Below are 144,179 nucleotides of genomic sequence, written 5' to 3'. Positions count from 1 at the left end.
TCATCTCCTTACCCAAAAGCAGCATGGAATCTGGACAGGTTGTAATACAATGGCAGTAATTTGGTACCTAACTGACAACATTCCCCTCAACATGGACAAAGGTATTATATTTATTGACTTCTCAAAAGCCTTTGACTTAATTGACCTCCAATTCCTCCTGCCTGTTCAGAACATTGGCATTACTAAAACATCTGTCACCTGGTTCCAAGACTTGTCAAAGAGATTCTTTAAAGTTAAATTAGGTTCTTTCTTATCTCAGCCTCCACCTCTTTCAATGGGAGTATCCCAAGGATGTATGCTGTTTTCTTTATTTTCATCAATAAACTACCTCATGACCTTCCTACTCTACAATGCATTCTAAGTGCTGATCACATGGTAATCTTTAGCTCCAGCCACAACCACTTGACAATTGACACACAACTGCAAAAAAGACTATAACTCCCTCAGTTCTTGGCTCAACCACAAACTAATACTTAACCCCACAAAAACAAAAACATGCTATCTGGAACCACCCAAACACTAAAAATCAACAAAGTCACTACTCTTTATGGCACACCAACAGAAACAACCACCTCCTTCAAATGTCTTGGTTTTTGTCTACACCAGTCACTAGCATTCCATGTTCATACTGAGAAATCAAGCACAAAAGATAACTTACTTCTCTTTTGATCTAGGAAAGTCACACACTAGTTATCTAACCCAGCCAGGGCAGCTATAGACAAAGGTGTCCTTCCAGCCCAGCTCAGATATAGAGTCTATAGTAGCCACAGACTCTAAGAATAATTTCTCTGCACTACAGACTATTAAAATAAAATATGTTGTTTCATCACTAAAACACTCATGAACAGCACTGCCTTGCTCTCAAAAAAGTCAAATAGCTCTCAGCGCAGGACAGAGTAGACCTGCTATAAGTCTCTGTCATCTTCACACTTCATCCTAACTCATTCCCACCACTTGCTGCCAAGCTTTATATACTACAACCTCAGATGCCTCTCCCAAACAGCTCCCCTCCACTCCAACTCCCCACATACCAGGCTGCAATGAACAACTGAGCTTTTTCCAAAGTAATGGGAATTCCTAATCCTCATTGTCAGCTCATGATTTTCCTTTTTCTGCATGGGGTCAGGGTGTCATATCAAGCGTTGATGTCTTTCTCAGTTCAGTGCCAATCTCCTACCTTCTTTGACCATCAAACCAGACTGTTGCAGGACTTCTTTCACACAATCCATCTATCTCTTTGCTGGATGCCTTCATTTCCTCTTATCTTCTTCCTGTCTGTTCCAAATTTCCCTCACCAGATTGTCTTTGCTTTTTGGCACATGTGTCAGACCCACCACAATTTGTTCTCGTTGACTTTCTCTGCAAATTGAGCTACTTTGGCTTCTGTTCTGATGTCCTAATTTCTTTGTCTGTCCCACAGTGTGTATCCTACCACCTGTCTCAGGCACTTCATCTCCATCACCTCTAGCTTCCTCTGTAGCTCTGCCTTTACTGCCCAGGTTTATGTGCCATATAGTAGTATTTGATGCACCATTATTTTGTGCACCTTACTTTTCAGCTTCTTTCAAACATTCTGTCATTACACTACCCCTGACACTCTGTGCCAGTTGGCAGACCTTCTTACTCTAGTTTTGTCGCCATAATTCAGACTTCCCTTCTCTTCAGCCAGCCATCATAGATACTTGAAGCTATTAATATGTTCCACTATTTCCCTTCTATCTTCATTTTCAGCTTCTTCTGATTTCCTCAACTTTCTTCCATGACATGTCTTGTCTTTACATAGCTTCATTCCAAGTGCCTTTAGTTTTGCATTCCATTCCCCTATCCTGTTCTGAAGTTCTTGCTCAGAGTCTGCCTGCAATTCTACATCGTCTGCATACAGCAACTTTGTTGATCTGCCTTCTCTGACCTGTTTGCTAATGCAGTTCATCACCAGTATGAACAGTAGTAGGCTCAGAGTTGAACCCTGATGCACACCCATTCTCTCTCTCTGGGAACCCCCTTGTGAGTCCAAACACTGTTCATATGTCAGTCATACAGTCCTTGTACATAGCCTGTACTAATTCAACCAATGAGTCTGGGACTTTGAGCCACCACAGGATTGCCCAAGTTAGCTTTTGTGGGACCTTGCATGTGCTTTCTCTAAGTCTAGGAATATCAAATTGGAGTCTTTCCTCATCTGTAGTTTCTTCTCAACTATCTATCTCCCTGAAAACGTCAGATTGGTTGTGCTGCATTCTGATCTGAAACTGAACTGCTCATCTTCCATTTACTTTCTACTACCCTGCATACTCATGTATCAGTCACCCTGTCCAGAACATTCATGCAGTGTGACAGCAGTGTGATACCTCTCTACAGCCCACAGTTGTGGATGCCCCCTTTACTCTTGTACACTGGCACTACTATGCTTATTCTCCAGTCATCTGGGATATGTCTTTCTCTCCATGCTTCTATCAGTACCCCCAAGAACCATTTCTCCCCTATTTTACCCCAATTTTTTTTCCAATAAACATCTTTATTAAATTATCACATATGACATAGGCAATCTTGCATTTATATAAATGAAAAACAAACAACATCAACACCACTAATCTAATTGTATCTGCTGTGTCCTCATCTGAGTCTGTTGATTTCTCTGATTTCATTTTCCTTAGTGCTGTTTTTACTCCTTATAGCGTGAGCTCCTCCTCTTCTTTCATCCCTTATGAAGAGTGTGTGACTATTTTCTTTGTCTTTCTGTCTTTGCCTTGTAACCTGTCAGTTTCTTTGTGCCATGCACTGATTCACTTTCCAGGAGCTGTTAGAGAGCATCTGATGCCTTTTTCCTGGCTATTGCAACTCCTGTCTTAGCCTTTTTGTTAGCCAGCCAATATTCCTTCTTAGCCTGGTCAATCTTTACTATCTCCCACTTTTTCCTTCATGCTTCTTACTTTGATGACTTCCTGAACTTCTGCATTCCAACACCAGCTTTTCTTATGTACCTTGCTTCCATATCTGTTTTGGCCACATACCTGTTCTATAGTGCTGTTTTGAGATGCTGCCTTCTTCTTCAACTTCACCTATTTCTTCTTCTTCCTGTGGTGCTAGAGCCCTGAGTAATTCATTGAACACTTGTGCTTCCTCTTAGGTCAATTTTCAGGTCTTCAACCTAATCCCTGTTGACCATAGAGCCTTCTCTGACTACTACCAGCCGTTGATATTGGCAACCAGTGGTTTATGCTGTGGGCAGACTGTTTCACTAGGGATGACTTTGTAATTACTGATTTTACTCCTGTGCCCTTTCCTTACTAGGAAAGTAAGGGTTGGGAGGGTGGCCTAATGGTTAAGGTGTTTGCCTTACAAACACAAGGTGCAAGGTTGGAGTCTCACAAGGGATAATTGGCTAGGCTTAAAATGGCTCGCAAGGGCAGTTAGCCTAGTGCTAATCTATGAACCTATGAACCTAGGAGCAGGTCTACCTGAGTTTCACATTGGCCACACTTGTATGTGATCTTGTGACTGTCTGTCTTGCTGAACCATGTGTTGAACACCATTAAGCTATTTGCCAGGCAAAAGTGTAGAATAGTGTCTTTTTCTTTATTCCTGTTGCCCTACCCATGTGGACCTAGGCAGATCTTATATCCTGTTTGGTCTGTCTTTCCCGATATGTGCATTCAGGCCACCCATTATCAACACCTACTCAGATGCTGTGTGAATGCACTCTTTTCCTCACTATCAAAACCGTGCTGTGGGTCATTGGCTAATATTGTGAATAGTACCCTATCCTTAGACTGGAATCTGATCTGATGACATCCCTCACAGACTTGTGAAGCCTCTCCCTTATCAGAGTTCCCACACCATTTCTAGTCTGTCCTCCCCCTGAGCAGTAGACTCTGGATCCCAAGCCAAGTGTCTTTGCTGCACTGCCCTTCCATCTTGTTTCCTGGATACATAAGATGTCCAGCTTCCTCCTTATCATCATGTCATCCATTTTAAAATGTGCATCCTGTCAGTGAACCTACGTTGAGTGTTGTAGTCTTGAGTTTATGCTAAGCAGGTTGATTGGTTTTACACCCATCTTTTTCCTAACAGAGATATCTCAGGTAAACCAGGCTGGACAACTGCATACCAACTATCCAGTAGCTTATTGATCTGGGGCTGCTGGGCTTTATGGTGGGCACACACAATCTGACCAGTAAGGGCACATGCACCCCTCCTTCTGTTAGCATGGCTCCCTGGCTTGGTTTATGTTCAGTCATTGAACTAAAATATCAGCAAACAGATAATAATCAAATATTAAGTACCAAACATGGAAATTACTGACCAAGCTTATCTCTGAAAATAATATCATAAAATAGCCATAGCTGGCCAACAACCAGGTATGCCATGATGCATAACGTAAGCTAAACAAACCCTTTTAAAAATGTGCCCTATTCCCTACTGTAGTGTGATCTCGGAGTTGGTATATATAGTTGGGTGGGGTGAGGGACGTAGCCTCCCACCTTGGTTGATAAGGTGTTTTTATGAAGGCTGTTCATGATGTTGGTCAACTATGGCCAGTCGATGATATTATTTTTGGAGATAAGCTTGTTCAGTAATTTTCACATTCGGTGTTTAATGTTTGATTATTAGCCGTTTCCTGATATTTTAATTCGATGGCTGAATATAGAAGTCAGTGGCCTAGGTCTGAGTAGGTTGGGTTTTCATCCCACCTATTACCAGCAAATACCCTTGCCCATTTTTGGTGACAATACTCAACATGACTGAATCACCTAGAGCCAATGTTTATGCCATCATGTGGCTAGCCCTGACACAGTGCAAAGTCTGTAATCTTTGTTCTCCAGTTGATGCTCAAAGTGGTTGGTTTTATATAACTTTTCCCTTTACAGGGAACTGTCTACAGTCTTTGGTACTGCGCACAGCTCCATTTATGGTAGAAACACTCAGCATGTTTTTGGGGAGGTGGGAGGTGCCCAGCAGAAACACTGGGAGAACATGCAAACTCCATACAGACATTGGCTGGCGGTCAGGACTGAACCTTGTACCTTATGCATGGGAAGTAAAGACCTTAACTATTATGCCATCAGGTTCCCTCTAATTAAAAGAAGTACAGTACCCCTTCCCCACCTTGACAGCTGAGCTTAAACCAACCTCCACACCAAATCAAATAGTATTTGTCACACAACAGACCACATTGCCATCTCCCCCACTCTCCCTTGCCCTGATTCTCTTTGCCCTACAGCATATATCTGATCATGTAAAAATGTAAATTTCTCTCAAAATTGTTGCTTTACTTATTAATTTATACTGTACAGTTTTTATTATACTTTATTATTTCCTGATCAATTTTTGATATGTATAGCTTATGTATAGCTCTGTTTCACTTTTTTTTTAATTTGTGAATTGTTTTGCCAGGGCAAGATTTGACCTGAAAAATGGTCAGTTGTGATTAATGTACTACCCTGGTAAATAAAGTAAAATAAAATAAAATAAAATAAAAAACATTTGTTTGGTCTAGCCCTTGCTGAAGAACTTGAGTATCAGAATGGGATTTGAAAACCACAGTTTGCAGGCATCAACAAACCTGGTTAGCCATATTTCCTTGATATCAGCTTTTATGTCACCAAAATATACACCTAAAAGAAGGGAATCTAAGATGGCGGAACCACTGGTGACATTCTTGTATTTAGAGCAAATACCCCTGAAATTAACAGTATGGGTTTTGTCGGACAACCAGTTTCCACTTCAGAAACTATGTATGGGTTAATGCTAACTTGGTAGTATTTGTCAATAATCCCAGTATGGAAGATAGTCTCAATGGCATTGGCAAGGTCCAGATAAGCAGTGAAGACAGTATGCCCCTAATCCATGGTCTCAGTAACTCTTTCACAGAATTTAAATAGGTTGAGCAGGCATGACCAGGTTTTAAAAAGCCAAACTGTTCTGCATCCAGGGATATAAGGTCACCTATGTCATTATTATTTCGTCTATAATACATTCCATAGCCTTGCAAATAACACTAGTGAGACTAATAGGCCTGTAGTTCCCATGGTCAGTAGAGGGACCACTGCTACCATTCTCAACTTCGTTGGGGATGTAACCAGTGGTGAGACTCATGTAGAAGAGTTGATGGAGAGGTTTTGCTAAATGGGACTTTATTCTTCTCAAAAGGCATTCATGGATACTGTCAAGACCTATTGAGGAAGTGTTTTTAATTTTGGCAAGTGTCAAAAGGACTTGGTCCAACTTGATCTCAGAAAAAGGGGTGTGGGACTTCCAAGATGGCTGCACATTGTGAAAACAAAAAGTCAGAAGACAGAGCCAGTGAACTCATTTTTGGGGGGTTAATTTCAGTAACTAGCTAATAACTGCACTGCCTGGATGCCAGCAAAAAAATAAATTCTGAGAACTTGAAAGTTAATCAACCACAAAAGTTCAGGAAAAAAAATGACTGGGAAGAATTCTGCAGCTGTTCAGTAAAATGCTGTGCAAGCTCCAGCTTTGGTGCAAGACATGACTTATAGTAACCTAGAGGAGAAATCAGTCAAATGTACTCAGAACTGATTAAAATAAATGAAACACTAATGAAGTATATCAACTCAAATAACAAAAGGCTGGATATGGTTAAACAGATATTCAGATGATGTGATAAAACTACAAAAAACAGAGGCTGAAATAAAGAAAAGGCTGGCTGAATATGACACTTCTCAAGAACACATGTTTAAAAAATAGAATTAGAGGACAGAGCACTTGGGGAAAAACTAAGATTTTCTTCTGTAACAGAGAAGCCAGAAGGAACAGACCATATTACTTTTATAAAAGCACAAATAATCAACTGGACTGGTATTCCACAGTAGGGGTTGTTATTTGAAAGGACACATTGTGTGAATACTCAAAACTTAGCAACCAGCAAAAAGGAGGCTAGCACGGAACAAGTACTCACTCAATAACAAAAGCAGGGATTAATTGATTTTAATTTTTTAATTGTTTAATTAAACTAATTGAATGTGTATTTAAGAAGTAAGGAGGGTTGGGAAGAGTTGTATTGCATCTGAAGAAGTGTTCTAAACGGAAACGCAGGTGTGTAGACATAGCGTTAGTGCTTGGGACTGTCTTGTACCTATCCATTGTTGTCCAGTCGTTTTATTGGCAATAAATCGTATTTTCCAGCAAGGACTGAGTTGTCTTCCTCCTCTGGTGCTTTTGTTATTGAGTGAATACTCAAAACTTGGCCACGAGAAAGCAACCTAAACCTTTAGTAGTAAAGATGCAATCATACCAGCAGAAGGAGTTGATTCTGACAAAACTGTGGCAGAAGGCCAAAGTACTAAAAATGGAAGACAGTAGAGTGTTTGTGGAAAATGATTACTTGCCGTATACCAGGCAGAAGAGGAGTAAATTTATCCACTAATCAGAGGATGTTGAGAAGAAGGCATGAGATTTAAACTGCTATATCCAGCTATCTTCCAAGTATCCTTTCCTGGAGGGACAACATATATATTTTTTATGCAGAACATGCTAAGGAGGAAATACAAAAGTTTGTCCAACAAAAAGTGAACCATGAAACAGAAAGAGATTGTGCTTCTTGTTCTTCTGGTAATAAAGATCACAGATAGACTGTGCCAATGAAACCTTTTCCAGTGTTTCAACAGAAAAAACTCTTGACAGATGAAAAAAGCAGAAGAATTTACTAGAGGAACCTAGAGTACATTGGAAAGGAAGCAGAGACTAGATTTGGGAGATGGAGATAAACAGGAATAAAACCATCAACTCAGAAATTGACCAATAAATGTGGGATTATAAAATATTAACTATATTTGTGAAACATGACAGAACGAGAAACTCTGGAAATATTGGACTTTTTTGACTTTCTTAAACTTGTAGGGGACTCTAAAGCATATGTCCTACATCATGTAATTACTGTTTGGAGAACACTTAAAAGAGGGGAAAAGGAAGGAATTTGTTAAGTATAATTACAACAAACTTTTGTTTTAAACAGTAATATTTGTATAGTGCATATCTGCATGCTATAAAGTAACATCTTCTCAGTTATTTCAAAGTATAATTGGGATACTAAAATAAGCAGGTCCTGCTATTTTTTTCTTCTTTTCTCTTTCTCCTTGTTCAGTTTTAAGAAATGTAGACACTGCAATGTAAAAAAAAAAGAAGAAAAGTCTATTCAAAATAGTATGATACAAGAAAAAATAATGTGATTTTTTCATTCTTGCATAGGATAATGACTGGATTAAGGCTCTTGGCCTTATCTAGTAACAAGTTTTAAGAGAAAGCAAATAAATTAAAAAAAGAACATGAATATAATAAAGCTCTCATGTGGCAAATAAATAAATACTTGTAGAAGCAACCCTGTATTTGGTTCTCATGTCTCCATGGAGGCAATCTGATAAAGATCATTAAAACAGAATACTTCTTTATTTTAATTGCTTTCTTTCAATGGCTATGAGATGATGTTTTCTGAAAGCATTCAAGTGTTTTCTCATTCTGGGAGAGCAATAAAGATAAGACAAAACCAGACAGCACTCAGCAGAAGCACAGGCTGTGCCATGCATCGTAGCATGGATAACCTTCCTTTTAGGTCGACCTAAGTCTAAGAGCATGGCTGTCAGTTTGGGACAATTGTTCCTATTAGGAAGGTAAAACTTCAATATTTGAAGATGTACATAGTTTTGTGTGTTAATATTAAGTTAATAGTTTTTTTTGTTGTGTATTGGGATATATTTTTGTTTGAGGGCTGTTGATAAAACAAAACATTTTGTAAGATGTGACATAGGCTCAGATGGATATGACAGGAAACAACTGTATAAAAGGTCAACCTGCCAAACATTAGTGTGTGTGTGTGTGTGTGTGTGTGTGTGTGTGTGTGTGTGTGTGTGTGTGTGTGTGTGTGTGTGTGTGTGTGTGTGTGTGTGTGTGTGTGTGTGTGTGTGTGTGTATATATCTGAGAAAAAATCCATATATTACACATCAACTATGTTTTGACACAGTATGTAAGTAGATAAATAATATTAATAATTAATTAATAGGCCTATAGTATCTAGCAAGGGATGGCTCACTGAAGCTATATCCATTTACCTTGAAAAACAACTAAAAAAAGTCATGGGAAAGACAGCAACAATAGTTAAGGATGCCCAACAATTTGTTAGGAGCCTCTCAGAATATATAACATCAAAAAAAATAGAGAAAGTAGTTATATGGTAACCTTAGATGTAAATTCTCTTTTCACTTCGATTCCTAATGACACAGGTGTTGAATATATGAGATTATTTTTAATAGAACACAATATACCAAGATATTTAATAATTAAATGTGCCATGTTAATGGATATTGTTCTTAACAATAATGTCTTTGTCTATGATGATCAATATTTTTTACAAACAAGGGGAGTAGCCATGGGAACCCCATGTGCAAACTCGTATGCTAATATAGTAATGGCATACTGGGAACACACACACATAATAAGTGAATATGAGGAGAACATTTTGTTATACAAATGATTTGTAGACAATGTTTTTTGTTGTGGAAAGGAGATGAAACCAAACTTTGTGCATTCATTGATTTTATATAAATGGTACCACACATTTTTTATCATTGACAGGAAAATGGTCAACATCAGAAATAGAGTTTTTAGATGTCTCCATTATTAAGGAAGATAACACTTTACAGATACAGCTATATAGGAAAGAATGCAGAAAAAAACCCATATTACATTGCACAAGCATGCATCCCCCTCATATCTACACTAACATATTTAAGGGACAAGCAATAAGAGCATCTAGACTCACTAGCAAATAATCTAAATTTCATGAAATGGTCGAGACTATGCATAGAGAGTTCAAAGAAAGGGGTTATAGAGAAGAAGAAACAAATCACTTGTTTCATGATGATACTGTCAGGAGAACTTCCAAAGGGAAACCATATATTTATTCCAAATACCAAGAGGTCAGTACGTTAGACAATGGAAGAAAAGCAGTGGATATGAATAAACCGGTAATTTCATTCACAAACAATAATAAAAAGATCAAAGAATTTTTTGTTAAAAATTGGAACATATTGACTGTAGATGAGAAATTGAGTGCCATAATAGGTGACTATCCTAGATTTACTTATAGAAACACTAAATCATTGAAACGCATGTTATGTTACAAAAACAATGAAAAGAAAACATCTAGATCCATTAGAAAAGGGACCTTTGCTTGCAGGAATTGCAATCAATGTCCCTTTATGTTGAAATGATATAAATTTGTACATCCAGACACTGGAAAGGAATATGAATTCAGTATTTATGCAGACTGTAAAACACGTGATTTGATTTATCTTGCCACCTGTAGTAAATGTAATTCTTTCTATGTAGGCATGGCTAACAGAACCTTAAGGGAACGAGTGAAAGAACACATATAGGCAATCAATTAGGAGGATGAAAATAATGCGTTAGCAAAACACATCATAAATAATGGTACTACACACAGTTTTAGATTCATGATATTAGAATTGATATACAGGAACACTAGGCTAGGAAATTATAAAAATTACACCAAACAAAGAGAAATGAGGTGGATATTGAGACTACAGGCAGATAGAGGCTCAGGACTCAATGACAGGGTTTCCATGAGACCCTTTCTAGCAGCCAGAGAGCTCAAACATTAAACATCCTTTCAATGTTATTTATATCTGTTTTTACTATTCATCAGTTAGATAATGTTTCTTTCCAAATTCGCTTATATCCATATATTACATATCAACTATGTTTTGACACAGTATGTAAGTAGATAAATAATATTAAGAAATGTGATTTCATGCATTCATTAGAAGTTTATGTTTTATAATATATTTTTAAATAGAAGTTTCTATATAACGCTATATATAAAATTTTATTCATATACAATTCTACATCGATTTTAAACTTTTATAGTTATATATTTATACAGATTTTTTTTATAATATGCATTTTTCCTCACTGTTTTTAGATGTAGTTGAATTTTGATATGCTATATATACATATATATTTTTTAACTGAAGAATCATATTGTTTTTCATATAGCTGAAAGATTTTGCAGATTAAGAATGTAGGGCAAATCTAAGAAATCACCATAAACACCATTCCATCTATTTCATATTCATGAGGTTGAAGTATAATTGGTTAGGCAATGAAATGCTATGATATTTAAGGATAATTAATGGTTTTAATTGTTAACAGTCTGAAGAAGCATTCTGTCCGAACGTGAAAGCGCTTACTGGATTTAATTGTGTTTTTTCTTGTTTGCTTGTTTTTACCATTTCAAATAAACAGTCGGCTTCTTATTGTCGTGTTTGGCTATCTCATTCAGTTTTGCCTGTGTGTGCGTGTATGTGTGTGTGTGTGTGTGTGTGTGTGTGTGTGTGTGTGTGTGTGTGTGTGTGTGTGTGTGTGTGTGTGTGTGTGTGTGTGTGTGTGTGTGTGTGTGTGTGTGTGTGTGTGTAACAGACAAGCTGGATCTGGATAGTTAACAAAACACTGTTACAAATAAAAGGTGGGAATAAAGCTGGATCTAGATACTTAACAAAACACTGCCACAAATAAAAAGTGGGAATAATAACTTTTTAACACAATGAACCTTTCAGTATTATCTTTAAAGGTTAATGGTCTCAGAGATATATACAAAAAAGAAAGAGTAGTGAACTATATTAAAATGTAGAGTGTAAATAGTTACGCTACAGGAAATACATTTGGAAAGAAATGAGCATGTGAATGTGATAAAGAAAGGTTTTCAAGACAGTTACTCAGCAGAATAACTGGGACAAAGGAAAAGACAAATACTTGTATTAATTGCAAGAGGAGCTCCAATAGTGATAGCAGAGGATAAAAAAGATAGTAATGGTAGATGTTTAATACTAAGCGGCTACTGGCAAGGGAAGAAGATTGCACTGGTATGTAAAAATACTGGGAGAAATAATCAGTTTTCAGCAGGGGATATTCCTTATAGGTTGGGACTGGAATTTGATTTGCAGTAGGGAAGATGTGTCTGGGGGGCCAGAAGGGAAAATATAACAAAGGAGGGTAGATTTTGTGAAGAAACGTATGAAAATAATTGGCATTAAAAAATGTGAATTCGGTAGTAAGAGTTCAGAGTGAATTTACAAATACAAAAACTGGACTAGGCTAAACAGAACTTACATTTCACAGGAACACATGCATTTACTTGAAAGTTTTGATATGCATCCAATAACTTTTTCAGATCAAGTGCCAATAATAACTAAAATAAAAAAGCAGGGTAATGAAATAAAAACGAGACACTGGTGCTTTCCCACCTACCTGTTGAAAAGAGAGGAATTTATGGAATTGGTGGTGGAAATTATTTGGAAGTTATTAGAGAATACAGACATTTATTCTGAACATATAGACAGGGAGTGGGATAAAATTAAAGTGGAGTTTAAAAATAGGGTGGAAATAAAAGAAACAGAGATATGGTTAAGAAGCAACAATAATTATTTAGAGGGACTGACAAATGTTAAAGTATTGCAGAATAGGGGGGATCTCACAGAATAAGAAGAGGGGCAATTGCAGAGTGCTAAGCAGAAAATAAGGGATAACCCTGATAATATGAATGAGTTTAGAAAGATTGTTGTTAAGCAACTGTTTTTGATAATAGTACCAGAGCACAACATCTTTTAGCCCAATGACTCAGGCAAAAGAAAGTAGACTGGGTTGTCACCAAGCTTGGGGAGCCTATAACAAAGAAGATAAGAGATCCTATAGGGGGTACTAGAAATATTTTGGAAATTTTATGAAAGTCTAAATAAACAGAGAAATATGGAGATCAAGAAAAGGTACAAATGGAAATGTTTATGGAAGAATTAAATAGGCCAAGGTTAAAGGCAGATGAAGCTTAATTACTAACAGTTAAGATAGGAGGACATGAGATACAAATGATGATGTATAGCCAATCAACAGGAAAGTCCACAGCAATAGATGGTATTCCTGGGGAAGTTTGGATGCTAGGAGGAAAAAAAATTGCTAAAGATCTGGAAGGTTTTGTTTAATAGTATTTTAAGAGGAGGAGAAGCACTGACTTAATGGAAGAAAGTGGTGGTAGCTGTAATACCAAAGAGGGTAAAGACCGATCAGATTCATACAGGCCCATTTCAATCCTAGACCATGATTATAAAGTGTTTATGTCTATGATGGATAAAAGAATGGCAAAGGTGATGCCAAAATTGATAGACATGGATCAGTGTGGGGGGAAGGCAAACATTAGACAACATTAACGGAACATTGATGATCCAGAGGGAAGCTGAATGTAAGAAAATACCACTGTTGTTGTTGGTAAGTGTTGATGCAGAGAAAGCATTTGACAGAGTAAGTTGGGAGTTTATGAACAGGATAATGGAAGGTTTGCATTTCCTGATAAAATTATAAGATTGATTAGGAGGAAACATGAGGGATTGGATGTGAAAATTAAAGTGGGTGGGTTCCTCTCTGATAACTTCTGTTTGAGCAGAGGAACCAGGCGGGGTGTCCTTTTTCCTTTTGTTATTTGCATTATATTTAGAATCATTGGCAAAGAAAATAAGAGACACAGAAATTCAATGATATATTTGGTATGGTAGTCAAGACAAGCTGGCTCTTTTTGCAGGTGATATTAATTTATACCTGATAAAACCAGAAAAAGACATTTTGGAGTTGTGGAACATTTTGAGGCAGTTTCAAATATTTTCAGGATACAAAGTGAAAGAAACTAAAACAAAGGCAGTAGCTGTAAATTATATACCAACACAAGAATTAGTTCAGCCATATCTATATTTATGAAGACATGATAGAATGAAGTACTGAGGAGTATGGATTAAAAAGGATTCTGGTGTGGCAGCTAACTATATGTGGGAAGAGACTAAACAAAAGATAATACAAAAACTGAGAAATTGGAAGCTCTTTTATATGGATATGGAGAGCAAGATACAAGCAATTAAAATGTTTTTAGTCCCTTTAGTTTTATACACAGGTCAGTCATATTTTTACCAACCAGAGCAGAAGTTGTGGATAGCAATTAATAAGGAGCTGAAAGTTTTTATGTGGGAGGGGGAAAATGGTAAGAGTCAAGTGGAATAAGCTGATTCTTCCAATTGAACATGGGAGTTTGAGATTACCCAATTTGAACGGGTATTTCAGAGCTACATAGTTAAGGCTCCTATACATAGCACAAGCAGAAACCTATAATTCAAAGTGGAAAGAGATGGTGATGATGATGAAATGGGGGAAACTCAAGAAATAAGGAGAGACTGGAATTTTGGATGCAGATCCTTAAAAAGAACAACAATAGCCATGCCAAATATTATATGTATAAAGTAGAAGAAAGTCTTCTAAGAACTAAGCCAACATGGGAATGGAGAAAGGAGATTCTGATAATAGGGATAACTGCAATTAGGGATACAGACAATAGGCAAGAGGGGCTGGAATTTATTGAAGAAAACTGCTAAAAGAACCAAAGTATTGGGAGCAAATAATTAGAGAGGGAAAGGTACTAGAATAGGAAGAGGCCAATAATTTATTTGGACTGCAGGACAGATATTGCCTTCCTTATCAAGGATTGATATCAGAGTATAAGCAAAAAGAAAGAAATAGGGGATCTTAAGTGAAAGACCAGAACTGGTAGAGGTTTTAGTAGAATCTAGAACAGAAGCTGCTGTTAAAAAAGAACAGTTACTAGAGCATACAAAATATTGCATGTTAAGTATATTAACCAACCAGAGGAGGTTAGAAAGAATTGGAAAGAGAGATTGGATAAGCAATTCACAAAGAAACAATGGGGGATATATGTATGCCTTCCAAATATGCAATAAAGTCTAGAAGATTGAGGATCTTTGCTTGGAATTGTTTACATAGGTATTTTATACCCCTAGTAAATGCCAAAAAATGTTTCCTCGGGTAGACAGCAAATGTTGGAGGTGTGATGGGGAAAAAGAGGCAATTGGGAACATATCTTCTGGGAGTTTAATGGGTTGGCACACTTTAAAGATTCTCTGCAGACCGCTCTGTCAGAGATACTTGAGCAAATTCTTGTAACTAAGGAAATGATCTTTTGAGCTATGATACATAATCAGAATTGCCTAGACATAGTAAGGCCTTGCTGAGTCTAATTATGGTGGCTGCCAAAAAAGCAGTTACTAGAAAATGGAAATCAAAGTCTAAACTAACTTTACTAGAAGTAGTGAATGAAGTAAAAGAGATAAAACAGCTGAAATTGGGGTCTTTAAAAAAGGATAGGAGCAAATTTCATAGGAAAAATGGGAATTCTGGGAACAGTACATTCAGAGGGGGAATGAGGTTTAAAAGCAGACAGTGATTGAATGAGCTATGTAATGTTTGACTGACAATAACTGGATGGATTATAAGTGATGTGTAATGCTTGCAACTACAATTATGTCAACGTGGTTTGTGATGGTATAATGTTTGCAACTAAAATGATGTCAATATGGTTTGTTTTCATTTATATAAATGTATGATTGCCTATATCATATGTGATAATTTAATAGGGATGTAACAGAATAATAGTATCATTGCTAGAAAGCAGGCTCTCTCCTTTGGTCCCCCTGACCCTGAAGATTTTGGGTCTGGAGGTCCTTGTATAAAGTTTGCTCTTCCAGTTACAGACTTCATAGATTATTGTGTTATTCAGTTGTACTGTAAAGAATTTAACCCACAGACATTGTTATGCTTACTTCCTCCTTAGAATTATTGTTGTAGTCATAGGTTATTTATTTACTTATTTTTGTGTTATATATATTTGACTTTGTTTACTTTTACTTAGATTAGAGTCTCAAGACTCCAGTATCTTTCACTGGCAATATTTATTATTATTATTATTATTATCTGTTTACTATTTCTTGGACATGCACATATAGACGCAGATACATGTAAACATATACATACCCCCATCCGCGCGCATGGGCACCCGCGCGTGCACACACAAACACACACACACACACACACACACACACACACACACACACACACACACACACAATTAGGGCATATGGAGCAAAGTCTCTCTAACAACCATAAATGTTGAAAATGATTGGTGACTGGCATCTGCCTCTGACTATTCCATTCTTGTAATGAATTCATGTTGCAGTGGGATCATTATCCCATTATTTTAACACCTATTGTTATAATGAGTATATTCTTACAATTGTACTTTCCCAACATGTTAGGTCTTTAAAGCCTAAAACATGAAATTTGAAACAAATATCCATTATAGGAATCCAGTAATTTGGGTATTCACCATGGGGATTTTGTAATTCTTTTACTGTTTTAAGGAAACATTCTTATTAACTATGGATAAAATGGGTCAAAGAAAACCTGGTCAAGAGTAAAAATACATTCTAAGGTAGGAAACTGGTTTACTTATTGTGATAATGGCAAAAACAGGAAGCAATGTGTCATATGAGTCAGGGATATATGGGGATCTGTATGCTTAAAGTAGATTTTCCCCATTAGAATTCATACAGTTTACAAATGTTATTTGATTAGGATGGAATTTATTAAATGTTAATTAAATTTTTTTGGCTGCTAACTTTGCAGCTTGACAGTGTGCTATGGTAATTTGGATGCAATACCAATATTCATCACATAACCCAACAAAAGCAAGCTGGACAAGATAGACTCATCAAATCATTCACTTACTGCAGTTGTGGGTGACTTAAACTTTAAAATTGTCTTCAGGGTGTGGGCAGTGTTAGATCTACTCTTATTATATTTTGGAGTATAGCTTTATTTGTATTTTTTTCATACAGGGATAGTGAGATTGCTTTTTTTATGAGACTACTGATCAGTAGAAGTGGGTGTTTCTCCTTTGCCTACACTGTTGTGTGATCATGAAGTTAGTATATATGTGTGTGTGTGTGTGTGTGTGTGTGTGTGTGTGTGTGTGTGTGTGTGTGTGTGTGTGTGTCTGTGTGTATATATATATATATATATATATATATATATATATATATATATATATATATATAGGGGCATGAATGTAATGGACCTTGTCGGTGGTGCAAAGCAAATGCTTTTTGATTTAAATTTTGTTTTTTAAGAAAAATTTTGTGTGATAATTCTCCTTATTCTATGATATCTTGTTCTGTCAGAGGGGAAGCAAGTTCAATAAGGTATTAGAGTATTTAACTCACTCATAGGTTCATAGGTTCATAGGTTCATACTAGGCTATCTGCCCAAGGGCATTTATAAGCCTAGCCCATAGTTATGTGGCTTTCGCCACCCCTTTAGTTTGAATAAAAACTATGCCTATCATTTTTCTGTGCCTCATTCAAGCAGTGACACTGAAGTAATCCCTGGGGTATATCTCAAACCTATAATGCTATTTTTGTATATTTCCAGTTTACATCCATAGCTTCTTATGGCATCTAGACCTTTTTTGGGCCTGCCTTCTTTAGCCAAATGACTTATCAGCTAACAATGGTCGGTATTAGAAAATCCAAAGAGTTATTAACAAAACAGCTCTAAGATTATTAATCTAGAATACCCTACAGGAGAAGAATTAATCGATTAATTTGTCACATTATTCATATTTTCATAACTGAGATCCCTACCTGTTATTGAGGGGTATGGTGTGAAATGTCATGGTAGGAATCATGAAATTATATCACACTATACCTCAGATATCACTAGTTGTTTGTTAGTAATTATGAAAATAAATAACTTTCCCATATATACTTAATACTTCAAAAACCAAATGACTTGAAAACTGTTGCATGACATCAGGTGAAACCTTAAGATATTTTTGAATTAAAGTGTATATGATATCTGCTCTGTAAGACATATATCTTTAGTGATATTCAGTGCTATTTATATTGCTAATTATGCAATTAAGCATATGTTTTCACATTTCTGTAAAACTCTCTTTAAACATGCACTTACAGAGGAATTTCTTGCTCGCATGTGAAATCTTATGTCTGGTTAAAAAATATGTTCTAACAATATATGTCTAGGTAGTACAGTTTCCAAGATATAACAATTTGATTATGAAAGTTTAACAAAACATATAATTTGGGGGTTGTGTACATTATAATACATTGTAGTATTTATACAAAGATTATGAACATACTGACTACTATCACCACAAAGAATGCTTCAGATAACATTGCTATTTGTATAATTTTAGGAGCTTTTATTGTTCACAAACTATTTACATTTGTTTATCTTATGCTTTTTAAGTATTTTTCAGAAAATTCTTAGGAATGCAAGATGTATGCAGGCTGCTAGAGGCTTGAAATTCTACACCACGTAGGTGCTAATGTGTTAATGTTACTACTTGATTCATATTAGTTAATAATTTCCTATGACCTTTAATTTTCACATAGATACTAAAAATGCAATAATTTAGAATCTCTGGAAAATTGTTTTATTGGTGTTATGTTACAAGATGAGCTTAACGTTTTAAAAGATTTCTCAGCTTCAGAACTTTGTACTGAGGACATAGTCCTTTTAGGCTTATTTATCAGATAATAGTTGTTTTACTGTTGGATCAAATTTATCTCTCCAAAATAAAACCATATTGGTCACCTGCTGAAATTAGTTTGATTAGAAGGAACTAATCAATTAAGGTAGAGTAGAAAGATATAGCGAGGATATTTACTTGTTAATTCCTGGAAAAATAGAGTGGCTGTCAGGTGAGGCAGAGAAAATATATTGTACAATTTATACTAAGTAGTTTAAACTGTTTATTTATGGGGAATAATGAAGGAGCTGGGAGTAGGAATGGAGGCTGAGGAGGCTGACAGATGTGTGAAACAACTGTGTAACTTGCAGAAAAAATGGAAAAGAGGGGTGGGAAAATGGAGGAGAAGCAATTATCCTGCTTGAGTTTAGAGGGAAAAGAAGCATATAAGTAGAAATTCTGAGGGGAAAAATTACAGATGAGGGTTAGAGAAAAAAATACCTGGAGGATGTTGGTTTTAAAAAACTGAAGAAAACAAAGGAAGAGTTGCTGAGTAGGTATAGGTATAGGAATGAAGAAATGAGGGATGTTATGGCTGAATGACTGACAGCAGACAAGATTAAGGCTTTGAGCTGTTAATGAGCTTCATCCTTCAGTCCAATGTTTGATTCCCCTCACTCCATGTGTCTATTCAGTGACACTGAGCAAATCACTTAACCAGAGAGTGGTCCTGAGCAAAGTCTGAAAAAACTGCATGTGGATCAGTTTACCACTCTGGTTAGCAGACTCAAATACAATGTTGCTATTTTCTTTCTGTTTTTTGAATCTTTATAAACGGAGAATCATTGATGTGGAAAAGGAAGAGGAGTGAGCAAGTGAGATGGAGGTATTAGAAGGGAGGAAGGATGTTAGGTAGATGGGCAGGCATCTTGAAAGGCAGGAAGTACAGGGGTTAGTGGTCAGCAAGGGGGTTGGTACAGCATCAGGAGAAAATAATCATTGGCTAGATTTTTATAAGGTGGTCATGCAAGAAGATGAGGAGTGAGCTCGGGTTTTAATGAGGCATTGAAATGTGTTTTTTAATGATTAAAACATTGGAATGGTGCTGTTGTGAAACACAATGCTAAATGATCTGAGTAAAAATTGGCCAATTTGCTTAATGGACATGGATGTACAGAATTTATTGAGAATTTAGGTAAGCAGTTTGGAGAATCTGTTGGCAAGATTCATTTGGAAAGGACAGTGCACTGAGAAATATTGTTTGCTAAGTGTGAATGATTAGTATTATTGCATAAATAATGTTTCACACTCCTGCCACCTTTATGTACGCTTATTAAGGGGGTGTCAGGGAGAACAGACTTACCAAAAGTCAGGGGGATTATACTGAATGACTTAGGAGATAACCTTTATAACAATTATATTACTAAATGCTTATGACCAAACCATGCCTCTGAGTAAACAATTGTGTGTAATTCATATGAAGTACACAGCAGTTAAATATACAAACACATATTCTCAAAATAAATCCAAGTGACATTGCATTCATGTTAGAAAAGCCTGAAAAACAGAATACTGCTAAAAAAGAAAGGGAAGAGAACAGTATTGCAAATATTTATTACTATTGTGATAGGAAGTATTACTTTAACTGCTGCAAATTTCCCATTCCTCTACACATTTACCTAGAAATTTCAAAGAACATCTGTGAGAGAATGCTTTATCATAGACCCTCAATGTAAAGTGATATAATGTCATAGTTTAAGTATATGCAATCTACTTTCTCTTCTTTATACTATATCTGTGTATGTGACACATAGTGAAAATAATCTCAAATATGTCACATTAATGCCAAGGTTTCAAGGTTCATATTTAGAGAGGGTGTTGTTTGTGTGACATTGCAAACTCAAGAGGTTAGGTACAGACCTGTATGTCACCCAATATATAGTCAGCTGGCTCACAGACAGGACCGAGGAAGTTAGAATTGGGAAGTCCACCTCTTCAAAGAGGCCAGTCACAAGTGGAGTCCCTCAGGGATCAGTCCTGGGACAGACCCTTTTTGACATTTACTTCTCTAAAGTCAAGGCTAAAGTCAGTGGCTTCTGGCTGACTAAATTCGCAGATGATTGCAAATTAAGAGCTGTCATTGAATCCCCAACTGACACAAATGTTCTCCAGGATGGGTTGACACAAGCAAACAACTGGTGTCAGAGCCATGGACTAAAACTAAATACCAAGAAATGTATAATAGTATCCTTTGGAAAGTTATCTGCCCATGGTAACTATCATATTGACAACACACCCCTAAGAGTTGGTCCAGTAGTCAGTGACTTGGGAACACACGTATACAGTAATCTAGCCTTTGACCTTTGACATGTCTACAGGAATGAGGAAATCATTATATGCTGTGCAACTTATAAACAAAGGTATGGCATCTAGGTCCAAAGAAGTCATTATTCCACTGTATTCAACAATCATCAGACATGTCATTGAGTACAGTGCCCCCTTTGGTATGTACCTAACCAGGCATATCCAACAATTGGAACATCCACAGAGGTTCCTCACCAAAAGAATACAGGGCATAAGTAACATGTCCTTTGCAGACTTCCTCAGGGCCTTATCCCTGTATTCTGTCTTGTACAGCCTGCTGAAGGGAGATCTATGCCTGGCATGCAAGGCATTATCAGACCCCACTGTGATGCACCTCCTGCATATCCACAAAACAAACAGCACTTTAATTACCCATTCTAAAGGCTTAAAACTTGTCTGTGATATAAATACGAACTGCTGGAGAGACAGTTATACAAAACCTGTGGATATAGCAAACTTGCTGGCTGACAAGTTCAGTGAAAACTTCACTCCCCTGTCCTTGCCACATATACCCCAAAGCATTCCTAACACCTGTCCCCCACCTACTATCTCCAAGGAGCAGGTCTTAAATGCCCTCTCCAAGGCCAAAAACACAGCCTCTGTGGGACCAGACAACATTCCAGGCTGTGTTCTATGTGGGTTAAAACAAGAATTAGCATCACCATTGGGTACGCTTTTCAATCTTAGCCTAAGCACTGACTTCATCCTGGTGGAATGGAAAACAGCTATCATCATCCCTTTGTACAAAGGGGGTGCATCCACAGACCCTGGAAACTATAGACCCATTAGCCTGACCAGCCTTATCTGCAAGGTCATGGAACAAATTATTATGAACCTTATTAACAAAGATGTGCGGAATCTCCAAACTCTCAACTCCACCCAGTTTGGCTTTGTCAAGGGGAGATCATGGCTGTTAAACCTGGTGGACTTTTTCGAGACAGTCACCAAAGCCCTAGATGAGAGCAAATCTGTGCATATGACCTATCTAGACTTAACCAAGGCCTTTGACACAATCATCCACTCAGGCATCATTGATAAACTCACCCAGCTCGGTATCAATCCATATATTGCCAGGTGGGTTGCAAACTGGCTCACTGATAAAATTCATATGGTCAAAACAGGGGACTCCACCTTCTCCAGCACACCTGGAACCAGTGGTGTACAGTCATCAATTCTGGGACTCCTACTGTTTGGAATCTACTTCTCCAAAGTACATGCTAAAACTAAAGGACTGTGGCTGACAAAGTTTGCTGATGACTGCAAACTGGGAACTATCATGGAAACCCCTAGCGATATCAACATCCTGCAAGAAGGTCTTACGCAGACTAATGACTGGTGCCAAAGTCATGGTCTTAAACTTAATGCAAAAAAATGCATTATCTTCCCCTTCAGCAAGTATGATGTTCCTGCAAACTACCTTATCAATAGCAAAACACTAAGCACACAGTCAGTGGTGAGGGATCTGGGCACACAGGTTGACAGCAACCTTAACTTTAATCACTATGTCTCCACAGTGGTAAGAAGGACATTTTATATTGCTGATCTCATAAGTTAGGGCATTGCCTCCAGAAAAAAAGAGGTTATAACCCCCCTGTACTCATCCCTCATCAGGCCAATAATAGAGTACAACAGTCCCTTTGGTATGGTTCTTTTGAAACACCTGCAGCAAATGGAGAGACCGCAAAGGTTCCTTACAACGAAAATTCAGGGTCTTCAAGATCTGTCTTATCCAGATAGATTGAAATAATTGTCACTTTACTCTGTCTCATACAGACTGCTCAGAGGTGACCTGTGCTTTGCATACAGAGCAATCTCTGACCCAGCTTTAATGGAAATGCTGCACATTTTCAAGTCAAATGGCACATGGGTCACTCGCTCAAAGCACCTTAATGTGGTATGTGATATCAACAGCACTTGCTGGAGAGATAGATTTGTTTCACAGAGGCTGCCTCACTTTTGGAGCAAGCTTCCTATTCATATTAAACAAGGCCCATCATTGGACCTATTTAAGTATAATTTGGATGATTGGATGGGTAACTGGAAATTCACCCCAGGAGTTCCATCTGTGTCCCTCTTGGACAGGGGCAACAGGTGCTGATTTTAGTGTCTGCTTGAACCAGATACCACTGGGAACATGGGTTGAACTTGGCTAGGCTTGTAAGGGCCCCGGGGCAATTACCCTGTGTAACCTCCTATGATTCTATGATCCTATGTATCCCAGAGACTACCCTTTCTCTGGAGCAGGCTCCCTGTCCATTTGAAGCAAAGTTCCTTCCTAACCCAACTGAAGTGTAACTTGGACAATTGGATGGGGAACAGGAAATTCATCCCTAGTTTGGCACCTATGTCTCTAATGGACACAGGCAGCCTGTAAACAGTTCATCTACCAGACCCTTGCTTGTAAATGTTTCATCTCCCAAGCCCCTGCTTATACTTATCAAGGGTACCAGAACTTGTCAGAGATTTGGGATGCATGGCTAGGATTAAAAAGGCCCTCATGGTCATTAGTCTAGTAAACACCTATGAACCTATGAAAGTAGTTATGTTTAAAGTGCATATTTTTGTAACAAAGATCCATTTTATTTTTCAGTCCTTTACTTTTCTTTATTTGTTTCATCCTTTACACACCACTTGGCACTGCACACCGTTGTCTGCCAGTGGTCATAAGCAGTGAATGATGGTTCATTTCCTAAGGCAAAAACTCAAATTTTAGTTTGGAATGCCATCAGCAGCATAAACAAGACTGGTGCTGGTGTACTGCCATCAGCACTCTGGACATTACTGAGTGAAGAATGCACCTGTGAGCCCCCTGTCTCTGTAGAACAAGTTGTAGATGCAATGAGTTAGGACCAATAGCAGTGGTAATGTTGGGTTCAAATGTAAACTACTGATACTTTTAATTATGGGGTCAGATTAAGTATTAACACACATTTTTGTACATGAATTGTACAGCCTAAGTCTGTGTGATAAATGCAAAATATGTAACATATAGTTCTTGTGAATTGTTGTTACAAATATTTTGTTTTTGGAAAATCAAGTATTCTTATTATAAATTAACAACATTAACAAGTACCAACCTATGAACCTACCAACCTATTATGTAAACTATGTCAGTTTGTAAAGTATGGTAACAAAAAATCAGTAAGATGAGGAATGTGGAAATATGTATAATATATGCTGGATTGCTTATCCATATCTCTCAAATAGTAATCATGACAGTAATGCATTATCTTTAAAAGCATGTCATTATTAAGCAAAAACCTATGACTGTGTGTGGGTATATTGAGATTTTACCCATGGTTGGCATGGTTTGATCAAATGGTTGCAACCTGAGTGATTAAGCAAAGCCAGCCATGGGTAAATCCTCATATACCCACGCTCACGAGTCAGTTATTGCTATTATACAGTGACATTATTTAAGAAGGAAATTGCTTATTTCTTAAATAATGTCTTTGTGTAATGGCACTGTGGTGTTCTTCCTGATAGGTTCCGCATTCTTCCTCGTTTGTTGCTGTACCGTTCATGCATATGGGACTTACATCCCATGCTTGCACAGTACGTTAGCAACTGAGAAAGGAAGATCTCCGTTAATTTTTTTTTTTTTTAATTATAAAATCTGGATAACAGGACAGAACTACAAGGAAAATCAGGTACGTTTCTTTAGTTTTGCAGAAATTACCTGGTTTTCCTTGTATTTGCTCTGCCCGCTGTACATACCTGTCAACTTTTTGGATCAAGAAATGTAGGCAAAGCCTTAAATATGGCGGGGGGCAAAGGCCCAAAAAGGGGACTAATAGTAAATTTTGCTCTTATAAACTTGGAATGTTGTGAGAATAACAAGATTTGTGTTATTGTGCATTGTCTGAAGGATCTGAAGTCTGAAACTGAAATGTGTGTCATTATTTAGTGAATTCATTCCTCAGTGATTTATTGGAAAACCAGAAATTTTATGAGCAACAGACCAAAAATATGAGACAAAAATCTGGACAGTTAAGACATATGCCTCTGTACCATATACTAATTGAAGAAAGACTGGATGCTCAGTGGTGTATCAGTGACCGGACTTTTTTCTAATGGCATATGCTAAATTTACATCAGGCATGCTGGTCAGGCTGCCCAATTAGAGTGCATGTTTTTCAATAGTAATGATCCATCATTGGATAATTACTTCTATATACTGTGTCAGAAAAGAGATAATGCCATCTGCTGTGTTTCCCCTTTCTCAGTAACTGGCATTACCTGAAGGCCTGATGACAGAAATGCAAGTTATGGCCTGGCAAGAAAAGGTTAAAAGGATGAATTTGTTAGGATAATGCCATATCTACTGTATTTATTACTAGAAGGTTAATTCCATAACTACTGTATTCATTAATAGATATACCCTAAAAATGTTTTATTTTACATATATATATATATATATATATATATATATATATTTTTTTTTTTTTTTACTTCTTCACTTACACATCTCTTGGCAGTGCACAATGATGGTTAATGTCCGAAGGCAAAAAATCAAAAATGTAATTTGGTCTGCCTTCAGTAGCACAAATAAGCCTAGTGCTATTGTACTGCCATCGGCACTTTAGTTAGTACTGAGTGAAGAAAAATCACCTGTCATTAATCTGTCTCTGTGGCACAAGGTGTAATCGCAGTGAGTTTGGACAATGAGCATAGGCAATGCAGGGCTCGAAATCCAATTTACAGATAATTTTACTAAGGGGGCAGATGAAGTATTGTCACACAGTTTTCTTTACATGTAACATTAAATAAAAATGACAAATGGTTCAATGCAAACATGAATTTGCCAGCACAAACGTGTGTAAATTGTGTTAAACAGCAGCGATAACAGTTAATGTAAAATGCACTCGCATAGGTATAAAGTGCACAATGTGTAATTAAAATTACTTTAACTCATCAGGTATAATAATATGTGTAGGATAGTTTGTCATGTAAGCTATGAATGGAATGTAACCTAACATGTATTTTTCAGGTCATGTAATTCTATGCATATGAAATATATTTACAGCCACGAATACTGGCTTTTACATGGAACTCCAGTACCAATTAATTATTAAAGAAACACACAAACAGGCATCTCTTAAGTATATCTTCATTTAGGTTAAAAGTTGTATACCTTAACTTGCAACTTAAAAAAGTAAGTTCTCCTGTGGCATTGACAGTTAATAGGGGGATATTTGCAATTTTATCCTTTTTCTTTCTCACCAGTTCAATTCCCAGGTGATATTAATCAGTCTTTGTACTGTGTATGTCCCAACAACACCTTATGTCCCATTTAATAACATTTTACCTTTAAACAACAATTATAACAAACATTATAAAGTATTTCATTATTTAATGGTAGAAAATGTGTAAATAAGGTTATCATCACACATGGTCAAGTCTCGCTGCCAAATTTCACACCTTCAGTGTGTTTTGTTGAAATCATTCCCCTTGTCTATGCCAAGCCATTTCTGTACTTTAAAATGTGCAAATGCATTTGGCAAGGCTGTGCATCATTGCACATTGGTGGTACATGTTGAGATATGAATTGAGTACCCATTCAAACATTTATTTCTAGGTGTAGTTCAGTAGACATGGCGGGTGAAGGTGAGGGTGGTGGCTTATTTAGAGCCCAGAGGTGGCATAAAAGAGGAGTGCAGGATCTTTGTAGCACTTCTTATCGGGCCCTAAAGTCATAGGCTTCTGCACGGGGAATATACCAAGTTTCAGTACAAGGCTGAAACTTGGAATGGCTTGAGCAAGGCTGTCTCTAGTGCAACTGGCATTTCACGCAGTGGGGAACAATGTTGTCATCATTACAGTGACATGACAAGACTCAAGCAAGACCACCTGAGCCAATGGAAGGATGAATTTAGGACTGCAAACACCCCTGAGTGATGTAAGTATAGTGAATCATCACCAGTCAGTACTATAGCATGGATTTGCCAGAAGTACATTTATTCATTATGCTTCCATTTCTATTTTTTTTCTGTTCTGTACCACTACTATAACTATTTCCCTGAATAGAAAGGCACATCAAGAAAGACTGGCTCGCCCCAGAGAGGCACGGGGTAAGTATGCATAAGGTATAAATGCAAGCTAGATCATACTTTTAGGGCATCAGTCCATATCAGCTTGAGTAGGTGTATCTTACCTTTATATCAAGCATACATGCCTGCTCCAATAGCTCTTAATGATTACATTAGGCAATGAGTAAATCAATTTAACTTTGTGTGGGTTCAATTCCTAACTGCAGAGTTTAGCTATTATAACAGGATAGCATGAATAAATTAATTACTGCAGTATTAAATTACATGAAACATTCCGTTGTTGTAAGTGGATTTTATTTCATTGCAATGCAGATACCTGATCTGGCATACTCAAATACATTTTTCCATATTTTTATAATAGCACTGAGATTGATCTGTTTTATGATACATTAATGCCTTCACATCATATCTGGTTGTGGCACAAGTGAACATAGTTATGAGTCATATTTGTTTTTCTATTGAAATAATAATTTGACATGGCATTGATATTATTATCTATGTTTCGTCTTCCCTGACCCTATCTCTCTCTCTTTTTTCAAATTATTTATTTATTTGGTGGTAACGTAGCTGCTGCAACACAAATGACCATCAGCACAGGGAGCTAAACCAACCACTGGGGTTTCAGCCTTCCATACTTCCAGAGGTAAAACAGGCAATCAGCACATCTGGGCTGCAAACTGTCAGCATCGCCTGCACAACTTCTGCACTACTTACTGCAACTCCATCAGGTAGCTCTGCCCTGGCTGCTGGTGCAATGCTACCCAACAGGAGTAGTACTAAAGGTAGCGACTGTGTCACCTATCAGGAGCTGACAGGATTAGTGAAGGACATCATGGAGAGGGGCCTCGGTACTTGAATTGGCAGAGTGGAAAACTCTGTAGAATGGTTCAGGAAAATTTTAACTTGTAAAGTAGCAATATAATGCAAATACCTTGTGCACCAAGAAGCTTACAGCAGCTAGCTGGACCTCGAGTGGCAGTACCTACAGATTTAGTAGAATTCAGTATTGTATAAACATTAAAGTTAATAGAATTTGGTACTGTTTTGCATAATCAGACCCAATAAAGCACCCTTATTGGTATTGGTCTACAAAAACAAAGCACCCTCAATAGCGTTCTAACCCCAATACACCACCCCCTTGTAGCTCACAAATCAATGGAATGGGCAGTGTGGATATGTAGTTTCCTAATTTCTCTGTGACCATCCTGGTGGACATGGGAATTCTGAAACAATGTGGCAATTGTCTCATGTTTACTGATGACCTCTTAGTCCTTAAAGAGTCAAACACCATATGCAAGCGGTGTAATTACACAGTGAGACTGGAGGTTAAACTCTCGCATACAAGTCCACATTATGTTGTCGAAACAACACACACACACACCAACCTCACATACCACATGACACTTACATAGATTAATGTATGCTGAAACACTTAAAAGTAATCTTCCTAAACAACAAAGGTCACCTGGAACACCTGCTGTCAAAGCTAAGCCTTAGTAAGCACAAAGGCACTCAGAAAAAACAACTAACACCACGCACACTGTCACTCTCAGGGGAGCCCGAAACACTAAGCCACAAAGGCAAGCAAACACACTTACAAGGACTCTTATCACCAGGGACTCCATTGTTAAGATATATTGATGTCTCTCTAACCAGGCTGAACAAGGAAAAGATAACTGTTAGCTGCTTATCTGGAACCAGAATCTGCTAAATCACATGTGTACTCAAGTCATTACATCACAGGTACCAGCATGATTCCATCATAGTCCATGTAGGTGTAAATGACCTGAGATGTACATCCCAGGATTATATGAAAAGACACATTATGGAGCTTTCAGACTATTTGTTTCAGGCTGGTATGAGCCTGGGACTGAGTGGCATATTACATCAACGAGGATGCCACAATATGAGCAAAAAATTATTGATTTTAAGAAATGGCTGTCTTTCTGGTGTCATTCTAAGGGGATCCAATATTTGTCAGCTTGGGAGAACATGGTTAACAGACCACATTGCTTTGACAAGAATGGTCTACACCTTTCCCCTCTAGGCTTTGAAAACCTGGCTAAGAATTTGTTCACCCACATAGTGCCTTTTTTAGGTGATGCTAAATTGACAAACCTGTAGACATAGTAAAATCAACTCAACAGAACTTCAAGGTATTACTGGTTCATAGGTTCATAGGTTCGTAGGTTGGTACTAGGCTATCAGCCCGAAGGCCTATACAAGCCTAGCCATAACAATTCCCTGGCTGTTTCTTCCCACAATATTTACTTTTCTGGACCCCTGTCTAGCAGGGCGACTGATGTGACCCCTGGGGTAAATTTTCTATCTCCCATCCAATCGTCAAGGTTCCTTTTGAAGATATCCAAGGAGGCATTCTGCTTGACATATATGAGCAGTCTATTCCAGAGTCTGGGGAGTCTCTGGGCCAGGAAACTATCCCTCCAGCATGTTTTGTTCATTGCGATGACAAGGTTTAGATCCCTGGAGCATGTGGCTCTGAGGGATTGGGATTTCTTTAAGTGTAGCTTGTCCAACAGCTCTGGGTTTGACATGGCCTTGTATGTTAAGCAGAGATCGCCTCTGAGTAGACTATATGTGACAGAGTATAGCTGGAGTTTTTTTAGATGGTCAGCATAGGGCATCTGCTTTAGGTTTGTGATTCCTTTAGTGAGGTATTTCTGCAGCCTTTCCAGTTGTTACAGATGTCTTGAGAGGTACATACCAAATATGGGGTTGTATTCTGTAATAAGTATAATGAGGGATGAGTACAGTGGGACAGTGACCTCCTTTTTTCTGGATGAAAAGCCCTTAGTGATGAGGTGTGCCACATAGAAGGATTTCCTGACTGTTGTGGTGATGTGGTTATCGAAGGTAAGGTCACTGTCCACATGTGTCCCTAAGTCTCTTATCACACTTTCGATGTTTAGTGTACTGCCACCTATGTGGTAATTCATGGGTACATGTTTTTTCCCAAATGGGATAACTATACATTTCTTGGCATTGAGCTTGAGCCCATGGCTCTGTCACCAAGCATCTGTTTCCATAAGGCCCTTTTGTAGAATATCCACATAATTTGGGGATTCAATAATGGCTCCCAGTTTGCAGTCATCTGCGAACTTTGTTAGCCAGAGTCCCTTAGTGTTGGCCTGTACTTCAGAGAAGTAGATCCCAAACAAGAGCGGTCCCAGGACTGAACCCTCAGGTACTCTACTTGTCACTTGTCTGGAGCTGGATTTGGAGTTGGCTACTTTTACAGTGTGGGTTCTGTCAGTAAGCCAGTTGGCAGCCCATCGAGAGATGTAGGGATTAATGGCCAGCTTCGTAAGATTATCTGTGATTCCAGACTGGTGGATGGTGTCGAAGGCCTTGGCGAGGTACAGATAGGCTGTGTGGACCGCCTTACCCTCGTCCACAGCTCTGGAGACTAATTCGAAGAAGTCAATCAGGTTCAGGAGACAAGATCGGCCCTTCATGAACCCAAACTGGGTGGGGGTCCAGTGTTTGAAGGTTGCCAATGTCTTTGTTTATAAGTTCCATGGTAATACCAATGTTGTTGTTGTTTGTCTTTTCGGCTTTTCCCGGTTAGGGGTTGCCAAAGCGGAACTCCGGTCTGCTAATGACTGGCAGTCGATTTTTATGGTGTCAAATCGCCAGCCCGATGCCCAACCTTCAGCGAAGGCATGCCCATTCACACATGTCTTTCGGAGGCCACTCGACCATGGGGAGGACATGCAGACTCTACACAGAAGGCATTCCAGCCGAGAATCGAACAGGAGAATCTCTTGCTGTGAGGCAACAATGCTACCGCTGTACCACAGTGGCTTAATTCCATAATACCAATAACCAACAAAAATGAGGAACCAGTCCAGAATAACACAAGGAATCCAAAAAAACTGGAAAAGATCAAGGACAAGTAAAACTCCACTCTTTATTGGCTCAAATAAAAAAGTACTGTCTTTAATGCTCCACAAAGATAAAATGCGTTTTCGTCTGAGCACCTCCCAGACTTCATCAGAAAATGCAAGGCAGTAAAAGAATCAGCATTTAAATAAACTCCTGTTCAAAAAATAATTAAATCCCAGTTACTGACTTAAAGAAACATTCAGACAAGTCAGCATAAAAATAAAATTGAAAAAAGTTAATATAAATAGATGAAATAAAAAATGTTAAAAACACATAAAATGACAAACCAGTCATAATTTAGCTGCTCTGAGTTTTAACAGAGGAAGGAGGGAAATATGGTCATTGAGACCTAGGTATTTATTTGCCTCCAACACAATTTGCCAATAGGTTTCCCTATAAGCCAACCTAGTTTCCCAGGGATCTCCCCTAATGTCCCTAGATAAAGATTCCAGGACAAAAAATCTGAAATTAGCCCCCTCACATTGTAGTGTTTGCCTGTACAGTGCATTGTTAGTGTTACACTTTTTGATGTCATTTAAATGTTTGTATATACAACATTTTAATTGCCTCTCAGTTTTCCCCACATAAAAACCATCACACTAGCAACATAGGGCGATATAAATTAAACCTGAGCTGTTATAGTTGGTGTAAATTTTACACATCACCTTTTTGTCCCTCACCTTAATAAAAATACTTTCATCATGGGTAATGTAGAGACATTGAGGGCAGGGACCACACCTATATATGTCTGCTTTTCTGTGGGAAAAAACAGGCTGGTTTTGATTTTGCTCCAGTAAGTTTTTATATTCTGTCCCCTTCTATAAATAACCTTGAGGGGCTGATTCTTAAAGACATCCAAATCTGTGAACTCCACAAATTTGTTTCATTCCTTCTCAATGGCGCCTTTAAGAAAATAGGCATCACCACTGAAATTAGTGACAAAAGCTCTGCTGTAGTGTGAAGCTGCTGCATCACCCAATGTCCTTTAAAACCACTGAAAAAAAGCCACTACCTAATATGGGGGGTATTTATCCTGCCAGCCCAACAACACCTCATTCTTAACCTCCAGGATCAGGTTCCTAGGGTAACCTCTTTCCTCAAACATACTGGTTATGATGTCACATTCAATATAAAAATCATCGTCCAATGAGTTAATGCAGCTAGCCCTGACCAACTGGCCCTTGATAATACCCCTTTTTCGAAAAACAGAATGGGCACTTGAAAAACATATTTAGGAATTTGAAAAAGTTTTTGTCCTATATATTTTAGATTTAAAACCCCCCTCAGTCTTAAAAATAGAAACATCCAGGTAGTGCATCAAATCAGAGGTAACCTGGTGGGTAAATTCTAGAAATGTAGTGGTGTGTGCTAAGTAATCCATAAATTCATCCAATATTTGCAAGTTGTCCCCCCAAAACAAACAAATGTCATCAAGAAATCTTTTATACAACCTCCAGCACTTGGAGAATGAACTATTGAGAACAAATTTGCGCTCCCACATAGTCAAAATAATATTGGCATATGTGGGACTACAGTTTGCCCCCATGGCAACACCCCGCTCTTGCCAAGAAAACTCCCCCTCAAAATATAGCAAGTTGTTCTTAAGAAATAGTTCAGCTAGCTCAATACACACAAAGATGTCATTGTCTGAAACCCTATCTTGTAACCTAAGGGCCTCCTCCAGCCACGTTAACCTGATATCATGGGGAATAACCGAAAAGAAATCGGTGTTGTCAGTAGTAACAAAGAACAGTTCATCTGAAAACAGTTCTGGCCTAACATTGACTAAAAAGTCCCAACAGTCCAGCAAAATATGCCCCTCTCGTTTCCACAAACCTTTTAGTTTCCAATCTAGATATTTAGCCAGGGGGGCAATTTTAGAACCTTCAGAGGCCACAATGGATCTCAAAGGGGGGTCCTGGGTACTCTTGTGCACTTTGGGTATTCCAAAGATCGATGATACCCTAGGTTTGTTGTTCTCCAAGTACGTATAAGTTGAGAAATCAATCACACCCTGATCAAACAAATCCTTTAAGGCCAAATGTTAATTTCATTAAGAGAAACCAAACTGTATTTAGTTTCATCATGCAAATTAGAGCGCATCTTACCTTCGTAAAGGATCTTATCCATTAGTACAATTCCCTCTCCCTTATCAGGTTCCATCACCCTCACATTGGGATTAGAACACAGGTCACGTAACAGTTGTTCTACCCTAGATAAATTGTGGGTAATCTTGTAATGAGGGTGCACCCTACAAACTTCCCTCTTCAATACCTGTTCCAAATTCCTAAGTTGTTGGTGGAGTGGGGGGGGGGTTATAAGTATTAAACCTATTGGCAAATTGTGTTGGAGGCAAATAAATATCCAGGTATCAATGACCATATTTCCCTCCTTCCTCTGTTAAAACTCAGAGCAGCTAAATTATGACTGATTTGTGTCATTTTATGTGTTTTTTACATGTTTTTCATCTACTTATATTAACTTTTTTCAATTTTATTTTTATGCTGACTTGTCTGAATGTTTCTTTAAAGTCAGTAATTGGGATTTAATTATTTTTTGAGTAGGAGCTTATTTAAATGCTGGTTCTTTTACTGCCTTGCATTTTCTGATGAAGTCTGGGAGGTGCTCAGATGAAAACGCATTTTATCTTTGTGGAGCATTAAAGACAGTTATTTTTTACTTGAGCCAATAAAGAGTGGAGTTTTAATTGTCCTTGATCTTGTCCAGTTTTTTTGGATTCCTTGTGTTATTCTGGACTGGTTCCTCATTTTTTTGGGTTATTGGTGTTTTTATGGAGGAGTCACAAGGACATACACCCACCAAGACATACACAGGAACTTATCATGGGTCTGAGGTAGGGGAATTTTGAAAACTAGCAAGTCAACTTAGCCAGCTTGTTGACCTACTCACTCCTATTGCCCAGGGGTTGTCAGCTTTGCTCTCAACTGTCAGCGTTCCAAGTAAACAGGAAGGGGCAGTTGTTTCCGGTTTTATGCACCATGTACGTGGCTTCCAACAAGTTGTTCAGCAAGGGAGTATGCCACCTTCAAGTTCCCAAGGGTGTCATGAAGGGGATACACTAGTAAATACTCCCTGTGTTTTCCGTACGCAGGGCGAGTTATCTCTGATGACTGAGGAACAAGCTGGTCATTCAGCAGATGGGCTGAATTCTTCCCAAGTAGACTTAAAAATTTGGCTGATGCACAAGCCGGTGTTTCGGAAACCGGAGAATATTGCAAGCAACAATCCACTTATGGACAATTTTTCTCATGGACTAAATAAACTGTATGATTTCCTTTTAAGGTACAAATCTTTGTCATTAGATAATATGTACTTAAGTGAATGTATTAAGGCTGGTATTGTCCCTAAGGGGTTACGAGTACATAAATATAACCACAACGACCAGCAAAATATGATGGTTAGCACTAAGGTTCCAAATCCTTTATTGGTTTCAAAACATGTTCATGTTCCAAACAAAATAACCAGACCGGTTTCGGCCTCACAGCCTTTATCAATGAAATAGTAACAATGAGAGGTAAAACCACGATGTAGTCCTTCTTCTGATGATCAAAAGTTCAATAAACAAGCACGATGTGAAAAACAAGACAAATTTATTCAGGATAAAATGAGCGCTTTCGCGTAGTGCTGGCTACGCTTCTTCAGATAAAATTATACAAACAAACTTTCATTTAAATACACATTTTTGGCAGGATCATCATACAATTAATCATTAATTAAACCAAATTAAAGTGCTAGCTTCACTATTTGACAAACCCATTTCATTAGCTAAAATGGTTAGAAAGCAAATCAAATCACCCTTCTATTATTAACCACTAACCAAGAGACTGTCATTAGTATTTTAATATCAGTCCTTTGTCATCTTTGTGAATATAAAGGCATAAGATATACATAAATATGTAATCTGAACAGCTTTCCCTGAGCCTCCTAATATCATAGAGGAGGACAGGTAGTCTGATATAGTCCGATGTAGTGCCCTAACGTAATAAGCACCAACCTAATATGTCTATAACACTGTATGTTTATCAAAACACAATTATAGTGCGTATACATGCGTATAGAAACCTATATATAATGGACTTGTATTATAATTAGTTTGAAATAGCAAAATGTCTATGATACCAGAAAGTCGTAGGGTACTGAAAACCCATAGGATTCCATTCAAAACATAATATGCACTTTAAAGATTGAGCAATGATGTTTGTTACAAATTTAGCAGCATACTATGAAAGAATGGTTGATATATGTCCAACAGAGATCAAAGCCTCTTGTGAGGAGTGTAAACGCTTTGAGTCACAACCTACATATGCCACCTTAGTTAATAAATTATCTAAGGATCTGGCTTCTTTTGATCAACAGATTAGGGATCGTAAAATCCGCAAGTTCAACAGGGATTGCACTGACTATCAAAGGGGTCGTCCTTTTGATACATCAAAAACAGTTAGATTTAATGATATTGGTCAAAAGACACCTGGTACAAAATCTAGGAAGAGACCACGATCTATTCTGAAATCCACTGATGCATCCTTTGCTAGTATCTCTGGTGATGAATCATCATGTATGGATAATGATGGTAGCAACCATCGAGAATCACCAAGGAGTAAGAAACCCAATACCAAAACCCCTTTAGACATACATCAAGGCGTCGAGGGGGTCGCAAGCACAAACATAAATGCAAGAAGCAATTCTATGGAGGGTCTGATCCGAACACTGCTGAATTAACAATACCAGGCTCAAGTAATGTATTGAATTTATCTTATGTAACCTTGACAGATGCACAAACGATTTTACTTAATAAAGGTCTTGGCTTCATCCCCGGCTTTTTTAGTCATGAATACAGTATTGTGAATGATGTTTTGTCATTTTGTCGTAATCTGAATCTCAAATTGTTCTTTTCAGGCAACATCTCTCAAAGATCTTCAGAATTTAGATTTCTGAAATTGGATTTTCAACCTCCGATGAACAAATATGTCTCCATATTTCAACAATCTGTTATTAAGAATCTACATTTTCAGCATCATGAATCAGGCATTCTAGGCCAGAATATTTCCACCATGGAAAAGACTGCTTTAGAGGAACTTAGGCATAATCATAACATCGCTATTTTGCCAGCAGATGAGGGAGGTGCTGTCGTAGTTATGAATATTGGGGATTACCTCAGTGAGGGAAAGAGACAATTGGCAGACCGTAGGTGTTATATGCAGATGTTTATTGATCCTACATTGGTATACAAGAAGGAAATTGATTCCTTCTTACAAACAGCGGAAGAACAAGGCATCATAACAACAAATATAGTAACATCTCACTGTTAAAGATCCACAAAAACAAATTTTATACCTCCTGCCTAAAATACATAAATCTATTACAAAACCTCCAGGTAGACCCATAGTGTCAGGAATTGGTTCGTTAACAGAACCATTATCTGCCTTTCTTACACACTACCTCAAGCCATTACTAACATCAGTGAGGGCCAGATTGAAGGACATGACACACTTCCTTCAAATCATTGAAGACACCCAACTTGAACAAGGTTGGCTTATGTGCACACTGGATGTTAAATCATTATACACAAGTATTCCACATTGGGCTGGGTTACAATCATTACAGTATTGGTTGGAAAAATCTGATTTGTACCCACCAGGTTTCAATACTCTTTTGATCTGCATGGCAGAACATGTGTTAACCAAGAATGTTTTCTATTTCCATGGTGAGTGTTTCCTGCAATTACAAGGTACAGCAATGGGAGCTTCTTTTGCCCCTATTTATGCAGACTTATTTATGGCCTATTTCGAGGAGTGCATGGTCTACGATTCATCACACAACATTTACATAGTTGAAATTGACATCTGGAGACGATATTTAGATGATTGTTGGATGGTGTGGAGGGCAGATTTAACATATTTACATGAATTCATACAATATCTGAATGACAATGTATGGGGTATTGAATTTACCATTACATATGACTATTATACCATTAACTTCCTGGATGTTACAGTTTATCGTAACGAAGACTACACTTTGAGTACTAAAGTATTTCGTAAATACCCACAATACAATACCTTGCTACATGCATCTAGTATGCACCCCAACCACACCATCCGCAACATACCAAAATCACAATTCATGCGGATTAAATGCATATGCTCATCTGATGAGGATTTTCAAACAGCTAGGAATGATTTATGTCATAGGATTACACACAGGGGATACAAGGACAGAGATATTTTTGCAGCCAGTGAATGGAGCAATACTCTGGATAGACAAACACTATTACAATACAAAAAATTGGATGACACTGACAAGGACTCCATCATCAGATTTGTGACTACTTATGGTAGAAATAATCATTTGGTGAGAGATATTCTGTACTCTAATTGGAACATTTTGTTGGCACATGATGAATTAAGAACATTACTAGGTACGAGATGCCACATGTCTTTTAGAAGAGGTAAAACTTTAGGGGGGTTGTTTTCCCACTTTAAACATAAGGAAGGGGGGGGAGCCATTTACCAATAGACAACCCTGACAGGGGATAAACTATTAGGTACCTTCCCATGTGACCACTGTAGTTCCTGTTCCCAGGTTTATACACTTAAGGAATTCACCAGTGCGAACACTGATCGTGTGTATCAGACTAGAGTTTTTGCCAATTGTAGTACTACATGGATTATATATTTAGCTACTTGCCAGTGCCAATCATTTTATGTGGGACAAACATCAAGATCTCTCAGAACACGTATGACAGAACACAAAAGTGACATTAGGAACAAGAGGGACACTAATGCCCTGTATAGACACACCATGAAACATTCTAATGCACAATTTAAGTTCATGGTTATAGACAAAATTGTGGGGGATCGCAGCCATCAACAGGGTTGGCATTCCATTTTGAATAAAACGGAACAATATTGGATTACCAACCTTGGGGCATTATTTCCGCCAGGCCTGAATGGTCATCTATAAATTGTTTTTGTTTGGTTTTTGGTCTATGTATTTTACATCTCAGGACTTTATTCAGGTTTAAAGAACATGATACTTTTTGTATATGATAATATATATCTTTTTGAATAAGTATATAAAAAATATATATACTTTTATATTATCTATGTTTTTTTTACAATTTATGATTTTTTTGTCCTTTGGATTGTGGTGATCAAGTTTAAATAGGTGGTATATTACTATTGGTCAATACTGACCTTTGACTAACATAATCCTTATTTATTAATTTTGCTAGTGCTATATACAATTACCGTGTTTATTCCGTCTATTGTTTTGAAGTTTTCTTCAAGTTATTATTAGCCCAACATGATCGGATCAGCCTACTAAGATAGTGCTTAAATATGTTTTTTGAACATATCATAACAATACTATATTAATTTTATTTTCTATGGTAGGCTATCTTTGTACCATTGACTATATATCATTAATTAAGTTTTGTTAACCATTCATTATTTGAATGTTTATTTTATACATGTGGTTTACATGATTATACTATCATAGTATTAGTTTATGAAGTCTTTATTTTTCTGTATTTTCTAATGTATTTGAACATTCCGGCCACCAGGTTGGGCTATACCATTATCTCTTAATTAAGGAGGGACTACTATAAATATAGCAAATACCTGTGCTACACTGAATTTCTTTTTGTTTAACCATTGATAAAGGCTGTGAGGCCGAAACCGGTCTGGTTATTTTGTTTGGAACATGAACATGTTTTGAAACCAATAAAGGATTTGGAACCTTAGTGTTAACCATCGTATTTTGCTGGTTGTTGTGGTTGTATGCAGTTGGTTTTGACCGTGCACGCTGTCCTTGCGAGGCGCTTCAGTTGCATCGAGTACATAAATATCCCAACAATGTTATTGCTGGCTCTGAGTTTCATTTAGAAATGTTAACCATATTTGACAAATGTGGCCTGGACATTTCGAGGGCCATTATTAAAAACAATGAGCGAGAAATGGATAATTTAAAGTTGTGTATTGATAAGTTAAACAATGATGTTACTAATGATTTGTTGTTTGGGAGTGAACATGAAAGGGCAAGATATTTTGATGTTCAACGCTGTGTTGATGAGAGGTGTGATGATATTTTAAAGAGGAAGTATAAGAAAATGGGCAGGGACCTTAAGGAGTATAGGGATGGTAAACATTGCCCAGCCCCGAAGGTACAACACACTTTTACACCACAAGAGGGTGATGGGGGTACAGGGGGTAATCAAAACTCGAATGAATACAATTTACATGATACACTCAACAACCAGAATTCTTTGAATACACATGATTTTGACAATACGGAACATGAAAACGAGTTTGTCCCCCCACGTAGGTCTGAAAGAATTAGAAATTTAAACAACCGCCAGGGCAAATATTTTCACAGGGTCCCTGGAATCCAGAGGGGAGGGGGATACTCCAGGTACTGGAGATGAACAGTGATTGCATGGTTACAAGGGAAAACAATGCTTTTAGTTACTCTGGTTTTCATATTTTAATTAAAGTGATTTGACAGTTAATGAGGATTTCTTTAGATTGTTTCTGAAAGGGTTTAAGTTCATTCCAACCCAGAAAAGTAACCTTACTAGGGTTACTATAGACATTCAGATGTTTGTACTTAAACTGAATTTAGAGTACATTTTCAGGCAAGGGACTTAAACAAACCAGACAACAACTCCTAAGATGTTTAGTACTTATAACCCCCCCTCCACTCACAATTTAGGAATTTGGGACAGGTATTGGAGAGGGAAGTTCGTAGGGTGTACCCTCATTACAAGATTACCCACAATTTATCTAGGGTAAAACAACAACTGTTACTTGACCTGTGTTCTAATCCCAATGTGAGGGTGATGGAACCTGATAAGGGAGGGGGAATTGTACCAATGTATGAGATCCTTTACAAAGGTAAGATGTGCTCTGTTTTGCATGATGAAACTAAATACAGTTTGGTTTCTCTTAATGAAATTAACATTTGTTATTGTAAAATTGATTTGGCCTTAAAGGATTTGTTTGATCAGGGTGTGATTGATTTCTCAACTTATACGTACTTGGAGAACAACAAACCTAGGGTATCATCGATCTTTGGAATACCCAAAGTGCACAAGAGTACCCAGGACCCCCCTTTGAGACCCATTGTGGCCTCTGAAGGTTCTAAAATTGCCCCCCTGGCTAAATATCTAGATTGGAAACTAAAAGGTTTGTGGAAACGAGAGGGGCATATTTTGCTGGACTGTTGGGACTTTTTAGTCAATGTTAGGCCGGAACTGTTTTCAGATGAACTGTCCTTTGTTACTATTGACATCACCAATTTGTTTTCGGTTATTCCCCAGGATATCGGGTTAACGTGGCTGGAGGAGGCCCTTAGGTTACAAGATAGAGTTTCATACAATGACATATTTGTGTGTATTGAGCTAGCCAAACTAATTCTTAAGAACAACTTGCTATTTTTTGAGGGGGAGTTTTTTTTCGGCAAGAGCGGGGTGTTGCCATGGGGGCAAATTGTGCTCTCACATATGCCAATATTATTTTGTCTACGTGGGAGCACAAATTTGTTCTCAACAGTTCATTCCCCAAGTGTTGGAGGTTGTATAAAAGATTTCTTGATGACATTTGTTTGTTTTGGGGGGACAACTTGCAAAAATTGGATGAATTTATGGATTACTTGGCACACACCACTACATTTCTAGAATTTACCCACCAGGTTACCTCTGATTTGATGCAATAACTGTGTGTTTCTATTTTTAAGACGGGAGTGGGCTTAAATCTAAAATATATAGGAAGAAAACTTTTTCAAATTCCTATATATGGTTTTCAAGTGCCCATTCTGTTTTTCAAAAAAAGGGGTATTATCAAGGCCCAGTTGGTCAGGGCCAGCCACATGACCTCATTGGACATTGTTTTTTATACTGAATATTGACATTATAACCAGTATGTTTAAGGAAAGAGGTTAGCCTAGGGACCTGATCCTGGAGGTTAAGAATGAGGTGTTGTTATGCAGGCAGGATAAATACCCCCCTATATTAGGTAGTGGCTCTTTCTCAGTGGGTAAAAGGACATTGGGTGATGTAGCAGATTCACATTATAGTAGTTCTTTTGTCACTAATTTCAGTGGTGATGCCTATTTTCTTAAAGACACCATTGATAAGGAATGGAACAAATTTGTTGAGTTCGTGGATTTGGATATCATTAAGAATCAGCCCCACAAGGTTATTTATAGAGGGGGACAGAATATAAAAAACTTACTGGAGCAACATCAAAACCAGCCTGTTTTTTTTCCCACAGAAAAGCAGGCACATATAGGTGTGGTGCCTGCCCTCAATGTCCCCACATTACCCATGATGAAAGTATTTTTATTAAAGCGAGGGACAGAAAGGTGATGGGTAGAACTTACACCAACTGTAACAGCTCAGGTTTAGTTTATATCGCCCTATGTTGCTAGTGTGATGGTTTTTATGTGGCGAAAACTGAGAGGCAATTAAAATGTCATATATACGAACATTTAAATGACACCAAAAAATGTAACACTAACAATGCACTATACAAGCACACATTGTGAGGGGGGCTATTTTCAGATTTTTTGTCCTGGAATCTTTATCCAGGGACATTAGGGGAGGTCCCTGGGAAACTAGGTTGGCTTATAGGGAAACCTATTGGCAAATTGTGTTGGAGGCAAATAAATATCCTGGTCTCAATGACCATATTTCCCTCCTTCCTCTGTTAAAACTCAAAGCAGCTAAATTATGACTGGTTTGTTTCATTTTATGTGGTTTTAATATGTTTTTTTTTTATTTCATCTATTTATATTAACTTTTTCAGTTTTATTTTTATGCTGACTTGTTTGAATGTTTCTTTCAGTCAGTAATTGGGATTTAATTATTTTATGAGCAGGAGCTTATTTAAATGTTGGTTCTTTTACTGCCTTGCATTTTCTGATGAAGTCTGGGAGGTGCTCGGATGAAAATGCGTTTTATCTTTGTGGAGAGTTAAAGACAGTGCTGTTTTACTTGAGACAATAAAGAGTGAAGTTTTACTTGTCCTTGATCTTGTCCAGTTTTTTGGATTCCATGATAATATTTTCCATGCCCTTACAGATCAGGCTCGTCAGACTGATGGGGCAGTAGTTTCCAGGATCCAAGGTGGAACCCCCCTTGTGGAGTGGGATAACTGTAGCTGTGTGCCACTCAGTGCGCATGAAGCCTGAGGTGAGGCTATGATTAAACATGACACTTAGGTGAGGTGCCAGTTTATTTTGTAGTTCATGTAGTACACAGCCCGGGATGTCATCTGGTCCCATGGATGCTGTTTTCTTAGCTTTGGAGAGTGCATTTTTTACCTGTGTGGCCGTTATTACAGGAATTTGGCAATATTTCTGTACTGAGATGGACCCTATAGGGGGTGAAGTTGGCACTGAATCGATCTGCCAGGATATTGGCAATATCCTTGGGATCAGAATATTTAATGCCATTCTGTTCAGAGCATTTCTGAGCACTGCCATTTAGATTCTTGACATAGCTATAGAATGCCTTGTGGTTGTCTTTGGAATCTTTGGCAACTAGTTTTGGAGGATTTTATGAGGGATCTCAGTTTCTTACTTAGGCTGGTAAGGGAGTTTTTTTGCATCCTGGGATTTTCCTCTTTTCTGCAACAGTTTATTCCTTTTGTTGTAAAGTTTGTTTATAGCAGGGGACCACCAGATTGGCTTCCTTTTTTGGAAGAGAGCTTCTTGGTTCTATTTGGGATGGCATGATTCATGCACGAGTGGATGTGCTCGTACAGTGCCTTAGTGTAGGATTCAGCAGTCGAACTTTCAGTTCCCGTCTGAATGGGTGTCATGAAATTTGTCACTTCTGACTTGAATAGCATGAAGTTAGCTTTGGAGAAGTTTTTTACGGAGGTTCCCATACTGATGGGTGGGGGAGGGATGTGGAAGTCAAGGGTAATTAGCTTATGGTCAGATCTGACCAAAGAGTGGGTGACTATAGGTGTGGAGCATCGATTTCCCATGTTAGTAATGATCAGGTCTAGGATATTGGAGCCCCTGGTGGGACTATGGATTTGTTGATCCAGAGCATTGGAATTTATGAATTCCAAGAACCGTTGGGCAAAGGTGTTGGTACACGAGTATTTTTCCCAGTTAATGGCAGGGTAGTATTAGGGTGTTTGGTTGTATCTTAATATTTCCCAGTATGTTTAGAAATGTGTAGTGAGAATTTTGGGGCATGGTGGGGGATCTGTAGCAAGCTACAATTTGGATTGCAGTCTTACCTAGTGCTAGTTGCACCTGGAGAATTTCAGACGCATTGTGTTGGGCAACTAGCCTGGTGGTGTGAATATCCTTGGTGAATATGGACACTCCTCCACCTTTAGTGTTTTGGTCCTGGTTTGGTGTCCGAAAAGTGTAGTAAGAGTTGTAGCCTGGTATTGTAGGGGTGCTCTCTGTTGGATGGCAGTAGCCTAAATAAAAAAAACTACACTCCCAAGCCCTCCTCACACATGCGAATATAGAAATTTGTGCAGTTACTGAGACATGGTTTCAAGTAGTAGAGAGTACCCTGGCAGTACAAGGTGTCAGTGCCTTCCACACTTTTAGACCAGTAGCTGCACAGACAAGGGCTAAAGGAGTTGATGTCTCAATATACATCAGTAACAAGCATACCTCTAAGGTGGTCAAACAGGATGACATGATGGAGTCCCTCCACGTGCAAATCACTATAGACAAATTCCCATACCATATCCTAGCCAGCTATAGGTCACCCTCCATGTCCATATAAGTTCACAATGCATACTTGGACCTACTGGAGACACTTACCATCCAACCTAACATTCTACTTGTGGAAAACTTTAGCCCTCGCTAGATTGGGAATCCTACACAGTCTGAAATCTATAGGCACAGAGATTCCTGGACTTTGTAAATACAAACACCCTCGACCAAATAGTGACTACATCCACTAAAGGCTCCAAGGTATTGAACTTCGCGCTGACAAATATGGGAGATTGCTGCACCCCCTCCCACATTTTTCATCCACCCTGTTAAGGTCCGACCATAAAGATGCCCCCTTTAAAATTGATATCATCTCTGTAATCCCATTAAAACCAATAACAGTTAAGAACTATTCCAAGGCAAATGATCTGTTATTAAGTGATGGTTTGTCAAAATTCAATGCCCCTCCAAACCCTGAGAGTACACCAGCCAGTTCTGAACTGGTATCAGAAACTGTATACAACCATGACAATGGTTGCATAGAGACTGCTGTACCTACCAGAAATAAGCCCAGTAATAGTCCCAGAAATAAACTGCCCTGGTGGCATCACAAATTAAGCAAGATATATGACCTATGTTTTTTTTTTATATGCTGCTGTTGTTTTTTTTTTTCCCAAGATGTGATGTATCTTTATATTGTATTTAGAACTCAACTATCTTCCTTTTTTTGCATTAACAATGTTCATATGTCTGTTATGTACTTGGAGCTTTTCTCCCCGGGCCTCCACTGAAAATGGACATGTATCCAGTCGGACTCTCCCGGTTAACAAATGTAAAATAAATAAATAAAAATGTAAAATAAATATACAACAAAAGGAAAACAAATATGGCATAAATCAGGAAGGGTAGTTCCCAAAAAGATAAAATCTCTCACCAAAGTAAATAGGATACTAAGAGTGCTAATTAGGGCACACAAAGCTAACTTTGAGGTTAAGATATCCTCCCAGGTGAAAGATAACCATAGGTCCTTCTACAACTATGTCACAAACCTCAAGGACAGTACACAGTAATGTGTAAAATTGGTGGTCAGTTGTGCTACATTCAATGAGCCTGGCTATATAGAAAACTTGTTAGTGGACACATTAAGGTCCAACCTTACCTCCTTCTCACCCAACCATCCCCCCAATAATACCCTCAAACATAACCCCTCCAACTATAACAAGGGAGCATGTACTGGCTGCACTGTCTAAAGCCAAGAACATGGCCTCAGTGGGTCCTGATAACATCCCAGGATGCCTCCTGAATTGTCTAAAATATAACTTATCATGTCCCCTGGAGTCATTATTTAACTATTGTCTTAAAACAGACTTTGTGCCATGTGAATGGAAGACTGCTGTGATCATCCCCCTTCATAACGGAGAATCTTCAACAGATCCTGGAAAACTGCAGACCTATTAGTCTGACTTGTCTTATTTGCAAAGCCATTGAAATAATTATCATGGAAACTATCATCAAAGACATAGAAGACCTCTAGACACTGGATCCATTCCAGTTTGTCTCTGTCAAGATAAGGTCATGTTTACTGAATCTGGTGGGCTTCTTTGAAAAGGTCACCAAGGCAATGGATGAGAGGTAAACTGCGCATACTCCCTATCTAGTTTTGGCTAAGGCACTTGATATAATACCTCACTCAGGTATTGTCAACACACTTACAGAACTAGGTGTAAACCACTTTAAAACATAATGGATAGCTAGCAGGCTCACTGATAGGATCCAGGAGGTTTGAATTAGTGAGGCCACCTCCACAAAGAAGCTGGTCATAAGTGGAGCAGAGCTCTGTGTTAGGCCCACTCCTCTTTAGCATCTATTTCTTAGATGTCAAAGACAATGTCAAAAGCCTGTGGCTATCTAAGTTTGCAGATGATTGTAAACTGGGAGCAGTCATTGAATTCCCCCACGATAAGAACACCCTTCAGGAAGGTCTAATACAAACACTTGGTGCAAAAACCAAGGTTTAAAACTCAATACCAAGAAATGTATTATAATACCTTTTGGGAAGTCTGCCACCCTGGGTAACTACATCATCAAAAAAACACCCTTAAAAGTTGATTCAGTAGTCAGGGATCTGTGACTCATGAAGATAGTAACAGCCTTCGACCCAGGTGTCTGAGGTAGTAACAAAATCCTTCTATGTTGCTCAACTTTTAAGCAAGGGCATGGCATCTAGGTCCAGAGAGATCATCATACCACTGTACTCAGTCCTCATCGGGCCCATCATAGAGTATAATGCCCCCTCTGGTATGTACCTGAACAGACACATGCAGAACATCCACAAAGGTTCCTTACAAAAAGAATACAGGGAGTAAACACAATATTCTCTGCTGATCTCCCCAAGGCACTCTCTCTTAATCGGTATCATGCAGACTTCTGAGAGGTGGTCTTTGCCTGACATACAAAGCATCCCTGAATTCTGTTTTGATGAATCTTTTGCTCTTCCACAAAACAAACAGCATCAGAACTACTTGACTAAAAGACCTAAATTTTGCTTGCAGCATAAAAAGGACACATTGGTGAGACAGATATGTGTCCCAGAAAATTCCCATTCTTTGGAGCAGGCTCCCCATCCATGTGAAGCAGAGTTCCTCCCTATCCCTATTTAAGTGAAACTTGGACCAATGGATGAGTAATTAGATATTCATCCCTGATCTGGCTGCTATGTCTCTGATGGACAGAAGCAGTCATTAAATCACCCCTATAAATCAAATATAAATCATAATTGTGGGTCAGATTTGGGTTGCACAGCTAGGTTTCTAAGGGCCATAGTGGTCATTAGTCTAGTATACACCTATGAACCTATGAAGGACAGGTCCCGCATCAAACTACAAAATCAATGACATGTCTGGCACTGACTCAGGGAACTAGGACAGGAGTCAGTGATGACAGTTCTGAGGATGAGGACTATATTCTCACTGTGCTCAAGCTGGATGTAGATGCATCTCTCATGTCCCCTACCTACCCAGCCCCAATCATGGTGCCCCCCAAGATTTTGTGTGCATCACCATCCCTGTCTGTCTTGTATGTTGTGTATGTCTGTGCCTGATACCTAACCTACACTACCTACCTGACCCACTCATTCCTAAACATTTTCCCCAACAGTCCTTTCTGTACAAAATAAATAAATCAAAAATTAAAACACTTCATCTATATGTCTGTTTGACACACTTGACCAAACAAGGTGAGGTGACTCTCCAAATTCATAAAATTCTACTTACAAGTCTACCTTTATGTTGTGAAGATGTGGATAGCTATGTTGCTCTCTCACCACCATCCTGTACATTCCTCTCTTCTTCCCCTTGTGTTCCACCCAATGTTTGCCGTCCATTTTCACCACTGTCCTATCAACCCCTTTTTCACACATTTAATCTGGTCAAAAATAGAATCACATGCAACAAACATGGCCAGAAATGGCCCAAAAATAAAGCCTTCACATTTTGTCCTCTGCATTAGCGCAGAGCTTGGCATCATGCACAAGTGCTGAATGACAGTAAATGACATTTCACGTCCTATGGCAAAAACTGGTGAGTTTTTACTTTAGACCGCAGTAGGACAGTTATTGTCACACAAAGGTACTTAATCCCACTGCACTGTAGAAATGCAGACTGATAGCACTATTGTGAGACATTTATTAGGCTGTTGGATGTAATGTGTAGATTATGGGGTTTACATTTGTCATTACTGGGGTGAAGTATGATGCTTACATTCTCCTTTGCTTCACTCTTTTGTCACTGATCCTTCAAAGAAGTGATTTTAACAATGAAAACTTAGTGGTGTGCTGAGATACTTAACATGTCTGTAGTCAGATTTTTGCATAGAGTCAAGGGTTCAAATCCAGAACTATATCAAAGTATTATTTAATATATTTATACTGCTATTATGTGTGTAACTGTTGGCTACAGATTTTATTAACCCACCATTATCCAGCTTATGTCTTTTTTTAAACAATAAACATCTAAATGTGTTTATTAAATTATCACTTATGACATAGGCAAATCAAACTTTATATAAATGAAAACAAACCATATTGACATATTTTCAGGTACATACATTATACATCACTTATAATCTATCCAGTCATTGCCAGTCAGACATTACAGAGCTCATTCAATTCCTGCCTGTCCTTAAACCTCATTCCTTCTCCAAAACATTATTCTACATGTATCGTTCCCACAATTCTCGTCTTTTTTTCTATGCAATTTGGTCTACCCTTTTCTATAAATCCCACTTCCATTTGTTTCATTTCTGTAATTATAGTCACTGCATCTAGTATAGATGGTTTAAACTTTAATTTCCATTTTCTAGTAATTGCTTTCTTGGCAGCCACCAGAATTAAACTCAGTGAGACCTTACTATTTCTAGACAAGTCCAGTTCTGTATCACAGCTAAAAAATTTTCCTTAGTTACATCAGTTTGCTCATCAAGTATATCTGACAGAGTAGTCTGCAGGGAATTTTTAAAGTATGTCAACTCATTACACTCCCAAAAATATGTTCCCAATTACCTCTTTCCTCCCCATCACACCTCCAATTACAATCTACCTCAGGAAAAAATCTTTGGAGTCGGCTTGGGGTATTAAAATACCTATGCAAACACTTCCAAGCAAAGAGCCTAAATCTTCTAGAATTTGTTGTATATTTGGGAGTCATACATATATCCCCCCCATTGTTTATCCAATCTCTCATCCCAATCCTTTCTAACATCTTCTGATTCCTGTAGTTATCATGTAATATTTTATATGCCATACTAATTATCCCATTTTAACAGCAGCTTTTGTATCCTGCTTATGTCTTAAATCATGTTTCTACTTTCTTACCCCTGCTTGCTCCCTATTGGGAATGCTTTATTGTACACAGAATGACAGATTAATTATAAGGAAAATCTAAGAGTAACACACTGCAAAGATGTTCAGAAATGGCGCAGAAACAAAAATCTTTGTATGTCTTTCTTCTTGTCTCCACCTCTCTGTGTTCCCCCTTCTGTCTTATCACTTTTTACTCTTGCATATTTATTAGGCTGCTAGATTTAATGTACGTGCAACTCATATGATTTGATAGTCGTGATGAATGGTAATGCATACAGTGTCCTTTGCTTCAGTCTGTTGTCTGATTTGGATTTTGGCAAGCTGAAATTCATATATGGTGTGCTGAGACAATGCTCAAGTCTGCTGACTGCTTTTTTTATTGTGTCAAGGTTCGAATACAGATGTATGTCAAAGTCCAATTGACTGTGTTTATATGACTAGTTTGTGTGTAACTGTTGGCTACATATTTTATTAAAACACCATTATCCTGTTTCTGTCTTAATCTGTTTGATCCCTGTTGGGAACAGTTTATTGTGCTGATCATGACAGAATAATTATGACAAACTTAAGAGTAATATACCACAAAGATGGTCAAAATGACCCATAGGTTCATAGATTAGTACTAGGCTAACTGTTCTTGAGGACCACTTTAAGCTTAGCCAGTTACCCCATGTGAGAATCAAACCCCTGCACCTTTTGCTTGTAAGGTAAACACCTTAACTATTATGCCAACCTCCCACCCTCCTCTCTTTCTATGTCTCTATCCCTGACTCTGAATCCCTCTGTTCCCTCCCTTCTGTCACATCATTTGTCCTCCGCATTTGTACAATGGCTGGCACTGAGCAGCAATAGTACCTGATGGTAAATGGCAGTTCATGGCTTATGGCAAAAATGGTGAGTTTTTGCCTTTGGCCACTTTAGTCTGCTACTCCCTGCATTATTGTGCTTAACCTCACCATGCTATGGAAAGACAGGCTGATAGCACTGTGAGGAGACAGCTATTATCAAATGGTGAACAGGCTGCAGAGTTGACTGTACACTATATGGGATGCTGCATCTGTACTGTTATGAAGTATGCTGCAGACAAACTTCCTTGTTTCATAGTGTTTACACAGTCCAGGATTCCAACAGCATTAATATGCTTGTTCCCCTGTGTGTTTACAAATCAGTCCCAGAATGCTCACCCCTTCCCAAAATAACTCCAAGATATTTTTTACAATCAAGGCTTTACATATATAAGAAACATAACCCACTACGCGCATCTGAAAAAATATTGTTGCTGTGCACAGATAATGTTGTAGGATGATTTTACTTGCATTTCCATGCATTTTCTGAAGTCTGTTAATTATGACACCTACCTGGTTGTTATCATGTAGCGACTGTATTACTCACTGATGTCATAACATCATGGCTTAAATATATGAACAGTCACCAGATATGAAGGCTTTCTAAGTATGCACCTGTAGTATCCGTATAATGAATACTTTACTGCAATTATCATGACAAATGTGTAAATCATGACACATAAAATATTAACATAACACACATCCATTCTGAATTTTATCAGAACTTGTGCATGGCTGTACTCCTTATTTGAGAGAAGGTTAGCAAGGAGCACCATAGATTACTGTGAATTCCCCTTCTAAGTTCAAAACCTCAGAATAGAATTATGTCTGTGCTAATACTGTGTCATCAATCTCACAAATGAACTTGTCAGAGGTGTGCTTCAGGGAGCGATTTTGAAGAAAAAAGGAACGTAATGTGAGTGGCTTGTATTACTTTGGTATGTTGCAATGGACTGTTGTAAACAAGATATGTAAATTTCACTGAGATGTTCACTGAATACATCATCATTATGTAACGTTATGTCTACACTCCAACATATTTAGACATGAAAGTGATGTATGATGGTGTGGGACCTTTTCAAACATATTTCATCAATGATTGCACTGTTATATTTTTCCTGTCTGTAGTTACACTACACATTGTTCAGGTAGGGGGAAATACACGTGTAAATGACACAACAAATAATTACTATTTGCATACAATCATCATGTGCTGAACATTCATGAATGCTTGGTTCTCAATCCGCTGTTTCAAAACTATGTTTGTCATCAAAGCACCATACTATGAAAAGGTACATGTCACTCACACTACCTCAATGTACATGAGTAATAGATAAATTAGTAACCTGTGATGTACACTAGCTTCTCTGCAACATGCTGATGTAATTCTAACAAATATGCATTATCACACATGTAAGTTCAGACTTCTTCTGTGATGCTTGTGGTTAATATACTGGACTCTAGATTTCTGTAGTTACATAGGTAGGTGTTCAAATACAACACTCACTGACCATCATGAGTGTGTCTGCAGTGGTAGATGGATTAAATTCATCCACACATCTGATGTGTACACTTCCACTCAGAAGAAACATTTAAACTGGGAGAGGCGTCCCCCATCACTTTCTCCAGAATTGCTTAATACTATGACTGTGTCTGTACTGTCATGTAGAATTGGCTCCATCCAAAAGTCCGTTGTGTAGTCTTCCACTTAAGAGATATGTTTATACTGGGAAAGGGCTCCTCCATCATTTTTTTCATTCTTAGGCAAAATCCATTTTGTGCAACACACTGATAAGATAATGGTTTCAAAAGTGCACTGTCTCATTGTTGTAATCAGAATTTTCCCATGGCACTTGCTGTTGATACTGTGGTCTCTAGATTGTGTAAGCAGATAGGTTGGTGATTTGAATCCAGCAATGAGTAAGTACTGTGAATTTGTGCATTTCTCTTGTGCTATTTAGAAATGGCTTAACCTACATATATGATATGTAGTTTTACGTTGGTAATGGGTTTTCCCACCACTTTCATTCCCTTTTGGCAGACACATCACCCTATTAAAATAATGGTGACATCATCCATTCAAATATGCACTGTCACACTTATAAGCAAACATCTTGTGTAGTGCTTGTGATCCATACAATGTGCTGTAGTTTATGTTCTTAGTTAAGTAGTCAGTTCAGAGCCAGACATTACTCCATGTAATTATTTATATCTGTGTTTGTGTTTGTGTGTGTGCGTGCACACGTGTGCTTGCATGTGTGTGTGTGTGTGTGTGTGTGTGTGTGTGTGTGTGTGTGTGTGTGTGTGTGTGTGTGTGTGTGTGTGTGTGTGAATGTAAATGTATGTAAGGATGGTGTCATTCACATATCTGATATGTACATGTATAGCAGAAGTTTCCTGTGTTACACAATGAAGATGCCATTTGTTGAAATGTTCCTTATCTAAACCTAGTAGTAAGCCTTCACCTGTGGTGTGAGGAAATCATACAATGTACTATAGGTTGCTGCCTAAGTAAGCCATGAGTTTGAATCATGGATTATCTGCACTTTGTGTGTAATTGTTCTTCTACTGTCACAGTGAGGACTGCCTGATACAACACATGTGGTTGGGTATACCAACCATCATTAAATGTTTTGTGACAAGGCGACAGATCACACCACTCTTTTAACCAATCCTCTTACAGCAATAAGATAATGTAATGCCTTTAAGTGCACACTATCGCACAATTCTAGTAAAACGTCTGTTGTAGCATGTGCTGTGTACACAAAATCATATAGCTAATGTGGTCACATAGGTAGTTGTTTGAAACCCACAGTGACTAAATGTTATCAATATACTACTCTGCATGAATTACATCTACCACAGTTGTAATGTTTGCATTTACAATGGGAGAGGACTCCCCATTACTTTTACCTCAAACAACTACTTTGTAACACAATGGATGATGTCATGATTTTAAATATGTTCTGTCTCATAGATGTGGTAAGAGTTTGCCTGTGGCATATGTGATTAAGCCATACTTCTGTAGCTTGTAGACTTGCATAGGTAGCAACTCCAGTGAAGGGCAACATTATGTGACTTTACTGACATGACACACATAACATTGCATTAAGTTATTTTTATCCAGTTTTATGTCAGACACCTTTCAACACATTAGGGAATTTCATGCCTGTCAAATAGGTATTTTTTTATTCCTGAAGTGAGACTGTTCCTGTGGCACATGCAGTTAACATTGACTTGTATAACATATCTATGCAGCTAGTGGCATGAATTGGGGACTACATGTGTGTAAAGCAGTGTGGACAGACAAGAGTGGCAAAGCAACAGTGATATTGGACTGTTCATATTTGTGTGAATAGTTACATAGCTGCACCCTTTCCACTTAAATGTGTTATTTGTGACAAACTCCATTACTATCTGCTGTGGCAGATGCACTTAATACACAGCTTTGTAGTGTGTGTAGCATGATTGGCAAGCTTTGAATCTGCTAATATCTGACATGGCTTAGTGGGAAATCACTTTGTCTGTGGTGTGCAGGGTCCTAGGTTCAAGACTTGCAGAGGCTGTTTATTTTTGGCTAGGCTTATATAGGCCCTATTGCCAATAGCCTAGTACCTACCTATGAACCTATAAGATCTGGCTGATAGCCAATTGTGACAGGCAGGAGTGGCTTATGAAAATAATGTAGGTCCAACTTTTATAAGTCTCAAGCTCCATGTTAGGGGAGTCATACCCATTACAGTAGGATGCTGATGTAATCCCTTTAAGTGTATTTGTCATGACATATCAGATATGCCTCTTTCTGTGGTGTCAATGGTTGATACTCATCTCTCTGATATCTGACCCTGGCATGTGTTTTAGTTTGGCAAGATGGAAATGCTGATTATGACAGTGAATGCTCATGGGCTTTATTTATTTCACCAGTAATATTGATCTGTATTACATGTTTTCATACAAACATTTATGTGTAAATGTGATTCTTTTGTTTACACTCTAGGGCTTTAAAGAAGATGAGGGCTTAAACATATTTTCTTAATGTGTGCCGTGCTGCAAAATCATCACAAAGTGTGAGTGACCCTGTATTATATATTTTCATGTGGTTTTGTTTTGGGAAGTTGATGTTATTTTAGTCTCTGCTGTACTTCCTTATGGTCTTGCCCATATACCAATACAGTAGATGTGCACCATTTAGCATAAAGCATATTATCAAGCCAATGTCCTGAGACAGCTCTTGTCATTTGCTCTTCTTAGTCAAAATGCAAAAGAATTGTAAAAGATGCCTTTGGGCAGTTGGCTTTGCTAGCATCTGTGCAATGGAGATATTGACCTACAGGGGGAGGATAACATTTGTCACAAGCCAGTGTACAGTTGATGTATGTGCAATGTAAATCTTCAACAGGCCATTTAGTAATACACAGTAATGCTTCCCCTGGGTGTGACGTATGTTGCTCATGTGTCATACAGTTTTTAATAATGTTTCTAACTAGGCTCACTAAAGGGCTAAATATCAGTTACAGTATACTGCATTCACATGTACTTTGATACACTTATTTAAGTCAGCATGCATGGTGTGGCACTTGCACCAGGAAGGACACATTCCATGTCATTGATTACAGTAACGCAAATGCATAATACTCAAATAATTATAAACTGGCATTTGCTACATTTGCCTAGTAGTTGATGTACTAACAGCATAATGCTGGCATGGAATTTCATTTTCCCCAAGTGATGTCTAGGATACCTATCCATTTGTGTTATGCACACAAATACATCATGTGCATGTTGATATATATCATGACATTCATGCATACACAACACATGTGGCAGTGCACTAATTACACTTGAGTTGTGCCTTGATTTATGGACATGTTTGTATATGCCACCTGAACATGCCTCATTTTGCATGTACTTATGTCACATCTGCTATAGTTAGACAACTGGTACTATGTATATTAGATCATTGTTTTGTTTATATCTTGCTCAGTGTGACACATTTTTTGTGCACGTGTCATGGCCTTCTGTATTTTGCTACATAGATACACAGCATGCATGAACAGTCACAAATTTCCTATAATTTACAAAGAGCAGTTTGAAAAAGTACCTTTTTCATCACTTTATTACTGTTATTGGAATAATTGCACAGGTGTCCATGTTTTTTCTCCATATTGCCACATTGTCACAGGTGTGTACCCTGACATAACCAACAACATTATTGTTTCCTTCATACACATAAAGCAATGAAATACTCAGTTGTTTAACCTGTATGCATGTTAAGACATCAATCATGAGGATGTTATTAATAACCTTCGATCAGTCCCCCAGTATGCATTACAGTGACAGGGTACTTTCATGCACCTGCCACCCAGGTGTAGCTATGCATTCTCAATATCATCATGTGTGTAACACAGATATTACTGAGCATGGCATATAAAATGTATAGTGGCAAATGTACATTTAGATTTTATAACTGTATGTACTAGTGTGTATATTTTACATTAATGTATAATACATGCTTGGCTAATACATATTTAACTTTAAAATACCCTTTCTATGGTTCCAAGTGACAACAAGTGGCAAAAAATGTCCTTTTCTAAACTGCATAGGACAGCAGCAGTAGAGTTTATTTATTTTTTTACATGATAGATGAGGAATGTAGCATACTGTTGTTAAATCAAAAACTATGTAATTACTGCTGTTTGTGCACTAATCTAATTATACAAAGGTACTCTTTCCTCATTTAGCTTCCCCTGACTCTTAATTATGAGATTTAAGTTGCCCTTTCCTTGTATTGTGCAGTCCACGTGTGTTCGCTTACTGAGTTTGCATGCATAGACAACCTTTTGTTTATATTGTGTTCTCAAACCTCCATGCACCTGTTTATGGCCACAAACAGATGCTTTTGAGTGTATAAGCTTTTTTAGCAGCTTGCATATTCAAGGAACACTACTGCATATTGCGCTAACATGAATTGAGCATGTTGGCTTAGAGCAACATGTACACACACATTAATGAATCCTGGGAAGATTTTAGTGGTACATAATATTTAAAGAGAAGCATATATGGGTTTATTTACAAATAGAAAAAACATGTATCGGGAAAACAAAGTAAAGGCATGCATTACTAATGTGCAGCTTTGACAAAATGTTAATGCAAAACAATGTGGACTGTTTGAGAAAAATACAGTTTTATGAGTTTAATAAGGAAAACAGGAAAGATTTTCTTCATAAATAGAGATATTATTTAAAAGGCAGAAAAGAAGATGTCACAGCTTTGTCAAGGAAAAGAATGAGGCACGATGAATGAAAGATGACAACGATGGGGAATGTGAAAAGAGAGATAAAATATGAGAACAGATTACACAGAGAGAGTGGTTATGTTAAGTTAATGTTTACTGAGGACATTATTGAACAGGATTATGAGTGGCATGTAAAGAGATTAGGTGAATGATAAAGTCATAATTTACAACACGTTAGTACTGTGGCATATGTGGAGGCAGTCTTAAAAGACATAAACATTGACAGTTCACAAGCTCCAGCTGATCTGTAGGAATGTGATGTTGCTTTTCTCCTTGGAAAAAATGAGGAAAGATTATATGAAAAATTGGATGCTAATTAATTTATGTAATGTTGAATATCACATTTTAATGAAAATGTTGCATATATTGGTGATATATTAGGAGACTTAATGACTGAGATTATTTATGGAGTTGCTAAAAAACAAGTAAAATATATATTAAGTACAATAAAAGAAAATGTTGATAGTTTTTTTAAGTCAAAAGAAGGCTGGAATGGCTGCATCATGTAACATGGCAAAAGTGTCCAACAATGTGTGTCATAGTCAGGCTTGGGGGATCAGGGAGAGGTACGGTATTTGGAAGAAAGTAATAAATGTTTTAAGCTCAGTTTATGAAAATATATAGAGGGATGTGATGGCAAATGGGTGAATAGGAAAGGAAATGAAGATGGGGAAAGTGGTTGGCAGGAATGCCTCTTGACTGGGGTAATGTTTATGGTTATAATGAATGCAGTCATAAAGTACTGTAAAAATCAATTAAGATATTGAGATGATGTGCCATTGACAGAGAAAATAAGCCACAGAAAAACAAATTACCGAAAGAAATAGAAGATAAGTGTGGAAGGATAAGGTTGATTAGTGGGTGTTTATTTTTCATGAAATGAATTATCAGTATTAGGTACTGTTTTGGGGGAAAATATGTAGGTAGGAAGCAGTCAGGCAGTTAATTATTTGAGATCAAAATAATTCAGATTTATGGTAACATTAAGGTTATTCTTTAAGGAAAATGTATATTTAATTATTTTTAATGGGTATATTAGGTTGCACAGGGTTATGTGTATATTTTCAACTGAAAAAGAGAATTATTCAATGCGTTGGTATTGTGTAGGGTATATTTATTTATTTATTTATTTGTCTTTGTTGACTGGAAAAGTCTGACTGGGATAGAAATGCCCTTTTTAAACAGAGGCCCAGAGACAAAAGCTCCATATTCATATTCATAAGTTACAGGTGTTCACAATACATAGACATTTTTATTACATTTAATTTTTACATTATAGATAGTGTTATGTCTTAGATTACTACAGAGTACAACTAAATATGGTAGTTAGCTGTACAGAAAATACTATGCCCTAAAGAAAAACAGTAAAACAAATGGAAAAAGCATTCATTTACATTTGCATTTAGTTTTGTAGTTTCAAAGCAGAGATAAAAATGAGAGAGAGAAAATAAACTAGAAGCAGAGAGGGAATGAAAAGAACAGAGAACTACCGACTGCTTATAGTAGGAGAGAAAAAAGGAAATTGTACTAAGCTCATCAGCATGATGGGTTCCACATGTGGTGAGTTAGGAAGAAGGAGGTATGGTTTTGACAGAGGTATAGTAAGTGTAATAAGTCACTTTGGTAGGTATCAACCAGGTGAAGACCAGATCTTCAGTGATCGATATTAAAATGAATGAAGAGAGGGGAACTTTACAACAAAAGAAAAAATGGAGATTAGCATATGAAAAGCATCATAAAAGGTAGCTAGAATCTTAACTGCATATGAAGTCACACAATCCATATCTTAAACAGACACCCACATGCAATTCATTAGATAATAAGGTAACATGTTTAAAATTTCCCTACACAAGCTCAGGGAGAAATTGTACGAGAGTCAGTTGCCAGCAGGAAAAAAGACAAATGGTGTAATGAATGTTTTTCCTTATAAGAAATCATTTCTGGTGTGAATTCTAAATGTGTGCCAGCAATGATTCACTTTTTAGGGAAAATGTTCCCTTTTTCAAGTTAGTGCAACCATGGACTTGGAATGCATAAGTTCTGGGGGTGTGGGGAGCTTGTTCTCCACGTTAGGTGATTTGCGGGCGGGGTTTGCCTTCTTGCAAAAAAACAAGAAAAAAAGAATTATTTTGCACTTTTTGTTTTCTGGCATTTTTTTTTTTATTATTCTTTTGAAATGCCAGTTTTCAGGAAGTTGGAGTTTTATAGCAGAACCATTTAAAATAATAAATTCACAAATAGGACCATGGTGGTGCAACGGTTAGCATTGTCTCCTCACAGCAAGAGGTTCTCCCATTCGATTCTCGGCTGGAGCGCCTTCTGTGTGGAGTCTGCATGTCTTCCCATGGTCGAATGACACTAAAGACATGCAGGTAGGTGTGACCATGAATGGGTGTGCCTTCTTCGAAGGTTGGGCGTCAGGCTGGCAACTCGGCACTGTAAAAATCCACTGCCAGTCATTAGCAGAGCGGAGTTCCGCTGTGGCAACCCCTAACTGGGAAAAGCCGAAAGACATTACTATTACAAATATAAAATAGAAAAAAATGTCACCTAAATGTGTAGCTTTTTGTTCTAACACTCCTTTATAGTAATGTCCTCATTTAATTCTGCTGGTATGTTCATATCTGGCTTACATTGCCATTGTAATTCAAGGGTATCTAAAAGTGTTCAATAATCACCACCTCTGCAGGTACCATTAAACACAGTCCAATACAGAAAAAGAAGTAAACATTTTCAAAGACTTGTACAGAATGCTATTATTATTTCAGTCTTTCATTCTTATTGTACAAAGAAACTATAACATGGTGAACAGACATTTATGCATACAACAAAAAAGTATTGCAATTAAAATGCAGTTTACATGGACCAGCTGGAGAAGACTTTGGAAGTCAAACAACATTTTAATTGTGATAATTGTTTAGCTGTATACATAAGTGTTTATTCAGCATGCTGTAGTTTCTATGGTGGGAAGACAACAAGAAAGGTAAGTAAAAGAATCAATGAGCATTGATATTCAATAATATTCTAAGGATTCCAAGGTGTACATGCATGTATGCATGCTACACCTGTTGATCATGGTATATACTACTTGTGATACAAGTGCATAGTTTAGTATTGTTACATTTATTTTGACAATAAATTAGAACTCTGATTTAGGCAATTGCAAGCCCTTGCCCCTTATGGATACAGATAATGAGATTCTATTAAAATTATTAATTTAAAAATGAAAGACAACATTAGATACTGGCAGAAGAAGTCTACAGTTCTGTAAAGGAAGCAGTATTATGGAAGTTGCATTATTAGTTAGATAAATGGTAGCTATTATAGAGTGCTGAAGCAAGGATAATTATTTATGATGTTATTATATTGTATGATAACATAAATCACAGATAAATGAGACAACTAAAGATGTTGATTCCGTGTCTTGTTTAGTTGGCATAATTAATTTATTTAGAAGAAAGTTACATTGTTCATATAATAAATGTTGTGGTTAGCAAAGAATTTTAAATGGGCAAAGTAAGTAAACAAGATTTCTCTTTGTCTGTTTTTATTTGTGTTATTAATAGGGATGTTTAATAGAAGTTTGTAGAGTGTGCATCACAATAAGGAATGACATTTCTGTACCCATTAATGTATCATATTCGGAAGACTTTTGTATATTTGTTAATAACAGAATATGTGTTAGTAACTTGTTAAGACAATACAAGAATTAGGAAGTAGGTTTACGTTTAAACAGGTAAAATGTAAAGATTATCAAGAGTCAGATTCTAAGACAGTTTCAGCTTGGGTCAAGATTCAGTGCTGAAGTTGCAAGTGTTACTCAACCTGTCAGTTCCAAAAGCACCATTTAGAGAGATGTATAAAGATGAAGAAAGATGCTCGCATACCATGACTTGCTAAAAAAAGACCACAAATGCAGAAATAGAGCAAACATTGAGCATTACTCTTCTGCTTTAAACTTCTTTTTGCAGGGGGAAAGCCCCCTGCACCCCTTGATGTCAAGGAAAAACCCTCCACACCTTTAAACTTCTATATATTAACTCTGAGATCATCATTCCTCACAGAAAAGGGAATATTCAGAGTAATTTTAGTGTCAGTCTTGGTATGTGAAATTACAGATTTTCTTCCAGTCTTCACATTATGTGACTCACTAATTTGGGTCCTAGCCATTCAGACTGTTACTCATCTGGATGGATGAGTGGTTCGTGGGCATAACTGTGTTGTAAGCAGGACATTTTGATAATTTTCTTCCTATTGTAGTGCTACAGGGATCATCTGTTAAGACAATAGACTGATCTCCTTCATTACCAAGACCCTCGGGAGGATTTACTCACTGACCACTGATGAACAGGGAAAGAGCATTCTGGCATGCAGTTGTGTCACTGTTTTAATAACCTCAGATGGAAGGAGCTGGATGACCTGTGGTACTGGATATGCAGGCTGCATACAACTTGCCATCTGGCTTCAATAAATAAACAGATGCAAATCAGTACCGTACAGTGTGATATCGTGTATCTCTATCCGGGGCACATTATTCTCTACAGTAGGATATCGTGTATCTCTTTATCCAGGACACATTATTCTCTGCAGTGTGATATTGTGTATCTCTTTATCCAGGACGCATTAATGTTGCATATAGTGTTTGTTGTAACTAGTAGGGCAGGAGATTAGTTGAATAAAACCATATAGATTGATGCTGTTAGTGGATTGATGAGATGTGAAAGTTTGCCAGTTGATGTTTGTGTCTGCTAATATGATAGTTTCATTTTGGAATGTTTGGTTGGCTCAGGAAAGTATGTCTTCAAGAATAGGAGTGTTGAGCCAGGGGGGATGTAGGGAACAAGTATGCAGATTCTGTTTGTGGTACTGACGTTTTAAAAGGATACTAACAATTCTGCTAAGGAAAAAGTAGGGGTATCTTTTATGTATGGTGTGACATTGAAGTTATCAGGATACAGTAGAGCTATACCTCCACCTTTCTTATGGGTTCTATCAGACCTGATTATGCTATAGTTGGGAGGTAGGATTTTGGAGTCAAGTATGTTGAGTTTTAGCCAACTTTCAGTAAGGGCTAGTACATCTGGCTTGTATTGGTCTATGCAAGCATGAAGAGTGGATATTTTGTTACATAGCCTTCTGATGTTGACAGTCATGAAATTTAATTTTTTATTGAGTATACTGTAAGGATGAGTAGTTATACGGCCAGGGTTAGGGTGGATGTCACCACATTGTGGTGGAGATATTAGAAAGGAGTATATAATGTTTAGATCTAATATTGTTAATCCTTGTTCATTCCTTACGTATGGGTATCAGTTCCAAACTTGGAACCGAGCCGGCCATTTTCCAAGCTCACGTCAGCTTCAAACTCTCGAGCTAAACTCTTACCCACAATTCCCCTCTTCCTGTTGCCTCAGATTTTGTTTGCCGCTTTGCCATCCAGTTGTGTCAAGCTACTGCTCTTGAGCTAAGTGCAGTCAATTGTTGTTTAATTGCTTTACAGATTACTTTTCTGTCAGAAAAGTTGATATTTTATTGTCTCTTGCCCTATTGCTTCTAGCGTTCATAATTTCCTCAGGTTTTTTCAGTCCTTTATTTAGCCTTTTTACTGTGAGGTAATTTCTCCTTACCATCGTTGGTAATCCCTTTCCTTTTCTTTTTCATACCTTCGGGTACTCTCTTGTACCATTGTTGGTACTTTTCTTTTTGCTAATGTGGCAGATAAAAAGGGTAGTCCAGGGTTTAAGCGGTGTTCTGATTGTGGACACAAACTGCCTACTTCTGTGTTTATTGTTTGAGAGTTTCCCATTTATCTGGTGAACCACCTTGTACTATATGTGAAAACTTTTCTAATAGAACTTTGTTAGAACAGAAAAATAAGCTGATGCTGAAGGGACTTCTAAAATCTCCCTTTTCAGAGGCTATTTCTGGGTCAGAGGTCTCAAGCCCTCCTAAAGCCCATAAGAAAATGGATGTTTCTACTAAGGCTAAATCCTTGCCTTTGTCCCCGGCTGGGAACTGTCAACAACCAAAATCTAAAAAGGCTAAAATTTCGGCTCCGGAGCTTTCTCAGTCAGCCCCAGTGCTTTCGTGTCCAGACCTTCGGCACCGAGGCCTTCAGCTCCATTAGTGATTTTGGCTCTGTCCTCTCCTGCAGCCTTCTACATATCAGCACCGAGGGGCTCCTCTGTTCAGACTTTTACCACTGTATCGGCACCGACCGTTCAGTCAGCGCAGACCTTGACCGCGTCGGCTCCAAGATCTTCCTCGGAACCGAGGCCTTTATTACTGACTCCAGCTTTGTAGGTTCCAGTTTCGGCACCGACAACCACTTTGGCACTGATCCATGTGTCGGTGCAGACAATGACATCATCACTGATAACTTCTTCAGTGCAGACTACAGTAGTTCAGTCTTTCTTGGCACCATTGTCCTTGGTGCGATCAGATGAGATGGGCACTGAGTCTGCCTCTTTTGTGGACAGGCCTGTTTCTCCCTCAGTCTCTGTGAGATCCACTAGAAGTCTGTCTGAGCATGATGTGTTGCGTCTTGTGGACCAGGCATTCTTGGCCAGAGGTATTCCACCCCCCAGGAACTATTCTTCCTTGGGAGGTGATCACCCATCTCCAAAGACACCTTCTTATTCTCCTCCTTCATTGCCTTTGAAGTCCATGGACATAGTACAGTCTTTCCCTTCTGCGGTTCCCTTTATGGATCTCACTAAGGAACCGCAGTTGCCTTCATAGCAGGAAAGTTTTGCTATGACCCAGGATGTCAGCTGTGATATGCATAGCTTGCTGGTCCACAGCCATCCAGAGACTCTGAGTTGGCAGGCTGAGCCACTTAGGGGAGGAGTGCCCCCTGTCCTTGACATACACTCCTGTCTGGCTGGACCAGCCTTCCAAATGATGGAGAAGGCTTTCGCTGCTGCTGGCGATACCGGACTGTCTATACCTCCACCCTCCTCTGGTACAATGGTTTCACAAGTCGCACCTAGTGGACACCAGGTGCAAGGGCCTCAGGACATATTCCCTGAGGAATCCCATTTTCCGTTGTCTTCCCCAGCTTCTCCCGCTGAGGAGGTCCACCAGAAAAGTTTGTGTAAGAGGAAGCACATGGACTCCACAGAGGAGTCTCTCACCAAAGACACAGATTTCCATAAGGGGGAAGGATCCCCTCAGTCACCCTCTGAGGTATCCTTTGGCGATATCCTTGAAATCCTGAAACAGAGAGGTGACTGGCAGCCCTCTAATCTGACCCCTGAGGAATCTGTGTTCCTGCAGGCTTTTCATGCCCAGCCCCCTACTTCCTGGGTTACTCCACCTGCCGATGAACTTGTCAAGTTCATCACGCAGCGTGCTTGCAAGGCCCCTGATACTGTTGAAGCTATTCCCTGGAGGCCTGATAAGATCTTGTCCCCTCCTGCTTCAGATCCCCATTGCTTCAAAGGTCTTCCTGTAGATGCTTTGGTGGTGGCGGCCACAACAAAAAAGGATCTGGCAGAAGAAGAAAGCCAGGCTGTTAATCTGCCTAACAGAGAGTCCCAGGCCCTGGACAGAATAGGGAAATGCACTTTTGGTTCAGCGACCTTTGCTATCAGGTCCCTAAATTATATGGCACATTTTACCAGGCTTCACAGGGATCTGGTTTCTGAGCTCTCTGAAACCTTGGCTGGTGCAGTGTCTGATGCAGTGTCTGATGAGGTCCGTGACAAAGTGGCCTCTCAGCTGGCCACCATTGAGTTTATATCTAACTCCTCTATGCGATTGATATCTCACACATCAGAAGGAGCAGCTAGAGTGGCAGGTTCAGCTGTGGTCTTGAGACGACACACCTGGATGCGCTTGTGCAACTTCGCAGAACCTTTTAAGTCTTCCTTTCTTAATGCCCCCATTGAGCCCTCCTCGTTGTTAGGGCCCAAAGTTAAAAGCACACTGGCCAGATGTGAACAAGAGAGTAAGACCCTTTCTGCCATAGGTGTCTGTTATTCTTCCCCTCAATGTGCTTTCTCCCAAAACCAAAAGTGTGGGAAGATATGGTTCAAGAAATCTCAGGGTCCTTTCCGTGACACACAGGCTGAGTTCTACCCCAGAGTCAGAGGGGCAAACTCACAAGGAAGATGCTCCTTTCGGGGCAGAGGGGGACTGTGTAACCAGGGTTCCAGGGATTCTTTCCCTGGTCAATCCTACCAGCGCTCCTGAATAGCGGCCCAACTCCTTTCCTCTGGAGGTGGTTGGGGGACATTTCTCCTTGTACCCTTCTGCCTGGCTAACCATCACCACCGATTCTTGGGTACAAAGGATCATAACCAGAGGTTATCATATCCCCTTTTATCTTTGTCCCGTCCCTTCAAATAATCTTCCCTACATTCCACCCAGTCAAAGGGAAGAAGCAGCACTAGAGATAGAAAAGCTGCAAAGAAAAAGAGGCATCCAGATGGTCCCTCCAGACCAGATAGGATCCGGATTCTACTCAAGACTATTTTTGGTGCCAAAGAAAAATGGGGACTGGAGACCAATTTTGGACCTCAGTGTATTGAACAAGTTTGTGAGAGTACAAAAATTCCAGATGGTCACAATACAGTCTATCCTTTTTGGAAAAAGATGATTGGATGTGCTTGATAGATCTTCAAGATGTGTACTACCACATAAAGGTGGACAGGCCATCAAGAAGATTTCTGTGCTTCCGTGCGGGAGCCAGTCACTACCAGTTCAGAGTACTGCCCTTCAGACTCTCTACAGCCCCCAGAGTGTTCACAAAGTGCATGGCAGTTGTCACAGCTCACGTGTGACTTCAAGGATTCCAGGTGTTTCGGTACCTAGACGACTGGCTCATTTCTGTCCCCACCAGACATCTACTGGAAAAATCCCTGGCATACTCTCTCCTCACTGCTCAAAGGCTAGGCATAACCATAAACTGGCAGAAATCCAATCTCAGCCCATCTCAGTCAACAGAATTCATAGGGGTTATCTTGGACACAAAAAACTGCACAGCTACTATTCCAGAGCACAGAATTTTAAGGATAAAGCAACAACTAATTCCAATCCTTTCAAAGGAAAAATCCACGGCTCACTTGGTTTTCAGCTGTTGGGTTCCATGACAGCCTCCATCACCATTGTTCCCCTGGCCAGGTTTCACATGAGGCATCTACAATGGCTACTGCTCACCCAATGGTATCCTTTTCAGCATCCTCTTTCAGCCATGATTCGAATAACCCACAGGTGCAAACAGGATTTAAATTGGTGGATGACACACAATCTCTCTCAATGGTCTTGCCCCCCTTTTCCTCCCAGCAACCCAAGGCCACAGTGACCACGGATGCCTCCCTGATGGGGTGGGGTGGGGGGCTATGTCAGGGACAGACAGTCCAAGGCACTTGGTCCCAACCAGAGGCCCATCTGCCCATAAATGTTCTAGAGCTGAGGGTGGTGCTTCTGGTGTTGCAAGCATTCCATCCCCTGTTGCCGTCTGGGACAATTGCGATTCAATTAGACAACATGGTGATAGTCTGGTACATCAACAAGCAAGGTGGAACCAAATCTTACCCCCTTTGTCGAGAGGCCATGAGGATATGACAATGGGTGAGGGCTACCAACCATTTTCTTCTAGCAAAGCACATTCCCAGTAGTTCCAACATGATAGCAGACAGACTCAGCAGGTGCATTCTGCAACCTCACGAGTGGTCCCTGAATCTTCCATCGCTGGGGCCATCCTTGCTGCTACCTCTTTGCATCCCTGGCCAACTACAAATGCAGCAACTACTTTACCCTGATTCCCCCTCCAGGACAGTCACCCAGAGATGCTCTAGTCCACGACTGGCCCTCAGGTCTTCTTTACGCATTTCCACCCTTTCCTCTCATTCTCCAGTTTCTAAAGAAAGCCCGGTGGTTGAAGAACAAGGTAATCCTCATAGCACCATATTAGCCACGACAGATTTGGTTCCCATTCCTTTGGCCTCACCTACTAGATCGACCATGGATCCTCCATCCAATCCCGGAGTTTATCTCACACCCACAGAACCTGATTCATCCCAACCTGAACAGCCTGAAGCTAATGGCTTGGTTACTCCAATTCCATTGATTGCTAGGCAGAATGATCTTTCTTTACCAGTATGTGATATTCTCATTGCCTCTCATAAGTCCTCCACTAGAATTACTTATCTGAGCATGTGGAAAAGATTTACCTGTTGGCTGAAAGATAAACAAGTAGACCCCTTTTCAGCACCAGTGTCGATAATAGCAGACTATCTGGCTGACCTGTTTCAGTCGGGTCTATCGGCCTCTACCATTAAAGCTAATTTGGCTGCAATTTCTAATTTTCATGAGGGTGTCCAAGATTCCTCTCTTCTGTCCCATAAATTGTGCAAGACCTTCATAAAAGGTGTGAATCATCTGAAGCCTCCTTTTAGAGAACCTATTCAACCATGGGATTTATCATTAGTTCTACAAGCTCTAACAATGGCACCTTTTGAACCAGCCTTTTCTTGCGACCTCAAGTATTTGTCATGGAAAACCTTGTTTCTGGTTGCTATTACTTCTGCCAGACATACTTCTGAACTTCAAGCTTTATGTATCAAGAGTCCATACTTGATTTTTCATAGAGTGTCTCTGAGAACTAATCTGTCCTTTCTGCCTAAAGTGATCTCTGAAATGTCCATTAATCAAGCCATTGAATTGCCAGTTTTCTTTCCCAACCATTCAAACAGAGGAGAGTTGTTGTTGTTGTGTCTTTCAGCTTTTCCTGGTTAGGGGTCGCCACAGCGGAACTACTGTCCGCTAATGATTGGTAGTTGATTTTTACGTGCTGAGTTACCAGCCCTGACACACAACCTTCAACGAAGGCACACCCATTCATACATGTCTCCACGCAGAAGATGCTCTAGCTGAGAATTGAACCGGACAGCGTCTTACTGTGAGGCGACAATGCTACGCCTACATACCCTTGATATACACAGGCAAATCCATTTTTACCTAAACAGGACTAAACCCTTTTGTAAATCTGACCAGTTATTTTTGGCCTTTTTTGGACCTAGATTAGGATCGGCTGTTGCTAAGTTCACTTTAGCTAGATGGTTGAAGGACTGTGTGACCTTTATTTACAAACAACGTAACATCTCGTTGCCTATTACCATGAAAGTTCATTCAACAAGGTCGGTGGCCACTTCTGCTGCTTTCCATGCCAGAGCTTTTTTACATGACATCTGTACAGCTGCAACTTGGGCTATGCCTCATACCTTCATCATTCATTACAAATTGGATTTGGCCTCCAGGGGAAGAGCATCTTTCAGTTCTACGGTGCTCAGGAATGTCCTTCCATGAGAGCCTTCCAGGAAGAGAGGTAGCTGGGGACTCTGTCCCATACATAAGGAATGAACGAGGATTAACAATATCAGATAAAGAAGTTATGTCTTACCATAACATTCCATCTGTATTGTTGATCCTTGTTCAGTCATTATGACCCTCCCTCCTTCCCCCTTCTGTGGTTTCTAGTGGATCTCACCATCCAGTTCTCTTAGGTTATTTGACCAGAGGTAGCCTCTACCTTCTTTAACTTGCAAACTCAATCTGAGGTAACAAATAGAGGGGAATTGTGGGTAAGAGTTTAGCTCGAGAGTTTGAAGCCGACGCAAGCTTGGAAAATTGCCGGCTCGGTTCCGAGCTCGGAACCGATACCCATACGTAATGACTGAACGAGAATCAACAATACAGATGGAATGTTATGGTAAGACATAACTTCTTTTTTTTTTGCAGGGGTTGGAAATGAAAGGTATGAGATTGGGAGAGTTATGTGCAGAATCCAAGAGTTTGCAGACAAAGTAATAGGGTAGGTTATATGGAACTAGTTGATGAGAAATACTATGGAAACTGTGATGGTGTATTAGGTAGTTGGAACAGTAAGTATATGTGGGGGTCACTAATATAGGACTGAGTTGAGGAAGTGACGTTGAGAGTGTAAGTACTATAAATAAGGAGGCCATTGAGGTTAAGAGTATTATTGAGAGGTAGTGGAACATGTTTGGGAGCTAGGAATGACTGAGGTTCCAACTGTGTGGAGTATCTGGTGTGGGGTGTGAGTAGTAGTTGTGAGTTCAGAAACAAAGCTTAGGTAATGTGGAAATTGGAGGGAGGTAGTGATTGGAGTAGGAAAGATGGATGTAGCTATGTAGGTAGGTATAAGTGTAGGTGTAGTGGGGTGGATGGGAATTGAGGGTAGGCTAGGGGAGCAGAGTGAGCCCGAGCAGAGCAAGGGCAAACGGAGCAGGTTGAACCTGCTAGAACTTGTTCATAAAACAGAATCAGTAGATGTACCAGCAGTTCAAGCAGGCATGGACAGCAGTGAAAAGCAGAGGTACAATAGTAAAGAATTAGGACTAGTAGTAGACTGTGAGTTCCAATATATAGAGTTCAGGAGGATAGATATTTTATTAAAAAGGAAAAGACTTAGGACAAACTAGATTGAGTGAGAAATAGAGTGCACCTGCTGTGAACAGAGACAGGTTTCTTTGATTTAAACAGAGGTAAGTGGGAAATGGTGCAGCTGCATACACAAAGAAAGTAACTACAGGAGAGAGCTTTAAAATTAGTGAAAAATACCAGTCTTAAAGTAGAAAAAGGCTTTGGGGGGCAGTGTGAGGTGTCCTGGTGATATACAAAGGGCTGTAGGTAAGTTACACTTTAATATACAGTGCAGTAGTTAGAAATGAAACATACATAGAAATTATCAGGAGGTTGTGGTGACGAGGGAGTCCTTCGTACAGATGTTGATCTTTTGCTTTTTAGGTCTGTTGCCCGTGGATAGAGCAGCTAAGTCTGCTGGATGAGTGTGCAGGGCTGTATAGAGGCTATTACCATAGACCTGTGTTTGTATATCACCAGAATCTCAGCAGATAAAGCAGTTAAGGTGACTAAAGAGAAGTGATCTATGTGCTAAAGCATGAAAAGTGAACTGTTATACATCAGATGAATATGTAGCAAGCACACAGAAGTAAAACCCAGAGCAAAAGTATAAATGCATAGTGCTTTCAAAACTATATTATAGAATCATAGGATTTACAAAACGGGTAAGTTGTGAAACCATTTGCACCTTGCTAATGTCCATCATAAGGGTGGGTATTGTAAGGTGCAAATAGTCTCATAACTTACTTGCCTTGTAATTTCTATGATCCTGTAGTATAGTTGACATTGCATGACACATTTATACTGTTGCTTTGGTTTGTTAATTCTATGTGCTTGCAGCATATATATCTGGTTACAAGAAACCAGCAAAAAGGGTTCACATAGTTGCAGGAATAAGGACATCCATAGTGTGTTTGAAGAAACTACCTCAAAGTTCGGTAGAAATCAGAATTTATTCAGCAGTCTTCTGCGTGGAGACATGCGTGAATGGGCGTACCTTTGTTGAAGGTTGTGCATCAGGGCTGGTAACTCGGCATGAAAAAATCAACTACCAGTCATTAGCAGACCGGAGTTCCGCTGTGGCGACCCCTAACCGGGAAAAGCCGAAACACTCAACAACTGATAAAAATGTTAAGTGCTTTCATCCACAGACATAGGACTTCTTCAGAACAAAAACTTACAATCACCATTCCTATAAATAACTGCATTCTTTAAACAACTAAACAGTTAATTAAGTATATTAAACCTGACTAGACATTTGAGAACATCCTGTCTTAAAAACTCATTTTGTTAAACTGCTGTAGTCCAAATAAATGACTGTTATAAAATATCAGAATCGTGAAAGATCATAAAAAATCATAAAGATTATTGTATTAAACAGTAAATATGAAATTTAAAAATAAACAATAAAAACAATCAAATGAGCAAATACGTTTATCATTGAACTTTAATACAATCAAAGCTTTGCAGCCTTCATTTTAAAACAGGTAGAATAAAAATGTGATCATTTAAACTTGGGGGTAGGTCGCTTCTAGACAAATTTGCCAGACAAATTCCCTATATTCTTTTCTAGTTTCCCACTGTCCTCCTCTAATATCATTGGATATTTTTTCTAAAATACCAAACTATTTTTTTTAAATAGACACATGTCTGAGAATGCTTGTATAATGCATTGTTAGCATTCTGTTTCCTAATATCAATACGTTTGCAAATTCAATACTATAATTTATGTTCTGTCTTGCCTATATAAAAGGCTTGATAGGTGTTACACCCTGCCAAGTAAATATCCGGTGACAATGTGTGGGCTGTAGGACAGACCTATCAGTTCACCCTCACACAGATGCAGGACTGTGTATCTGTTCATGCCAGCAGATGTTATATGCATCAGGATCCTGATATGATGTATATCACTGGAATATCAGAATGGCTGTTAGCATGTCTGCTTCCTGATACTGCAGTGGTTTTATGTCTGTGAGGTCATGGCGCTATATAGATACAGTTCAGCATTACTCTATGCTGTACATCATACTCTTTACAGAAGTTTCAGGCTGTTGTAGGTGGTATGTGCTAGAGGATGCAGGATTACTTTTTAGCATTTCTTTTTACTGTGTTATGGACAGTAGCTATGATGCTGTGTAACTGTTCCACGACAGGGGTGTGCTATATCATATAGGGAGTTATGCAATGCATTAGGTTTGATATAATATATCATGTTGTTGGTTTACATTTAAAAGGCAATAGAAAATCATTTTAACTTGTAATGTTTGGCTGAATCTGGGAACACTAGATCTGTGTAGAGACCTCCACCAAGTTTTACATCCACTTTATATGGGTAGAATAAAGGGTCATAGCTTTATGGACCCAGTCGTAGTAGTATGCTAGCATCTTTCTTCAAATGTATATTTCACATTAGACAGTCCTCTTGGAATTTCTAGTTTAAGATAATATATGCATCTTTAGCATTAAACCTTGCCCCAAGCGTAAATTGTTTTGGAATCTGAATCTGCATGCCAGCTAAACAATTTTCCAGTTTTCAATGAAAAAAATTGATTTAACTCAATTAATTCCTAATGCCTTAATTGTATTTCCTTAAAACTGTATGTTCAGTGATCATTCATTGTGGTATGTGATGTACAAAGGGTAGGGGGTACAATCATTGGATCAGTTAAAGTGCCCACAAATAAATTATCTGAATCTAACATCTGATGGCTACCAGGGGTATGGTCTCGCACGTCTCGCCAATGGTACTAAACAGATTATAGTATAAAAAATGCACACACACTTGAATCACTAAACAACTAAGTTCAGTTTGGCCTGCAGAATATATGGGAAATAAGCTGTGTTGCCCTAGGTATGAGCCTACATCATCAACACCCCAAAATAGGCTTCACACTGAGCAACCCACTGAGCAGACTCTTTGGACTAGATCCTCAGATCCCTTTCTCACCACTTGAAGTTTCAGTGCTTTCCAGTGTTCAGTCACTCGCAGTAACTGTACTTTTGACCACACACACACACACACACACACACACACACACACACACACACACTGCCACCAGCCCAAATTACCTAACTGGGGAACTCTCAGTTACTGCTCTACTCTTGATAATTAGTCAAATATTTATGAACACAAATGGTTGTGTGTAGTAGAGTAGTCAGACCAATTGGAGATGGATGCAGTAGCATGTTGCCATTTAGCAACACATATGCCTTATCATATAATAAATTAATAACTGGATATTCAGCGACAAGCTTTTTTAAAATGAGTAAATAAAAATAATTATCTTAAAAAAGATTGTGTTAAGCAGTGCAGTTAATAGTTAAATATGCAGATAAATATAAACTCGTGCAGAGAAAATAGAAACTAATCACACTGAATGAAGAGAATACAAGAAAGTAAAGCATCTGTCTAGAGCTATAAACTTTTTCCTAGTTATCGCAAAAGTAAAACAATTACTGAGACCTAAGCTATACTGTCATAAGTGCAGAAAACAAACTCACAGGCCTGTGCACTGCCACAAGCTTCAAGACTTCTGTTAACATTTCAACTTTCTGTTTAGTAATCTATTTGGCTTATATCATTTCCACACTGAATCCACAAATGCAGTTAAGCAGAGTTTTACTTATCCCTAATAATGCCATTGTTTTTGTTTTTTTGGCTAGCTTATCTCCTTAAACTATGTTCCTTATTATTCTTTTACAGACTATTAGCTTCATTTAGGAATAGTTATCAATCTTGTAAAAACTGAGCAGAATAATTTCAGTTACTGAGCAAAATAATTTCAGTTACTATATCACATCTTCTATGGCAATGTATAATTGCTTCATTTTTTTCATCAGAATGTAGTTATAAACTTCATTTACAAATGTATTTTAGTTTTTTTTATACATTGTATAGCATAAGGCCATAGCCTCTCACACCTTTTCATGCCACTAAAGAACACAGATTGTAGATTCAATCACATATTTTAGTTTACTTGCTGGCAGTTCACATGGTTTAAGTCTAGATCCCAGAATTGTTACAATTAAAGAAAACAGTGTCAGAGTTACTCTTAGACTTTTAGTAGACATATTTTTTTAGGCAGAACTTATTGGGGTACCTTCCTTGTCTCACACGAGAGAAAATTACTTTCCACTGCTTTTCTCAGTCTAGTTGTTGTATGCACTATAAGTTAATTCTGTTATCTGCCTTTGTAGCTTGATACTGAAGCATTCCCAACAATAGTGAGGCTAATGAGAGTGATGGCTGAAGACTGCATACTAGTGAATCATAAGATGAGTGATTCCTCAATATTGATGGAGTTTATAGAGAGTGAGGTAACCTGTGGCACTCATTCTTGATACAGACAATCTTTAACTGGATCTGCTTGATACAGTGGAGGAAGCCTTCACAGGTTAGTGGCATGCAGCCTAAGGGAGATGGACAAAACACTACTCAGAATCTTGCAGGTGTTGGAGGTACATCACAACCCCCCCCAATTCAGTTGTGTAAGGTAAACATGTTAGTCTACTTGTATACATCTTACTGTGGTGCACTGATGCCTGTGTTGTACAACCAGCAGTCCATCCCTCAGTTTCCCACACCACTATGCAATGGCTATGCATGCTATTTTTCTTTTTTTTTTCATTTTGAAGAAGGAATACCATTATGTCTGCCTTTTCTATTGTTTGTTTGTTTGTGTCTTTTGGCTTTTCCCAGTTAGGGGTCGCCACAGCGGAACTCCGGTCCGCTAATGATTGGTAGTGGATTTTTACGTACCGGGTTACCAGCCCTGATGCACAACCTTCAATGAAGGCACGCCCCATTCATGTATGCCTCCACACAGAAGACGCTCTAGCTGAGAATTGAACGGGACAACGTCTTGCTATGAGGCGACAATGCTACCGCAGCACCACCACTGCATTCTATTGTATTATTCTTAATTAGGGAGATATATACATTAAAGGGTAGGCACTTATTTCCACATTTGTGTGCCATGGCTGCACTGAAATGACTTGGTGAGAGAAAGTGTGTGCATGCATTTGACTCTAAATATTCTTGACTTGGATACCTGTGTAATATCAAAGGTACGTGTGTAACTATATGATTATCATGCATGCCATGGTGTGCAGCTGTAGACAGCCTGTAGGGTTTAAGCAATTAACACTGTGCAGTAAATATCTATATCCATATATCTATATCTATCTAACTACATATCTATCTATATATGGGTGGCCGCAGTGGTGCAGGGGTTAGCATTGTCACCTCACAGCAAGAGGTTCTTCGATTCTTGGCTGGGGTGCCTTCTGTGCAGAGTCTGCATGTCCTCCCTGTGGTCACATGGGTTTCCTCCCACATTCCAAAGACATGCAGTAGGTGGATTGAACACTCTAAACTGGCCACAGGTGAGTGTTTGTGTGTGTGCAAGTGAGTGGTGGAAATGAATAACTGCAGCAGGGCTAGCCACCCAGTGGTGTAAACCTTGGCTCAAAATGATTGTCACTGTGGAAGTGTCACCTTGACCCCATGTGCAAAATGGGAACAGGGGTTGAGGATGGATATATAAAATGCTACATGTCTTTACACATTAGTCTAGTGATAATACATTTGCATTTCTTGGTGTCTTCACATTCTCAGTTGCTGTCTTCATTGCTTGCCTTTGCAATTGAAAAGATTCTGTTCTGCACATGGTGATATGTTCTTCCACATTTCTTGCATATAGATGACCCATATGTTTAGCTTCTGTGCTGGATGCCTTTTTCTTGTGTTTATTGGACTTGGCTGATGTTCCACACACATGGCATTTACACCATGGAGAAATATAAAAACATGTTTAAGAGCACATATACATTATTGTGTTGTTAGACACATGCATAGCTGATGCCTTTTTCCTTACATGTGCGTTATATCACATTTTACTTTGTTGACGAATCCTCCTTTGAACAGTGTCCATGCTATGTTTGTATATTCACCTTCCTCACATGGCTAGAATTAAAACATTTATTATTTTATTAGTCTCTACAGAACTTTGTATGTTCATCATATTGATCACTGCTGCAGTAGCCTTAGCTATATGGGTTATATCTTGTCAAGGATATAACAGCTGGCCAGCCTCCAAAGCTTCAGGGCACCTTCCATGCCCCAAACTGTTAGGCAGCATGAGCTGAGCTGAAGAAAAGACATGTTTGGGCAAGAAGCCCTTCAGAGCTTTACTACTGCTGAAGAGTATGCTCCTGTGAGGCTTTCAAGGATTGATGCTTGGCTTGTGTTTTACTTTTCTAGCCAGAAAAGTTCCCTTTGGGGAAAAAAATCCATTTTCTAATTTTGTTGAAGTTTTATTACTATCGTCTTCAAGAAAGTTGTTTTAAAGCCAGGAGTGGTGTGCTTTTTGGACTGTCTGAAGACTGCAATGTACTTAAAAAGAGAGCTTGTTTTTTATGCTTCAGTTTACAAGTCATGTGAAGTAACTAAAAAACTATTTTTCTCCTTAGAGACTTGCATAGTGTTTTAAAGTGCTTTTTGTTGTGTTTTTCTTTGGAAAAATGACTTCTGTGGACTGGTAGTGTTTACTGGCAGTTGCTAATTGTCTTCCCCTGGAAAGTAGCCTCATTTTTGGCTTGACCATGGAACAGACTATTGGTCCCATGGTTGCTCCTTCTTTCAGCGACAAAATAAAAAAAAATGAAGCAAACAGCCTTTGCCACCACAGCGCGCATGCAATTTGCCTCAGCTGCGGGTGGGTGATTGTGCTGCAGCCAATTCTTCCACCACAGACCACTCATCTTTTACCCCAGATCCATCTGGTGTAGCACCTACAGCCACTATGGACTGGGGATTAGTCACCTCCTCTGTAGCTGTTGAAGTCCCCTCAGTGGGCAAGGGAGAGGCACTCTTGTCAGTCCTAGGAGAGAGAATAGGGAAGGATTCCCTGTAGTGTCAGAATGCTGTGCCCATCCATAGGGAATCTGCTGCTGCCATTAGTAACACTGTTGGCTCCATTTTTTCCTGTCAAAAAGAAACAGAAAACCAAGCATGTATCTACTCCTCCTTGATGTTTTTTGGATAGGAGTAGTTTACTGGGTCTGGTTCAGGGTTTAATTCAGGCTATTGATCCTTCTTGTAAAGTAATTTGTGGTAATAAAAAGATGGATTTCTCTTTTCCTGAAGAAATTCAAGATTCTGAATCTGAACAGGAGGATGCAGGGATGGATACCCGGTTTTCTCCTCAGATATCTGATACAGACTCAGAGGAGAACATGGTTTCTGATTCTCCCTATGGGGGTTTCTCTTTCTCTCAGACTACTTCTAGAATATGCCAGTGTTTTCAGAGGGAATCTCAGTCCCTCAGAAGATGCTAAATAATTTTTAGAATATACACAAATTCCTCTTTTCTGTCTGCTTTAGAGGATGTGTATGTTACTGCCTGCAATTTCTCTGCAGCCCCCACCCCCTGCAAATTATATATATATATATATATATATATATATATATATATATATATATATATATATATATATATATATATATGGATCTACCTGACAACATCGACACTTCAGAACACCGACAACGACTTCACCGACACCACATAATCGACAGTTCACAAACACGACACCTCATACACTCGACACATCATAACAACAAACAAAACAAATCCCCTGTCCAAAACCCACACACACAACACAAGCACACCAAAATCCTTACAAACCAACACTAACCCTTACATACACAACTATCTACAACCCTAACCGAAACCCTAACCCTAAGATCCGTCACTATCGCACACTCACCTAACCCGCGCCCTAACCCTAACTCACTTAACCCACTCCTAACCCAAAAAATATCACTACTGCACCCTTACCTAACCCGCACACTAACCCTAACTCACTTATCCCACCCCTATCCCTACAGACCGTCAACATCGCACACTTACCTTACTCGCACCCTTACCTAACCCGCGCCCTAACCCTAACTCACTTATCCCACCCCTATCCCTACAGACCGTCAACATCGCACACTTACCTTACTCGCACCCTAATGTCCGTCACTACCGCATACTTACACATCCTGTCCCCATCTCAGTGTTCTCAGCGTCTGTGTTTTCCTCCGTCGGTCTTCTGACTTGTCGATCTTCTGGTGCCGGTGAAGTCGTTGTCGGTGTTCTGAAGTGTCGATGTTGTCAGGTAGATCCATATATATATATATATATATATATATATATATATATATATATATATATATATATATCTATACCAACTCCAAGATCGCACTACAGTGGGAAAAAGGGTACATTCACTAATTTCTTTCCTGAACCTAAAATGAGGGATAAAGGATACACCATATCTTGGATATCTGCAGATAACTTGGGTACTATCTTGACAGAACTAAATCTTCCAGATCTTTGGATCAATTGCTCATTTCTTATGAAGGTAATTAAGAAAGGACGACCTGTATCAAAACAGACTATTTCCAAATGTTTTTCTAAGGATATTACCTTTTGTTAATCTCACCATAACAACGCTATTCCAGGCAAGGTCAAGGCCCACTCTACCAAAGCCTTGGCTTCTTCTATGTTTGGAAGGGGTTGGATTCTAGAAGTATTATAGAAGCTGCTACTTGGTCCTCTGTATGTACTTTTACAAGGCACTTTAAGCTTGATTCCTTCTCAAGGTCTAGATCATGTTTTGCTAGGACCATACTCCAGGAGCTCCTGGACCCTTCTCCTTCCACCTCCGAAATACAGATAGCTATGGTAATCTTCCCATATAGCTAAGGCTACTGCAGCAGTAATCAATATGATGAACATAGTACAGTTGTGTAAGTAAAACTTAGAATAACAGTAGATGCTCAAATGATCACTGCTGCAGTTGGTGCTCCCTCCCTTCATTCCCCATGTTCTTTGGTGAGTTTTTTATGCTACAGTGTGGATATTTATTTTCTTGTTGTTCCCAGCATTGTCCTTTCAAGGCTCAGCCTCCCTCTCTCTGCTGGCAGGAAAGCTCTGAATGACTTAATGTCTAAACTTGTCTTTTAGTTAGCTCAGCTCAAGCTGTTTGACAGTTTGGGTGTGTGGAAGGGGCCCTGAAGCTGTGGAAGCTGTTAGTCTGTTATATCTTTGGCAGGATATAACCCATATAGCTAAGGCTACTGCAGCAGTCATCACTCAAACAGCTACTGTCATGGTAAGTTCTACTTACACAACTGTACTTTCCTGCTGTATTGTGCAGTTCCATCAAGTGAAGGTCACAGCTGTAGAACTTTGCAGCATTGTGGAAGGACTGCTTAAAGTATTACATATTGTTCCTCAATGCATCAGTCTGTATACACATCAGTGTTGCATACCATCTTCCCATAGGTAAGAAGAGGTAAAACCAAATGTACTCTTGTCTGCGTTCTGTAGATTTACTTCCTCATGCTAGTATGGGTAGTGTGACTAAGGTAGGAAAGATGTGCAGCTTCAAAAATTTCAGACTCCACATCTGAGATTCAGTTATCAGAAAAGAGAGAATTTTGTGAGTTGTGTAGAAAGTAGAATAGCTATAACCCTGTTCAAATATTTTCTTGTTGCTAAGGCTGCTTAGCAATTATTTTTCCTGCCATTAGTTTCTTGGTCATTTCCAGTATTATTTCATGAAGAAAACATAGACATAGCCATGGAAGTTTGAAAAAAAAAAAACATGTATTAGAATGAAAGCATAAGTAATCCAAGTTAAAGGTTTGTGCTACCCTGTAAGAGAATTGTAAAACCAGCAGCAATGGCGAGTCATAGAATAAACAACATAAAGTCTACAAAGCTTCTCACACAAAACCATTATCCGGCCTTCTGTCCAAAAAATGTATCTCTCATTCAGCATTTGATTTAAAAAAACTGTTTCCTGCCTTTCCTGTACCTAGTCTAGTCCAGACACAGATTTGCTGTACCCACCATTGTTTGTAAGCTTCTGGGCCATACCAAAAAGTCTTCAATTTTTCCCTCAGATCTGCTAGTTCTCTGCTCTCCTGCACTTTTACTAGCTTATTAGTCTTGCACTTTACCAGACTTCTTGTAGCAATTATTGTAACACACAAAAGTGCTACCAGTACTAAACGTTCTACAAGAAAACAGCTCCAGTACTTGTTATTAATGCCCACCCCTCCAGGCATATTTAAAGGTCAGTTCCCTGTGCTTTCTCCTATTAACCTGTTGAAATTGGGCATCCTGAGGCAATGTAGCAACTGCCTCATGTACACTGACAACCCTCTCGTCTTACCTCCCAACACTCAGACTTGCAAGAGATGCACTTATACATCCAAACTGGAAGCCACACACTTTCCAGCCAAGACAGGAATAGCTGGTCAAGAGGAGAAGGTTAACACTTGCACCACACCACATGGAACACATAGCCCTCCAGAACACACACCAACAATGCCTTCACATAATAAAACAAACCACACACCCACCTTCATGGAGGTTCTCAATAAAAATCTACCCAAACAGCAAAGACCTCCAAGGCAGAAACGCACTCGACCATCACAATACAACACTAATCACGAGACACATAACCCTCCTAAACAGTGTGCCACTCAACCAAAACCCCTAAGGCAAAACAGCATGCCCAACACACTAGTCATAGGTGACTCGATAGTAAGGTACACTGATGTCCCACTCACTAGGTTGAATAAGGAGAAAGTAACAGTCAGATGCCTGTCAGGTGCCAGGATCCACCAAATAACGCACGCACTCAGGTCCCTCAACAACAGGTACAAGCATGACTGTGTCATTATGCATGTAGGTGTGAATGACCTGAGACGTACCTCCCTGGACTACATGAAAAGAGACATGGAGGAGTTCTCAGATTTTGTAGCCCAGGTGGGTATGACCCAAGCCCTGAGCAGCCTCCTACCATCACCCAGAATGACACCACAGTACAAGCAGAAAATGATTGATTTCAACAATTGGCTAAGTGTCTGTTGTCATTCTAAGGGGATCCAGTATCTATCTGCCTGGGATGACATGATTGACAGACCTCGATGCTTTGTCAGAGATGGCCTGCATCTGTCACCCCAGGCTTCCAGATACTGGACAAGGTTCTTGCCACCCCTATAGTGCCTTTTTTAGCTGGTGTTCCAAAGACCAAATTACCACCGTAACAGCTACAAACAAATGCAATCTGAGGGTCATGCTGCTCAGCGCTTGAAGTCTAAGTCTCAATATGCACTTGCTCAAAACACTCCTTAAAATGGAGAACATCAACATTTGTGTTGTAGCAAAGAACTGGTTCAAGGCAGCAGAAAACACCCCTGCACTACCAGGCTATAACTCATTCCACACCTTTCAGCCCCAGAACTTGGACTGAAGCTCCAAAGGTGGAGGTGTTTCCATATTCATAATGGATGTGCACGCCTCCAGACTGGTAGCACAACATAATGCATCAGAGATACTTCAGGTGCAGCTAACACTGGGTAAGATAGTGATTCAGGTTGTAGCCTGCTATAGGTCCCCAACCATGTCCCAAGACTCACACTCCATGTTCCTAAACACCATGGAGAATATTGGGGTCCAACCTAACACTCTCATACTGGGCGACTTCAACTACCCCTCCATTAACTAGGAAAACTACTCATGTACCATTACACTTGCCCAATGTTTCCTGGAATTCATTAATTCCAGTTATCCTAGACCAGCTCGTTCTTACCCCCACTAGAGGTAGCAACATCCTTGACCTGGTCATTTCTAATATGGGTAACCGTTGCTCTATACCAATAGTCAACTCCTCCCTGATTAGATCCGACCACAAACTAATCACCTTGGAAATCCACATCCCTCCCATCCTACCCCACCCCACAAAGGTAACCACCATGAAAAACTTCTCCAAAGCTAACTTTGGGTTCCTAAAAACAGATCCAGTAACAAAAGGCACAGCACAACCATCCATATAAAACAGAGTTTATTACATCAAGCTTTCGAGTTGAAACTCTTTTTCAAGAATGAATCAATACATTAAAACCACAGAATAAATATACAACACCAGCCAATCACATAACTCATAAACACATTATATAATTATGTAATTTGTATAAATAATATAATTAATATAACTAACTAAACCTAATTTGCTAGAAAACTTCATTAAAGACAATAATCAACATAATAATGTACTAAAATACTTCATTACAACCATAAAAAACTCTGGAAAAACTCCCTTATCAGCCTCAACAAAAATGTGAGAGCCCTCATCAAATCCTCTAGAGCTAGTTATGAAAATAGAATTTCAGCAATTAGTAAAGACAACAGCAAGGCCTTGTACAGTTATGTAAAGAATCTCCATGGCAATACCCAGATTTGCTCAGAGCTACTGCACAATGGTACCTCATATACCGAGCCAACAGATATTGGCAATATACTGGCCGACAGATTCAGTGTTAACTTTATCCCTCTCTTCCCTACCAAAGGACCAATAACAATACCAGTAGATTGCCAGGCACCCAATGTTACTGCTGCACAGATTAAAGCAGCACTGTCCAAGGCCAAGAATACAGCTTCTATGGTACTTGACAATATCCCTGGCTGTGTTCTACATGAACTACAGAGTGAACTGGCACCTCACCTGTGTATCCTGTTCATTTACAGCCTCACCTCAGGCTTTGTCCCTACCGAATGGCACACTGCTACAGTCAACCCTGTCCACAAAGGAGGAGCGACTTCAGACCCTGGGAACTATTGCCCCATTAGCCTGATGAGTCTGATATGCAAAGCTATGGAAAGCATCATCGTGGACCTAATAAACAAGGATATAGGGAATCTCCAAACTCTGGATCCCACACAGTTTGGTTTTGTGAAGGGTAAATCATGCCTGCTCAACCTGGTCGACTTCTTTGAGTCAGTCACCAGAGCTGTGGATGAAGGCAAGGTGGTTCATACAGCCTACCTTGATCTGGCCAAGGTCTTTGATACCATTCCCTACTCAGGAATCATAGAAAACCTCACTAAGCTAGGCATCAGCCCCTATATCACTAAGTGGTTTGCAAACAGGCTCACAGATAGAACCCACAGTGTGAAAGTAGCTGACTCCAAGTCAGACTGCCAACCAGTCACGAGTGGAGTCCCACAGGGTTCGGTCCTGGGTCCTTTCCTGTTTGGTATCGACTTCTCTGAAGTCCAGGCCAACATGAAGGGACTCTGGCTGGCAAAGTTCGCAGAAGATTGCAAGTTGGGAGTCATAATTAACTCCCCAAGTGATGTTGACATCCTACAGAAAGGCCTCACTTAGGCCAACGACTGGTGTCAGAACCATGGCCTTAAGCTCAATGCCAAAAGATGTGTCATCATCCCCTTTGGGAAAAACCCAGTTCCCATGAATTACCACATCGATGGTAGTCCACTGAACACAGAAGGCATTATAAGAGATCTGGGAACACAGGTTGACAGTAACCTCTCTTTTGACCACCACGATGCCACTGTGGTCAGAAAGTCTTTCTATGTGGCACATGTCATTACTAAGGGTTTTGTATCCAGGAAGAAAGAGATCATTGTCTCCCTCTACTCTTCCCTCATTAGGCCAGTCATTGAGTACAGTGCCCCATTTGGCATGTACCTCTCTAGACACCTGCAACAACTGGAGAGGCCACAAAGGAACCTCACAAAGAGGATCCTAGGCCTTAAACATGTGTCCTTGATGCACAGACTCAAAAAACTCCAACTATTCTCTGTCTCATATCACCTACTTAGAGGTGATCTCTGCTTGACTTACAAAGCCATGTCTAACCCAGCTCTGTTAGAAATGCTACAGCTAAAGAAATCCCAGTCCCTCCCCACTACATGCTCCAGAGACCTCAACCTCATTACCACAATCAACAGAACAAGCTGGAGGGATAGGTTCATAACCCAGAGACTGCCCATGCTATTGAATAGACTTCCCGTACATGTCAAGCAGAGTGCCTCACTGGCCCTCTTCAAGAAAAATCTTGATGAGTGGATGGGAAATAGAAAATTCACCCCAGGGATCACTCCAGTGGCTCTACTCGACAGAGACAATAGCAACTAAGGTTGGGTGGCACGATGCTAGGGTAATCCTATGGGCTAGGCTTGTAAAGGCTCCAGGGCCATTAGCCTAGTGCACACCTATGAACCTATTAAAAATATTTTTGTTCAGAGTTAATAAAGCTGAGTTGTTTCACCAAGCAAATTAAATATTCTCAGACCAGCAGGAGTATAGAAATATTACTTTTAATCATGTTGGTATTATGATCTCTTCGCAAGAAGATAACTGATATCTGGTAGCCCTTTATTTTCCACTTGCGGCTCAAGTTAAGGAAACATGTTCAGGTAAAAAATATTACCTCTTCTTAAGGGGGAAGATCAACTGGGAAACATGGACAAAGGAAGAGAAAGAACGGCTACAGAAGAAATGGTGTAATCAGTACTAAAAATATTAGCAAATATTAAATAGGAAACCAGGATGATGACAGAGAGCAGGGGAAAACTAGGAAATAAGTGGGATAAATAAGGAGATGGGTGGGAGGTGGAGAGGTTTTATATATATATATATATATATATATATATATATATGTATATGTATACCAGAGAAGAAAATGGGGAAAAAGTAATGAAGCTCTGAAAGAAAATGAGCAGAAGATGAAGGCCAGGACAATGAAGCAGAGTATGGGAAGAGGCAGTAAGACTGACATAAATGTTAAAACAGTTCTGTCACTTGCAGGACCAGCAGGCTAGAATAATCGATAGATGGTATAGGACACAGACAATGCATACTGTCTGAGGGAAGATTCAGGAAGGGAGGTGATACAAATGTGAAGAAGAAGAAACGGCAGGGAAAATACAAATGTCCAGATGTTATAAATTGGCTGAAGAAGTATTAGCTAAGACAAAAAAAAAAAAAAAAAAAGAATGTGGAAGAATATGGAATAGGAAAATCTGAAAACAGACCGAAGCTCTGTCTGTTTGCATAGATATTCAACAAAGCCCTTTGAGGGACACAGTAAAGCATCAAATTCTGACTGTAGCTGAGGGAAGTAAAGCATAACTTCTAGGCACTAGGAGATGGGAAATGAAGATTGCAAGCTGAATATAAGAGCAACATATATGAACACTGACAAATATAGAAAAGGAAGAGAGCAAGCTGAGCAAGCAGTGTTTAAAGCAATAAAAAGACAAAGATATGAACAGTGAAAGGGAACAGAGACAGCTGAGAAAGGAAGGGAAATTAGACTGGTCAATGGTTTGCACTGGGAGCACAGAAGGCAATGTAATGTAAACAATGCATAAAGACAGGCCTTTTCTGTCAGAAATGGATGATGCTCAAAGAGCACTGAGTGTGCATGTATTATATGCCTTAAATATTCAAAAAGTGATGTAAATAAAACAAAAATATACATGATAAATGTTCTGAAGGATTCTGGATTCACAGAGGGGGAGTGATAAGGAGTTATAAACTAAAAGGAGAACTAGGGAAAATACAGAAATAATAGGTTCATACGTAAGCATAAGGCTAGGGCCTTTTTAAGCCTATCCAATTTCCCTTTTTGTGCTCAAATTAACCTATCCCATTTGGTTAGAGGCTGGCCTTAACCCATCCCATGGTCGATAATTGTATATTACACTTAATTAGAATAACTGGCGTCATACCTTAAATAATTTGAGGGGACCCATGCAGAGAATAAAGCATTTAGGAGCTGTCTCTGTCCATTAGTACTACAAGGAGCAGTCCTGGAGTAAATCTGTTTCCCATTCATAGATCCAGGTTGCACTTGGATATGGCAGGGATGAACTTTGTTTTTTTATGGATGGAAAGTCTGCTCCAGGGCAGTGGTATCCTCTGCGAGATATACCAGTCCCTCCAAACCATTCTGTTGTTGTTGCAAAAGAGGTTTATTTCCCTAGATTGATTATTTCTAATGCCATGTGACTTACTGATGTGCAGTAAATGCATTCATATTGGGTCAGAGGATGTCTTGCATGCCAGACATAGGTCATCTCTTAGCTGTCTATAGGATAAGAATGGGAAGACATTTTATCATTCTTAAGATTCTGTTAGGATGAAAGGTAAGTAGGACTGCTAGCTGAGTGGTTAAATGCAACCATCACAGTTTCTGCTACCATGAATATAAGAGGGGGTAATCTGTGATAAACTAGGGTATGATCCTTTCCTTAAACTTCACTGGCAAACATTATGAAGTAAAAAAAAATCCATATGATGGGAGTAAACAACGGGGGGACAAGGGTAGTATGAGAATGTTTTAGAACAAGAAGTCAAAGAATTAATTTCATTAATTTGCAGTACAAAAAAGAGAATCATTAGTGTGAGTTATTGAATGGGACTAGATACTGGTAGAAAATTTATGGTGCACATTTCGAAATGCATGGAATCTTTAAAATTAATAATAAGCAGTTAAAAATAAAAATAAAAATGATCTTAAAAGCTACTAGATATTTAAAAAAATAACAGTGCATGTATATGTGGTATATCAGCCCTAAGTTATTCCTTTTGAAGAAAAGCCCAGTTACAGCTTTCAACAAAAGATGGTGTATTAAACTAAGAGCGCAAACAGCTTTATTGGTGATCTGCCTAATCTAAACAGAGTCTAGAACAGGGTATTGACTAACAAAAGTAAGAAAATACTTTGTTTGAAAAAGCAGAATTGATAAAATAAGTCTTTTCTCATCAGCTTTCAGTGAATCATTTCTCTGCAGAGTTCATCAAAATCTGCTTACAAAATATTTAAATATTAAATAATATGCAGCAAAAGCAACAGTTTGTTAAATACACATGGATATGGACAGGCTACAGTAGAACCTGTGGTAGCCTATGGAAATTTAAGCAAGGATGAGCAAGATCCTTTCACAAATATTTTCTTTGTCTTCTTCAACTTGTTAACTTTTTATTACTTTCTGTCACAATCATTTCATATGTCAGTCACAGAGCTTGAGCAAAGAATTAAGCAAGCCACAATGCAAAAAGAAGCAAGCAGGCAATTTGAGACCACAAACAGGTGGATTGTCAAGTACCATTTGTAGTGTTAAATCACAGGTGGACAACAGAAGTGTTGTTATCTAGTTAGGCATCACATACTTTACATGTTCAAGGAAAGGCCTTCTTTCCAGAATTCTTCAGTTTCCTTCATCAGCCAAGAAACAGGCATAATGAGTGCAAGTCCAGTGAAGATACATCTGCCTCACCGATCATTCAACTGTCTAAAGTAATAATCTGATTTCTGTCACACTTGAATTATTCATGATTCACAAATAATTTCATGCATATATCTCAACCTCTTGGTGTAAGAAATCTGGAAAAAAAACAAAAATAATGGGGGACAAAGGCCCAAAATAGGGGCAGATTTTAAATATTGCTCTTACAAATTTAGAAATTTGTGAGACTAGCAGGATTTGTGTCAGCATGCATTTACTGAAGGATATGAAGTCTATAGCTCAAATGAACATCATTATTTAGTGACTTCAACCCTTAGTGATTTGTCAGAAAATGACAAATTTTATTAGGAACAGATGAAAAATATGAGGCAAAAATCTGGATATTCTGTGAGACTCTGAACAGTTGAGAGGTACTGATTTTTCCCTCTCTCCCTGCTTTGAAATTTGCATGTTTCAAGTGATGGCAGCTGTTTGGTTCAGTGTAACCCCTAGGCATTAAATGCAATCAATAAAAACAATCTTTCAGCTTGTGAACTACAATACAGTGCAAGATAATCAGGCAAAGCCTTTCACATGAAAAACTGTATTACAAATGGAAAATCATATGCTTTTGCTACAGACTGTAGAAAGTTAGAAAGCTATACCCTTCTTACAGTTTGATAACTCATGGGGTGTGGGGGCATAGACTTTTCTGCAGAATAAATTTGGTGTTTCTCTTTTTTGTGCTGTGCTTAATACCTTGGTTTATAGACTGTCAGGTATTCTGGTTTTCTAGTACTCATTATGTGCCTACTGTAAATGGGAAGAATCATAGGAATCATAGAAAGTTCAAGGCGACTTGAGTCTTGTAACAATTACAACGTGTCAGTTCCTACCCTAGACTGTACCTCCCTTCTCAAGGAGGGCTATGCTAGTCATACCTGGTGTGAATTTATGAATAGCCACGCTAGACTGTACCTCCATTTTCGAGGAGGGCTATGTTAGTCATATCTTGGGTGAATTTATGAATAGCCATCCAATTATCCAGGTCTCATTTAAAGGAATATAGTGTATCACAGTGGGGGGTATTCTGTTCCAGAGAAGCGTGAGAAGCAAGTTTAGATCACTAGTTCTGGCATTTATGGGACTGTTTGATTTATGATTCTGGACCACTGAGTCCCTGATTGCTCAGAAGGCAAGGTGCATGTTTTCTCTGAGGAGCCTATAAGACATAGAATAGAAGGACAGTGCTTCTAGTCTGTTTTGTAGCTTAGGGATTTTAAGCCTATGATCCCCTTTGTTAAGAAACCTCTAGGGTCTTTCCAAAGAGTCATTATGGATGTCTGGCTTGTCAAATGGTGATTGTTACTATGCAACTAGCATATCAAAATGATGGAACAAGGGTTGGCTGCAGTCCTTTTTCATCATTTCTGCTATGCATTTGGGGGGGGGGGGTTAAACCACATTTAGTTAATGTTAAATATTAATAACAGTGCTATACATGCCTGACCTGTGATCTGTTATTACTGTCTACCTCAGACTGATGTGCAGCGATGTTGACTATTAATGCTTGTGAAATTATACCAGTAAAGCATTGGAAAGCAGTATAATATCTCTTGCCTGTTCCTTGGATACTTACTTTTTTTAGAGTCTACAGCACTAAAACACTACAGCTAATACAAGGAAAGGGTAGTCTCATTGTACATTGCCTGAATATAACTTCAGTAAATATGAAGAACATGAAATGGTTGGATGATGCAGAGTTTAACGCCGTGTAACATTTCGCTTATGACCTATACTGCAAGCACATTTCTTAGGTGTTTTTGTGTAGGTGCCTGTAGTTGTGCATAGCAGTAGCACTGATGCCACTTTGACAGTGTCATAGCCTGAAAAAAACATTCACAGGACACAGAAGTACACTGAGTAACATGACAGCACAGTGGTTAGGACCTTTGCCTCATGCTTCCAGGGACTGGGGGTAATCCTAACCAATGGTCATTGTGAAGTTTGCGTGCTCTCCCCATGTTTGTGGGTTTTTTCTCTGGGTACTTAAGTGTCCTTGCATTTAGAATGATAGCCTACTCAGAACAGCAGCTATTTATTTACTTTTGTCCTTATGGACTAGATCACAGCTGAAAGGGTCTGTGATGATCAGTTTACCTATCTGATTGATAAATGACTCAATTAAAAAATAAATACAATTTTATTGAAAGAGGACATGCTGTTGGGCTGCTACAGGATCGAGTACTGGGTTTGTTTTTAATGTTTTTAAACATGAGTTTATAGAGGGATTGGATATAACAGTGCATATGTATTCAGACAACGCAGACATCTGCATCAGGATTAATACATTTTTAGGTGAAAAGGATGAGAAAGAATTTGACAAGGCAAAATAAACTCTTAGAAAATTGACAGCTTAAATCTGATACGAAAATTGCACAGCAAGCAATGTACATTATGAAATTATTGCATCACTCTGGTATGTTATGAAGTGCAGACAATGTGCAGCTGACTTATTTATTCTGCCAGAACACTGTACCCTGGAGTAACACATTGCTGTTACAAAATGGAATTTAAAAGTATGACTTCCAACAAATAAAGTATATAAACTGTACTTTAAAAGATGAAATCTGACTTTTACAGAGATGTGTTTCTACTGTAAGTTATTAATGTTTAAAATAAATATTGTCTGTTCTGATGAGCTAGATGGTTGTCTAAAAACAAGATACAAATAAACAAAGTGGTTTGTTATTAGTAGAACATTTTATTGAAATAAGTCCAATGCTTTAAACCAGCTAAACTGCTTTTTGAATTAAGATGAAGATGAGGTGAGATGAAGGGTTTTGAATGAGCACATCTATAAAGTGCATCCTTCTGTATTTATCAACAATGTATCTTGGCAATTTGTGTGGTCATTTATCTATTTATTTATTTGTCATCTGTTAATCATGTTATTGGACTGGTCCAAACCTCCTTTTTAGCCATGATTTATTTGGACCATACGCAAAACAAAGCATATTGCATTTGCACAAAATAATAATATGCATAGTAGTTTCAAATAATATTTCACAGGGTAACAGTTGTTGAGTTTTATAAATTCCACAGGTAACATTAAAGGTAGCATTAACATTTGTCAAGGAAGATATTACCTCCATGCATACCCCTTTGGTCTCACAAACTGAACCCGTTGAACTATAGATTAATCTAGCTACGATTAATTATCAACTAATAGCTTGTTACAGAATACCTTATTTGTCCCATAATGACCGTGTAAGATTCCTCAGTGTTTTAAGTGAGCTCTGTATTAGCACAAACTCCTTATTTTGGGTGACTTTAACTGCCTTTTAGTAAACTGAGACATCTTTGACTCCAATGCAGAATATGCTCAAACATTCCTAGACTCAATAGACAAAAATATTCCTTTGAGCAGCTAGTAAATAAATCCACTCAAGGACACAGCATTATTGGCCTCATTCTTACTGATATGGCTGCCTGTTACTCTACTCCTTTGGTATCTCCTTCCCAATTGAAGTCTGACCATAAACTTGTGACCTTCCCCTTTAAATTCCCCAAAGCTCCTACAGCAAACCCTTTTGAAAGACTTCAGACATACCAACCTTAGCGTACTCTCTGACGAAATATCAAGATCCACTTATGAATGCAACTCGCTTGACCTTAAAACAGCAACAAGCTTCAGTAAAGAATTCTGCCCTGATTTAGAAAAAAAAACATAGCATTAGGAGTCCTTCCCAGAACCCAATAACACTGGAAATTCAAAAACAAACTTCTCTGGTGGTCCACTGCCATAAAACTGGACAACTGCTTAAATTGTTCAATAGACCCAAAACCTTTCTTTTCAAGGATTGCTAATTTTGTAGAGTTTTAATTGCATTTACTGTCTAGGACTACACACTCAAGTGTGGTAGCCTTTTCTGTGTTTATTTACTGTATTATTGCATTGTTTAGCCTGTTTCAACAAAAAAAAAATACTATCTTGTTTGCTCATTTCCCGCCTTTTCTAGCCAGTACATATCCCAAGCTTTGCTTGTCTCAGGACTTTATTTTATGTGCTCAGAGCTATCCAGACCTTGCATTGGTAGAGGGATGTCCTACTGCCTACCAGTGGGACTGGTGAGCATTGTACTGCCCATCTAACGCTAGAGGAGTTATTTCCAGCTCTGAAATTGTAATTTTATTAGCATTTTGGGCTGATTTCTATCCCTTTCAACTTTCTGGCTTAAAAACGCATGTGTTTGCATATTTTCACATCGTGCAGCACTGCGAGGCTACAGTTAAACTATTCCAGGTGCCAGAAAGTCTGCTTTTCAAATTTTCCCTTAAAACTAGCTGGTTTCTCAGTAGTAGCACTAAAATCTGAACCCCTATGACTAGCACTTGCTCTAGAACCTGCTGGAAAGCACTAGAAAGCCTGAAACAGCTACAAGCACTCAGCTCTCCTTGTCAATAAGGAGAAATTAATCATAGGCACTAAATAGCCTGTAATTGCAAAGTACCTTGCAAAGGTAAGGGAAAACAGCTCTTAAACTTTACATAAAAGCACCTAAACAGGCATGTCCAAGGGTCAGCTTCCGGTGATTTCTCCTGTCCACCTGGTGAATCTGGGCATACTGGGGCAATGCGGCAACTGCCTCATGTACACAGACAATCCTCTCCTCCTACCACCCAACATTACAACCTGCGAAAGATGCACTTACATAGCTAAACTGGAAGCAAAGCTCTCTCCGGCCAAGATTGTGCTAGACAGTCAAGAGGAGAAGGTTAACACCTGCATCACACCTCAAGCAACTCATAGCCCTTCAAAACCCACACCATCAACACCCACACATAGCAACACTAAACTACATATGCGGAGGCCCTTAACATTAACCTGTCCAAGCAACAAGGACCTCCGAAGCCGAAACGCAAACAAACACCAGTCACAACCAAAGTGACACATAGCTCACAACACCAGTGTGCCAGCCAACAACAGCCCCTAAGGCAAGACAATGTACCCAACACTTTAGTCATAGGAGACTCTATAGTCAGGTACACTGATGTCCCACTCATCAGACTGAACAAGGAGAAAATCACAGTCAGCTGCCTATCAGGTGCCAGGATCCGCCACATAACGCATGCACTCAAGTCACTCCACAACAAGTACAAATATGACTCTGTCATTGTCCATACTGGAGTGAATGACTTGAGACGTACCTCCCTGGACTACATGAAAAGAGATATGGAAGAGCTCTTGGATCATGTGACCCAGGCAGGTATGACCCTAGCCCTGAGTGGCATCCTGCCTTCGCCAAGAATGATACCACAATATAAGGACAAACTGATTGACTTCAACAATTGGTTAAGCTTCTAGTGTCATTCAAAGGGGATCCAGTATTTGTCTGCCTGGGAAGACATGATCGACAAACCACGATTCTTTGCCAGAGATGGTCTGCACCTGTCACCCCTGGGATTCAGGTTACTGGCTAAAGCTCTTGCCACCCCTATAGTGCCTTTTTTAGGCAAGGTTCAAAGGATAAAACCACCACTGTAACAAATAGAAGCAGGCAAAATCTGAAGGTAATGCTACTCAATGCTAGAAGTCTAAACCTCAAAATGCACTCTCTCGAGGCACTCCTAAAAATGGGGAACATCGATATCTGTGCAATAACTGAGACCTGGTTCAAGGCTCCAGAAAGCACCCCTGCAATACCAGGCTACAATTCTTACCACACTTTTCGGCCACAAAATCAGGACTGAAACACTAAAGGTGGAGGAGTGTCCATATTCACCAAGGATATTCACACCTCCTGGCTAGTTGCCCAACACAATGCATCTGAAATTCTCCAGGTGCAGCTAACACTAGGTAAGACTGCAATCCAAATTGTAGCTTGCTACAGATCCCCATCCATGCCCCAAGACTCTCACTACACCTTTCTCAACATACTGGAAAATATTAAGATGCAACCAAACACCCTAATACTGGGTGATTTCAACTACCCTGCCATTAATTGGGAAAACTAGGCAGGTACCAACTCCTTTTCCCAATGGTTCTTGAAATTCATAAATTCCAACGCCCTGGTCAATTAATCCATTGTCCCACTAGGGGCTCCAGTATCCTAGACCTGGTCATTACCAACATGGGAGATAGATGCTCCACACTAGTGGTCACCCCCTCATTGGTCAGGTCTGACCATAAGCAAATCACCCTTGACATCCACATTCCACCCCCACCCCCCAGTAAAGAAACCTCCTTAAAAAACTTTTCTAAAGCCAACTTCAAGCTACTGAAGTCAGAAGTGACAAACTTCACAACACCCACGCAGACGGGATCAGGAAGTTCGACTGCAGAATCCTACACTAAGGCACTGTACGAGCACATCCACTCGTGCATGAATCGTGCCATCCCAAATAGAACCAAGATGCTCTTTTCCAAAAAAAGGAAGCCAATCTGGTGGTCCCCTGCTATAAACAAACTATACAACAGAAGGAAGAAACTGTTGCAAAAAAGAGGAAAATCCCAGGATGCAAACAACTCCCTCACCAGCCTCAGTAAGAAGCTGAAATCCCTCATAAAATCCTCAAAAGCTAGTTACGAAAATAAATTTGCCAAAGATTCCAAAGACAACCACAAGGCATTCTATAGTTATGTCAAAAATCTAAATTGCAATGCTCAGATCTGCTCTGAGATACAACAGAATGGCATTAAATATACTGATCCCAAGGATATTACCAATATCCTGGCAGATCGATTTAGTGCCAACTTCACCCCACTCTAACCCCTTAAAGGGCCCATCTCAATACCAAAAGATTGCCAAATTCCGATAATCACGGCCACACAGGTAGAAACCGCACTCTCCAAAGCTAAGAATACAGCATCCGTGGGACCAGATGACATCCCAGGCTGTGTACTACATGAACTACAAAATGAACTGGCACCTCACCTAAGTGTCATGTTTAATCACAGCCTCACCTCAGGCTTCGTGCCCACTGAGTGGTGCACAGCTACAGTTATCCCGCTCCACAAGGGAGGATCCACCTTGGATCCCGGGAACTACCGTCCCATCAGTCTGATAAGCCTGATTTGCAAGGGCATGGAACGCATTATCATGGAACTTATAAACAAAGACATTGGCAACCTTCAAACACTAGACCCCACCCAGTTTGGGTTTGTGAAGGGCCGATCTTGTCTCCTGAATCTGATTGACTTCTTCGAATCAGTCTCCAGAGCTGTGGATGAGGGTAAGGCAGTCCACACAGCCTATATGGACCTCGCCAATGCCTTTGACACCATCCCCCACTCTGGAGTCATAAATAAACTTACTAAGCTGGGCATAAATCCCTATGTCACTCGATGGGTTGCTAACTGGCTTACTGACAGAATCCAGACAGTAAACGTAGCCAACTCCAAATCCAGCTCCAGACAAGTGACAAGTAGAGTACCTCAGGGTTCAGTCCTGGGACCACTCTTGTTTGGCATCTACTTCTCTGAAGTACAGGCCAACACTAAGGGACTCTGGCTAACAAAGTTTGCAGATGACTGCAAACTGGGAGCCATTATTGAATCCCCAAATGACGTGGATATTCTACAAAAGGGCCTTACAGAAACAGATGCCTGGTGCCAGAGCCATGGGCTCAAGCTTAATGCCAAGAAATGTATAGTTATCCCCTTTGGAAAAAAACATGTACCCATAAATTACCACATAGGTGGCATGACACTAAACATCGAAAGTGTGATGAGAGACTTAGGGACACAGGTGGATAGTGGTCTCACTTTCGATAACCACATTGCCACAACAGTCAGGAAATCCTTCTATGTGGCACACCTCATCACTAAGGGCTTTTCATCCAGAAAAAAGGTGGTCATTGTCCCACTGTACTCATCCCTCATTAGACCCATTATAGAGTATAATGCCCCGTTTGGTATGTACCTCACAAGACATCTGCAACAGCTTGAAAGGCCACAGAAATACCTCACTAAAAGAATCACAGGCCTAAAGCAGATGCTATATACTGACTGTCTAAAAAAACTCCAGCTATACTCTGTGGCATATTGTCTACTCAGAGGCAATCTCTGCTTAACATACAAGGCCATGTCAAACCCTGAGCTGTTGGACATGCTCCACTTAAATAAATCCCACTCCCTCAGAGCCACATGCTCCAGGGATCTAAACCTTGTCATCACAATGAACAAAACATGCTGGAGGGATAGGTTCCTGACCCAGAGACTCCCCATACTCTGGAATAGACTGCCCATACATATCAAGCAGAGCGCTTCTTTGGCCCTCTTCAAAAGGAACCTTGATGATTGGATGGGAGATAGGAAATTCACCCCGGGGATCATGTCAGTCGCCCTGCTAGACAGGGTCCTGGAGAAGTAAATATTGTGGGAAGAAATATCCAGGGAATTGTTATGGCTAGGCTTGCATAGGCCCTAGGGCCGATAGCCTAGTACCAACTTATGAACCTATGATAATAGTAAAAACATTACAAAAAAAACTTAAGAACACTATCAGACCCACTAAAGGAGCTCTGAACGTAGGCTGACTTCTGAAGCCAAACATAACTATTAATACTTTTTTAGCTATGTTAGAAAGCTAAAAAAAAGCAATCTACATTTCTCTAACTTAATTCATAATGATGCCTCCTATTCTGACCCAACAGACATTGTAAATCTCCTTGTAAACAAATCTAGTGCGAATTTCACACTGAGACTTCTTTTCAAAGCCCCAAAATATCTGACTCCCTTACCCCAATTATCTCTAAAGATAATTTACTCAAAATGCTAATCAAGACCAAAAATACTTCTGTGGAACCTGACAATATACTTGGTTGCTTAATTAACAGTGACCATGTAGACCTACATGGTAAACCGTCTAACCTAGCTACTGGTTATTTCCATGATGATTGGCACATCTCAGTGGTTATGGTCCGCTATAAAGGTGGCCTTGCAAATGACCTGGTAATTACAGACCTGAAAGACTTACAAGACTCAACTGCAAAGCCATGGAATGTATTATGACTGATCTTATAAACTGGAATTTCAATAAACGTATTAGATTTTATCCCCAACAGTTTGGTTTTATAAAAGGTAGATTTTAACTTGGTAAACTTCTTCATGAGGATTACAGAGGCTGTAGATGGTGGCCATGTAGTGCACATAGTATATCTTGACATGGCTAAGGCCTTCAACACAATTCCCCATAATGGCATCATGCAAAAGCTAAATGCTTTAAAATTTGACCCATATGAGGTAAGATGGATAGTAAACTGGAAGCAAGAACTCACACAGTTCAAGTTGCAGGTGCCTCATAAGAAAGTTGAAAATGACTATTGGTGACCCTCAGGTCTCAATGTTGGGACCTCTCGTTTTCAGTATTTACTTCTCGTATCTCCAGAGAGCCAAGATCTCTGGCTAACAAAGTTTGCAGATGACTGCAAACTGTGGACTGTTTTTAAGTCACCCTATGATACCCAGACCCTAACTCTTCCTAATATACTCTAAGTGTACAAAACATGGGCTCAAACTAAATGCTAAAATGTGTAGCATCAACCCTTTTGGTAGACAACCCTTCCCCCCATTATACTATATAGACAACACATCAGTGCAAGATGAAACTGTAGTCAGGGGCCTATGAACCTGGATTTATAGATCCCTCTCTTTTGATCGTCATTTGACAACAGGAAAGTCTTTTATTTAGCCAGCTTATTGTCAAAGGAATACCATCAAGGTCTAAAGAAGTAATCACTCCCTTATACTCAGCACTGATCAAGCCATCTGTTCAATACAATGCTCCTTTTGGGATGTATCTCACTAAAAATATTGAACAACTAGAAAGACCCAGAAGGTTCCTAACCAAAAAGATTTAAGGCCTTAAATTCTTGAACTATCACGTCAGGCTTGGAGCTATATCTCTTTATTCAGCATCTTACAGACTTTTGAGGGGATCTCTTTCTCACTTATTATGCCATTAGAGATATGATTGTCCTAGACCCCTGTTTCTCTGCAAAACTATCTCCACCAGTATTAGAACCAGAGCTCTAAATATTCACCAAAAGGTAAATAAAATATGGCAGAGGGACTGGTTTATAGCCCCACACCTCCCAAACACCTGAAATACATTTTCCTGTATGTTAAGCAATGTGACTCACTAGCTTCCTTTATATAGAACCTAGATGAATGGATAAGCATCTACAAATTTTCTCAGAGATTGACTGGTACAGTCCATCTAGAGAAAGGATGTTCAGCATGAGAACGGGTGCTTGGAAGGAGTGAATGGTCATCAGATTCAGTAGCCTTAGAATGTTTTATGAATTTAAAAATATAACAAGTTTAGAGATTAAATTAGATGGTAAATTCATACATGCACAGTAAATTTTATGAACAAAAGAAAACTAAGTTTAGTGTTATAGGTAAAAAATGTTGTTTACTAAGATATTAGTTTTGCAAAGATATAAGAAATCTATGGGCAGTATAGAAGTATCAGACTCCTGTCACACTGCATAAAACTTCCAGAGATGGTGATTGATAAACAAATATACAGAGTAATAAAAAGTAAAATAGGAAATGAACAGTTCAGATTCAGATCAGGATGCAGCAAAACCAATCTGGTATTTGCAGTGAGACAGATAGTTGTGAAGAAGCTAAAGATGAGGAAGAAGTCCAACTCAGAATTTATAAATTTGGAGAAAGCATATGACAAGATGCCAAGAAAGTTGATTTGGACAGTTTTACAATGGTCTGAAGTCCCCAAAACACTGGTAGAATTAGCTCAGGCTCACAAGTACAAATAGTGTTTGGACTCACACAGGGGTTCCCAGTGTGAAAGGGTGTGCTTCAGGCTTCATCTCTGACCCTCTGCTTTTCCTTCTGGTGATGGACTACATTAAGAAACAGGTTGGATGAGACAGATTGAAAAGATGCTATATGCAGGCAATGTGGTATTACGGGCAGATTCTGCAAAATAACTCCAGCAATTGCGGAATGAAAAACTGACGGCATATGGGAAGAAACTGAATACAGATACGACAGTTGTAATTATAATAAATGGAGTAAATCAGAAGAAGCTGAAAACTGAGGTAACCAGTGGGCTCATGTGAAGTCTAGTATTCCACCTGTGATCCAGAGGGTGACAGGGCTAACAAGAAATAGATTGCAAAGGATTAATCCAGATAAAATTACTTTACCTAGCATATCTAGGAGGCTCTCTCTGTGAGGATGAATAAAGATGCCTTGTTGAAGTTTCAAGTAGTATATTCAGTTAAGTAGGTAGATGGGTCAGTGTTCTTGTGACTATTTACCTACTCAACTGAATAAACTACTTGAAACTTCAACAAGGTATCTTTATTCCTCCCAAGGAAGGGTATCAGAGAGAGAGTCTCCTAGATCTGCTAGCTAAAATAATTTTATCTGGATTAATCCTTTGTACTAAGAAGCTGAAAAATGAGATAGAAGGGAAAATAGCGGAACAGTTTAACAGCATCAAGTATCTAGGAGTGGTGGTTGAGGAGAAGGGATGTCCAATTGAGGAGGTCAAAGCTAGAATCATGAGGCCAAGTGGCACAGACAGTCAAGGGTAGTGTGTGCCAGAAGAATGTCAAAAAAGATGATAAATGATATGTACAAAACAATAATGAGACTGGTATTGATGTATGGTATAGAAACGTGGGCAGTCAGGACAGAGCAGTTAAGTAAACTACAGGTGATGGGGATTAAGTGCCTGAGACAGTGGTAGGATGTACATTGTGGGACAGATAAAGAAATGAGGACATCAGAACAGAAGCCAAAGTGGCTCAAATTGCAGGGGATGTCAAGGATAACAGATTACAATGGTTCAGGCACATGCCCAGGAAATCAGAAGACAATTTGAGGAAGAAGATTTGGGACAGACTGGAAGAAGGGAAGAGGACAAACTAAATGAGAAATACAAAGAAATTTTAACTCATAAAGTTAAAATAACTTTAGAGAAATACAAGTTTTTGTCTTATTCAATAAGCCCCAAATACTTACATAGACTTAAAAATAAAACAAAAAGATTGAATAAACAAAACCATATCAAAGAAATCTTTTCAATAAGGAAAAAGAAGAATGTTTCTAGTATACCAGAAATACTGGATGAATTTAGAAATCACTTTCACAAGATTAACCATAACAACATTAACATGGAACCTAAAGATAAAATAAAGGAGTTTATAACCACAAACATGAATAAAAAGCTTAATAAACAACAGATTAAACTATTGGACAAGAGTATTTCATATACAGAAGTTATTACACAAATAAATAAGCTTAAATCAAACAAAGCACCGGGTAATGATGGTATTATACCAGAGATATATAAAATCCTTTCTAAAACTACATATTCATTAATACATAAGGTTTTCTTCTGGCCCAAACTGAGTTAATAACCCCCCCATCTTGGCAATATACATTTATTTCACCAATTTTAAAACCTAATAAAGATCCAACTAGATGTTCTTCATATCAACCCATCTCATTACTTAATGTTGATTATAAAATGTTTATGAGTATTTTTGCTGATAGATTGAAGACAATTATCCACGGCATTATAGACATAGATCAGATGGGCTTCATTGTAAATAGAAATACTTTTGATAATATAAGAAGAACTTTAACATTAATTGATTTTGCAAATAGGAAAAGAAAGATTTAACACTTATTAGTCTTGATATAGGTTCAGCATTTGATTCAGTAAGTTGGGACTATCTGTTTACCTTACTGAAGTGCACAAATTTCTCTGATGCATTTGTAAATTTAATTGAGCATTTATACAAAGGAATGCTGGCTTATATTAAGGTAGGAACATATGTTACACTAAAATTACCCATTCTTAAAGGTACAAAGCAAGGATGTCCACTTTCTCCACTATTATTCACTTTAGTAATGGAGCCTTGGGCTAATTTGATTAGAAACAGTACTGACATAGAGGGTTTTGAAATAGAAGAAAATACAACATCAAAAATTCAACTTTTGCAGATGATGTTCTAATTACATCAGCAGGATCTAATTCTTCTATGCAGTCTTTATTTGATAAAATGATGAATTTTAAAAGTATTTCTGGTTTAATATTCAATGAAGAAAAACTAAAATACTACCTATATATACACGAAAAAATACTCTCATTAGTGATTTTACTAAATATGTACCCAACTCAGGTCAGATAACTTATTTAGGTATAATACTATCTAAAGATATTAAATCTATTATATATAATAACTATAATACCTGTTTTCTTAATATACAAAATCTTTTAATACCTGGAATAATATGTTTTTACTATGGAGGAGAGACTTACAATTATTAAAATGATAATATTCCCCACGATTTTATACTTAATACAATCAATAATACTTTCACCTACAAAAATAACTATCAAGAAACTGAATACACTAATGTTAAATTTCTTATGGGCACCTAATAGACCTAGGATTGCATTAAAGAAACATACTAATAGCTGGTCTCAAGGGGTATTTCTTTTCCAGACTTTAATTTATATATTATCTCTTCTATTATAAAAGTTATTACTTTATTAATAGATCGGTCATATGTCAAAATGGAAAGATTATTGGGAGCTAATTAGTATGCACTTCATGAAAATCTCCTTAACACATAAAAATATGATTATAAATAACTCCATGTTGTGGTTGCTAAAGGAATTTTGTACTTCACCTATTACACCTAAACATATGGTCTGTTACCCATTAAATATTATTATTAGTTATCGTAACTTTATATTCATGCACCCTAAGTATAGGGAATGGAATTTTATTGTATTCCCTATAATTTATACTCAGGGTATGCTTATGTCATCTACTTCTGAAGGAGCTCATTTAGCTATAGATAATAATCTAAAGTACTGGTATCAGCTGATATCTGATAATAAAGTTAAAAATCTAGATTTCTTAAAACAAGAATTTGATCTAAGAGAAACTTGCTGGTTAGAGGTTCAGATCTTTAGACAACATCTCATTGATAGAATAGATCTAATGTCTATAACAGTTAAAGAATCTATTCCAAAACTGATTGATTACTTGATAATAAATTTACAGCATAAAGTTTCTGATAAAGGTAAACTTTCATATATACATAAAATTATCAGACAAGAAACTTTTACAATGTAGATTCATACTGGAATTATTTCACCTCTATTAATGGGGACCCACCAACTCAACAAGATAAACAATATATATTGGAATCTGCTTATAGCACTACATCTTCCATTGTCTGGAGACTTTATACATGGAAATTTTTACATAGATCTTTTATACACCTTTGATGATGAATAAAATTAATAATAAAGATAATCTATGTAAGAGATGTAATGTAGAAATTAATGCTGACTGGGCTCATATGTTTTATGACTGTATGAAGTTGAAAGAATACTGGAAGTCAATTAATGAATTTTTGCAGGCTCTTTTTACAGATAATTTCATTATTTCTAAGTCTCTTATATTATTCAACACACCTGTACCTCAATGTGTTAAAAGATTAAGCTTCCCTTGTTATGGTCTATTCTAGCAGTGGCTAGGAAAATAATAACTAGAAATTGGATTTCAGATACACCTCCTTCGTTCAATGAATTTAAAAATGTTATGAATATAATGTGTCATATGGAAATAAGCACAATTAGAATGAGAACAACTAGAAAAACATCACATTTTATTGTATGGGATAATTTACAAAATTTGTTAAAAAAATTCTAATTTCAATAGCACAGTATTTTAGTTTAATTAATTGATCTGATTGTAGTGGATGTCTTTGTAAATACTTTAGTTGTTTTGTTGAATATTATAATAATACCTATTTTTAATTATTTGTATAAAATTGTTATGATATTTCTCTTATATGTTAAAACAATAAACTTGTTTTAAAAAAAAAAAAAAAAAGAAAAGAGATGGATGAATTGTGTGAGGGAACACCTGTGACAGTCAGGCATACCTATTGAAGACCCTATGTAGAAAACAGGAAAAAGGGGGCTGATGATTATTGCTCTCCTTCTTTGGACACAATAGAAGAGTCTTCCGGGGTTCTGCTCAAGAAGCTTTATTATATACAAACACATCATGATAGAAGTTTACTGACTTTAACTTTAACATATACAAGTTAACTGCTGCAATCATGCATGCTTACTCTCTGGCTGCACTCTCAAAATGGCACTGGGAATAGCACGTGCCTAGTATTTATATGTGCATGCTCAGTCCTTGATATTCTTCTTAAAGATACAGCACATACACTCTGATCTACATCCTCCCTCTTTGAGAAATAGATCATGCAATGTTATGAATCTATTTGGCATGCAGATAATACAAGTAGTTCTTTGTCATGTAATTGTTCATATATACAGTTATATCCATGTTGCTGTGTGTATTTCACACCGGGCCTGGAAATTCAACCATATTGTGTGACATAAAACTGGGAATTAGGTTTGGCAACTGGAGCTGTCTCTACAGAATTTTCAACCCTGGGAGTATTTGGAACATCCTCAGGAATGGAAGTAGAGGTTGAAACACACTCTGGGATGGGAACAATGTTTGGTTCGCCCTGAGATCTAGAGTCTCTATCACAGGAACAATGCAGCAATGATGATTCTGGTACAGGAAGATGTCTACGATTTTTCCTGTACTCCACACCCTAAGATTCTACAAGGTAGAATCTCTGCTTGGTATATATACCTGTAACTTGACTAATCCGGTCGAAACCTTTCGCCATTTTTATCCCTCAACGGATGAAGAAATTTGCTCGATTTATCATAACTGGACTTCTGGATAGAACACTTCTTGAATAATTGAGCCCTGATGGCGCTATTGTTCCTAACTTTAGGCCTCAGTAAACTGGAACTAATAGGCAGCATCATTCTGGTTTGCCTGGATAGAAGTCTTTGAGCAGGTGAACCAAGTATATTGTCATGGGATATGTTTCTGAGATTAGGTAAATTCAAAAAGATATCAGTATTGTCATGCTTTGACCTTTCAAGTAATTTCTTTGCACTCCGAACTGCACATTCAGCTAGCCCATTTGACTGTGGATGTTCATGACCGCTAGTAACATGTACAAAGTCCCATTCTCTTGCAAATCTCTGAAATAACTGACTAGAAATTGAGTACCATTGTCAGAAATAACTTTGTGTGGTGTCTACCATGGACTGAGAAATGATGTTTCAACTTAGTAATAACAGTAGTGGATGTTAGATAAGGTAATAAGTCAATCTCAAACCAATTTGAATAAGAGTCTGCCAATACTAAGTAGTGTTGATTGTCCCACTCGAAAATATCAGTGGCTATTGTTGACCAAGGTAGTTCTGGAACTTGACTAAACTGAAGTGGTTGTCTTTGCAAATGCAGTCTAGCACTATTGCATACTGAACAAGAAGAAAGTACTTTATTAATGGCTTTTAGTAATGATGGCCAAAATACTAGTTCTCTTGCTCTTCTTTTAGTGGATGAGGAACCTGGGTGACCATGATGCAAGATCTGGATTTATTCTTGTAAGGAAGCAGGAACAATTTTAGGACATTTGAAAATAATGCCAACTTCCATCAACATTTGATCTCTGTAAGGAAAATAGGTTTGCACTTCAGGTGGTACACTAGATTGCTTTGATGGCTATCCAACATTAATGTAGTGATTGAGCTTTTGCAAAATTGGATCAGTCTTTGTATGATCTCTCAGTTCATCAAGTCTTGTGGTAGAGAAATTTTACACTACCATCACGTCAAAGTCAAAATTCTCTGCATCAAGCTGTTCTGTCATATTTCTGGGTGATCTGCATAAGGTATCAGCCAGATAAAGAAGTTTGCCTCTTGTACAGACCATTTTGAAGTTTTCTTTGTAATCTTGCTGGAGCTGAATTCATAGGCTTCTTTAGAATAGTAACTAGGGGTTGGTGGTCAGTTTCAATCTGAATAGCTTGACCATAGATATAATCATGAAATTTTGAACATGCAAATACTATTGCCAAAAGTTCAATTTTCTGCTTAAGGTTGTCAAATGCCTTCTGGTGTTGTTCTAACCATGACCATGTAACATTTTTGCACATCAGCTCTCTTAAAGGTGCTGTCAACTCACTGAGGACTGGTATGAACTTGCCTAAATAGTTGACCATGCCTAGGAAACACCATAGAACTTGAATATTTTCTGATGCTAACATCTCAAGAAAGGCTGCTTGCTTGGTTGGGTCTAGTCTCAAGCCAGTACTGGTAAATAAATGATCTACATATGTAACGTCTGGTAGTCTGAATTTGTACTTCAGAGGATTGAGGTTCAAGTTTACTTCACATGCTCTGTCTAGAACTCCCTTTAGGTTTTCTTTCATGCTCTGCTTCACCAGTGCCTCCAACCAATACATAATTTACTGTTATGGCACAAAGATAGCCCGAAAAAATTTTCTCCATTGCACTCTGGAAGACTTCACTTGCAGAAATTATTCCAAATTACATTCTTAAGAATCTGTATCTGCCAAATGCGGTACCAAAAGTGGTTAGTAATGAGGATTTGTGATCAAGCATCACTTGCCAAAATTAACTTTTTGCATCCAAGACAGAAAAAACAGTGGCATTCGGTATTAGAGCTGCAACCTCTTCAGCTGTACACATTGGATGATGTGATCTCTTCAACGCTTTGTTCAGATCTGTTGGGTCAGTACGTATTATGATTCCATCTGAGCCTTTTTTGTGAGTTGCTACCATAGATGACACTCATTCAGTTGGTTCTGTAACTGGACAAATTACACCTTGGTGTACCATTTTATCCAACTGAGCCTTAACTTTATCCTGCATAGCTATCAGAACTCTTCTTGCTGGTCTGACTACTGGAGTGACCTCTGGGACTAACTTCATGGAATAAACAACTGGAAGTTTTCCCAACTTGTCATCGAAAACATTAGGATACTCATGAGAAAATGGCTTCAGAAAAATTGCAACTAGGATCTGCACTTATGTTATGAACTTTTTTTGGTAAAAGAAAGCAGATTCATTCTCAAACTGTCTTTGAGACCCAGTAAAAACTGTACTGGTTTTCGGTCTACATAGAATAACAAGCTGTAACAGTTCTTAGCCAAATAACATGAAAGCATCACTGAGCCTTCGGTTTGAATTTCTTCACCTTCATAAGCAACAAGTTTCGCATTATTGGCCACATTGAGTTAATTAGTTTTCACTTTAGCAAATGTGTCTGGTGATATAACATTACACTCGGAACCAGTATCTGCTCTAAGCTCTGTGGATTTACCATTGATCAAGACCATACAAAACATTCCACTGTTTGCCAATAAAGTCACTGCATCAGCTCTTTCACCAATCACCAAAACATCATCTACAAAAAAAAATGGACTGCTGCAACTCTACTTCAGTTTGCTTTTTCGTGTGACCCTTCTTTACAGCTGTGTGGGGTTTGCTTGATTTGCAAAACGTTTGAATATGGTTCCATTTTTTTACATTTGTGACATTGCTGACCAAATGACAACCATTTATCTCTCTTAGACTCATGACTGGCACCACAATTGCAACAGTTAACAATAAAGCTGGACTTGGGTTTTGCTAATTCACGTTTGTACTGCACTGAGCATTTTGCCGATTCACCCTTGCATTGTACAGAGCATGCTCCTTTAACTGAACTGGTCTTAGAACTTGCTGGAAAACTACGTGGTTTCCCTGGAGAATCAGCAGTGGTTGCGGCTGCCATGTGCTTAGGCCTACTTCTGTTTGCCACGTATTGCATACCATCTACATTTGCTCTGGAGCCTACTGAAACCATGCTCCTGCCACTTGCAAGCATACTTGTGTGTTCTTCTGTAACTTCATGGATTTGACAAATCTCTATGGCTTTACTCAGTGTTAAATCACTATCATGAAGCAAAATCTTTCTCACAGCAGCACTATTAATACTGCACACGAGCCTGTCTTTTATTAACTCATCTTTTAAGTCACCAAACTAAAACATTTTGGCTTTGTTTTTCAGGTCAGTTATATAAGCTGCAAAAGTTTCCCCAGTTTCTGATCTCTCGTGTAAAACAAATCCCTCTCTAATGTAATATTTGTCTCGAGGTTACATATTTCTCTGAATTTGTGCTTTAAACCTTCAGGGTCTTCCCTTGAATCAGCCTGTACAACAATATGACGATTTTTACCTTCTCCCTCATATACTGCTGGTGCATACACAAATGAACGCTCTCTTTCAGTGGCCTCTAACCGAGCTAGGTTTAGCAAAATGAATGCCCAGGTTTATCTGAATAAGCTGTTGTAGAAAAATATCGTACTCTTGCTCATATATTATCCATTTCTCTGCAATATTCTGATCAAATACAAGTGGTAAGGGCTTTCAAAACCCATCTGCCATATTAACACATACCAGTGAAGGGTTTTGCAAATACACACAAACACATGCTCATGTACATACACATATGCCAGCAATTTGTCCAATAGCACAACATGCCTCTGTATAACTGAACTTTGTGAAATAAGTCTCTCGGGCACTGTAATACTCTTGAAATTACTGTACTTCAAGAAATCACCTCTTATCAGTGTAAGAAACATTTCAAATAATTGCACACTGCAAATAAACTGGGCAAGAGAAGCTCAGACTTCAGTAACATTTTGAAGTAATTGCACTTTGTGAATAAACTGTACACAGCACACTGAAATTTCCCCAAAATGGTGATACCTTGCTAGGCAATTCTTTACAGTGCAAGAAACACTCTGTAATGGCAGCACTTTGCGAATAGACACACCCAGCACAAGAAACTTTTGAAATGGCTATACTTTGACTGTACTTCATAAAATAGTTGCACTTTGCACACAAACAAACTCTTTAGAATGCATGCACAGTAATAAGTACACACTGTAAGCACTTTTACACACCTGGAGATACTTCGAATAACTCTAGTTATGCCCTTGATACAATATGAAGTCATAGTTATGCCAAAACACAACACTTTGCCAAAAAACATGCAGTCGCCTTGCTTTATTTATGCTTAATATTCCCTTTTTGTCCTTATTATATTTGTTTTGCTTGTTCAATCTCTTTTTATGCCCATTGTACTTTTCTTGTGCTCGTTTTACTCTAAACATGCCCGTTTTGTTTCAAACGCACTCATTTTGCTTCAATCATACTCATTTTGCTTTAAACATATTTGTTTTGCTTCAGACATCCTCATTTTGCTTTAAACATACTCATTTTGCTTTAAACAGACTCGTTTTGCTTTTCTGATAATCGTTGTATCAAATATCTTAATCTTAAATATTATGCTTAGTTAATAGAGCTTTTGTACCTCTTGCTTGTTTAATAATGCAGTTTGTTCCCTTGTAATGCTCAGTTTTATCTTTTTTTATAAAATAAGCAGTTTGTGTGAGTTGTCATTAACTCTGATTCCTTTCTGGCTCTTTTCTGTGCTCGTTTCTCTTAGTTTACCTTTACTGTCATCTCCGCACCGGTTCTGACACCACATCACTCTCCTACTTTGGACACAATATAAGAGTCTTCATGGGGTCTGCTCAAGCAGCTTTATTATATACAAACACCGCAACAAAAGTTTACTGACTTTAACTTAAGTAACTTATATACCGACTAACTACTGCAATCCTACAGGCTCACTCTCTAGCTGCACTCTCAAAATGGCATTGGGAATAGCACTTACCTGGTAATTATATGTGCACGTTCAGTCCTTGATATGCTTCTTAAAGATACAGCACATACACTCTAATCTACAATGATGATGATGAGTAGAAAACAATCAAGGGCAATTGGTTCTCTAATGGTGCTGTGGGCAAAGCACAGATCACCCCTCAGCAGCATGTAAGACATTGATAAAAGGGCTAGAGCTTCTAATCTTGGTAGATTAAGGTCTTTTAGCCTGAAAATCTTCTTAGTTAGTTCTAGTTGTTATTCAAGTCAAATACTTCCCAAATGGGAGACTGTACTCTATAATTATAATTAGTCTAATCAGTACAGAAAATATGCACATTCATACCAGGTGTGCAGGGAAACACTGAGATTTTGGGAAAGGCTATCCAATCCAAGAGGTTTCACAAGACTATGCATATTCCCAACTACTTTGTGGAAAGACTGGGTAAGAATGCATTTTTCCTCCAGAATGCTCCCTAAACTCATTCTCAGCCATGAAGTGATAACACATAATTTGTGACCTCTGCTCTTGCAATACAACACGGGTGTTAGAATGTCATTTGCCTGAGCCTACCTTCCAGTGGAAAACCTGGAAAATCAAGGGATACCTTGACCTTGACACGGCTGCAAGGGACATTAACCTTTGCCTAAAATGCCCATGTTTCTTGTAAAGGCCTAGAGTTTCACAACCAAGGTGATTTTGATAACACATTGCCCAGACACCTGTAATAGCAGATCTGTATGTCTTAGACTTTCCTTTTTGCTTTCCTTATCACAGCTACCTTTGGACATATAACTGTTAATATCAATCCCTATCTCAATACACTTAGAGCATTTTCAACTTTCACGTTGAAGAAATTCTGCCCTCTTTCTTTTCTTAATCTGTGCAAAGCCTTTGTGAGTGGTAGCTTTTTGTTTCATTTTATACATTTGTTAACCAGGTAAGCTCACTGAAAACAAGTGTCCATTTTCAGGTGTGACCTGGGTACACTGCTTGGTTAAGTGACTTGACCAGTCACACAGTAGGCACATGAAGTGGAATGAAAGCAAAACCCTGAATGTACCCTGAACAGCCCATTCCTCTCTGCTAACTGTCAAACAGACCTACCTTCTTATGGTGTCTGCTTTGAGATCAGTTACTCCAATGTGATATCTGTTTTATGCTGGAATCCTCATTTGTTAACCATTTTAGCCTGTTTTGCTTACAGATCTAATGTTTCTGTCCTTGAAGACCCTTTTTCTTATTCTGTTACTTAAGCCTAAATGATTTCAGAACTTGAAGTCTTATCAATTTCTTGCTTTTTTTTCCCCCTTTCATAAAGAGGGGGTTTATGGGAGTACAAACGTCTGTTTTAGCCTGTCTGTCCTTTTTCCACAGTAGTCTCATCCTGGATGCCTGTTTCTCCATACTGATGTCCATCAACATCTTAGATACAGTAAATTCTCAGTTAACCAGAACTCAAGCAACCAGCACTCGCAAGCAACTGGGAAAAAAATTGAAGAAAGTACAATTTTCATGTTTTGCACATTCTGTTTTTCCCACTGCAGAAACATACCTTATATTTTTTTAGAGTTTTAGAGTTTTAAAAAGAAAGATAGGAATAAATTCCCTCTCTTCTCAACCCGAGAACAAGTCGAACCAAACAAATACTGTAGAGTACAGTATTAGTCAGCCCTATTTTTAATAGTAACTCTCAAGTAACCAGAAGCTACAGTTACCCGGCCACCTACCAATCCCATGGGTGCCGGTTAGCTGAGAGTTTACTGTATTATGATGCAGAGTCAAATAGTCCAGGAAGGATAAACAATTTTTCCCCCTGTGATAAGAAAGTTACTCATCATTAATTCTACAAGCAGGTTTGAATTACATTGCTTTTCCTATGACAGATATAAAAAACTCTCAAGTTTGTCTCACATGTACGCCACGAGAACATTGTCCACCTCCATTATCTTCTTTTGTAAAGCCTCTTTGACAGTATTTCTAAAACAGAGACTGAGTCCTCCCTCTATACCTTTAATAAGCATCACATATTATATGTTTAATAAGCAACACACATTAGATGTGACTGCCAGATCTCACTCTCCTTTTTTGCTGCTATGGCGATCCAGGGCATGTTGTCAAAGGATAGGATGTCTACCCATGAGACTATAGTTAAGAATGTTTTCCTATTATTCTTGCCTTAAAAGCTCTTCAAGACAACTTTCAAGATAGCTGCACATTGTGTAACAGCTTAAATCTAGCTCTCCCAGTGTGAAAACAGAAATTCAGCAGAGTAGGCCAATAGACTTGTGTTTATGGCTAAATTTCAGTAATTCACTAGTAAGTGTACTGCCTGGATGCCAGGAAAAAAGAAACACAGAGGACCTGGAAAAAAATCAGCTACAAAAAGTAAGAAAGAAACACTGACTGATGAAAGTTCTGCAGCTGTTCAGCAAAAAGCAATGCGACCTCCAGACATGAAGTCCAGTACCCTACAGGAAGATATAAGACAACTTCACACCAACCTGGTTAAAATAAATTAAACGTATGGAGTATATCAATACAAACAACAAAAAGCTGGAAAAATGGAAGAAGCTTTAAACAAATATGCAGATGAGGTGATAAAGCTGAAAAAAACAGCCACTGAAATGAAGAAAAGGCTGGCTGAATATGAGATTGCTCAGGAAGAGATGTTGTTAAATTGAATTATCAGCAGATACACAAACTAAATGTACAGCTGTATATTTGTAAATGTAAAATTTACAAGGGCGGGAGACTTAAACCTTGACACGGTTATAAATAGAACGTGCTGGAGGGACAGATTCATCACCCAGAGACTCCCTATGCTGTGGAACAAAATCCCGGTACATGTGAGGCAGAGCACCTTGCTGGCCTTGTTCAAGAGGAATCTTGACCAATGGATGGGAGATCGCAGATATACCCCAGGGATTACTTCAGTGTCACTGCTTGACAGAGGCACAGAAAAATGATAGGCATAGTTTTTATTCAAACTAAAGGGGTGGCGAAAGCCACATAACTATGGGCTAGGCTTATAAATGCCCTTGGGCAGATAGCCTAGTATGAACCTATGAACCTATGAACCTAAATGTTTATTGAATTAAGGCAACCAAGCACTGCTGTGAGATTATAGCATTTTCTTTATAACATAGATCACTGTCAGGTACACTGCACTTCCTCAGCTGACTCAGATTACAAAATGTCCACTAATAGTCTTTTACAGCCACTTTTATCTAGTTTCAAAACTTTGTCATTAATAAAACATTTTTCCTGTATTGAAGCATTCATTGTCTGCATCCTTATCTCATCCAGAGAAAAACAGTTCTCAGCAGGCTGAAGTGCTCTTTCATTGATAGGATAGTCTGTAACTGTTTCTGCTGTGTTAGCCATTTCCCTTTAACAAGTTCATTCTCTTGAGTATCTGTATACATTCAACTGTTTGTAATAGTTCAACAAGCCTCTATTGTTAATGGCATTTGTTGCAAAAACATTCAGAAGTAGCATACTCTTTGTTTCACACAAGCATATTCTGTTAAGCTAATCATATTTGTTTACTATATATTTATTTTCTGTATTTACAGATGTGCTCTAAAAATATCACACTGTTACTATGATAGAAAGCTAGAAAGCAGTTTTATAAAACCTCTGTTACTGTGAAGGAAAACCAGTTCTACTAAAGATATATATATATTATCATGGTAACAGTGTGATATTTTTAGAGCACATCTGTAAGTACAGAAAATAAATATATAGTAAACAAATATGATTAGCTTAACAGAATATGCTTGTGTGAAACAAAGAGTATAATACTTCTGAATGTTTTTGCAACAAATGCCATTAACAATTTTACTATTGTATATATATTAGGTTTTACCTCATATCATGCGTTCCGGCCCCAAAACCCGGACCACACCACAAAAGGAGGGGGTGTATCCATATTCATAAAGGATACCCACACCTCCAGGTTGGTGGCAACGCATAAGCTCGGAAACCATCCAGGTGCAACTAACCATAGGCAAAACTGCTCTACAAATTGTAGCATGCTACAGGCCACCCTCTCAAACTCAGGAACCCCACACAGCCTTCCTGAAGACACTGGAGGGTATAAATGTATCTCCAAACACCATCATATTGGGTGACTTCAACTACCCGAATATAGATTGGGAACATTACTCAGGCCCTAACTTTCTAGCCCAACGGTTCCTGGAGTTCATAAATTCAAATGCCATGGAACAGCTAGTCACTGTTCCCACGAGAGGAGAAAATATACTAGATCTCATTATCACAAACATGGGGACAAAATGCTCCACACGAAGTATATCCCTCATTGGTGAGATCTGATCATAAACTAATCTCACTGGAAATCCACATCCCGCCCCCACCCCAAACAAAAAAGACCACAGTGAAGAACTTCTCTAAAGCAAACTTCACACTACTCAAGACTGGTGTGGTATCCTTCAAGGCCCCTGAGCCAGTGGAAACCACAACCCAAGCAGCAGAAGCCCTTACAAATGCCTTCTATGAACACCTCCAGGACTGCATGGATCAGGCAATCCCAAATAAAACCAAGACTCTTTCCACAAAGGGCAAACGTCCAGTCTGGTGGACCCCAGCCATTAACAAACTTTACAATAAGAGGAGAAAGCTATTACATGATAGAACAAAATCCATAAAAGGGAAGTCACCCCTGATCATTATTAGTAAAAAAATATGAGCACTCATAAAATCAACTAAGGCCAATTTTGAGAGAAAAATTGCCATGGATTCAACGACAATCATAAGGCCTTTTTCAGCTATGTTAGGAACCTGGGTGGAAACTCCCAGATATGCTCAGAATTAGTCCAAAATGATACAAAAATCACTGAACCCACAGACATTGCCAACATACTGGCAGACAGGTTCAATGCAAATTCACCCCCCTCTCCCCCCCTAAAGGAGAGATAACTATCCCAGTGGAGTGTAGCCTCCCAGACATCTCAAATGCGCAGATGAAAGCTGCTCTCTCTAAAGCTAAAAACACAGCATCAATGGGAATGGATGGTGTCCCCAGCTGTGTGCTACACGAGCTAAATGAGGAATTAAACCCGCACATAAGGCAGCTGTTTAATCTCAGCCTTACCACAGGATACGTGCCCAAGGAGTGGCAACTGTGGTCCCACTCCACAAAGGCTGTGCCTCTACGAACCCTGGTAATTACCGCCCCATAAGCTTAACAAGTCTAGTCTGTAAAGCTATGGAGAGGATCATAATGGAGCTCATAAACAAAGATATAGGGGACTTGCAGACATTGGACCCGACCCAGTTTGGCTTCGTCAAGGGCAGATCATGCCTTTTGAACTTGGTCGACTTCTTCGAAACAGTCACCAAGGCCATTGATGAGGGTAAGGCAGTCCATACAGCCTACCTTGACCTTGCAAAGGCTTTCGAAACAATACCCCACTCGGGTATTGTAGAAAAACTTACCAGCTTAAATGTAAACCCATATGTCACAAGATGGGTTGCAAACTGGCTTAAGGACAGAACCCACAGGGTTAGAGTTGCTGGCGCTATGTCAGACTCCAAGCCGGTCACAAGTGGTGTCCCACAGGGCTCGGTCCTTTGCCCCCTGTTGTTCGGCATCTACTTCTCAGAAGTACAGGCCAACATGGGAGGACTTTGGCTGACAAAGTTTGCAGATAACTGCAAACTGGGCGCCATAGTGGAAAGTGCATCGGACACGGATATCCTTCAGAAGGGACTCACGGAAACAGATAGCTGGTGCCAGAGCCATGGCCTGAAGTTAAACGCCAAAAAATGTATAGTCATACCCTTCGGGAAAAACAAGGTAACCCCAAGCTACCATATAGGTGGCAATCCACTAAGCACAGAAGAGGTCATCAGGGACCTGGGGACCCAGGTTGACAGTGGCCTTTCTTTTGACACTCACGTTGCTAAAGTGGTTAGAAAGACCTTCTACATTGCCCACCTGATCATGAAGGGATTCACATCCAGATCTAGTGAGGTCATTGTTCCCCTGTACTCTTCACTTATCAGACCAATGATTGAGTACAATGCCCCATTCGGGATGTATCTCACCCGACATCTGCAGCAATTGGAGAGACCCCAAAAGTTCCACACCAAAAGGATAAAGGGACTCCAAAATCTGTCATATGCTGCCAGATTGAAGAAACTCCAGCTCTATTCAGTTGCATACCGTCTGCTCAGAGGTGACATGTGCCTGACATACAAGGCCATGTCCAACCCGGAATTAATGGACATGCTCCACCTCAAAAAATCCAAATCCACAAAAACCACTAGAGCAAGTGACTTAAACCTTAGCACGGATATAAATAGGACGTGCTGGAGGGATAGATTTATCACTCAGAGACTCCCTATGCTGTGGAATAAAATCCCGGTCCATGTGAGGCAGAGCACCTCGCTGGCTCTGTTCAAGAGAAATCTTGACCTGTGGATGGGAGATCGTAGGTTTACCCGGGAATCATCTCTGTGTCACTGCTGGACAGAGGCACAACAAACTAATGGGCAGAGTATTTTTTTCATATAAGGGGTGGTAAGCCACAAAACTTTGGGCTAGGCTTATAAATGCCTTAGGGAAGATAGCCTAATATAAACCTATGAACCTATGAACCTATATATATATATATATATATATATATATATATATATATATATATATATATATATATATATATATATATATATATATATTTCTATCAAATACATGTTATTACTATGAGGGAAACCAGTTTTTACTTTATATATTTCTATCAGATGTTTCAAAAAAATAATAGAATTAGGGGACAGAGCACATAGGGAAAACCTAAGGTTTTCAGCAGTACCAGAGAAGCTGGAAGGAACAGATTGCATTCATTTTATGAAAGCACAAATAAGCAACTGGACTGGTATTCCACAACAGGAGTTGTTAGTTGAAATGGCACATCATGTGTATGCTCCAAACCTGGCAATGAGAAAGCAACCTAGACCTTTAATAGTAAAGGTGTAGTCCTACCAGCAGAAGGAGTTGATTTTGACAAAACTGTGGCAGAAGGACAAAGTACTAAAAGTGGGAGATAACAGAGTGTTTGTGGAGAATGCTTACTCATACACCAGGCAGAAGAGAAGTACATTTATTCCACTATTTAGGGAATGTTGAGATGCAGGTGTGAAATTTAAACTGCTATACCCAGCTGTCTTCAAAGTATTCTTCCCTAGAGAGAAAAATAATTTTTTGATGAAGCACATGCTAAGGAGGAAATACAAAAGTTTGTCCAACAAAAAGTGAGCTGTGAAACAGAAAGAGATTCTGCTTCTTGTTCTCCTGGTAATAAAGACCACAGAGAGACAGTGCCTGTGAAACTTTTTCAGTGTTTAAACAGAAAATGTTGAAGTGAAGGAAGGGAGCACAAGAGTTGACTAGAAGAATCAAGAATATGTTGGAAATGAAGCAGATACAGGATTTCGGAGATGGAGATGAACAGTAATAAAACCAGTAACTTAATGTGTGACTACAATGCAATAATTATATGTGTGGAATATGAAAGAATAAGAAAATCTGGAAATATTGTACTTCTCAGAATTTGTTGGACTGGTCGGGAACCCTAAAGCATATGCTCTACTTCATGTCATTAATGTTCAAAAAATGCTTTGGGAGGGGAAGAGGAGGGAGAAAGTTAACTGTAAGTAAAGAATTGTTTTCTTACTAGCATTATTTTTGTAGTGTATGGTTTTCTTTGGATGCTATAAAGTTTCCTCAGTTATGTTTAAGTGTAATGGGGATTGTAAACAGATGCATCTGTTCTTTTTTATTCTTTACTTTCTCCCTTCTTTCTTTCTTTTACTTTAGTTTTAAGAAATGTAGGAAATGCAATGAAAAAAAGTCTGGTTAAAAGAGCATGACAAAAGAAAAAGTAATGTATTTTTTTCATTCTTGAATGGGAAAATGACTGAATTAAGGACCTTAGATTGATTTAGTAACAAGCATTATGAGAAAGCAAGTAAATGAAAAAGAATATTGAATATTATGACACTTTTTTTCTAGCAAATACATGTATGCGCAGTAGCAATTTTGTAACTGGTCTTCATGTTTCCATGGAAACAATCTGATAAAGATAAATTGGCTACAGACTGGTGGAGAGTGATTGGCTGAAAACAAAAATGAGAAGAGAAACTGGCTAAGAGATAATATTCTCTGAAAGCATTCAGGGGTTTTCCCAGCTGGAAGAGCTATAAAGAAAAGACAAAAACAATTACCATTATTAGAAGCAGAGGCTGTACCATGTGTCTTAGCATGTTTAACCTTTCTTTTAGGTTAACTCATGTCTGTATGTGTAGCTGTTAGTTTGTTACTTTTGCTCCTATTAGGAGGGTAAAACTTCAGGATTTGAAGATGTACATAGTTTTGTGTGTTAGTATTAGGTTAATAGGTTTTAGGGGGTATCTGGGTGCATTTCTTTTTTGTTGGAAAGCTTTCAATAAAACAGAAAGTTTTGTAAGATGTGACATAGGCTCAAATGGATATGACAAGAAACAACTGTATAAATGTTCAACCTGTCAAGTAGTATATGCATGTAGCACAAAAGCTGGAACTAGACATTTAACAAAAAAGGTGGGAATAAATACAAAAAAGAAAGAGTAGTGAACTATATTAAAAATGTAGAGTGCAAATAGCTGTGCTACAGGAGACACACTTAGAAAGAACTGAACATATGAATTTGATAAATAAAGGTTTCACTGTGGTTATTTGGTGGAATACCTGGGACAAACGAAAAGAAGAGTACTTATATTAATTGCAAGAGGAGCTCCAATAGTGATAGAAGAGGATAAAAAAGATAATAATGGGAGATTTGTAGTACTAAGGGGCTACTGGCAAGAGAGGAAGAGGATTACACTGGCGTGTATTTATATTCCACTTAAAACTACTATAATGGAGCTTAAGAAAATTCTTGGAGAAATAATCAGTTTTCAGCAAGGAATATTGCTTATAGGTGGGGACTGGAATGTGATTTACAACACTGAATAAGCGCCTGGGAGGCCCACACAGGAAAGTATAACAAAGGAGGGTAGATTTTTGAAGAAATATATGAAAATATTTGGCATGGAAGATATGAATTCAGTAGTAGGAGTTTGGAGTGAATTTACATATTATTCCCCAAGATATAAAATAACTCGGCTACGCTAGACAGAATTTACATTTCACAAGAATATGTGCATTTGATTGAATTCTTGATATGTACCCAATAACTATTTAAGATAATGTGCCAGCATAGCCGGCCTTAGGCATAGGCCAACTAGGTGGCCACCTAGGGCGCCACTCTAGTAGGGGCACTTTTCCAGTATTTATTTGGTGTAGCTAGGCCAGGATGGCGGCACCAGCTGGTGTGGTGGGGGGCACAGTGCAGCCCTTTTGCCTAGGGCACCAGTTGACGTAAGTCCACTCCTGTGTGCCAGTAATAACTAAAATAAAAACACAGGGTAATGAAATAAAAATGAGACAGTGGTGCTTTCCAACCTATCTGTTGAAAAGAGAGGAATTTAAGGAATGGGTAGTGGAGATTATTCAGGAGCTATTAGGATAAAAATTTCTTCTAAAACTATAGCTAAGAAGTGGGTCAAAATTAAGGTGGGGTTTAAAAATAGGGTGGAAATAAAAGAAAGGGAGCTATGTTTAAGAATAACAGGAATTATTTAGCGGGACTGACAAATGTTAAATGATTGCAGATTAGGGGGAATCTTACAGAACAAGAAAAGGATCAACTACAGAATGTTAAACAGAAAATAAGGGATTACCTTGATAATATGCACAAGTTTAGAAAGATTGCTGTTAAGCAACTGTTTTTTGATGATAGCAGTAGAGCACAAAAAGTTTTAGCACAATGACTCAGGCAACAGAAAGGTGGAAGGGCTGTCGCCAAGCTTAGGGAGCCTATAACAAGGAAGGTAACAAGAGACTCTGTAGAGTTATTAGAAATATTTTGGAAATTCTGTGAGTCTCTATAAAGCAGAGAAATAAGGAAATCAAGAAAAGATACAAATGCAAATGTTTATGGAAGAATTAAATATGCCAGCTTTAGAGGTAGATGAGGCTCAGTTACTAACAGTTAGGGGGTCAATATTATAACTTCAAAGATGTAAAACTTTGAAAGTTATAATATCGAACCCACTACATCGAAGGGTGAAAATAGTGAAGCCCCGTAACATTGAAATCTTTCCTAGGGCAAGATTTCAGTTGGCCGTTCCATGGCTTCACTATTTCCTCCACTGTGGTATGAGAGCTATGGACCTTAGGGTTAAGGTAAGTGGATAGTTAGTAATGTATGTATGGTGTAGTGTAGGGCTGGGTTTTGTTAACTATATGTGTGTATATTAATTAGTTTGTGTATAGTTTCGTAGGGTATGTGTATGATAGTTATGGACCTTAGGGTTAGGGTGCGGGTTAAGGCAAGTGGATAGTTAGTACGGTATGTATGGTTTAGTGTAGGGTTGGGTTTTGTTAACTGTACGTGTGTAGTTTATTTATTTTGGAGTGCTTGTGTTGTGTGTATATGTTTCTCGGAACAGCAAATTTTTCCCTGGGAAAAAATTTGATATTCTGAGCGTTCGATGTTATTAATATTCGAAATTCCAAGTTCGAACTTATGGTGTTCAGTATTTTGGAATTTTGAATATATGATATAGACCCACAGTTAGGATAAGAGGAGATGAGCTAAAAATTGTGATGTATAACCAATCTACAGGAAAGTCCAAAGGAATAGATGGTATTTGTTTGGAAGTTCAGAAGGAAAAAAACTGATAAAGATCTGGAAAGTTTTGTTTAACAGTATTTTACGAGAAATACCAACATCCCGGAAGAAAGCAGTGGTAGCTGTAATTCCTAAAGAGGATAAAGATCCATCAGACCCAGCTTCATACAGGCCCATTTCAATACTAAACCATGATTATAAAGTGTTCACATCTATAATGGCAAAGAGAATGACAAAAGTAATGCTAAAATTGATAGATATGGATCAATGTGGTTCTGTGGAGGGGAGGCAAACATTTGACAACATTAACAGAACATTGATGATCCAGACGGAGGCAGAATGTAAGAAAATACCATTGTTGTGGTGGGTCTTGATGCAGAGAAAGCATTTGACAGAGTAAACGGGGACTTTATGAGCAGGGCAATGGAAGCATTTGCATTTCCTGAAAAAAACAATAAGGTTGGTTAGGAGGAAATATGAGGGATCGGAGGCATAAATTAAATTGGGTGGGGTCCTCTCTGATAATTTCTGCTTAAGAAGAGGAATCAGGCAGTGGTGTCCTCTTTCCGCTTTGTTATTTGCATTATATTTAGAACCACTGGCAAAGAAAATAAGGGACTCAGAAATTCAAGGATATAATTGGTATGTTAGTCAAGAAAAGCTGGCTCTATTTGCAGATGACAGATGTCCCAAAGACACCCCCGTCTGTGGAATAGACTCCCTCTCCATGTCAAGCAGAGTACCTCTCTATCCCTCTTTAAGAGGAACCTGGATGACTGGATGGGAAACAGAAAATATACCACTGGGATCCCACCTGTGTCCCTGCTGGACAGGGGAAACAGGTGCTGACTTTGTGGGAACATGGGCAAAATTCTTGGCTAGGCTTATAAGGGCCTCCAGGACAATAGCCTAGTATCATCCTATGAACCTAAGGTGATACTATTTTATACCTGACAAAACCAGAAAGAGACTTTACAGTGTGGTGGGACATTTTGAGACAGTTTCAAATCTTTTCAGGATACAAAATTAATGAAGCTAAAACAAAGACAGTAGTGGCAAATTATGTACCCCCACATGAATTAGTTCTGCAATATCTGTATTTATGGGGACATGATAAAATGAAGTATTTAGGAGTATGGATTAAAACTGATTCTGGTGTGGCAGCTAAGTATACGTGGGAAGAAACTAAACAATAGGTAATATAAAAACTGAGAAAATGGAAATTTTGTTATATGGATATGAATAGTAAGATGGAAGCAGTCAAAATGTTTTTAGTCCCTTTAGTCTTATACACAGGTCAGGCATATTTTTATCAACCAGAGGAGAAGTTGTGGGTAGCAATTAATAAAGAGCTGAAGGACTTTATCTGAGAAGGGAAGACAGCAAGAGTTAAGTGGGATCAGCTTATTCTTCCAGTACAACAGGGCGAATTGGGATTACCCAATTTGAAGAGGTATTTCAGAGTTACACAGTTAAGGCCCTTATACATAGCATAAACAGAAAACTATAATTCAAAGTGGAAAGGGATGATGTTGAAATGGGGGGAAGCTCAAGAAACAAGGAGAGACTGGGATTTTGGTGCAGGCCTTTAAGGAGAGTAACAATAATCATACAGAATATTATATCCATAAACCAGCATAAAGTATTCTAAGAACTAAGCCAACACAAGAATGGAGAAAGGAAAGTCTGCCGATAGAGATGACTGCAATTAGGGATATAGACAATAGGCAAGAGAGGGCTGGCATTTATTGGAGAAGACTGGCAGAGGAACTAAAGTATTGGAAGCAAATAATTAGGGAGGGAAAGGTAAAAGAATGGGAAGAGGCCAAGAATTTATTTGGACTGTAAGTTAGAGATTGCCTTCCCTATTAAGGATTGATATCAAAGTATAGGCAAAGAGAAAAAAATAGGGAGGGTCCTAAATGAAAGACCAGCACTGGTAGAGTTTTTAGTAGAATCTAGAACAGAAGCTGCTATTAAAAAAGGAATAATTAGTAGAGCATATAAAATACTGCATAACTACAAGAATCAATCAGAGGAGGTATTGGGAAGAGAGACTGGATAAGCAATTCACAAAGAAACAATTGGAGGATATATGTATGTCTCCCAAATGTGCAACAAAATCTAGAAGATTTAGGATTTTTGCTTGGAAATGTTTACATAGATATTTTTATAGCCCAAGTAGACTCCAGAAAATTTTCCTCAGGTAGACACCAAGAATTGGAGGTGTGACAGGGAAGAAAGAGGTATTTGGGAACATATTTTCTGGGAGTATGGTGGGTTGGTGTACTTTAAGGATTCCCTGTGGGATGCAGTGTCAGAGATGCTGGGTGGGCAGATTGGTGTGACAAAGGAGATTATTTTTCTGAGCTATGATACAGAATAGGAATTGCCTAGACATGGTAAGGCCTTGCTGAGTCTATTCATGGTGGCTGCCAAAAAAACAATTACTAGAAAATGGAAATCAAAATCTAAACCAACTATATTAGAAGTAGTGAATATAGTAACAGAGATAAAACAACTGGAATTGAGCTCTTTAGAAAAGGGTAGGAGCAAGCTACATAGGAAAAAATGGGAATTGTGGGAACAATACATATAGGGCAGGAATTTGGTTTAAAAGAAGGACAGACTTAAATGAGCTATGTAATGTTTAACTGAACATGATTGGGTAGACTGTAAGTGATGTATAATGTTTGCAACTGGGATTGTGTCGGTGTCATTTGTTTTCATTTATATAAATGTATATTGCTTATGTCATAAGAGATAGTTTAATAAAGATGTTTCTTCTTTAAAAAATAGGATCAGGAAAATAATGTATGTAATGTTGCTTAGGTTATATGATATATATGAAGTATAATGTTTGTTAATACCGTTTGATTACTTTTGTATAAATGTAAATTTGCCTATGTCGCGTGATAATTTGGTAAAGGTGTTTAAAAAAAAAGCTCTTGAAGACACGATATAGAACTTAAGGATACTAATCATAATGTTGGATCTATGAAAAAAGCACTGGCTACAGGAAGCACCCTGGCCTCTGTCCCCCTTCCTGGTTGTTCTTCTCTCCTTAGTGCTCACCATTACTTCAAAACTTTTGATTGAGCAAGAACTGGAGATTTACTGAAAAGGTATGCATTATGGGAATATAGGAATGATTTGTGGCCTGGTAAAGTTCTGTGAGGAGAACAACCCAAATAATGGCAAAATTAATTATATCAGACCTGCAGACAGAATTTCTCCTCACTGATGCAACAGGGGGATGTGAGTCCTTTTTGTGGCAGGGGATATAAAATATATACACAACATATATATTCTAATTTGGTCATACATTAGAAATAAAACTCGTATATTTCTCTACAAAGATGAAACTTTCCTACACCTTAACTATGTTAGTATATAACATGAAGATGCAGATGTCTTCCTAAATGCCTTATCTAATGGGCGTTGAAAGCCAGTACGTAAAAATCTACTGCCAATCATTAGCGGACCGGAGTTCTGCTGTGGCGACCCCTAACCGGGAAAAGCCGAAAGACACAAACAAACATAAATCTGTAGGTGAGTATTATGATGTATGTTCCTGAAAATTTTGCTAAAAAATGTCAAACTATTTTTGAGTTCTAGCCTTGCACTAATAGTGGCCACCAGTACTCCTAGACTGAAATTAGGATATTTAGGTTTGCACTATTTAGTTCAGAAAACAATATACATTGACTGTGTTCTGTCATGCAAACCTAGTAAATGTCAGACTTCTGTCTGTATAGTAGTAGTAAACCATAAAAGGTAAAATAACATTTATTTCTGGAAAAAAGTAGTATATTTTTATTTAAAGTTTTTATAGCATCTGCATAATGACGTTCATACAATCAAATGTAGTCAGTTAATTGACTTTGAAAATAAAAGCAGATTCCATGCATACAGTATGCTGGCAATACTGCTCAACAGGGTGTGTGTTATTGGAGAAATAACAACTGCCTAGATGTTGGCCTTTGCACCCATAGAAAGGCATTATTTCCTAAATGACACACTCCCTAGAGGTCATTACTGCATTTAGAGAATGGGCTGTGTTCAATTGTTTTGCATTTTTTTATTACTATATACTTTTTTAAAATATTTTGATGTAAAATAGTTCCTCTGCCTAATGTTTTAAACTCACTGTATGTAATTGTTGAAGTGGTTTATAACCAAAATATAAATTATCTAACACACACACACACACACACACACACACACACACACACACACGCACACACACGCACACGCACACGCACACACGCACACACACACACACACACACACACACACACAGACACACACACACACATGCACACACATAGCCACTTTCTTGAGTGAATACGTCTCAGATGTTTCATTTTGATCAAATGAATGAAAAAATGCAAGGCGCTGCCAGGAGCGGCCTTAGGTCAACTGGTGCCCTAGGCAAACTGGCTCCACAGTGCCCCCCACTACATCAACTGGTGCCCCCCACCCTGGTCTACCTACACCAAATAAATACTGGAAAATGCCCCTGCTAGACCGACGCCCTAGGTGGCCACTTAGTTGGCCTATGCCTAAGACCGGCTATGGATGCTGCAACTTCCACCCCATGCCTTTTTATTCTTCCTGATTTTGCCCTTGTGCAAGTATTGATTTGCTGGTAAATTACTGAGGATAAAAGTCAGTCAATAATGCTAAACATCAGAATTTCATACTTATTTTAGGGAATGTGTGCTAAAGGACTTCCTGTTGCAGTCTGAAGATGTTGTGTCTGCCTTTCTTTCCATCACTTTCACTCTCTCACGTGTACAGACATAACATGGGTCTATATTAATTCTTCAAAGGTTCAGTTCAGCAAACCATTCTTCATTGAACCCTGACCATCAAACGTTCATTTCAGTGTAAGTTCTTGTCTAACAAAAATTTAAACAGGGAAACTAAGCACTTGGCCAAAACAAGACTGGAACAGACACCACAGTATGTAAAACCCACCAAAGTGGTGGGGCTTTGCCCCCCACATCCCACACCCCCCTAACTATATATACCGACTCCAAGATTGCACTACAATGGGGAAAGGAGCAAATTTGTGCTGCTGGCCAACTGCTTCCTTTTCCCTACATAACTTTTTTGTGCATATGAACATGTGCTGAAATGAACGTTCCATAGTTAGGGTTCAATGAAGAAAGGTTCGCTGAAGTCAACCTTTGATGAATTAACATAGGCTCACATAACATGCATGCACACACACACACACACACACACACACACACACACACACACACACACACACACACACACACACACACACACACACACACACACACACACACACACACACACACACACACACACACACGTGCACATGCGCACACATATACACACACAGAAAAATGTGCATTTTGTTTTGTTTTTTTTAATGCTTGTTAAACAGCAAAACCTAGCTTGTTTTTTTTCTTTCTTTTTTTTTTGCCTTGTTTTCTGTCCATGCTTCATGGTACTTTAATATGCTGCCTTGAAGTGGTGAACTTGTTTTTTTAACTATTACCTGTACATTAGCACCCTGCTGAAGAATGTTTGCTCTCCGGTCAGCTGAAGATGTACACACATTGCCTGTTCTCTAAAGATGATTATCCATATGTTTCAGACTGACAGTTTTAGAAGATCTCAAACAATTGTAATCATATCACCCTCTGTAAGTAGGGTCAAATATATGAAAAAAGGGCTTTAGAATTTTGGACAGTGCAGTCAAAAGTTTTGTTTAGGTTACCAATCCTGTCGATACATATAAAAAGTATAAAACTCCTAAATATCACGTCAGACCTTAAAAGATTTGTACCTTCATATAAAACAATGTTTTGTATAGGCTGCTTGACTATGTTTAATTTTACTGTTTGCCTCTGCACTCCCATTTTATTGAGCTGTGCACAGCTGCAACTGGGCTGCTGTTGTAAATGCTTTCTTTTACTGGACTTCACCAAATTACTGGTCACCACTCAGTCATCAGTTGAAGGATTTTCTGTTTACTTATTACATTAATTTTACTGTTGTGTAAACTACAAGACGTGCTGTTGTTGAAACTGTAGTATTTTTATCACCAAGTTACTTGCAAAAGAAGGAACTTGCCTGTGTCCTGGGTAAAGTCCCAGTCCTCAGGGACAGGGACAGATCAAGCTCAAGGTAACCTAGGCAACTGCTTGTTGCTGGCATGAAGGCCCATAGATGTAAAACAAAAAAAAAACCTCAAAGTCCAGGAAGGCTCCCTGTAGCTCAATGAGGACTGTTCCTCTCTCATTGGTTCTACATTTTAGCCAATAAGAGTGAGGTTTTCTGAAGCATGTAATTTTTGGATTGCTATTTCTCTTTCAAGCTGCCATGTGGATTGCTTTAATTCCAAAGCTATCATAATGTGGACTGGACTGCTCTACTGCTTTATGGAATTGCTTTTACTGTGGATTGGATTGATTTGCTTTTGCATTGGACTGCTTGGAGTCCTTTTCCTTCTAGTGTTTTCCTGTGGATTATTGCAACTTCATCAGACACAACTGAGTTCTACTGCTACCTACTTAAATGTCCCCACGACAAGCAAAAATAATGGGAAGTTTAAAAATAAGCCACTTTGGTGGTTTATTAACATAAATAAGCTCTCTAACAAGAGAAAAAAAACTTCTAAACTCCTATAAGCTGCCCACATTAAAGACTCTATCAAAAAGGCCACTAAGGGGCTAAAAATAACCATTAGGAAGATCAAAGTAAAACATGAATTTATAGGTTCATAGGTTCATAGGTAGGTACTAGGCTATCTGCCCAAGGACATTTATAAGCCTAGCCAGAGTGTGTTGGCTTTCACCACCCCCATTGATTAATTAAATGATCCTCTGTCAAGCAGAGCCAGTGAAGTGATCCCAGGGGTGTATTTTCTGTTACCTATCCACTTGTTAGTGAGAGACTCTGCCTAATGTAGTCTGGAATTTTGTTCCAAAGCATGGGGAGTCTCTGTGACAGGAATCTATACCTCCAGCATGTTCTATTTGTTGTTGTGGTGAGGTTTAGCTCACTAAAGCGCATGGCTCACAGTGACTTGGATTTCTTTAGGTGGAGCATATCCATCAATTCTGAGTTGGACATGGCTTTGTAAGTCAGGCAGAGATCACTTCTGAGTAAGCGATATGCCACTGAGTACAACCACAGTTTTTTCAGTCAGGCTGCATAGGACATATGTTTGAGGCCAGTAATCCTCTTGGTGAGGTACTTTTGTGGTTTTTCCAGCTGTTGGTAGTGTCTTGTGAGGTGCATCCCAAATGGGGCATTGTACTCTATGATGGGTCTAATGAGTGATGAGTAGAGGGGCTCTATAACCTCTTTTTTTCTAGATGTGAACCCTTTAGTAATTAGATGGGCCACATAGAAGGATTTCCTAACTACTCTGGCAATATGATTATCAAAGGAGAGATTACTATCTACCTGGGTCCCCAGATCTCTTATTACCTCTTCTGTATTAAGGGGGCTGCCACCTATGGGGTAATTCGTGGGTGTTTTGCTTTTCCCAAACACTTTTTGGCATTTATCTTGAAGCCATGACTTTGACACCAGGTGTCTGTCTCAGTAAGGCCCTTGTGGAGGATGTCTGTGTCAGACGGAGAGTCAATTATGGTTTGCCATAGTCTTCCTGTGTTTGCCTGTACTTCTGAAAAGTATATGCTGAACAGTAGGGCTCCGAGCCTTGCGGAACACCACTTGTGACTGGTTTAGAGTCGGACCTGGAACCCCATATTCTTACCGTGTGAGTTCTGTCTGTAAGCCAGTTGGCAACCCATCTCATGAAGTAGGGGTTTATGTTCAGGCTGGTGAGTTTTTCTGTAATACCCGAGTGGGGAATGGTGTCGAAAGCCTTGGCAAGGTCAAGGTAGGCTGTGCAAACCATCTTTCCCTCGTCTATGGCCTTGTTGACTGTCTCGAAGAAGTCAACCAGGTTTAGTAGGCATGATCTGCCCTTAACAAAGCCGAACTGGGTCGGGTCAAGTGTTTGGAGGTTCCCAATGTCTTTATTAATGAGTTCCATGATGATGCGCTCCATAGCCTTGCAGACCAGGCTAGTCAGGCTTATGGGGTGATAGTTACCAGGGTCAGTTGTGTCCCCTCCTTTGTGGAGTGGAATAGCCACTGCTGTGCACCATTCTTTGGGCACATAGCCTGTGGAGAGGCTGAGGTTGAACAGCGTGTTTAGGTGGGGGGTTAGTTCGTTCTGTAGTTTGTGCAAGATGCAGCCTGGGACACCATCTGGCCCCACTGATGCTGTGTTTTTGGCTTTTGAAAGGGCTGTTTTCACCTGTGCGTCTGTGATTCGTGGGACACTACACTTTTCCGGTAATGTTGTGGGCCCTTTTGGGGGTGGGGGGTGAAGTTTGCACTGAATCTATCTGCCAGGATGTTGGCAATATCAGTAGGTTCAGTATACTTTGTGCTATTTTGCACTAGTTCAGTGCATATCTGTGAGTTGCCACTTAGATTCTTAACATAGCTAAAGAAGGCTTTGTGGTTATCTTTTGAATCCTTGGCTATTTTTCTTTCGAAGTTAGCCTTGGATGATTTTATGAAGGACCTTGGTTTCTTACTGATACTGATCAGGGATGTCTTTCCTTCTTGGGATTTGCTTTTTTTCTGAACTAGTTTCCTCCTTCTATTGTATAGCCTGTTTATGGCAGGATGCCACCAGACTGGTTTCCTTCTCTTAGAGGACTGAGTCTTGGTTTTGCTAGGGATGGCATGATCCATGCATCCTTGTAGGTGCTCATAGGGTGCATTTGCAAAGGTTTTTACATCTTGGGCAGCATTATCCTTTAGCGTGAGGACTGTGAAACTTACCGCCTCTGTCTTAAGTAAGGTGAAGTTTGTTTTAGAAAAGTTTTTTACTGTGGCTTCTTTAGTTGGGGGTGATGGTGGGGTGTGGACATCCAGAGTTATTCATCAACTGCACATCCTTTTTAATTACATTAAGAAGCTGAGAAATAACACATAGCAATATTCCAAACTAATGGGCAGCTGCGGTGGTGCAGCGGTTAGTGTTGCTGCCTCACAGCAAGAGGTTCTCCGGTTCGAATCTCAGGTGGGGTGCCTTCTGTGCAGAGTTTGCATGTCCTCTCTCTGGTCGCTTGGGTTTCCTCCAGGTGCTCCAGTTTCCTCCCAAAGACATGCTGTAGCTGGATTGGACACTCTCAGCTGGCCCTAGGTGTGAGTATGTGCATGTGTGTGCCTTCTGTGGAAAGTTGGGTGCTGGGCTGGTAACTCAGCACCATAAAACACCACTGTCAATCATTCTGCACACCGTTGTTCTGCTGTGGCGACTCCTAACCAGGATAAGCTGAAAGGAGATGATGAATGTTCCAAACTAATATAAAATGGCATTAATTATGCTGACACTTAAACTATAGCTGCTTTACTTGCAGACTTATTTTGTGCTAACTTTACCCTGGATTAGTCACTGAAATCACACATATCCCAGAGTCCCATACACCCAAAAGTTTATCATTGAGCAGATCTTTACTGGGCTCTCAAATACAAAAAAAATCCACTACTACCATGGACCCAGGCAGTTTACCTGGTTGCCTAATAAATAGTTCTAAAAGTACCCTCAGTGATCTCCTCCTGTAGGTATTTCACACTTAAGTCTAACCAAAACTTATGTCCATGAGGTATGAAATCCCCCTTCATAAAGGGCCCCTATCACAAACTTCAGGAACTATAGTTCTCTCAGCCTAACTAGCCTAATTTGTGTTTGTGGAATGTATTATCTGTGCTTTCATAAACTGTGATATTCAGAACCTCATATGATGACATTCACAATAGTTTGCTTTTGTCAAGGGGAGGTTGTATTTACTTAATTTAGTAAATATCTTTCAGAAGGACACAAAGGCAGTGGATAGTATTTGTTCAGTTCATAAAGGGTATTTGGATCTGGCCAAAAACGTCAGTACTGTAACATATGCTGTCATTGTAAATAAGTGAAATTACCTTAAAGTGGAGCCCTATGTGGTTAGATGGATTAAATACAACCTATATAATTAATGTGTGAGATGCCACTTCATAACACATTGAGTATGTTGTAACATTATTTGAAACAGGCAATATCCCTGTGGACCAGAAGAACTCAAATGCTTCTCCTTTTCATAAAGAGACTCATACCAGTGTTATTAGGTACTATCATCCAGTGAGTTTGACATCAGCACTTACTAAATGTTTTGAAAGATGTCTATTAAACTCTGTAATTGAGTCTGGAACATATAACTAGTTACAGATATCATATAACATGGCTTACAACAACAAAGAAAGATCAATGTTAACCTGTATTCTTGTATTTTATGACCTATCTATGATGGTAGTATAGCTTGATTTAGCCAAAGCATCTGATATTCTGCCCCACATTATAATTTATCAATACCTTCAGTGTATCTATGTATTTATTTTGGTTTATTTGACATGTGTTTATTAGGAATGTCTGACTGGGGTCCTAGGATCCCATTTCCAGCAGAGGCCTGGGGAGAAAACTCCAAAGTACGTGTTTTTTAATAATATTTTACAATAGAATTCTTATACAAATAAAATATACATGTCAAAAAATTGCACTGAAAGAGACATGGCAGACATTCACAAAGGCAACAAAAGTTGGAACTCCACTACAATTCTGATTAACTACCTGAACAGGAAAAAGGGAGCACAAGGGGAAGCACAGGAGCAGATGAGAATGTGAAGAAGGGAATCGGTGTGTGTGACAAGAGTAGCAGACGCAGGAAGTGAGGAGAAATGCGAAGGGGTAACAGAGGCACAGTCAACATGTACGTATAAATAAAAAGAGAAGTAGGAGGCAGAGAATGAAGAGAAAGCATAGTGATGGCAGAGGTTGTTGAGAAGGTAGTCAGAGGTGTGAAGGTTGTTGTAAAAGGCAGCCAAGGCAGAGGGATATAGAACTAAGTTGGCTAAGAGCTGGAACAGACTCATGCTTTGCTTAAGAATTCTTTCAGTGCATATTTAAATGAGAGAAAGTTAAGAGTTATTTTTAATATTTGTTGGAAGATCATTCCAGGCTTTAGCATGGTGTAATAATGGAAGTCCTTACATTGCAAGATGGATTAATAATTGGTTGACAAAAATAACCCAACAAATATTTGTCCTCAGAGAATACTCTAGAAAGAAATCTGAACCTCAGGTTTTTGTTCTAGGCCTGGTATTGTTTTACTTAGATTTGATATCATTCTATAGCACGGTACATACTTGACTACAAAACAGGCCTTGTTCTAAGCATAGATGTAGATAATTCTTTATTTGATGTTACTTCTTGGGCAACCAAATTAGGTTTGAATTCCAGTGCAGGTAAATATAAATATTTTTTTTGTTGCTGTTGTTGGTGTGGGGGGGGGGGGTACAGTCATTTTGAAGAGTGGTTATCCTAAATAATGCAATCTTAGAGAAAGTTAAACAATATAGGAATTGCAATATCTTCCGTTATTTCATTCAATAATCATATAACAGAACTTACAATGAAAACAATGAGGCAAGTATGATTGCTATTTAAAAGTACTCCCTCACATTATCCAGGTATCTTGGTAGAATTATAAAGACTCTTATTTGACCAGTTCTGAAATACAATTCTAGTTTCTGTAATACTCTCGGGCTTGGTTTAATAACTTGGAGATAGTTTAACGGACATTTGCTAAACATATTCTCATCATTAGACATCTTAACTATCATCAAAGACTGCAAAAGCTTAACCAATTTATTACTCAACACAGACATATTTAAGGAAATTTTATGACAGCATATAATCTTTATAATGATGAAACACTGAAGAATAGATTTGACCTTCAAATATGTACTAATTTTGAGCCACTAGGCATAGGAATATAACCTTCATAACAAACAAGGATAAGACACATTAGACATGATCACTGCATTATTTAAATTATTCCATATCTCTGGAACAAACTACCCTACCATATAAAGCCATTGGAAACTATAACTCAATATAAAATCAATTAGACAAATGGGTCATAAGCATGCTTATGATACTCTTTAATTTCTCCAAATCTTTTGGGTTTCTAATACCATGGTTGGAATGGTACTGTTTTACTCATGGATGTTATCCAGACCTGGTCTTTGCAGCACCCTTAACGTGACCAGAATTGACTCCATCTGCAATTCGTACAGAGTTACATGTATTAGTAGCATATCTAAATATGACTGTAGATTCTTTTTTATAAGACTCATTGCTCCTAATACGTTAGAACTGTCTGGGTATCTTTCTTCCACGTTACTCCCATTTCTGCCTGCAAATCTTGATATTTTATGATTTTGTGTCTCTCTGTATGAGAGATACTGTAATTACTGCATGTAGCAATTTCAATAATCAATGTTATTTTTGTCTTTTTTTCTTGGACTACTATATCTAGTTTTCATTCCTTTTTTGGTGGTGTTTCTATTCCTTTTGCTTTGTTTCCCAGTTCTCTATAAAATGTTTTTGGGTCATCAATGAATTGCTTATTTTGTTTTTTTTTTTCCTTTATATTTATGTGCATATCTTCTAAGTTTTTCTGCATGTGCTTATATTTTTAGTTTAATATTTACAATAATGTATGATAGATCCCTGTCTGTTCTGATACTGTGCATTGCTTTTATCACATCTGTATAAGTATTTTTGTTGCTCTGCCCCCTTTTCTATGTTCTTCAAACAGTGACACTTTTTGTCTTAATTGCTTTATAGTTTTCTCTATTTGATGCTTTCATTATGGTATTTTATTCCTTCCTTTCTTTCCCTTATTGTCTTGCATTTTTATGGGAAGACATTATTAATTTAGCTGCACAGTAATATGGCCAATTTACTTCTGTTATATCACATGAATTTCTGTTAATAGTCTTGATTACTGGGTTCATCTGTTTTATCAGACTTCTAACATTTTGGGTCTTATTTATTTTCTGTAATATATTTATTTCAGCAATCTTAATATGTCTATTAATTTATATTAATTCAAGCAACTCTCCCCTTTGATTATTTTCTTCTAAACTGAGGCACACCCTCAGCTGCATCCTGCATCATCTGTTGCTCACTGCACAACATTGCCTGAGTCAGAGTTGCCACTGTTTCCTATTCCTTTCTTGCTGTGCAACTCCAACTGGACCTTTTGTACTGGTTTCCCACTGAAGACTACACAGCATCATCATGTGGCAAGTGATCAAATGCTTCCCATTCTATCTGCTTCTCCTTAATTTGGGAGCTCATTGTTCCATCATGCTGTGACATTACCCGAGTTGGATCTACTACACAAAATCATTCATTTCACAGGTAATCCATAACTTCAGTCTCTATTTCTTCAACATCTCCATTACTAATCCTCTTTTTTCTCCCCCCCTTTGTTTTCTTATTATTTTTGCATTGTGAAATTTTTCATATCCAGGTGCCTTTGCCTGTATTTCATTTCAAATATCTTGGGTGCTGCTTTTTGTATTGATTAGTTTTGCTTTCTCCTTTGCATAAATATCACACCATATCAGATCTCTTTTTCTTTCCCATGTCCACATTTCTTCTCCAGATGTCTCCTGCTCCACCTGTTTCTACTTAATTTGAGGAATCGTTCTGTCATCCTATGACTTAAACTATGTTAGACATTATACATGAAATCCCTCACTTTGCAGGTATTCCATGACTTCAGTTTCTATCTGTTTAATTTCTTCTTTACTAATCTTCTGCCTAGAAACTGGACCACAAAACTATTAAACTATGAAAGTAACTAATAAAAATCCAAGGCAGCCAAGGAAGAAGAAACAAAATCAATAACAGAGCCAAGCATTCTATGTTGGGAGGACTAACAGAATGTTGAAACAACACATACTGCAACATATGAGTGACATCAGATTGTGTTTGAGAAGTAATGCTCTATATCTGCATATTGAAACAAATAAAGAGCATAGGTTTCAGTTTATAGTGCTATATATTCAGCAAGTGAGTATGGGGGGAGTGACATTGTACATAGTACTGAATTAGCTGAGTTAAGATGGATAGCTGAATTGCAAGCTAACCATGCACCTGGATTAAATGCCTTTAAAACCCTTATTGAAGGGGCATAGGTTCTGCTATTGATTTTAATTGGTTGCTGTTTACTTAAATATGGTTGATTTTAATAGTTTTTTAGATTTAATGAAGAGCTAATGCTCGGAAGCGCTTATCTGTGTGTCAAATAAAGTTGTAACTGGTCGTGGTGGCTCCGGGGGGGGGGGGTTCTCTTCATCTTTCAAAGTAACTAATAAAGTACCACAGGACTCAGTGCTGGGATCCCCTCCCTTTTGGACTATAGTTTTCTGATTGCTGTACTATAAATCCAGGTCTCTGGCTAGCCAGATCTACCGATGGCCATAATCTAAGTGTTATCATTCATGCTCATCTAGATGCAAACCTGCTGTTACAAATAACACTTACAAGCCAATCATATACAGAAATAGGGCTTCAAGTGAATGCAAAATAGTGCAGTATTGTCTTGCCTGGTAAGCATCCCTCATCCATAAATTACTGTATACCCCATTCCTAATGTTCAAATATGGCAGCTACCTTGGTAACTAGGTTGAAAGCTGCCTCTCCTTCAACCAGTATGCAACAATGACAATCACAAAATTCTTCTATCTAGCCTAGCTAATTTCCAAAGCCAACTCATCCAGGAGCCAAGAAATGATCATCTTGCTGTACTCAGCCCCAGTTAGCTCAATTGTAGAGTACAATATCCCCTTTGACAAACACCAAGTCAAATATGCAATGGAAAGGCTCCAAAGGTTCCTAATGAAAAGACCCTTAGCTACCAGGATAGATCTGTGACCATATTCCCTATACTCTGTCTCTTATGGTTTCCAGCGAGGAGATTTGTGTCTTGTATTTGAGCCATCAAACAGCCTAGCCTATTGAATATCTTATACAGGGCAAACAGCCCATAAACATTCAAACCAAAGATTTAAACTTCCATTGACACCTAAATAAAACATGTGGAGGGATAGGTTTGTCACCCAATAGTTACTCTGTCTTTGGAAAAATTTTCTTTACATGTTAAGGAAAGTGACATAGGTTCATAGGTTCATACTAGGCTATCTGCCCTAGGGCATTTATGAGCCTAGCCAGAGTATGTTTGGCTTTTGCCACCCATTTTAAATTAATTTTGCTATGGACTTTTTCGAGGTTAGTATACTGTGGCTCTGTCTAACAGTGACACAGAAGTGATACCCGGGGTAAACCTACGATCTCCCATCCAGTCATCAAGATTCAAAGAGAGTCAATGAGGGACTCTGCCTAACCTGGACTGGGATTTTATTCCAGAGTGAAGGGAGCCTCTGGGCTATGAATCTGTCCCTCCAGCATGTCCTATTTATTTCAGTGCTGAGGTTCAAGTCTCTCGAGCGTGTAGCTCAATGGGATTTGGATTTTTTGAGGTGCAGCATGTCCCTTAATTCCGGGTTGGACATGGCTTTATACGTCAGGCACAGGTCGCCTCTGAACAGGCGGTATGCCACTGAGTAGAGCTGGAGTTTCTTTAACCGGGCAGCATATGGCATCTGTCTGAGCCCTTTGATCCTCTTGGTGAGGTACTTTTGGGGTCTTCCCAGTTGCTGCAGGTGTTTGGTAAGGTACATCCCAAAAGGGGCATTGTACTCGATTATGGGCCTGATGAGGGATGAGTAAAGAGGCACGATGACCTCCCCTAATCTAGATGTGAATCCCTTCATGATTAGGTGGGCTATATAAAATGTTTTTCTAACCACTTTGGCCACATGGTTGTCAAATGAGAGATTGCTATCAACTTGGGTCCCCAGGTCCCTAATTACTTCTTCTGTACTTAATGGATTACCACCTATGTGGTCATTTGTGGACACTTTGTTTTTGCCAAAGGGGATGACTATACACTTTTTGGCGTTTAGCTTGAGGCCATGGCTCTGGCACCAGTTGTCTGTTTCTATGAGGCCCTTTTGTAGGATGCTTGTGTCGGCTGGAGAGTCGATTATGGCGCCCAGTTTGCAGTCATCTGTGAACTTGGTCAGCCACAGTCCTTCTGTGTTGGCCTGTACCTCCGAGAAATATATACCGAACAAGAGAGGTCCCAGGACTGAGACTTGTGGGACGCCACTTGTAACTGGTTTGGAGTCTGACATGGCTCCAGCAATTCTAAACATGTGGGTTCTGTCCTTGAGCCAGTTTGCAACCCATCTAGTGACATAGGGGTTTATATTTAAGCTGGTGAGCTTATCTATAATGCCTGAGTGGGGTATTGTATCGAAGGCTTTTGCGAGGTCCAGGTAGGCTGTGTGGACCACCTTCCCTTCGTCAATGGCCTTGGTGACTGTTTCAAAGAAGTCAACCAGGTTTAAGAGGCAGGATCTGCCCTTAACAAAGCCAAACTGGGTAGGATCCAGTATCTGTAGGTCCCCAATATCTTTATTTATGAGGTCCATGATGATCCTTTCCATAGCTTTGCAGACCAAGCTAGTCAGGCTTATGGGGCGATAGTTTCCAGGGTCCGTTGAGGCACCACCTTTGTGGAGAGGGACCACTGTTGCTGTACGCCACTCTTTGGGTACATATCCTGTAGTAAGGCTGAGATTGAACAGTAGTTTTATGTTTGGGTTTAGCTCTTCTTGGAGTTCATGTAGGGCGCAGCCGGGACACCGTCTGGTCCCATTGATGCTGTGTTTTTTGCTTTGGAGAGGGCGGCTCTTACCTGAGCATCTGAGATGTCAGGGCCAGCACTCTGCTGGGATAGATATTTGCCCTTTTGGTGGGGGGGGGGAGAGAAGTTTGCGCTGAACCTGTCAGCTAGGATGTTGGCAATGTCTGTGGGTCTGGTGTATTTTTTGTCATTTTGGACTAATTCTGAGCATATCTGGGAATTCCCACCCAGGTTCCTAACATAACTAAAGAAAGCCTTGTGATTATCCTTAGTGTCCTGTGCAATTTTTCTCTCGAAGCTGGCCTTAGACGATTTTATGAGTGCCCTTAGTTTTTTGCAAATACTGATCAGAGATGCCTTCCCTTTTTGGGATTTTGCTCTATCATGTAGTAGCTTCCTCCTTCTATTGTATAGTTTGTTTATGGCTGGGGTCCTCATTTCATAGCTTCTTAGGAGGTTAACAACCTAGTGGCCCTAGAGCCTTTTAAAGCCTATCCATGTTAATCCCAAGTATCTCTATCTGTTCTTTTTTTGGTAGTTAAGAACGAATTTATAAACAGAGTGGGTCTGTGATCAGCACTGGCTACCCCTGTCCATGAAGGACAAGGGTGCCACCCAAGGGCAAATTTGCAGTCTCCCATCCAGTTATCTAGGTTGCATTTGAAGTGGATCAAGAAGGATCTCTGTTTTATGTGACTTGGGAGTCTATTCCAGAGAAGCATCAGTCACTGGGAAACATATCTGTCTCTCCAGCATGATCTATTAATGTCACAAGCTAGGCTGAGATCTCTAGAGTGAGTGACTCTTGAGCCATTTGACTTGCAGATCTGCAGCATTTCCATTAGGGCAGGGTTGGAGATTGCCCAGTATGCCAGGCACAAGTCACCTCTCAGCAGCCTATAAGATACAGATTAAAGTCAAAGGACTTTCAGCCTGTCTACATAGGTCATGGTTTGGAGTCCCTGTATTTTCTTAGTGAGAAACCTCTGAGGTCTTTCCAGCTGCTGGAGGTACCTCGTGAGATACATTCAAAGGGGTGCATTATACCTTATTAGTGGTCTGATGCGAGTCAAGTACAGTGGACTTATAATACCCCTTAACCTGGATGCTATGCCTTTGCTTAAGAGGTACACTACATAGAAGGCTTTCCTTACCACTGTGGAAACTTGGTGGTCAAAGTTCAGATTGCTATCAACCTGTGTTCCAAGTCTCACACCACTGGGTTGGAACTCAGAGGGTTGCTGTCAATACTATAATTTGTAGGGAATTCCATTTTGCCAAAGGGAATAATAATGCGTTTTTTTGCATTTAGTTTTAGACCATGGCTTGGGCACCAGTCATTTGTTTGTATTAGTCCTTCTTGTAATATTATTAGTAGTATAGCAGGTACAGATCTCAGGAAGAGAAGTACATACATTCCAACATCCAATCCACAAATTAATAACTTTGAGAAGCTGGTTTGTAAAGATATCTACTGGCTACACAAGAATTACAGACAAAGAAAAAAGAATTGGTCAGCTATAAATGATAATCTCTCTACAAAGGAAAGGGAACGTCTGAATCAAGTTATGTGTAATAAAGATGTGAGGATCATGAAGCCTGACAAGGGGGGAGGGGTAGTTATTTACTACACTAATGAGTATAATTCCAGTATTTACAACCTCCTCCATGGATCAGGCAACTATGAAAGTGTTTCTATTAATCAAATTAATATAGGACACAAGAGGATCGATCTAACCATAGAAGAATATCTTATCGACAATAGGATATCCAGTGACATCTACATGTATTTGAAAATAGATTATCCTGTTTTAGCTAAGATTGTAGGCATTCCTAAAATACAGAAAGGCTCATCCAGACTCTGCTACACTTTGCTGTGAAGGAAAGGTTAGTTTGCTGTTATTTTTTGTATTTCTGTGTGTTGTCTTTATATTTTTGACTGTAGTTTTTTTTTTTTACCTTGTGTTTTGCTTCTTCATTCTGTTGTTTTTCATAACAAAAAAACAAAAACCACAGCTCTCTCTCTCTCTGTTCTCAGTTAAAATACACCTGTCTTTCTAGTTTGCGCCTCTCTTATTAATCTGACCATATATCTCATATTTCTCATTTCTCTCTCTTTGACAGCATCACTTTGAAATCCCATCCCTTTCTTCAATTATTTTATTTATTGGCCATCCTACATATTTCATAGTAACCAAAAAACAAACCTTTTCACCCTTTCAGTCCATCTTGCTGTTTTAAAAATATAACTAACAAAACTCTTAAACTTTTTAACAGGTAAAACTCAACAAAACTATATCTAACTTCTCTATCTACTGCACACTGCACAGAGTGCACTCTTCAATTTCTTTCTTTATCCATAGCATCTTTTCTCACTTTGTAAAACCTAATTTCTCTACCTTACTTGAGACTTACCTTACTCTATCTGTTAACTTACCACTCTGTTCCTACAGTACTACTTACCTACCTGATACGGCACCTTAGATAGATAGCAAAAAAAAAACCCCCCTCAAAGGCAAACCCCATTTCGCTCCTTTAATCTCTTTTAAGTTTTTTGTCTAGCTTAGCTCCTTCTAGTGGGATTGTGGGTTAGTAGTGCCCTGAACTCATGTGGGAAGCCTCCTAGAATCCAGAGGCAATGTTACGGCTCATGTACACAGACAACCCTTCCTCTCCCTCCCAAACAACACAAACTCATGCGCATCACGAGATCGGCAACTACTCTGGCTCTCTCAACAACTGCACACAGTAAGTCAGGCCAGGGTCAGAGACCAGACTTAATACACATCCAATATAGACACATATACACACACAACATACACATCGGCACAATCACAACACAATAACAACATCAAGAAATACACAAAAACAGACAAATCTACCAAAAAACAGAGGCCACCAAAGCAGAGACACAAAACCAACCACCCTCACACCACCACACCAGGCAAGTCCTATAGCAACAAAGGTCAAACACAACACACACCACACACAATCACACATACATCTCATTGTCACAATGTCAGTCGTCCCGACTGAGTCCGACTCCCACAATCAGAGCCACTGACGTCACTGGGCCTAAGGTAGTAAGACATGTAGCGCTCTGCTAGGCAGGTCGCTCAGCAGCGGGTACAAATACTCAGCTCGTCAGGTCCGCCTGTCAAAGCGCTCATGTGACTCCGTGGTGTAAACGATCTGCATGAAAATTTCTGTGAAGATTATCTCCTTGGACTACATGAAAAGAGACATTGAGGCTTGAGCAGTATACCCTGACCACCAGCAAGTGACTGACCTCACCATGAGTGATAAGATGATCACAGAGAAATGATGTGAGCTTGAGAGTGTCGTCATAAACTCTGGTGTCATTCAAACTGGGATGACTGTCTGGACATGATCACAATGTGAGCTAAGCCACGCTGTTGCGCTGGGACGGCGGGATTGGAACACCTGGGATTCGAATATTGGCAACCCTGGGCCACCCCCATTGCTCCCTTTAGGCAACCTACCACCCTGCCTTTTAGGCAAGGCTAAAACAAAAAACCTACCACCCTAGAACACAGTCTAAATCCAGAAGTCTAAATCTCAAATGCCTTCACAGTGGCCCAGCAGAAGTATGGAGAACATCATGTCTCTGCAGACAGAAGGCTCCTGAGTGGCCCCCCTGAGATCAGGTTGGTATCAGGTTTCACCTTCATCCAAAATCGCCCAGGGCTAATACCAATCAGGGGTTCCATATCCATATTCATCACAGACACACACACCAAAAGATCACACAGACGATTGCATGCCACCAGACCATCCAGACTGCTGAGAACGCTAGGTGCAATTGTGGCCAAATTGTAGCATGTTTAACCATACCACAAGAAAAACAGCACAACCTCGATAAACTACTGAACAAACTGGGGAAGGGAGCAACCACCAACCAACATCATACTAGGTGAAGGTGATATTAATATATACTTACACCACCTAACAAAATCATAACACCCTCCCAAAAGAGACTGAATAGACTACCAATTCATAAACTCCAAAAAACTGGTCACCATCCCACAAGAGAGGACCATGGGAACTCTATATGAATCATCACACCACAGCACAATGTTCACAAGAATTATACCCCTCACTGGTGAGACACTGTACAAAACGAATCACGCTGGAGGGTCACAATACACCACAGTAAAAATAAAGACATCAGGCCAAAACTAAATGAACACCCGAACTCACCTTAAAAGACCCCACGTGTGGTCAAACTCAAGGCCCAGCTTGAAGAAAACAGTACTGGCAAGCAAATGACTTACAAAAAAACCTTCTAGCAATCAAGCAGCTTCACATAAGGCAAGGCGCAATCCCAAAAAAACAAAGAAGAAAATTAAAGGCAAGGCAATCCTCTAGACCCCAATCCCCAAGCAAAATAAAGATTACTACAAACTAAAAAGGAAAGCTACCATAAGATAGCGCAAAACAAAACAAGGTCTCTACAAAAAAAGAAGGCAAAACTCACAAAAAAAAACCCAGCCTTAATTTGAATAAAATCAAATAAAGAGACTCAAAAAAATAAAATGGCCTTCTTTAGCAAAAAGGCCTTCTTTAAGAAACAAAAAAGAAATGAGAACTCAAACTCCCATCATAAGGAAATTTTAGTTCAAAACGCCAAATATGCAGCTGACCCCTTTCAGGTTCAGTGCTAACCCCTGAACCTGGAAGGAGCTAAAAATTACTCCCCTCCCCAAAAGGGAGAAACTCTCTATACCAAACGAAAGCCAGCCCCCACCTCTAAAACACAGCCAACAATTAGCAATGCAAAGCAAAAACCTGTAACCCAAAGCAAGAACAGGTGTCTGATGGTGTATCTTAAACACAGCAGCATATAGTCCTACCTAAGGATATAAAATAAAAGACATAACTAACAGCAAGGATGCACTGTGATGGTGTAGTCACATTAAGCTCTCCAACCACTTCCTGGTGAAAGCCAACCCAACCCTAGGACACCCTCTCCCCTGAAAGACGCCTTATTGGCAAAGCCTTGGATCCATCCTAAATTGGCTTCTCATAAGGATCATCATGGATAAAAAACTTTTGAGACTTACCAAATTTGCACCATCCCCATGCCAAGTTGAAAGGCTAAACATGGGCAGAGCCCTCTAAATGGCAGTTTTTTTTTGATACAGGGAAAGCCTGGTATCATTGAAAAATCCTGTCCATACAGCCTACCTCATCATGGCTAATTGATTTCTCACAATACCCAACAGTGACTCAGCCCTCAACTCATCATGTACAACTCAAAGCTCCAAACAAACCCCCTGGTATCACAAAATATAGTCACTCTTGTTTTAAGCCATATCAGACTCTCAGGGTTAAGCAACAGAGGAGGTTATGGGTTCCAAACTGGGTACAACTGCTGCAGCCCACCTCAAACTTAAAACACAAGTGACCAAGGTTTCCTTCAAGGGTCAAGTTGCAGAAGTTTGGGTGGCAGAGCTATACCCAAGTTCCTTTCCAAAACTACCTCATACTTAGATCACAAAAAGAGCCATCATCTGCTTGAGACAAAATCCACAGAACAGCGCAAAAATAACCAGTATGGCTGGCCTTGATAGTAAAGGTTCAGAAATGCACCCATAAACCAAGTGTTGGAAAATAAGAAAACCCACCTTCCATAAATAGGAGTTCGGGATTTATTCCATCATGGTCATTGACTAGCTTGCAACCAACTACCTACTATGTAGGGAAATGAGTGGGCACTGCATGATAGTTAATGTATCCTTCATCACCCTCTCAGCCAGTAGCTGAGAGAGACCTCTCATCTATGCCAAAGGATAAGTCACCCATTGACTCTGTCTGTCCAAGAACTTGCAACTGTCTGAATACCAGTCATCTTCCATCTGACCAGGATATTTGCCTAATCTCATACAAGATCATATCAAACCTTACATTTGAAAGATACTCAAAGGCTTCCAAACTAAGACTACTGGAGAGACAAGGGCCCAGATTTAACATAAAGCACAATGTCAAGGACGATGGAGGAGAAGAACTATCACCCAAAGACTTCCAGCTCTGAAGAATCACCTAGACCTGAGAAAAGGCTTAGAACAAGGCAACAAAGAGTGGCGGGATGGAACCTCGATATACCACATAATAGCAATGTCCATTAGGTGGAGCCTTAAAAGAAAAGACTATATGCTGTGGGACTAGTTGTGGAAAAGAGATTATGGCTGCAATGCTCCCGGCATTGTTGCCCATACTGAAAAGTGGAATAAACTCAGTATGGATGATATAAGATACACAAGGGGCAGTGTTGTAATGTGTCCCATACTAGCAAAGTAATGGGTATAAGCAGATATACTACTATGGGCTAAGCTTGTAAAACTGCTCGCAACAAATCGATCGACAACCCACCATTTAGACCCATTGTGTCCGGATCTAAGTCTAAAACCTTCAATATAGGTAGATTAATAAACAGATGGCTCAAACATATTTATAAGGTTATTCCACACATTATGAAGGACTCCTGGAATTTTTTGGGCAAACTTACCAAGGACAAATGGAACTCTAATATAACCTTCCTTACCATTGATGTCGTGGATCTATTTTCTAGTATCCCGAAGGATGTAGGCCTGGAATTTTTTGCCAGTAGTGTCAGAAAACATTCAGGATATAACTGGGATAAAATATGTCTAATATGCGATATGATGGCTCTAGTGTTGGACCACAATTACATAGCTTTTCAAGGAGAGTATTTCAAACAAACTAAGGGTGTTGCTATGGGAGCTTCATGTGCTCCCATATTCGCTAACTTAGTGATGTTGGAATGGGAGTCTGAGTTCCTTTTTAAAAGTGAATACTATTCAGATATTGCCTTCTATGCCAGATATTTGGACGATATCTTCATTTTATGGAAGGCATCTATGGATAGATTACAACAATTTATGGACTTTCTCAATGGAACCACAGAATTTTTGAAATTTACTCACAATTTTAGTCACGAAGAACTACCATACTTAGATATATTAGTGGGACATAATGATACAGGCTTCATTTCTAAAGTATACAGGAAACCTACCTTCTCTAATGATTACATACACTACACCAGTAATCACCCCCCACATGTTTTTAAAAATGTGGTGAAGGGACAATGTATCAGAGCAGCTAGGATGTCATCAACAGAGACATTTATGAAGGCAGAACTGGAATTTTTACATAATTTATTTCTTAATCGTGGATATCCTGAAAATATGCTAAATGACATATCTCAATACGTGCAAAAGGAATGGGGGAAGAAGTACTTGCCATTGTTAGGTAATTATGATGTCAATGCTGCTTGTGTTCCCTCTATGGACAAGTATGTTAGTTATGACAACCATTACAGTAATGAAAACTATGGACGAATGTGCGTATTGACATACACACCTTATGCCAATGCTATTAGGGACATTTTGCAAAGACATTGGGATATTATCACTACACAAAATTTAGGGGCATATGTAGGAACTACTCCCAAATGTGTATACAAGACAGCTCCTAATTTAAAGAGAATGCTAGAGAGGGCTAGTAACAGTACAGGAGGAATTGATAGATATAAAGGTACCACGAAATGTGGCAGATGCAACCAGTGTAGATATATTAATGAGGCCAAGAATATACAATTAGATGATATCAACCGCAGCAATATTAAGTGTATGACAGGCAGTTGCAATACTAAACAGGTGGTGTACTTGGCAACTTGCACCTGCTGTACGGCTTACTATATTGACAAAACAGAACGACAGCTAAAAAGACGAATATATGAGCACTTGTATAAAATACAAAAATGTGATACAAAAAATGCACTTTACAGACATATTTCAGATAGAGGGAATGAACATGGTTTTCAATTTGCCATTATTGATCAGGTGAAGTGTATACCATATGGAGGAAATTGGAAAATGATCCTGGCATCATACGAAAGTAGGTGGCAGATGTACACTGACGCCACTAGAGTGCCAGGTCTTAATGATTTTATTAGCATTAAACCCTTTTTAGCTCTTTCACAATAATCAATTCACTATAATTAAATACAACATTCACAAACATATAAGAGGTACATTTATATACATCAGGAATTATCACTATGTTTTTATGCAGATTTTCTACAGTATTTTACTATTATATGCATCTATTATTCATTAAATATTTATTATAAGAACATATTTATTATAAGAGCATATTTATATTCTTGTGATATAATTTTTACATATTTATATAGCTTTTAAAGCATACATTGTCTATTGAACAATTTACATTATATGTTCTAGATAGTTTTTATACATCCGATAGAATTAATTTGATTAGATTATTTTTATACTATTTTTTGTGTAGATGATTTGTCAGAATCAGTTTTTGATTAGGTATATGTAAAAAATTTTCATAATATAGGTTTTCCATAGAGATGTGCTTTCCAGTATTAGGATCATTAATGTTACTTGAACACTATTATCTTTAGATTCCATGATTATGTATATAGTCTGGACATGCATGTGTTTAAAGGAAATTGGCTAGTACAGCTTTAATGATTTTGGCGTTTTTTTTTTCAAATGGAACAAGTTTGGAGCCTATTTAAACTTTGAAAATGTTTCATTACACTGTTCTGAGGAAGACTGGATTGTCCAGTTGAAAGCGCTAAACCTGTATTTTACTCTCGTGTTGTGCATAAAATATATTTTTATCATCCCGTGTATGAGCTTTGTTATCTGAGGATCTACATCTTTGTTACTTCTTGTAATATGTTGACATCCCTGGGAGACTCAAATATTGCTCCCAGTTTGGAGTAATGAACAAACTTGGTGAGCTAAAGGCCATCTACTTTGGCCTGGACATCTGGAAATAGATGGCAAACAGTAAGAGGGCCCAGCACAAATCCTTGTGGTATTCCACTGGTGATGGGCCTACTGATGGAGGTGGAGTCACCAGTTTTGATGGACTGTGTTCTGTCGGTGAGCCAGTTGGCTACCCATCTGGTAATGTAAGGGCTAATCCCTATCTGAGAGAGTTTCCTCAATGATGCCATAGTGGGGAATTGTGTGCACTGTCTTACCTTCATCCATGGCGTTGGTGACCTTCTCAAAGAAGTCTATCAGGTTAAATAAGCATGATCTACCCTTAATGAAGCTAAACTGGGTTGGGTCCGGTTTTGGAGGTTACGTATGTCCTTGTTGATATGGTCCATGATAATTCTTTCCATGGCCTTGCAGATGAGGCTGGTTAGACATTGGGTCTGTAGTTTCCAGGGTCAGAGACTTTGGGTCTGTAGTTTTCAGGGTCAGTTGATGGCCCCCTTTTGTGCAGGGGGATTACTGCTGCTGTTCTGCATCCTACAGGCACATAGCCAGTTTTCAAGCTTTGATTAAAGCCCACCAAGTGGGTCTGCTAGTTCTTGTTTTAGATTGTTTAGTAAACAACCTGGGATATTATTTGGTCCCATTAAGGTCATGTTTTTAGCTTTGGCGAGTGCAGAGATGACCTGTTTTCTAGAGATACTAGGCAGAGGAATGGTGTCAGTATGCTTTGTAGTTAGGGATAGGGGGATGAAGTTTGCACTGAATCTCTGAGCTAGCAGGTTGGTGATATCTTCCTGTGTATTATGAGTGATTCCACCTACAACCAGTTCAGCACATAGCTGGGCATTCCCTTTTAGATTTCGGACATAGTTAAAGAATGCCTCATGTTTATACTTGGCTAGGGATGCGATTTTAATTCCATAATTTGCTTTAGAAGAGTTTACAAGATTTCTGATTTTCTTATTTAGGCTTAGGAGGGAACTCATCCTCTGCAGAGTGATATCCCTCTTGCTATTGGAGAATAGCGTCTTCCTCTTGTTATATAATCTATTTATACTTCACTACTGTGGCTTGTTTTTACAGGAAGACCTGGTTTTGATCCAGTCAGGCAGAGAAAAGTTTATGAAGTTGCTTAAGTGTTTGTACAGGGCATTTGGGTACACTTCTGCATAGTGATCATTGATGTCTGCGATTGTTGGTAGTATGAAGCTTTTTATACCATCTGTTAGTATGCTGTAGTTAGCTTTGGTGAAGTTTTTTATAATTTTTGTTTCTGTGAGGGTGTCAGTTCCAGTAGTTACTTCAAAGGAAACTGATTTGTGGTCTGACCTAACCAGGGAGGGCATCACTCATAGGGAAGTACAATGACCCCCCCCATGTTGCTGAGTACTGTGTCCAGAACATTAGATCCCCTAGTGGGGGTGCAGAATATCTGTTCCAGAGCATTTGTGTTAACAAAGTCCATGAACCTCTGGGTGAATGTGTTTTTGCTTGTGTATGTCCCCCAGTCTGTGGAAGGATAGTTGAAATCTCCCATGACTAAGGTGTTGGGTTATATGGTGAGGGATTCCAGTAAATAGAGGTAGGCGGTGTGCTTATCCTGGTTCATGGTGGGAAACCTATAGCTAGCAATGATGAGGTATGTTATTTTCCAGTTGGTAATTGGACATGGAGTAGTTTGAGAGAGTCATGCTGTTTGACCAGTCTCAAAGTGAATTTGGTTTTAATGAAGATGGATACAACTCCACCTTTGGTTCTCTTATGCTCATTTTGAGGTCTGAATGTGTGGAAGGCATTGTAGCCCTGCATGGCTGGGGTGCTCTCACCAGCCTTGAACCAGCTAAACCGGGAATATTCAAGAACTATTCTAAGGCTAACCTCCTGCTATTAAATGAGAACCTGGCAAAATGTAAAGCCCCTGTAAACACGGAAAACACTTCTGCCTATGCAGAAACTGTATATTTGTTATTTTAAATTAAACAGTTTTGGTGACAGCAGCAATTGTTTGATTCCATAGTTTGATTTTTAAATAGTATTCTAGCTCTAGTGAAGGTGAATTTTGTACTTGAGATGAATAAGAGATTTTTTGCCTGAATTCAGCTCATGCTGTGTTGCATTAATGTTGTAGCCCAATGGATGGGTATATCAGGATTTCCATTAAATACTAGATATTGTTCATATTCTGACATGTATTCATGAAAAGGAATGCATCCTTATAAGTGGCACTTTTCAATGTTCCTGCCCTATGTTTTAAACTTTGCTGACTTACAGGATATCCTTGTGAAGTTCGTTAGCAATCATTTTTCAAATCTACCCCCATTTATGATTTTGCACACTGACTGTAAAATTTCTTCATCGAACAAAATTGCAAAGTGACAGTTCTAAAGCTGA

Source organism: Protopterus annectens, chromosome 1.part1 (genome assembly GCF_019279795.1).
Source record: "Protopterus annectens isolate FY-2018-M chromosome 1.part1, PAN1.0, whole genome shotgun sequence".
NCBI classification, from domain to species: Eukaryota; Metazoa; Chordata; order Ceratodontiformes; family Protopteridae; genus Protopterus; species Protopterus annectens.
Note: the sequence above shows the minus strand (reverse complement) of the source record.